Raw genomic sequence first — 143,733 nt, forward strand, 5'->3', positions numbered from 1 at the left:
AACCCTGACTCCCCTGTGTGAGGTGAGCACACACGAAATATGTGTTAGATATAGAAAAGAAGAAAGGAAAGGAGGGAGAGAAGAAGGGAGAAGGGAAAAGAAGGAAGAAAAGTAGTCCCATAGTGGAAGAGGAGGGACAGAGACAGAGGAGGAGAAGGACAGGGGAGGGAGACCTGCTGGATGTCTCAGCCCTTCAGCCGTGGCTCTGCTGTCTTTGATTGGCATCCTCTTCCCTGCTGCCACTTCAGTCCAGGACACCTGAAGGGTCACACAAGGTCACTCTCAGGACTCCCAGACCGCGTCTGTCTCAGAGAAGAACGAGGCCACGACACAAGGGCGGTGTCCTTCCTCTTGGCATTCGGTGCATGTAGGCCCCTCTGGTTGCTACATGGAGAGTTCTGGATGTGAGTGAATGTTTTGGAAATGCGACCCGGGCAACGGATGGAGTCCAGGCCCTTCGGGTGCCAACACTGTGAAACTTCTCTGTTCCAGAAATGGTTGTCAAGCCCAGAGGTCAGACTTGGTTAGCAGAGAAGGCAAACGCTAGTGGGCTACAGCTGGGTTCACACATGGTCTGATAGGAAACACACTGAAACGTCATTAAAACCAGGAAGACTGACACAGGCCCATGTCACACTCAGCTGGTTTTCGGGGCCTGAGGACACAGGTGGTGGGTGTGGCATCTGTCCCACGTTACACTGAGCTGGTTTTCGGGTCCGGAGACGTACTGGTGTCTGCCACACTGGGCTGGAGCCACTCGTGAAATGTCATTCTGCTTACGTAGCTGCGAACCTTTCAGTGTTTACCAACTGAGACTTTTCTTGCATGGATATTTGTTTGTCTTGTCTCCTAACAGTAACTAAACTACCACTGAAACTGTCCTAAACGTATGTAGACAATAAATAGCTCTTTAAAGACCCGATTTAGTTTTCATGTAACCCACAGGCTGGGGAAGGGAACCACAAATTGTACTGACCCTCAAAACAGTGTCTGAAATGGGAAGAACCCCTTACACTGAACCCTTAGGGAATCCATCTGTAAAGCCCCATTGGCAATCAGGTCTGGGCCTCAACAACATTCAGAGTCCCTCACCTGCCCAGTGCATGTCTGGTCAGAGACTTGCAAAGAATGAAATGCACCAGGCCAGAAGTCATCCCTGACCAGGACCTCAGTGAAAGGCCCCTGGACGCATGGAGAAACGGTGCCCACTAGCGGTGATCTCCAGAATGGACACCTCTGAGTCCTGTGAAGAAGACGCCGCTGGCTCACACCTGTCAGCACCTCGGGAGGCTGAGACAAGGGATTGCTTGAGTCTGGAAATTCAAGACCAGCCTGGGCAACACAGTGAGACCCTGTCTCTACAAATCACACAAAAACTAGCCGGGCGTGGCGGTGCCTGTGGTCCCAGCTACTCAGGAGGCTGAGGTGAGAGGATTGCCTGAGGCTGGGAGGTCGAGGCTGCAGTGAGCAGGGATCACACCAGGGCACTCCAGCCTGGGTGACTGAGGGAGAGCTTGTCTCAAAAACAAAGAAAGAAAAAAGATGCTGCTGACTCCGGTGCCTGGGAAATTAACCAGACACTTGGAATGTTCTCATTTTCTACAAGGCCCACACTTCCAATACCCCTATTATTCTTTCTCCTGTTTATCCCAATATTTTCATCACATCATAAATTATGACAAAATAATGTATAATTCTCAACAAATACATACAAAGTAACCCAGAATAAGGCCTGATCAAGAAGAATGTAATCAGCTGCCAAGTGCCACATTCACTGAAATCAACAATTCGTAAGCATAGTTACGTGTGTGTGGTGTTGGGGGAGGAGGAAGCCTGTGGGGTGTGTGTGTGGTCTGTGTTGTGTGCACTAGTGTGTGGTATGTGATGTGTCTGTGTGGTATGTGTGTGGGGTATGACTGCTGGATGTGTGCACTAGTGTGTGGTGTGTGATGTGTCTGGTGTGTGTGATGTGTGTGGGGTATGTTTGTGGGTGAATGCTCTAGTGTGTGGTGTGTGATGTGTGTGTGGTGTGTGTGGTATGTGTGTGGAGTATGTCTGTTGGGGTGGTGTGTGCGGTGTCTGTGTGGTGTGTGTGGTATATGTGTGCAGTATGTCTGTTGGGTGAATGCAGTAGTGTGTGTTGTGTGCTGTGTGTGTGTGTTGTGTGTGGTGTGTGTGGAGTATGTCTGTTGGGGTGGTGTGTGTACTAGTGTGTGGTGTGTGCTGTGTGTGTGTGGTGTATGTCTGTTGGGGGTGGTGTGGGTACTAATGTGTGGTGTGTGATGTGTCTGTGTGGTGTGTGTGTGGTGTGTGGGGGGTATGTCTGTTGAATGCACTAGTGTGTGGTGTGTGATGTGTGTGTGTTGTGTGTGGTATGTGTGTGGAGTATGTGTGTTGGGGGTGGTGTGTGTACTAGTGTGTGGTGTGTGCTGTCTGTGTGGTGTGTGGGGTATGTCTGTTGCGTGAATGCACTAGTGTGTGGTGTATGATGTGTGTGTGGTGTGTGTGGTATATGTGTGCGGTATGTCTGTTGGGTGAATGCACTAGTGAGTGGTATGTGCTGTGTCTGTGTGGTGTATTGTGGTGTGGGGTGTATGACTGTTGAGTGAATGCACTAGTGTGTGGTGTGTGCTGTGTCTGTGATGTGTGTGGTGTGGGGTGTATGACTGTTGGGTGAATGCACTAGTGTGGTATGTGCTGTGTCTGTGATGTGTGGTTGTATGACTGTTGAGTGAATGCACTAGTGTGTGGTGTGCGCTGTGTCTGTGTGATGTGTGTGGTGTGGGGTGTATGACTGTTGGGTATGTGCACTAGTGTGTGGTGTGTGCTGTGTCTGTGTGATGTATGTGGTGTGGCATGTATGACTGTTGGGTATGTGCACTAGTGTGTGGTGTGTGCTGTGTCTGTGTGATGTGTGTGGTGTGGGGTGTATGACTGTTGGGTATGTACACTAGTGTGTGGTGTGTGCTGTGTCTGTGTGATGTGTGTGGTGTGGCGTGTATGACTGTTGGGTATGTGCACTAGTGTGTGGTGTGTGCTGTGTCTGTGTGATGTGTGTGGTATATGTGTGCTGTATGTTTGTTGGGTAAATGCACTAGTGTGTGGTGCGTGGTATGTTAGTGTGGTATATGGTGTGGACTAGTGTATGGTGTGTAGTGTGTCTGTGGGGGATGTGCACCAGTGTGTGGTGTGTGGTGTGTGTTTATCTCCAGTTTATATGATTTCATGCTTTTTTTCAGTGATACACTGCTGTCATTTTTAGAAATTATCTGGAGCACTATGTTTCAGACGATAATATGTGTTGGCATAAGCAAGCTGTGTGTTAATAAAATACTTTTGGCTGGGTGCAGTGGCTCACGCCTGTAATCCCAGCATTTTGGGAGGCCAAGGAGGGCAGATCACGAGGTCAGGAGATCAGGACCATACTGGCTAACATGGTGAAACCCCATCTCTACTTGAACCCGGGAGATGGAGGTTGCAATGAGCCGAGATCGCACCACTGCACTCCAGCCTGGGCAACAAAAGCAAAACGCCAGGTCAAAAAAATAAATAAAATAAAAATGAAATATTTTTGACACTGGGCCATAGCTGTAATCATTGTAAGTTATGCAGAGGCAGCTGTTTTTTCGCACATCACCGCAGGGCCTTTTCCTCACTCATCTTATGGACCTTCCTTCACTGCGTTCCAGCCAGACTAGGTTTGCTTTCATTCCCTGAATGTCCTGGGCCTTCTCCCACCCCACACCCTCCCTATCCACTGGGCCAAACCGTCCTTCAGTTCCATTTTGGTGTCCCTTTGAGAACCGCCACTGTGGCCTCCGTAGCCATCGAGCCCTCCACAATCTGCACGCCGTCACCCGTTCCGGGCAGAACACTGGCTCAGGGGATCAAAGCTCATGTGAATGAGTCAATCAGAAGAACATCTGGCACTAGAAAGTGCTTTCCCAAATTTGACATCAAATTTGAGACCAGTGAACACTTTCATGGATCCTGACAAGGTTCATATCCACCTAACACAAAATCAGGGCATTATTCAGTTAATTAGATACATTAGAAAGATAATCAGATAACCAGCCAAAGTCACACTGTTTCTGGATTGGCCGCTACCCTCATGTCCACGGGGTCCGAGGACAGCAGTCCTGAGCAGTCAGAGCGGGAGCCGGCGCAGGGTGACTGCCACGTCCTGCAGGCGGCAGGACAGGATGCCGGGAAGAAAGGGTGTTCAGCACCTAGGGGTTCTCTGTCCAGGTGGCTCAGCTTGCGTCCTGCAGCCTCTCAGTCCTCTGACTACAGTTGCAGGAGGTGCTGCTGGGGGCATGGGGCCTGGTAGATCCCGCTCCAGGCTTCCCTTCACCCCGCGGAGCTTCCCTGCACTGGCAGAGCTCCATCACCGACACCCAGCGGGCATTGTCTCTGAAGAGGCAGGGAGTGTGGGGAAGCTGCAAGCCCCAGGCCGAGGTGCTCGGTTTCCCCACAGCCGGCCTTTGCCCCAGAACCCCAGGTATAGTCACAAATGGGTATGACCCCCAAGAGGCCATTGTCAGCTCAGTGACTTGGTTTTAGTTGCCGCCTTGAGACCTTCTTAAGTAAGTTACCCTTGCTGGGTCTTACTTTCCACGTCGGTAAGTGCCACAAAGCTTCACCTTTATAAGCCAACAGAAAGGCTCCATTTTAATTAACAAACATTTACTTATCAATCATTTTCTACCTGGATGAAGGTTAATTTAAAGGAAAGATGTTAACAGAGAAGGTTTTTCTTTTTAAGAGTGTGTGGGCCAGGCATCATGGCTCCCGCCTGTAATCCCAGTACTTTGGGAGGCCGAGGTGGGTGGATCACAAGGTCAGGAGATTGAGACCATCCTGGCCGAAACGCTGAAACCCCGTCTCTACTAAAATACAAAAAATTAGCCAGCCATGGTGGCACACGCCTGTAGACCCAGCTACTCAGGAGGCTGAGGAAGGAGAATCGCTTGAACCCGGGAGGCAGAGGTTGCAGTGAACTGAGACTGTGCCACTGCGCTCCAGCCTGGAGACAGAGCAAGACTCCATCTCAAAAAAAAGAGTGTTAGTGTGGCGGTCATGTCCCGGCAGGAAGGGCTGGCGCTGTTTCCTCTGCCCAGCTCTGCAGGTGACTGTTATGGCTCGTCAGAGCCACGTGGACCCCACAGACAGGTCTCTAAGGCAGCGCCAGAGCAGACTGGCAGCCACAGCGTGTGGAGAAACGTAAAGGAAGTCGGGATTTGACATTTGGATCGATGTTAATTTCAAATTTGAGAACTGTGTAAAATGACAACAGAGACGTGTTTACTGATCATTGACTCCTCAATCATTGCTTTTGTTCCTTCAAAGCCTCCACATTTTGCAGTTTCTGCCAACAGAATCCTCTAACTTTGTAAACCACTCTCCTGTGAGGTGAGAGTACCACCTCACTCCCAATCCGTGAGAAGGGTGATTTTCTGTCTTCCTTCCAGAGCAATTTAAATTCCTGGGAAACTGCTCGGCCCATTTAATATTCTCGTCATACTGAGAATCCATGTTTTGTTTTCCTGACTGTATTTCAGGAACAAGTTTGAGGAAGGAATAATTTTTTAAAACCACAAAACAAAGACTTTTACATACCCAATTTCACAAAATTCAGTATTGCAGAATTGCAAATACATGCCCTGTGACTCAGTCTCCAGGGCTTAACTTCCCCCTCATAATAAATTTAGAGGGTCCTGAAAGTTTATCTTATTTTGCAAGGACAAATACTGGGAGAGAATGTAAGGAGAGGAAAATAAGCAGAATGTCTTCTGTTAGACAAACCACCCTCGGGCATTTACACATTTGGCAGAGTTCTGATTTTTTTTCCTAACCTCCAATCACTACCTGAAATGGGTCTCCGCAGGCTATTAAGGTGCCAGCAGCACTGTGCTCCCGGGGCATCTAGGCGAAAATCCAATCCCTGGCCTTTTCCAGCTCCTGGAGGCCGCTGCACTCCCGGCTCACCACTGTTCCTTCCCTCCTTCCTCCATCTTCAAAGCCAGCAGCATAGCGTCTTCCAATCTCTCCGACTCTGACCCTCCTGCCTCCCTCTCTCACTTGTAAGGACTCTTGTGATGACATCACGCCCACCCACAAAACCCATCTTAATTTAATCACCCCTTACAAAGTCCATTTTGTCACATGAGGTAATATATTTATGAGCCCAGTTTAACCAATTACTAAGCTTGGTAGAGGAAATACAATGATGGAAGGTCTAATCTGAGGAAAGAAAAATAGCTCACAGCAGTCTGAACTATTCGAAGGCTGTGGGACTAACTTCAGTCACTCTGCTCCCCATGCCCCTGGGGCAATTGTTCCTGACAGCTGTGTCACCCATTATTTTCATGTTCCTGGAGTCTGTGAGACAAAGAAATATGTATAGTCAATCAATAGCTTATGTTGTTTTAATGTAAATTATTGGTAAACAACTCAGGAGCTGCCTCTTCTTTTCTCCTTAAAAACCCCCTGGTACCTGCTGCTGATGGGCGGGTACTCAGGAAAACCCAATCTGTGCTCTCAGGCGGCCAACCTCAGGGCTTCTGCTCAAATAAACTCCATGCTAACTCGTGTTTTTTGAATCTTGTTATCTAAGGTTGACAAACCTAAGGGGCATCATTCTAAGATCAGTGAACATGATTTTGCAGTAGGTTATCATAGGTTTAGAAAGGAAAAAAGCACACGAAATCTAACCAAATACCGGGATTCCAGGTCATACTATCAGAATGTGATGTGGTTTGGATCTGTGTCCCCAACGAATCTCACGTGGAATTGTAATCCCCAGTGCTGGAGGTGGGGCCCGGTGGGAGGTGACTGCATCGTGGGGGTGGGTTCTCATGAATGGTTTAGCACCACCCCCACTCGGCACTGTATCATCAGTGAGCTCTTGTGAGACCTGGTTGTTGAAAAGTAAGTGGCACCTGCCCTCTCTCTTTCTCCTGTTCTGGCCACGTAAGTCACGTCTGCTTCCCCTTCATCTTCGCCATGATTGTAAGTTTCCTGAGACCTGCCCAAAAGCAGAAGCAGCTGTGCTTCCTGTACAGCCTGCAGAACAGTAAACCAAGCAAACCTTTTTTCTTATAAATTACCCAGTCTTGGGTGTTTCTTTTTCTTTTTTTTTTTTTTGAGACAGAATTTCAGTCTTCCTGCCTAGGCTGGAGTGCAGTGACTAAAACTCAGCTCACTGCAACCTCCGCCTCCCAGATTTAAGTGATTCTCCTGCCTCAGCTTCCTGAGTAGCTGGGATTACAGGCGTCCACCACCACATCCAGCTAATATTTGTATTTTTAGTAGAAATTGGGTTTCACCGTGTTGGCTAGGCTGGTCTTGATCTCATGACCTCAGGTGATCCACCCACCTTGGCCTCCTAAAGTGTTGGGATTACAGTGTGAGCCACCATGCCCGGCCTCAGCTGTTTCATTATAGGAATGTGAGAACAGGCTAATACAGAAAATTGGTACTGAGAAGTGGGGTATTCCTATAAAGATACCTGAAAATGTGGAAACAACTTTGGAACCGGATAGTGAGCAGAGGTTGGAAGAGTGTGGGGGTCTCAGAAGAAGACAAAAAGATAGGGGAAATTTTGAAATTTCCTTAATCGTTGTGACCCAAATGCTGATGGTGATATGGAGAGATAGTCAGGCTGACAAGGTCTCAGTAGAGATGAGGAACTTACTAGGAACTGTGGGGATCGCTCCTGTGAAGGGCCCTTGACAGGACCCTCACCATCTTGAGCTTGAGCCCATACACGTTTCTCCTCTCCTGGAGGCTGGTGAGCTAAGGGAAAGGAGGAAGTCTGGTTGCACTGATTTTATAAACCTTAATCTTTGCCTCTGACATTTGCAACAGAATGGCTGAGCTCAGGCCTTGTGGTCTAATGAGACGTTGTAAGGTTAGACATTGTGTGCCTCCTAGTTCCTTCTCTGCACAATAACTGTATGACTTCATTTACCTCTGCTAACTCAATCATATTGTTTGCATATGATTGTATATGAACAGGCAAGGTTAGAATGGTATTTGGAAAGGTCCAGCTGTACCTTGTTAACAATCTTACTTGCTTGCTTGACTGATTTTAGAAAAACACATGTTTAGATTTATGATCCCCTTTTTGCAAACTTTATTGTCCCTTTGCTGTACACCCTTTAAGAGTCATACTTTCTGTACCCCTTTTCTTGTGATTTTTTTTTGTTCTTGATTTTATTTCAAGATACAATGGAATGTACGTCACTCCTCAAACACTGAAAGGTATATAACCTGTAGTTTGCACAAATAAACTTGCTGTCTTAGCACTTCTTGTTCCGGCATTGCCTGGCAGTCCTCCAGACCCCGCTCTCTATCTATCTTTTCTTCTGCGCACTCCCTCTTCCAGGTTAAGAACACTTGAGTGGGGCCCAGACTCTCTGCTGGACGGAAGCCCCCAGCAGACGTGCCAGACCCCCACAAGGAACTAAAGCAAAGGTCCTTTTGTTATGCATTAGCAAAGAACCTGGCAGCACCGTGCTCCTGCCCTAGGGATCTTTGGAACACTGAGCTTGAGAGTGATGATTCAGGGCATCTGACAGAAGACATTTCTTTTTCTTTTTCTTTTCTTTTCTTTTTTTTTTTTTTTTGAGACAGAATCTCGCTCTGTCACCCAGGCTAGAGTGCAGTAGTGCAATCTCAGCTCACTGCAACCACCTCCACCTCCTGGGTTCAAGCCGATTCTCCTGCCTCAACCTCTCGAGTAGCTGGGATTACAGGCACATCCCACCACATGTGGCTGATTTTTGTAGAGATGGGGTTTCACCATGTTGGCAAGGCTGGTCTTGAACTCTCGACCTCAGGTGATCTGCCCACCTCGGCTTCCCAAAGTGCTGGGATTACAGGTGTGAAGCACTGTGCCCAGCCTGGCAGAGGAAATTTCTAAGCAGTAAAGCCTTCAAGATGTTGCCTGGCTGCTTCTAACAATCTTTGCTCATATGCGTGAGCAAAGAAATGACCTGAAACTATAACATATTTCAAAGGGAAGCAGAGCTTAAACATTTGGAAAATTTACAGACTGCCCATGTGGTAGAAAAGAGAAGCCCATTTTCAGGGGAAAAATTCAAGCAGGCTGCAGAAATTTGCAGAAGCAAATAGGAGCCAAGTGCTGACAGCCAAGACAACAGGAAAAAGGACTGAATTTCAGAGACCTTCATGGCAGTCCCTCCCATCACAGGCTCAGAGGCTTAGGAGTGAAGAATGGCTTCATGGGCTGGGCCCAGGGTCCTTTTGACTCAACCACCTCAGGACACTGTTCCCTGCATCCTGGCTGCTCCAGCTCCATCTGTGGCTCAAAGGAGCCCAGGTACAGCTCAGGTCACTGCTTCAGAGAGTGCAAACTATAAGCCTTGGTGGCTTTCACATGTTGTTAAGACTGCAGGTATGCAGAGTGCAAGAGTTGAGGCCTGGGAACCTCCACCTAGATTTCAGAGGATGTATGGGAATGCTTGGGTGTCCAAGGAAAAGGCTGCTTCAGGGACAGAGTCCTCATGAAGAAACTCTGCTAGAGCAGTACAGAGGGGATGTGTGGGATTGGAGGCCCCACAGTCCCTACTGGAGCACTGCCCAGAGAACTGTGAGAAGAGGGCTGCCATCCTCCAGACCCCAGAATGGTGGATCCACCACAGTTTACACCCCGTACCTGGAAAGCCTACAGGCACTCAATGATAGTCCATAAGAGCAGCCACAGGGGCTGAGCCCTGCAAAGCCACAGAGGTAGAACTGCGTAAGACTTTGGCAGCTCACCCCTTTCGTCAGTGTGCCCTGGATGTGAGACATGGAATCAAAGGAAATTATCTTGGAGCTTTAATATTTAATGACTTCCCTGCTGGGTTTCAGACTTGCATGAGGCCTGTAGCCCCTTTCTTTTGGCCAATTTCTCCTTGAAATGGGAATCTGTTGGGAAACACTGCGAAGGAGAAAGGACTTACAGAGTACCTACATAAATTTGTTATGAATAACATATAAACAAGGAACAAAACTACAGAAGGCCGCAGGAGGCCTCTGAGGAGGAAGGCCTCTCCATGCCTCATGTTCTGGTGCAGGGTGACCTTGGCTCTGTTACCATAAACCTTGTGCTCAAGGACATAAAACCCTTTCGTAGCACTATGATGTAGCCAGACTTGCAGGCTCCTTATAAGGCATGAGTTCCATCAGCTGCACATAGATAATAAGCTAAAGACAACCACATGTTCTTGTCTTGTGAAGCTCCCAAACTACCCCTGTTATCAATCCTTAGGATGACATAACCAGTTCCAGCTCACTGATTCTCTCCACCATCACTCCACCCCTACCGTAGAGATCAAAGTGATTGTGATCAATAAATAGTGTGGATGATCAGAGCTCAGGGCCTTCACTTTTCCTCCAGAGTAACGAAGTGATGGCCCCCGGTCCCACTTTTTCACTTACTCTGTCTTTCTCTCGTTCCTTTGTTGCCACCGAACTTGGGGTACCCATGGGTGATGTAGGGCTGGCTCCCTACATTCTGGTGCCCAACGTGGGACTCATGGATCCCTGCATTCTGGCACCCAATGTGTGGGGCTCATGGATTCCCTACAGAATCTTTACCCAATGCTTTTACCTCCATTGTATCTTGGAAGCAAACAACTTGGTTTTTATTTTACAGGCTCATAGGTGGAAGAGACTTGCCTTGTTACAGATGGGGTTTTGGACTTTGGACTTTGGAGTTAATGCTGGAGTTAGGACTTTGGGGATCTGTTAAGAAGGGATGATTGTATTTTGCAATCTGAGAAGGACATGAAATTTGGAGGGGCCGGGGTAAAATGATATGGCTTGGATCTGTGTCCCCACCAAATCGCATGTCAAATTGTGATCCCTAGTGCTGGAGGTGGGGCCTGGTTGGAGGTGACTGGATCATGCCGGCAGAGATCTCATGAATGGTTTAGCACCACCCCCCTTGGTATTGTGTTGTGAGTTCTCATGAGATTTGGTTGCTTAAAAGTGGGTGGTACCTCCTCCACTCTCGCTTCCTTCTGCTCCAGCCCTGTCAGATGTGCCTGCTTCCCCTTCACCTTCCTCCATGGTTATGTTTCCTGAGGCCTCCCCAGAAGCAGAAATTACTATGCTTCCTGCAGAGTCTTCCATGAGCCAATTAAACTTCTTTTATTTTAAATTACCAAATCTCGGGTATTTCTTTATAGCAATGCAAGAGCAGACTAATACAGAACGTGGCCTAAAAATAAAATTCTAAGCCCCTGAACCAACTAAACCGACACCTCCTCTCAGCCAAGGGCATTCCTATGTTAACCTGACAAATCAGTTCAGGTCATGGTGGGAAGAGGGGGTCAGACATGCCTTGTTAGACCGTCCTCCCTTTGAAATTCAGGCACAGTTGATTAGCATTAACATTAAAATAGAGACCTTAAGACTGATGAAAAGACTGCTTGTAGCAAAAAGATACCAACATGATAGATAGCAGCCCTTAAAAGAAATATAAGGATTTTACTCCAAAACATATTTCATTGACATATTTTGAAATGGTCCTGCAAAGCTGTCTTCTGTGGGGAAAATGTACGTTCTGTAGAGAATCTCCTTCTTTTTCTAGGTCTTTTCTCTAGATCCAAAAGAGAATCAACTGAGTCTGGCACCTTTTTAAGTCTGATAAGAAGCATTTACAATCTATTCTCTCTGAAGCCTATTACTTTGACGCTTCAGATGATTGATAAAAACCTGGGTCTCTGTAATCACTTATCTTAACCCAGACACTCCTTTCTAATGATTCCAGTTCTTCAGATAATAACTTTTTCCACCAATTGCCAATCAGAAAATCTTTGAATCCACCTAGGACCTGGAAGTCCGCCACCTCCACTTCAAGTTGTCCTGCCTTTCTGGACCAAACCAATGTAAATTGTACATGTACTGATTGATTTCTTAAGTCTCCCTAAAACGTATAAAACCAAGCTGCAGCCCAACCACCTTGGGCACACATTCTCAGGACCGCCTGGGGCTGTGTCACAAGTTGTGATTCTCACATTTGGCTCAGAATGAATATCCTCCAATATTTTACAGAGTTTGACTCTTTTCCTTGACAATAACTGGCACCCTACATGTGGAATCTCAGAGAAGACTCAGAACCCCGGATGGAGCTGCCCAAAACTGGAGCTGAGGTAATAGCTGGGGCCCACTGAAAACCCCTCTAACTCTGAGTTTCTTCTCAAGTGAAACTGGTAAGTTCTACTGAGCCCTGGACAATTTCACTGATGGTCCTTGGTTTATTCTGAGTTTTTTTTTCTCCTAGGAAGTTGTTGGGGATGGATTCAAAAGGTCTTCCCTATTGATTTTTCTCTCAACATTTAACTCAATTGGCTTGCGATAGGCTTTGGCTGTGTTTCCACCTAAATCTCTCCTGAATTGTAGTTTCCATAATCCCCATGTGTTATGGGAGGGACCTGGTGGGTAGTACTTGAATTATGGGGGTGGTTACTTCCATGCTGTTCCCACGATAATGGGTGAGCTCTCCAAAGATCTGATGGTTTTATAAGGGGTTTTCCCTCCTTTACTTGACACTTCTCCTTCCTGCCATCATGGGAAGGACGTGTTTGCTTCCCCGCCATTGTAAGTTCCCTAAAGCCTCCCCAGCCATGCTGAACTGTGAATCAATTAAACCTCTTTCCTTTAGGAATTACCTAGTCTCAGGTATGTCTTTATTAGCAGCCTGAGAACAGACTAAAACTGCTTGTCTGTGCATTTTCATGATGAACTGGGCTGTCATTTTCATAGATACATGACATACTGAACTCCTCAGCTCCAAAGAGAAAGGACATTTTGCTCCTCCAAGCCAAAGATACCCCTGAGTGACCAGGTGACAGGTGGGAATGTGTGGGGGTAGATCTCCCATGATGTGTATTGGCATTACAGGGAATGCCCCCAACCAACACATTCATTTTAAAAGGCTCATCCAGGAAATACATATAAGACATGACCACTCAGAATTTTGAGCCCTCTAAGGAGGTGATAGACCTCTGGAGAGAGAAACTGGGACACATAGAGGCAGAAGTGACTCAGTGGTGAAACAGTGTGTAGTTCTACCCACAATCAGCACATATCAATCAACCACACACAAAGAAAAACCCTAGGCCAAAGCTAGACTCCTTTTAAGCAAGAGACATGAGAAACCAATTATCTAAGAATGAGGAAATACAAGGAGAATGATCCCCTTTCAGGTATCCCATCCATTCAAGTGTTTGTATAAATGGAAAACGTGTGAGGGCATGCCAGGTTTTCTCCTACTTCAACTGTTTACATTTTATGATTTGTTGCACACATTTTTAAATGAGATGCAAATTACATCAAGAAAAATTCAGAGCCTAAAAGTTGACCTGCAAGTACGGAGTTCCTAAGTTCTCCGTTTCTCTGTGTTCTTTTCTGCCTGCTTTATTTCTGCTATTAACTTTCTACTGGTGTTGAGATAAAAACTGCTCTTTGGATCCAACTATTTTTGTCTGATTTCATTTTTTGTAAACTGGTGAGTTTGTATTGATATCTCATGGCTAGAGTTCTGTAAAAGCTAAAGAATCTTGTTTGTCTAAGTGTGTACATGTGTTTAAATGTGTTTATGTGTATGTACATGTATTTTGTTATGTGTTGTGGCCACAATGTACCAATTTGGCTTAAAAGAAGCATGGGGCGGGGGGGGGGGGGGAGGACTCAAGATGGCGCTGGGAGAACAACCCAGGATTGAAGCTCTCGCTGGACGCACGGAGAGGGTGAGTCGGGGAAGCATTTCCAGACGGATCTTAGTTGCCCACAGAACAGGGAAATTCCCAGGTATAAAAGAGACGCGGGACGCCAGGCAGAGGTCTCCGCTGGCGTAGCCGGCAGCCGGTGCGGCTCTGGCCCGTGCCAGAGCGCAGAGGCGCTTCACAGCACTCTATACAAAAGCGCACTGTTACGGGTGCCCTGTTGAACCGGCAAACTAAGACCCGAGAGGGCTGAACTTGAGTTTGAACAGGTCTTGAACTGTGACCCAGCCCAGGAAATCCCAGGGACTCAGCGTTTGGGGGAGCGCAGTGCGACAAACAAAATGGCGATTCCAAACATTCCCGGTGAATAGGTTTTTTTTTAAAGCGCAGCTCCGCGGGGGAGGGGCGTCAGCCATTACCGAGGCAATCAGCCCCTACTGAGGTACACGCCCATTGCTGACGCAGCCTGCCGCTGCCGAGGCAACCGGGTACAACAGAGAGACTCCACCGCAGGGCGTAGCCCGTGGCAACAGGGCGGAGACCACAGCAGAAGGGCGGAGCCTGCAGGAAAAGGGCGAACCTCACACCAGCAGGGCGGAGCCTCGGCAGGCAAAAAGTGACTAGACTGCCTCCTAGCTGGGCAGGACAGTGAGGCGGACACTCACAAGGAAAGCCCCAACCCCCCCCCAGACAGAGCATCTGAGGAAAAAAAAGGGGTTTTCTTACGAGTTAGGTTGCAGCAGAACTAAACATAGCAGCCTAGCAGCCCTGAATGAACAACAGAGCTCACAGCTCAGCACTTGAGCTCCTACAGACTGTCTCCTCAAGCAACTCCCTGACCCCTCTATATCCATAAGACTGACATTCGGCAGACATCATCCTGGGACAAAGATAGCAGAAAAAGAAACTGGTAGCATCCTTCGCTGTTCCGCAGCCGCTACAGGTGCACCCCAGACAAGCAGGGCCTGGAGTGGACCTCAGCAGTCGTACAGCGAAGGGGCTAGACTGGTAGAAGGAAAACCAAGTAACAGAAATACTCCATCATCAACAATCTGGGTGTCCACTCAGAGATCCAATCAAAAAGTCAGCAACTACACAGACGACAGGTGGATAAATCCACAAAGATGGGAAGAAACCAGCGCAAAAAGGAGGAAAACACCCGAAACCAGAACACCTCGCCACCTAGAAAGGACCAAAACTCCTCACCAGCAAGGGAACAAAGCTGGACGAACGACTGTGACGAAATGATGGAATTAGACTTCAGAAGGTGGATAATGAGAAACTTTTGAGAGCTAAAAGAACATGTTTTAAATCAACGCAAAGAAACTAGGAACCTTGAAAAAAGATTTGAGGAAATGATAACAAGAATGGATACCTTAGAGAGGAATATGAATGAATTAAAGGAGCTGAAAAACACAATACGAGAACTTCGCGAAACATGCAGAAGTTTCAATAGCCAAATTGACCAAGCAGAAGAAAGAATATCAGAAGTCGAGAATCAACTCAATGAAATAAAACGAGAAACCAAGATCAGAGAAAAAAGCGCAAAAAGGAATGAACAAAGTCTCCAAGAAATGTGGGACTATGTGAAGAGACCTAACCTACGTTTGATAGGCGTACCAGAATGTGATGAAGAGAATGAATCCAAGCTGGAAAATACTCTGCAGGACATTATCCAGGAAAATATCTCCCACCTAGCAAGACAGGCCAACACTCTATTGCAGGAAATACAGAGAACACCAGAGATATTCCGCAAGAAGAGCAACCCCAAGGCACATAATCGTCAGATTCAACAAGGTTGAAATAAAGGAGAAAATACTAAGGGCAGCCAGAGAGAAAGGTCGGGTCACCCACAAAGGGAAGCCCATCAGACTCACAGCAGATCCCTCGGCGGAAACTCTACAAGCCAGAAGAGAGTGGGGGCCAATATTCAACATCCTTAAAGAAAAGAACTTTCAACCCAGAATTTCATATCCAGCCAAACTGAGCTTCAGAAGCGAAGGAAAAAAAATCCTTTGCGAACAAGCAAGTACTCAGAGATTTTGTCACCACCAGCCCTGCTTTACAAGAGCTCCTGAAAGAGGCACTACACATAGAAAGGAACAACCAGTACCAGCCATTCCAAAATCACACTAAATGCTAAAGAGCATCAACATAATGAAGACTCTACAACAACTAACGGGCAAAACAGCCAGCTAGCATCAAAATGGCAGTGTCAAATTCACACATAACAATATTAACCCTAAATGTAAATGGACTAAATGCACCAATCAAAAGACACAGACTGGCAAATTGGATAAAAAGCCAAAACCCATCAGTGTGCTGTATCCAGGAAACCCATCTCACATGCAAGGATACACAAAGGCTCAAAATAAAGGGATGGAGGAAGATTTACCAAGCAAATGGAGAGCAAAAGAAAGCAGGAGTTGCAATTCTCATCTCTGATAAAATAGACTTTAAAGCAACAAAGATCAAAAGAGACAAAGAAGGCCATTACATAATGGTAAAAGGATCGATACAATAAGAAGAGCTAACGATCCTAAACATATATGGACCCAATACAGGAGCACCCAGATATATAAGGCAAGTTCTTAATGACTTACAAAGAGACTTAGACTCCCACACAATCATAGTGGGAGACTTTAACACTCCACTGTCAATGTTAGACAGATCAACCAGACAGAAAATCAACAAGGATATCCAGGGCTTGAACTCAGACCTGGAGCAAGCAAACCTGATAGACATTTACAGAACTCTCCACCCCAAATCCACAGAATATACATTCTTCTCAGCACCACATCATACCTAGTCTAAAATTGACCACATAATTGGAAGTAAAGCACTGCTCAACAAATGCAAAACAACTGAAATCATAACAAACAGCCTCTCAGACCATAGTGCAATCAAGTTAGAACTCAGAATTCAGAAACCAACCCAGAACTGCACAGCTTCATGGAAACTGAACAACTGGCTCCTGAATGTTGACTGGATAAACAACGAAATGAAGGCAGAAATAAAGAAGTTCTTTGAAACCAATGAGAACGAAGACACAACATGCCAGAATCTCTGGGACACATTTAAAGCAGTCTCTAGAGGAAAGTATATAGCAACAAGTGCCCATATGAGAAGAATGGAGAGATCCAAAATTGACACCCTATCGTCAAAATTGAAAGAGCTAGAGGAGCAAGATCAAAAAAACTCAAAACCCAGCAGAAGACAAGAAATAACTAAGATCAGAGCTGAACTGAAGGAGATTGAGACACGAAAAACCCTCCAAAAAATCAATAAATCCAAGAGCTGGTTTTTTGAAAAGATCAGCAAAATAGACAGACCGCTAGCCAGACTGATTAAAAAGAAAAGAGAGAACAACCAAATAGATGCAATAAAAAATGATAAAGGGGAAATCACCACAGATTCCACAGAAATTCAAACCATCATCAGAGAATATTACAAACAACTTTATGCACATAAACTAGTAAACCTGGAGGAAATGGATAAATTCCTGGACTCCTGTGTCCTCCCAAGCCTAAACCAGGATGAAGCTGAAACTATGAATAGACCAATAACAAGGTCAGAAGTCGAGGCAGCAATTAAGAGCCTACCACACAAAAAAAGCCCAGGTCCAGACGGGTTCACAGCCGAATTCTACCAGACACACAAAGAGGAGCTGGTACCATTTCTTCTGAAACTATTCCAAATAATCCAAAAAGAAGGAATCCTACCCAAATCATTCTACGAGACCAATATCATCCTGATACCAAAACCCGGCAGAGACCCAACAAGAAAAGAAAACTTCAGGCCAATATCCATGATGAACATAGATGCAAAAATCTTCAATAAAATATTGGCAAGCCGATTGCAACAGCAAATCAAAAAACTTATTCATCATGATCAAGTAGGATTCATCCCGGGGATGCAAGGCTGGTTCAACATATGCAAGTCTATCAACATAATTCACCACATAAACAGAACCAAAACAAAAACCACATGATTATCTCTATTGATGCAGAGAAGGCATTTGACAAAATTCAACAGCCCCTTATGCTAAAAACCCTCAATAAACTTGGTATCGATGGAACGTATCTCAAAGTAATAAAAGCTATTTATAACAAACCAACAGCCAATATCATACTGAATGGGCAAAAACTGGAAGCATTCCCTTTGAAATCCGGCACTAGACAAGGATGCCCTCTGTCACCACTCCTATTCAATATAGTACTGGAAGTTCTAGCCACAGCAATCAGGCAAGAAAAAGAAATAAAGGGTATTCAAATAGGAAAGGTGGAAGCCAAATTGTCTCTATTTGCAGACGACATGATAGTATACCTAGAAGACCCCATCGCCTCAGCCCAAAAACTCCTGAAACTGATAAGCAACTTCAGCAAAGTCTCAGGATATAAAATCAATGTGCAAAAATCACAAGCCTTCTTCTACACCAATAACAGACTTAAAGAGAGCCAAATCAAGAACGAACTGCCATTCACAATTGCTACAAAAAGAATAAAATACCTTGGAATACAACTCACAAGGAACGTAAGGGACCTCTTCAGGGAAAACTACAAACCACTGCTCAACGAAATCAGAGAGGACACAAACAGATGGAGAAACATTCCATGTTCATGGTTAGGAAGAATTAATATCGTGAAAATGGCTATACTGCCCAAAGTAATTTACAGAATCAACGCTATCCCCATCAAGCTACCATTGACTTTCTTCACAGAACTGGAAAAACCACCATGAACTTCATATGGAACCAAAAGAGAGCCCGCATAGCCAAGTCAATTCTAAGCAAAAAGAACACAGCGGGGGGCATCACACTACCGGATTTCAAACTATACTATAAGGCTACAGTAATCAAAACAGCATGGTACTGGTACCAAAACAGAGATATAGATCAATGGAACAGAACAGAGGCATCAGAGGCAACACAACATAGCTACAACCATATGATCTTTGATAAACCTGACAAAAACAAGCAATGGGGAAAGGATTCCCTGTTCAACAAATGGTGCTGGGAAAACTGGCTAGCCATGTGCAGAAAGCAGAAACTGGACCCCTTCCTGACACCTTACACCAAAATTAACTCCAGATGGATTAAAGACTTAAGCATAAGACCCGGCACCATAAAAACCCTAGAAGGAAATCTAGGCAAAACCATCCAGGACATAGGAGTAGGCAAGGACTTCATGAACAAAACACCAAAAGCATTGGCAACAAAAGCCAAAATAGACAAATGGGACCTAATGAAACTCCACAGCTTCTGCACAGCAAAAGAAACAGTCTCTAGTGTGAATCGGCAACCAACACAATGGGAAAAAATTTTTGCAGTTTACCCATCTGACAAAGGGCTGATATCCAGAATTTACAAAGAACTCAAACAGATTTACAGGAAAAAACAAACAAGCCCATTCAAAAGTGGTCAAAGGATATGAACAGACACTTTACGAAAGAAGACATATATGAGGCCAACAATCATATGAAAAAATGCTCATCGCCACTGGTCATCAGAGAGATGCAAATCAAAACCACATTGAGATACCATCTCACGCCAGTTAGAATGGCGATCATTAAAAAATCTGGAGACAACAGATGCTGGAGAGGATGGGGAGAAAAAGGAACACTTTTATACTGTTGGTGGGAGTGTAAATTAGTCCAACCATTGTGGAAGACGGTGTGGCGATTCCTCAAGGCCTTAGAAATAGAAATTCCATTTGACCCAGCAATCCCATTACTGGGCATATATCCAAAGGTCTATAAATCGTTCTACTACAAGAACACATGCACACAAATGTTCATTGCAGCACTGTTTACAATAGCAAAGACCTGGAATCAACCCAAATGCCCATCGATGATAGACTGGATTGGGAAAATGTGGCACATATACACCATGGAATATTATGCAGCAATCAGAAATGATGAGTTCGTGTCGTTTGTAGGGACATGGATGAATCTGGAGAACATCATTCTTAGCAAACTGACACAAGAACAGAAAATGAAACACCACGTATTCTCACTCATAGGCGGGTGATGAAAAATGAGAACACATGGACACAGAGAGGGGAGTACTAAACACTGGGGTCTATAGGGGGGAAAGGGGAGGGCCAGTGGGAGGGGGAGGTGGGGAGGGATTGCCAGGGGAGAAATACCAAATGTGGCTGAAGGGGAGAAAGCAAACAAAACACACTGCCATGTGTGTACCTATGCAACTGTCTTGCATGCTCTGCACATGTACCCCAAAACCTAAAATGCAATAAAAAAAATAATAAATAAATAAATAAATAAAGAAGCATTCAGAAATTGAGGAAATAAGCTCAAATGTCTTTCCAGGGCACGTGACTTAAGTAAATCACATTTTACTTCACCAAACAAAGCCAGCTTACCGTCACCACCAAAACGTGGCTGTATTTTTAATTGTACACCTCTGCATTCAAAGCCCCGAAAGGAGAGTGGACGTGTATACGCTGACAGTGATTGTTTCTGGGAAGGGAAGGAAGGAAGGAGAACTTTCACAGTCTGTCATTGGTGTGTCACAGTCCCACTCCTTTATCGTTGAAATCTTTTACAAAAAGAGCATATTCATGTGTAACTCATACGGTTAAAAAAAAAACACAAAAACCTAAAAATGCAATACACATATAACTGCAGTATATAGTTGTAAAAGAAAATAAAATCTCAGGAACCCCAAACTCATTATGTCAAAGGGAGGGTTAAACCTGGGAACCGCGTCATGCAACCCAGCCAATGTTCTTCTCAAGTGGATAGCTGTAATTTCATCACCCTGCGTCACAGCACTGTACATACAGCAGGCTCCCACAAGGGCAAAGGGCCTTCTGCCTCTCCAATGGCCACCTTTGCAAAGTGCTCACAAGGAAATCCTTGCTGGTCCCTAATCTTTCAGGATCCTCATTCCTGTGTAAAACAAACATGCTTATTGCAGCCTTAGGTCTGCCACCTAACTTTGACTCCTAAAAGTTATTTCTGTTAAATCTCACCCTGGCAATATGAATTACAAGTTTACCTTCCAGGTACAGAACAAGGACAAGAGGATCAGCCACTCTTCTGCCTACCCTGATATAGGCTACATAAGTCTTTCCTCCACTCCCTCTTGTCAGAAGTTTGCCTCATCAGTAAATTATTCGTTTACTGAACACTCATCAGAGCCTCACTGCCGACCCCTCGTTTTTTTTCCTCCTGCTTGCTCTCTCCTCCTCAACACCGAGTCCCCAAAACCCTATTTAGATAGCACAGTTGATGCTTCTGTGGCTTGCGTTTTCCTGGGCCCATCTTCAGACCTCTACTGATGGAGACATTTGCCTCAGTCACTCATTTTTGGTTAAGAATCTCATGAAGTGAATGGAAGCCATTGAACACACCTCGCCACATGCCTGCCCCAAGTTAATGAGCATAACTGACTACTACCTGCTTGCAGAAGGAGTGGGACAGGAGGAGGAAAGGGAAACATACAAGGGGACACATTTTTTAACACAATTTCAAAATTTTACCCAGTCACGTGTGTATACACACACATAGAAAATTACAAGGCAGATTACTCACAGCAGCATGAGAGAATTGTTGAGTGGTTGTGATTTTTTTTTAAAATTTTTTTATTGCATTTTAGGTTTTGGGGTACATGAGCAGAACATGCAAGACAGTTGCGTAGGTACACACATGGCAGTGTGTTTTGCTTCCTTTCTCCCCTTCAGCCACATTTGGCATTTCTCCCCAGGCTATCCCTTCCCACCTCCCCCTCCCACTGGCCCTCCCCTTTCCCCCCAATAGACCCCAGTGTTTAGTACTCCCCTCCCTGTGTCCATGTGTTCTCATTTTTCATCACCCGCCTATGAGTGAGAATACGCGGTGTTTCATTTTCTGTTCTTGTGTCAGTTTGCTAAGGATGATGTTCTCCAGATTCATCCATGTTCCTGCAAACGACACGAACTCATCATTTCTGGTTGCTGCATAATATTCCATGGTGTATATGTGCCACATTTTTCCAATCCAGTCTATTATCAATGGGCATTTGGGTTGATTCCAGGTCTTTGCTATTGTAAACAGTGCTGCAATGAACATTCGTGTACATGTGTCCTTATAGTAGAACAATTTATAGTCCTTTGGATATATACCCAGTAATGGGATTGCTGGGTCAAATGGAATTTCTATTTCTAAGGCCTTGAGGAATCGCCACACTGTCTTCCACAATGGCTGAACTAATTTACACTCCCACCAACAGTGTAAAAGTGTTCCTTTTTCTCCACATCCTCTCCAGCATCTGTTGTCTCCAGATTTTTTAATGATCGCCATTCTAACTGGCGTGAGATGGTATCTCAATGTGGTTTTGATTTGCATCTCTCTGATGACCAGTGACGATGAGCATTTTTTCATATGATTGTTGGCCTCATATGTGTCTTCTTTCATAAAGTGTCTGTTCATATCCTTTGCCCACTTTTGAATGGGATTGTTTGTTTTTTTCCTGTAAATCTGTTTGAGTTCTTTGTAAATTCTGGATATCAGCCCTTTGTCAGATGGGTAAACTGCAAAAATTTTTTCCCATTGTGTTGGTTGCCGATTCACTCTAGTGACTGTTTCTTTTGCCGTGCAGAAGCTGTGGAGTTTCAATAGGTCCCATTTGTCTATTTTGGCTTTTGTTGCCAATGCTTTTGGTGTTTTGTTCATGAAGTTCTTGCCTACTCCTATGTCCTGGATAGTTTTGCCTAGATTTCCTTCTAGGGTTTTTATGGTGCCAGGTCTTATGTTTAAGTCTTTAATCCATCTGGAGTTAATTTTAGTGTAAGGTGTCAGGAAGGGGTCCAGTTTCTGCTTTCTGCACATGGTTAGCCAGTTTTCCCAACACCATTTGTTAAACAGGGAATCCTTTCCCCATTGCTTGTTTTTGTCAGGTTTATCAAAGATTGTATAGTTGTAGATATGTTGTGTTGCCTCCGGTGCCTCTGTTTTGTTCCATTGGTCTATATCTCTGTTTTGGTACCAGTACCATGATGTTTTGATTACTGTAGGCTTGTAGTATAGTTTGAAATCCCGGTAGTGTGATGCCCCCGCTGTGTTCTTTTTGCTTAGAATTGACTTGGCTATGCGGGCTCTCTTTTGGTTCCATATGAAGTTCATGGTGGTTTTTCCAGTTCTGTGAAGAAAGTCAATGGTAGCTTGATGGGGATAGCGTTGATGAGTGGGTGTGATTTTTTATAGGAAGGTGTTTTTTTTTTTTTTTGGCTTCTTTGAATTTTTTTTCTTTTTTAGGTTTTTATATTCATAAAAGTTATATTTAGTTTTTAAAAGTGTCAACCTTAAACAATGAGATTCTGAAAATATGATTACATATAGCTTGTATTCGAACACACAGCCTGAGATTGGTCACCTAGCCAAGTGGGGTCAGCTTTTCCAAGTTTGAATGACTTAATTTCCCAAAAGATAATATATGCACATGAGTTGAAAATCAAAAAGTACAAAAAGATATCCAGGGAAGCACCTCTCCCACTTCTACCGTCTCTCATTTTCCAGCACTGCTTCCAGAAGGCCTTGCACTATGCCAGTTTTCTCATTTTTCCTTCCAGGGACAGTTTAGGGATCTTTCTACCTATCCTTTTGTTAAATTTATATTTTACTCAAATGCAAGCATATGATAAACGTGATCCTATACTTGCTTTTTTCCACATACAATATCTTGGAGATTGTTCAATGCCCATGCAAAGCTGCCTGTTCTTTTGAACAGCCATTGAGTATTCCATTACGTGAGTGTACCACAACCTATTTACTCAGGTCCATACTTGATGGGTCTTTAAATTGTCTGCAATCTTTTGTTATTCCAAAACATGCTGCAGGTCATTTTGTGCGCATGCAAAAATGCAAATCTATGGTACAGTTCCCAAAACAAAAATTGTTAGGTTTAACGGCATGAACTTTTAATTTTGGAAGATATTTCAACTTGTTCATCCTGGAGAGTATATCAATATCACTCACAAAAACAGTACATGAGGGTGCCTGCTTCCCCCCACTCTTGGTAGCAGCGTCATTCATTACCTTTTTGATCTTTGTTAACATATGAAAAGAGCTACTGCATTGCAATTTTAATTTTTATTATAAATTAAGTTGCGCTTTCATATGTTAAAATCTATTTGCATTTCTTTCCCTGTGAACTGTTTTTTGCCTGTCTTTTCCTGAACCATTGGTCTCTTCCCACTGACTTATTACCTATGTGTAAAGGGAATGCTGGCTCTACATTTTAAGGAAATTCGCACTTTGTGAAAGGTTTTAAATTTTTCCCTAGGTTGTCTTTTAAAGACTTTATTTGCTGTTTGTGCACACTATTTTTTTTTTTTTTTTGTAAGGAGAGTACATTGCTCTTATTTTTAAAATGTTGATTACATTCTGGGGAAGGCAAGCTCAGCTAATGGCCCCCCCTTTCCATTGCTGAGCCACCTGCTTTTTTGCTCGGGTGGGTGGTCCGGCCCCGCGCCCTCCAGAGTCCTGGGCCAATGCCCAGAACCGACTCCGGGGAGGCCACGCTCCCGCCCCAAGGCGACCAGAAGCCCATGTGCCACGGGAGACATCGGAACCAGCAACTCAGTGCCAGTTTCCCGCGTGAGATGGGACCCGTTTGCTGGGGATTTCCGGGGCGGGGCCCGTCTGGAGCGGAAGAGCCTGGGCGGTGCTCTGGAATCGGGTCGGGGTCCGGAACTGCGGCCTTCGGGTCCGGGGGCAGCGGCGGCGGGCGTGGGCGCTGGCGCGGGCGCGGGCACGGGGCGGGGCGCGGAGCGGGCGGCGCGCGCCAGGCTGTGGAGTGCTGCGTGAGGCCGGGCCGCGCGGCCATGAACCTGGAGCGGCTGCGGAAGCGCGTCCGGCAGTACCTCGACCAGGTGGGCTGCCCCGATCCGGGGCGCGGGGCGCGAGGCCCAGGCCGCGCTGGGTCCTTTTCCGCGCGGCGTGGAGCTGGAGTGACTGCCCTTGGGCTCTTAGTGTGGAAGGGCTGGGCTGGCCCTGGACCTTCATCTGGGGCCAGCGCTGTCTGCGCCTCACCCCGAGGGGAGCGGTCCCTGCAGCCGGCAGGCGCCCAGCCTGAGCAGTGTAGGCCGCCCGAGCGCAGGGGGCGCCTCACTCGGTTCTGAGCCTCGCTCTGCGCGGGGCGCGGAGAAGGGGCCCAGGAAACACTGGCTCCTCAGTGCAAGTTGAAGGACAGTTTTTGGAGGAGAGTCGCAGGGTGGCCTTAGAATTGGGCTAGCTAATAAAACATTTCCGAGAGGGTTAGTTGTAATTTTTGTTGGGCTGAATTAAGTGAGTAAAGATGTAAAGAAGCCTGTTGTTTCAGATCAGTACTTTGAAAATTCTGGTTAAGTACATCTATGTTCCCTGCACTACCTTTGAGTGAATAGCAGACAATGTTTAAGGAAGAAGTGGCTTCCAGAATCAGCGGCAGCCGTTTTATTCATGATGTCGTTTGTTTTTTGTCAAAATGCTTGCTCTTTCAGTAAATTGGAAACGAAGGCACGGAAACGCCATGTGTAATGCAGAGCTTTCGGAATTGGGTGCTAAATGACGTGGCCAAATGTTTGCAGTCCATTGGAGGGCAGTGTTCTTGTTTACCATAAGTCAGTGGAGCTCCGTGTTTTCTGATCACTTTTTCTTCGGCTCGGAGACATAGTGAAGAGTATGACAGGCCTGGTTTCCAGCCTCAGAGACACCGGTACTGAGCATTAGTAACCAGCCCGTTGGCATTCCTTCTGCCTTGGGCTGGCAGAGGTGGTCCTGGCTTGCATCCAGGGGAACTGAGGCAGAAACTGTAGAAGACTGAGGACCGAGGAGCAGAACAGGGACTAAACCTAGCCATAGGTCACTGTGGGTGGCCCTCATTGTCGGCTCCTTCATTTTTGTTAGACTTGGAGGAGGTGAGTTTTTGTTAGAGGAGTTCTGTTAGAGGAGGTGAGTTCTTCCCCATGTTCAGGGAAGTTTAGTTAATGTATATGTGTGTATGTTTTTAAATTGGAGTGTTATTAAAACTGCAACTGTATTATATGAGGTATTTGAGTATAGTGTTCTGTCTACTAAATTTCACTTTCGGATCCATTGCCGTCTCATTGAATAAGTGTTACGTAAATATCAGCACAAGAATTGCTAATGACTAGCCTTTGCTGTTTCAGTTGCATTTCACATGTATGTTTCACGATACATTTTTATAGTATATGAGTTTTTTTAAAAATTACCTTCATGAGTTGCATATACAAAGATATTACTGTAATATTTGTATTGTGCCATTGAACTAAAATTCACCCTATTTGAGATATAAGGTAGAGATGTAAAAAGTTGTCCTGAAATGTAGATTTATTATGTAGAATTATGATAATAATAGGAATCTGTTTAAGACCATTGAAATAACAGGGTCCTTTTTTTTTGGTTTGTAGCAACAGTATCAAAGTGCTCTATTTTGGGCAGATAAAGTAGCTTCACTCTCTCACGGTAAGTGACAAAATGCTAATTTTTTTTGTGATTACTCTTAAAAAATGTTTTCTATTTCACCTGGTACCCCGGACCACTTACGTGAATTTTTCCCTCCAGAGGAACCCCAGGACATTTATTGGTTGGCTCAATGTCTTTACCTGACAGCACAATATCACAGAGCCGCTCATGCGCTTCGGTCACGAAAACTGGACAAGGTAAGTAATTGTATGAACTTTAAAGCTCTTCATAGCTTTCAAAAAATGTTGTTAGTGGCCAAGCGCAGTGGCTCATGTCTGTAATCCCAGCACTTTGGAAGGCTGAGGTGGGTAGCTCACAAGGTCAGGAGTTCAAGACCAGCCTGGCCAAAATGGTGGAACCCTGTCTCTACTAAACATACAAAAATTACCCAGGTGTGATGGCAGGTGCCTGTAATCCCAGCTACTTGGGAGGCTGAGGCAGGGAATTGCTTGAACCTGGGAGCCTGGGCGACAGAGCAAAACTCTGTCTCAAAAAAAAAGTTCGGTGGCTCACGCCTATAATCCCAGTGCTTTGTCAGGCTGAGGCGGGTGGATCTTGAGGTCAAGAGATCAAGACCATCCTGGTCAACATGGTGAAACCCTGTCTCTACTAAAAATACAAAAATTAGCTGGGCATGGTGGTGTAGGCCTGTAGTCCCAGCTACTCTGGAGGCTGAGGCGGGAGAATTGCTTGAACCCAGGAGGCGGAGGTTGCAGTGAGCTGAGATTGTGCCATTGCACTCCAGCCTGGGTAACAAGAGTGAAACTCCGTCTCTGAAAAAAAGAGTTAGTGTCTTACGTGTATATCCCATTTATGTTGAAATTATTTAAATGGATGCAATTTTATTTTTATTTTTATTTTTGTTTTTTTGGAGTTTCACTGTGTTATCCAGGCTGGGGTGCAGTGGGATGATCATGGCTCACTATAGCCTCAGACTTCTGGGTTCAGGAGATCCTTCTGCCTCAGCCTTCTTGATAGCTGGGACTACAGGTACATGCCACCACACCCATCTAACTTTTAAATTTTTTTTGTAGAGATGGGGTCTCACTATGTTGCCCAGGCTAGTCTTGAATTCCTGGTCTCACGTGATCCTCCCGCCTTGGTCTCCCAAAGTGCTGGGATTATAGATGTGAGCCATCACAGTAGGCCCAACTTTTCTTACTGAATGTGAAGGCAAAATGTCTTACACCTAATCTGTACCTTCTTTTCCCCCCCATCTTTTATCTGGTCTCTAAATTCTGAAGACTGTTTTCTAAACAGCTCTGAAATCATAGATATTCCTTTTCCTCTCCACTCATACATATCAGGCCTTTAATTTTTTGTCTATTCTATTACAGTTTCTCTTCTTGTTTCTTTTCTCCAGTAAGTTTCTCTTTTCTTACTGTCCCTGTGTCCAGTTCATCTTATGAACTGTTACAGGGGTGAGTAGTAGTAGTCTTCATAAAACATGGATGTGATTATATTCCCACAAAGTCATTCAGTGGCTTCCCGTTACCTGCAGGATAAAGTCAGATGCAGCAGTAGGTCTGTGAGGACCTCCATGATTTCTCTTCAGTCTGTGTCTAATCCACCGCCATCAATACCCGGAGCACGTGCCCCAGTCATGTGGAGCTGCTCCGAGCTCCTTGGCCCTGCAGTTACTCACACTCAGAGCTTGGAGTGCTGCCCAGGCTCTACTCCGCTGCCTGACCAAGTGCTCAACTTAGTTGCTCTCCTGCAGATGTTTCCTTCTTCACCTGGCTGCCACCTTCTGTGCCCCCTTTCATCATGCCTACCCGTTGGGCTTAGGTCACGTCTCCCCTACTGTAACCTCCTGGGGCAAGGCCTTATTCCTTTTTGAAACCTTGGTGCCTGGTAAACACTAGGTTCATGATAAATACGGTTTAACAAGACTGGAATTTTTTTTAACTGTAAGAGTAAAAGGAGAAATGAAAATAGCTCTATTTCATGCTTATGGCTTTCTTTGAAAGTGAAGATACATATTATTTTGACCACTTTTTAAACAAATTAATTTCTTTCCTAGTTGTATGAAGCATGTCGTTACCTTGCAGCTAGGTGCCATGTAAGTATGCTCACAATTTAATTTTTATTTGGTTGAAGGTTGGATGATGTGTGTTAGGTGTCCCTTATATATGTGTGAGGTTTTTAGTGATGGAGGTTGGCAGGTTGGTAACGTATTTCATGAGGAAGTGTTCTTTTCCTTGTTATTGTTTGCTGTAAAATACTACTTCTTCATTTACTAAAAGTTGACATGCATGAAGAAAATTCTACTTTAAACATTTTACATTTAAGTAATGGATATCATACATACTATCCTTTAGAAGATTGGATCATATGTTTAGTGTTAGAAGTCATGGGTGATGGGTGGCATTTCTGTTTTCCACATAGTATGCTGCGAAAGAGCACCAGCAGGCCCTGGATATTCTTGATATGGAAGAGCCAATCAACAAAAGATTATTTGAAAAATACTTGAAGGATGAAAGTGGCCTCAAAGATCCCTCCAGTGACTGGGAGATGTCACAGTCTTCGGTAAGTAGTACTGTTACACACCTCAGTAACGGCAGTGAGAATTACCCTCTTTACATGGCAGAAATGCATTATCTTCTTTAACTTGAGTATTACCATATTGAAACAGTGTGGTTGCCATTTTCTTTAATTTGCCCACCAAAACCAGAAAAGATTCAGAGACATTTCTTAGCCATCAGTCGGAAGCTGTAATTCTGTCCTCAGATGCCTGCATCTAAAATAGGCTGGCTTAAAATCTTCCTTCTCATATTTGATGCCTTAAGCTACTCCCTAAAAGTGGAATCATTTTTCTCCTTTTTTCTGTGTTTCAGCAGTTTTGGACCTACACCAAGAAACCTTGATTAGCTTAGACGTTTCTTTCCAGGAAATGGTTTTGTGTTCCTGTTTGCTTCATAGTACATTGCTGTGTAATTTTGTATATATCAGTTTTTATACTTCTTATATCCATGAAATTCCACGTTTCTTGCTGGCAGAAATTATATAATAATAAGTAACATTTACAGATTATTATTCTGGATTGTTATTCTTTAAAAAAAAACTTACTGAGATATAATTCATATGCCATGCAGTTCACTCATTTAAAGTGTATGTATGGTTCGTTGCCTTTTAGTATATTCACAGAGCTTTGCAAACCTCACCATAGTCAATTTTAGGATGTTTTTATTATTCAGAAAGAATCCTGTACCCCTTACCTGACCCACCAATTTCTCCATCTTTCCACTTCTTTTTTCTCTTTTAGTTGAGACAGGCTCTTTGCTCTGCTGCCTAGGCTGGAGTACAGTGGTACAATCACAGCTAACTGCAGCCTCAACCTCCCAAGCTCCAGTGATTCTCCCACCTCAGCCTCCCAAATAGCTGGGACTATAAGCACATGCCACCACCACAGTCAGCTACATTTTTAAAAAATGTTTTGTAGAGACAGGGTGTCACTGTGTTGCCCAGGCTGGTCTCAAACTCCTGGGCTCAAGTGATCCTTGCACCTTAGGTTCCCAAAGTGTTGGGATTACAGGCATGAGCCACCACACCTAGCCCAGTTATCCTTTATATTTTTGGTAGAACTTTATTACTCTACTTTTCGCCTTAGATATTTTTAAGCATTAAAAAAATTACACATTCTAGGTGTATGTTGCTTTTTTTTCTGGCCACTCATTAATTTATGTGCTAGGAAGTGCATTAATTCTTCTGCTAATAAATGCATTTATGAGAGTGTTTGGTACAGTCATTATTTTTGGGACCTCTTATCCATCAACTTATCTGCTACAAAATGTGTGATTTATTTGTAATGCATTATTTATTTTGTGAAGTTGCTTTTTGAAAAAACAACTCATAGGATATTGCTTACATCAAAGACTCTCTCATAATTCATTATTTTTTCCAAAATTTTACTTTATGAATCTTCTTCATATCCTTAATGATGTTAGCTGCCTGTTGCTGTATCATCTTTAAATTCAGTTATGTGTTTGAGGTCCAGAGTCCGGAATGTATATCAGATTTCCACGTCGTGTTTATGGTAGTCGTGAGATGACTGTGGAACACCTTACTATGTGCTAGCACCACAGAGATAGTAGTATCTCTAGTCCTCACAGAGTTCTATAAGTTAGATAGAGTTTTTACCTTTTTACAGATGAGGAAAGGAAATGGAGGCCAAGAGAGGTTAAATCACTGGTCCAAGGTTATGAGTAAGTGGCAGATCTAGGGTTTGAACTTAGGTCTGTCCTGCCCCAGCAGGCCATTGTGCTGACTGCAGTGACCACTGAGCTGCCTTGCTGACAGTTTCTGCTCATTAAGATCCTTTTGAGGGGTGATTGTCTATCACGCTGATCCTTTTGAGGAGTTTTATTTTATACACACACACTCACACATACACATACACACACTGTTTGCTGTCTGCAAATCATTGCACTGTTTTGGACAAAACAGATAATGAAGGTAATAACTATGACATGCACTTTGTTATAAAGGTATGTTGGAACAGAGTGTTTAGAGCCCAGGGAAGATGGATTGAAGAAGCTTTGCTGTGCTTTTTGTGTGTGTTTTTATTAATTTATGCCTTAACAGTTGGGATGAACTAAATCCTTTTAAATGCAATAAAAACTTGTCAGCATTCTAATACAATTCTCTATCAAAAGTTAAGTTTAAGGACTAGGCATGGTGGCTCATGCCTGTAATCTCAGCACTTTGGGAGGCTGAAGTGGGAGGATCACTTGACGCCAGGAGTTTGAGACCATCCTGGGCAATGTGGCAAGATTATCTCTACAATATGTTTAAAAAATTAGTTCTTTGGGTGTTGTGTACCTGTAATCCTGGCTACTCAGGAGGCTGAGGCAGGAGGGTCACTTGAGATCATAAGAGTTCAAGGCTGCAGTGAGCTGTGATTGTGCCACTGCACTCTAGCCTGGGAGGCAGAGTGACTCGACCTCTAAGGAAAAAAAAAGTTAGGTTTAAAAGTACTGACTTAATATGTGACTCTTCATTTTTCCAACAGATAAAGAGTTCTATTTGTCTTCTCCGTGGGAAAATCTATGATGCTCTAGATAACCGAACCCTGGCTACCTACAGCTACAAAGAAGCTTTGAAGCTCGATGTCTATTGTTTTGAAGCATTTGATCTTTTAACGTCACACCACATGTTGACAGCACAAGAAGGTTTGAAAACTTGGGTGTTTTATGTTTAGCAAAATTAATATTGTTTGGATTTTTTGCTCTGAAATCTTAACAGCAGGCCATGCACAGGTTTAAATAGACCCACTCACTTTCTTGATGTCTTCAAATGTAAAGCACATTGCAGAATGCAGTATTGTACAGTGCCTTGTGCTGTCTGAATCTAGGGATTGTGATATGAAGAGGCCATCTTTTTGAGAAGTGATTGAGATAGTATAAGCCAGGATTTCAGTATCTCATTCAGTGATTCCCAGCCATGTTGCTCTTTAAATCCTTGGGAAGATTTAGAAACATCCATGTCCAGTTCCCAACTCCAGAGCAGTTCAGTCGGAGTCTCAGGGTGAGACCCTATCATCAGATGATTTAAAGCTCCCACATTATCCTGATGTACCACAGGCACTGAAAATCACAGTCCAGGTATGTTGGCAATGATGTGAGGTGGTAAACAAGAGAAACAGAAAATAGAGTGGTTGAATTAATGGGGTTCTAACATATTTTAGCACCCCGTTTTAGTGCAGTGGTTCTCAATGAGGGTAATTTTGCCCCTGCCCCAGGGAACATCTGGCAATGTCTGGAGACTGTCACAGCTTAGGGCCAGGGAGGGAGGTTGAGAGGTTGCTGCTGATATCTAGTGGCTACCGGCCAGAGGTCCTGCTTAGTACCGGCAATGCACAGGCTGCCCTTTTCCCAGCAGAGCAAGCTCCACACAGTGTCAGGAGCGTGGAGGCTGGTGACAAGAGCCACCTGGGGACCTCCTGGCCTCAGCCCTGGAAAAGCAGCCTCCAACCACCAGATGATTTCCATCTCCAGGCCTGGAACCACTGTGTCAGCTTCTGTAGCACATTTTGATCTTCTTATGTTCTGAATTTGATTTACTTAGACCAAGAACTATAGAATAATATTTTTAGTTGTTGGCTTTTTCCCTCTATAAATATTATGAGGATATTCTTTTTTTTCTCACTGTTTTTAAGAAAAAGAACTTCTTGAATCGCTACCTCTTAACAAGCTCTGTAATGAAGAACAGGAATTGCTGCGTTTTCTATTTGAGAACAAATTAAAAAAAGTAAGTAAAACCAAAGAATTAGCATTTGCTTTATGTAAATATCCTATTTTTCCATTAAATTTGGCATGTAGTCTTGTATTAAATTTTCAAAAATAAAATTTTCATAAATTTAGCACATTTTTGAGAATAGAGCATTTAAAATACATATGATTCCAAAAAAAAAAGCTTCCAAAAATACCTATCTTCTCTGAAAGACTCCTTATACTAAAAGATTGAATTATCAAGTAAATGGAATGGTGTGGCATGAAGATGAAGATCTTTTTGTTATGGTTCCTAAATGTTTACTTTGGGAAATACGTCCCACTATGGAATTCTGTGATAAAATTGAGAAGAGAATGACACTTACTGAGAGGAGTACTTATACAACCTTAGATTAGAAGTTTTCAGAGGTTCACATTTATCCTTGTCAGTGTTTTACCCACTTGGGCCAGACACAAATTGAATTCGCGTTTTATTTTGTTCATTGTGTTCATGTTTAAATTTCTCTGTGTTTCAGTATAATAAGCCTAGTGAAACGGTCATCCCTGAGTCTGTAGATGGCTTGCAAGAGAATCTGGATGTGGTAGTGTCTTTAGCTGAGAGACATTATTATAACTGTGATTTTAAAATGTGCTGCAAGCTTACTTCTGTGTAAGTATATCCATCCATTTTTATGTAGGAACATGGGATCAATGTGCCACGCTTAGTAGCTAAGCCATCCCCCACACACACTGGTTTCCAGGGTACATCATTTAAACTTTAGCTAAATTACATATAGTATTTTTTGTAGCTCTTTTGGGTTTAAAATCCTTGACATTACAAAAAATTTAATTGGCAAATACATGTAATCTGTATTAGGTTGGTGCAAATAAAGGTTTGCTGCAGATATCTAGTGGCTGCCGGCCAGAGGTCCTGCTTAGCACTGGCAATTTTGTAAAATATTACAAAATAATTGTTGTAAAACTGCAGTTATTTTTGTACCAACCTAATAGTATTTCCTGTTGGTTTTGATTCTTTTAAATAATAGGACTACTTATTTTATTTATAATAATTCTGTTCATTTAAAGTAAATGTATGTGATAATGTTTATTTGTATTCTTTTCAGATAAACCAGAATTTTTTCTTTCATTTGTAACTTAATTATGGCCTTAACTGAATCAAACTGAAGATAATGGAGCAAAGAAAGTAAAGTGTCATCACCTGCAGCATCATATGTAATGCTGTGATGACTGTCTACACGTAGCTGATCATCATGAGTACTGTGAGCTCCTGTTTTGGGGATAGTAATGTGTCGCTTTAACTTTCAGAGTGATGGAGAAAGATCCTTTCCATGCAAGTTGTTTACCTGTACATATAGGGACTCTTGTAGAGCTGAATAAAGCCAATGGTAAGAACTTTTTTTTAATTAAAGTAATTCTTTGACATGAAACAAATTTTCTCTGTAACTTGAGATTTTGTCTCCAAAATTCTGGATGGTTGGGATTGCAAGTAACTCCATAATGGAACCCTACCATAAAAGTAATAACTGGGGAGGAAATGTTTATAAAAGTAGCAAACGGCCTGTTTTGTTTTCCCATCAGAACAATTAGTTCTTTATCCTGCTTCCTACTATCTTTTCTCAAATTCATCTTTCAGGGTTTGTTAGCTTTAAATTATTGGGTGTCAGTTCTGCTTTTTCCTCTCTTTTTTTTTAAATAAATTCCATTGGAAATCCGATATGGTAAGAGCCAATAACTATTTAGAAATTGGAGGGGAGCAGATTGTTTGCTCATGTTTTCTGTATTTTAAATTTGACATTTAGCTGCATTTGTCCTTAAGTTTTTCTAAACTGAATGGAGAGCTCTGTCAGGAAGGAAAAACCCTCGAACACTCCATTCCAAATCCCTGCTGCTCAGACTATGGTCCAGGGACCAGCAGCATCGCATTTGTGGAAGCTGGTTGGAAATGCAGCATCTCCAGCTGCCTGGTCTATTGAATCCAAGTCTGCATGTAGGAATTGTATTTATTTGTATTCCTTTCAAATAAACCACAATTTTTTCTTTCATTTGTAACTTAATTATGGCCTTAACTGAATCCTGGAATGCCAGGACTTTCACATTCCTCAAGATTAAATAGTATGACTGATCTGATAAACTTGAAAGTTTGTTCAACCAAATTGATTGTGGGTGGTTATCATGGTCCATAATGGCCCCTTGGTGTGAAAGGCATGAGTGTCTGAGAGAGGTGAGGTGCTTTGCTGTGTCCTCTGCAGTATTCAAGAAGCACTTTGGTGGGGGTGTCTAGTCCCACCTTGCCCACTATGTGTCCTTCATCTGACTCTCCAGTTAGAGAGTTGGTTTTGTATCTAGAAGGAAAGACAAATATGAAATCATTATTCTATGATTGTGAAGAGTTGTAATGAAGTAATCTTTTAAATTACATGTCATATGGACAGTTGTTCTTTTTCTGTTTTTTCCCGAACAGAACTTTTCTATCTTTCTCATAAACTGGTGGATTTATATCCTAGTAATCCTGTAAGTAATATAACTTTTAGTTTTAGTTTTTTTTTACCTGAACTTTAAGAAAATGCTTAACTTACATTTAGGCAATAGCTTAAGTTCAAGTAAATGACGTTTTATTTGAAGTGTTGGAGCAGAATCTCCTAGTGTTTAACGTCCTTAGAAAGCTGCATTAACTTTTCAACCCATGAAGGTATTTTTTGATTATACCAAAGCACTAACTTTAAGAGTCTTTTTTTTTTCTGATTATAGAGATTATATATGCTTATTTTTAAATACTTAGCATACAGCAATATAAAATACCATGACCGTCACGCCTCCCTTTCATAAGAAATGCTGATAATTGTGGCTTTTTCACGTTGTACACATAAGACAACTTACTGAATTGTGTACTGGTTCCAAACTGTCATGGATTGGAATGGAGAACCAGGGATGGAAAATGGAAGCAGGGCTGCATTGTTAAAGACAAAATCAGGAATCAGGGTGTAAGACTCAGACAAGACAAGAATTTGCACCCTAGCCCAGTGAGAAACCAGTGTAAGGGAAAACCAAAGACCAGCTAACTGACTCAGAACTGGGTCAGAGAGCAAGGAAGAGCCAGGATCCAGCTCAGGGAGATGAGCAGTGCAGGGGAGTCAGGACTCTTGGGCTGGTTTTTGAAACAGGGACTCCTCAGGGGCCTTGTCTTTTATGGATGCCTCCTTGAGAAACAGCCATGGAGTGTCTGCCTCTTCTCATCTTGGACCTTAGTAGATAGACTGTGTTAGAGAAATGTCTAACTTGAACTAGAAAATGTGATAAGGAACATCTAGTATACCCTCTGTCTACTCTAATTTGTTACAGATTCCAATTCCAATCTTTGGTTATGGTAAATTTTGAACTTTTTAGGTGTCTTGGTTTGCAGTGGGATGTTACTATCTCATGGTTGGTCATAAAAATGAACATGCCAGAAGATATCTCAGGTATGAATTTATTTTCTTCCTCCCTCTGTAGTTAACCTACAGAATTGATGTCTTGCTCATAAGCTTTCAGGTAGTAATGAGTGAGTACTTTAAAAGTAATGTGAAAGAATAAATATTTCCTTCCTTCCTTCCGTCCTTTTTCTTTTTCTTCTCTCTCTCTCTTTCTCTTTTCTTTTTTTGACAGGTTCTCACTATGTTGCTCAGACTAGAGTGCATTGGTGCAATAATAGCTCACTGCAACCTTGAATTCAAGCAATCCTCTTGCCTCAGCCTCCCAAGTAGCTGGGACTACAGGTGCCACCAGGCCTAGACTTAAAAAAAATTTTTTAATAGAGACAAATCTGTCTTGCCTAGGCTGATCTTGAACTCCTGGCCTCACGCAGTCCTCCTGCCTCAGTCTCCCAAAGTGTTGGGATTATGGGCATGAGCCACCATACTGGCTAAATAAATGTTTTTTTCAAGAGATTTGTTCTTTATAAGATGCCACAGGGAGAGAGAGAAAAAAAATCAGTGATATAGGCCCTCTTCTCAAGGAACTTACATATTTTATGTATAAATGAGAAAAAATGGCTGGGTGTGGTGGCTCACACCTGTAATCCCAGCACTTTGGGAGGCCCAGGCAGGTTGGCCAGACTAGCCTGGCCAATATGGTGAAACTCTGTCTCTACTAAAAAATACAAAAAATTAGCCAGGTGTGGTTGTGGGCATCTGTAATCCCAGCTACTCGGGAGGATGAGACAGGAGAATCGCTTGAACCTGGAAGGCGGAGTTGCGGTGAGCCAAGATCACACTATTGCACTCCAGCCTGAGCAACAAGAGCAAAACTGCATCTCAATAATTCATTCATTCATTAATAAATAAATGAAAATAAATATGAAACAATAGAGAATAATATAGTTTGACAGATTCTCTTTATTTATAGAGATCCTGTTAACCTTTTACTTTTACGATTTCTCTTATTAATAGCTGTGAAATTACACAAAACTTTACTTAATATTGGGGTCACTAATTTTAAGAGTTCTTAGCAGGGTGAACTGGTTCATATAATGATCTGCTGTGGTTTTAACTTAAAGCTGTGCAGCCTAGTGAAGCTATGTAACCAGTATTATTTAAGTATAGAAAAACGTCATTATATGAAGAATTAATTAAACTCTGTAAATGTTCCAATTTCTATGATTTCTTCTGTACAAACAAAACAATTGATGTCTAAACGAAAGAGAATAAACTTTGGAGTCAAATTTGAATTCTAATTAAGTTCTGCGACTTACCAGCTGAAATTCCTTGGGAAAGTTAATTTCTCCTACTCTTTCTTTAAAAATGGAGATGTCATACTTATATACCAGGATTGTTAGGAAAACTGATGCCACAAAAGTACCCTGTACTAGGAAGATACTAGAATGTTCTCTGGTATTGTAAAAGTTCTTTTGAACTGTGCTGCTTTGATTTAGTGTTCAATTCAGTGATGGACTCTTATCAATGGTCACCAGCCTGTTTGGCACCAGAGTCTGTTTTGTGGAAGACCCCGGGGGTGGGGGGGCTGGTTTCATGATGATTCAAGTGCGTTACCTTTATTGTGTACTTTATTTCTATTACGATTACGTCGTAATATATAATGAAATAATTATACAACTCACCATACTGAAGAATCATTGGGAGCCCTGAGCTTGTTTTCCTGCAACTAGATGGTCCCATCAGGGAGTGGAGGGAGATGGTGACTGGTCATCAGGCATTAGATTCTCATAAGGAGTGCATTACTAGATCCCTCATGTGTGCAGTTCACAGTAAGATTTGCGCACTTATGAGAACCTAATATCCCCTCTGATCTGTCAGGCGGCAGAGTTCAGGCGGTAATGCAAGTGAAGGAGAGCAGCTGTAAATACAGATTAAACTTTTGTTTTTTAAATGGCAGGTTCTTTCTTGACACATGAAGCTTTAGCTAACCGGCCACTCACCTCCTTTCCTGCTGTGTTGACTGCTTCCTAATAGGGGAAGGACTGATAGCAGTCCATGGCCCCGGGGTTGGGGACCCCTGCTCTACATGAAACAGGGAACATTTGGGTAAAAGAAAACTTAAAATATAAGGAAGTGGGGTATCCCCCTTATGTTTTTCATGTTTTGTGATATGTTCTCTTTATTCCTTGTGGGTTAATTATACAGTGTGTTCCCTAACCCTAATCAGGGTACATCTGTTTACCACCATCTATAGATATTGCTTAATCTCTCAAGCCTCGATATACTTGTCTTTAAAATGTAAGTGAATTTATCTTGCAAGTTATTAGGATGTGAGGATGTATCTACTAGGTTACAAAATGATGCTCCAGGGTTAAGTAATATCTGTAAGTTCTATGTAGAATGCTAATGGGTTTTGCTACAGTACATAAAAGGCTGTGGATATCTCCTAAAACTTCTTAAAATTTTGCTATACTATTAAACATAGTTTTAGTTCAAATGAATTAACACAGAGGTTACATTAGTGTTTAATGTGTTGACAGTTCATTTATTTACCAAATGAATGTTAATGTTTTTGAGACTATATGCTTATATAAAATTAACAATTTAAGAATAAGTATTGGCTGAGCACAGTGGTTCATGCCTGTAATCCTAGTAATTCAAGAGGCCGAGGCAGGAGGATCACTTGAGCCCAGGAGTTTGAAGCTGCAGTGAGCTATGGTCATACCACTGCATTCCAGCCTCCAGCAACAGAGCAAGACCCTATCTCTAAAAATAAATAAGAATAAATAGGCTAGGCACTGTGGCTCATGCCTGTTAATCCCAGCACTTTGGGAGGCCAAGACTGGTGGATCACCTGTCTCAGGAGTCAGGAGTTCGAGACCAGCCTGACCAACATGGTGAAATCCCATCTCTACTACAAATACAAAATTAGATGGGTATGGTGGCAGGTGCCTGTAATCCCAGCTACTCAGGAGCTGAGGCAGGAGAATCGCTTGATCCCAGGAGATGGAGGCTGCAGTGAACTGAGATCGCACCACTGCACTCCAGCCTAGACAACAGAGTAAGACTCCATCTCAAAAAAAACAAAAAAAAAACAAAAAGAATAAATATTATGTTACTTAAATTAACTCTTTTGTTTTAGCAAAGCCACGACGCTTGAGAAAACCTACGGACCTGCATGGATAGCCTATGGACATTCATTTGCAGTGGAGAGTGAGCATGACCAAGCGATGGCTGCTTACTTCACAGCAGCACAGCTGATGAAAGGGTATGGCAGAGCACACTCACCAAACTCGATGAAGGATGTTTTTGCTAACAGCAATGAAGTTTCTGTTGTTATTACTGCTCTTTGGTTGCTAAACTAAACAAAAACGTTTTACTTGCCTTTTATCTAGTTGCTTGTGATTGTAAAATAACTATGAAAGTGGAGGGGGAAGGAAGCTGGTGTAGTGAATTTGCCTAGCAGTTGATTTCAACCAGTGCAAGAAGGAACTTCGAATTTAGGCCAAAGGAAGAGATGAGTTATGGAAGCCCTTCTTCACATGCCCATGCAAGAATGAAAATATTCATGAGCAAAGTTATTATTATCTTGCCTGTTACCAAAAGGTATTTGATATGGCTTAGTGGTAAGTGCAGGACTATAGAGCCAATATTCTAGATTGCTATCAATATTAAATGTATTGATATTACGAGTATAGAGTATTGCTATTCACACTGACTCTTGGTCTCACCATCAGTTACACATTGCAGGGTCCTTTTGTGTGGACTGCTTCTGTTGACTGGTGACTGCTCCTGCCTGGAGAGGTAGTGGCAGTGCAGTGGTCCAGAGGCCTGGTCTAGAGTCATACTGCCTGGACTCACTTCCTGGCTCTTCCACTCCAAGTCACATGATATTGGGCAAGTTTTTCAGCCTCCTGAGAAATAGGAATAATAGCAAAACTTACTGGCTTATTGTGAGAAGTAACTGAGAAAATACCAGTTAAAAACTTTGAAGAGTAACAAATGAACACATGCAAATGAACCACAGATACATAAAAAATGAAAGAAAAAAAGCTTTGAAGAGTATCTTACACATAGAAAGCACTCAATGAAAGTTAGCTACCATTGTTTATTTACTTGTAGTATGCACAGGTGGAATCATCTATTTATCTATATTAAATTTCATCCCGTTAGGTTTGATCTCTTTGCAAACTATTAGACTCTTTTTGACACTCAGTTCTGCATCCAAATTATTATCGACCCCAATCAGTAGTCGTATTTGGTAAGTATGAGTTTGATATCTAATCATCCAAGTAAACGTTGTGAAGGACATAGCTGTATTAATCAGTAGGGCTGCCACAACAAAACACCACAGACTTGAGTGACTTACAGGACAGAAATGTATTTTCTCATAGTTCTGGAGGTTGAGGAGTTCAAGATCAGGGTGCTGGCCAGTGCAGTTCCTGTTGAGAGCTCTCTTCCTGGTTTGTAGATAGCTGCCCTCTTGCTCTGTCCTCACATGGCAGAGAGAGAGCTCTGGTGTCTCTCCTCTTATAAGAACACTAGCCCTACTGGATAAGAGCGCTACTCTTACAGCTTCACCTTTGTTATCTCTTCCTAGGCCTTATCTCCAAGTACAGGCACAGTAGGGGTTAGGGCTTTAATGTATGAATTCAGGGGGCAGAGGGGACACAGACATTCAGTCCATAGCAGTAACATATTACTAGAAACAACCTTCGAGGTTACAGTTGCACACCCAGTTCTGGATCCACCTAAATGGTCCAGGTCTCTCCATCCTGTTCACCAAGATGGGTGAGACCTTTGCCAGTGCTCTTCTGAAGCTCAGCTCTAGTATCTGCATATTTCCCCTGTGTATCAATCTGATAATTTGTTATCAAAAAAACTCACCAATTCCCTGTAAGTTGGTTTTTATGAGCACATGCTACAGTCTGGTAATTTTTATTTGATATTTTGGGTGCTCAAAAACAGAATAGTGATTAGTTTCTAGCTGGGAATCAGAATCAATGATAATTAATGACACAGTACCTTCAGTGTTTCCTAATCTAACAAACTGTCATTAGAGTCTCACATTCAGCTAGGTGTGGTGGCTCACACCTGTAATCCCAGCACGTTGGGAGGCCGAGGTGGGAGGATTGCTTGAGGCCGGAAGTTTGATACCAATCTGGGCCACATAGTGAGACCTTATCTTTATACATTTTTTTAATTAGGTGAGTTTGAAGGCATCTGCCCGTAATCCCAGCTATTGATGAGACTGAGGCAGGATGGTCACTGTGCCACTGTAATCCAGCTTGGGTGACCAGTTGAAATACTGTTTTTTGAAAACAAAACAACTCATGTTAGCTCATCAAGATAAGCATTACTTTTCTTTCAAGTTTACTTAGTTGTCAGCTCAGCTTTGCATTTTCTTGTTTGTGTTTGGATAGACGTTTGAAATTGGATGAATATTTTTACGTTTCCTTGATGATTTCTTTTTGAGTCATTGGTTATTTAAGAGTATGTTGACATTTAACCTTTACATAGTTATTATGAATTTCCCAAATTTCTTCTTTTTTTTCTTTTTCTAGATAGAGTCTTGCTCTGTCACCCAGGCTGGAGTGCACTGGCGCAATCTTGTCTCACTGCAACCTCCGCCTCCTGGGTTCAAGCAATTCTGCATCTCCTAGCTGGGACTACAGGCGTGTACCACCACGCCCAGCTAATTTTTGTAATTTTAGTAGAGATGGGGTTTCACCATGTTGGCCAGGCTGGTCTCAAACTCCTGACCTTGTGATCCACCTGCCTTGGCCTCCCAGAGTGCTGGGATTAAAAGCGTGAGCCACCGCGCCCAGCCTCTTTTGTTGTTTTTTAACTTAATTCTATTGTAGTTGGAGAACATACTTCCTGTGATTTTAATCCTTTTAAATTTATTGAGGCTGGCTTGGCACAATGGCTTACACCTGTAATCCCAGCACATTGGGAGGCCGAGGCAGGTGGATCAGTTGAGGTTAGGAGTTCGAGACCAGCCTGGCCAATATGGCGACACCCCATCTCTACTAAAAATACAAACATTAGCTGGGTGTGGTGGCTCATACCTGTAGTCCCAGTTACTCTGGAGGCTGAGGCAGGAGAATCGCTTGAACCTGGAAAGTGGAGGTTGCAGTGAGCCAAGATCACGCCACTGTACTCCAGCCTGGGTGGCAGATAGAGACCCCATCTCAAAAAAAAAAATTATTGAGACTTTTTATGAGCTATTCTAGAGATTGTTCCAGATGTATTTGAGAATTCTGCTCTTATTGGATGGAGTGTTCCATAGATACTGGTTACATCTAGTTTTTATAGTGTTGTTGAAGTCTTCTATTTCCTCATTGAACTTCTAATATTCTCTCCATTATTGCAAGTGAGATTAAAGTCTCCAAATATTATTGTTGAATTGTCTATTTCTGCCTTCAATTTTGGCATATTATACTTCATATATTCTGATTCTCTGTTGTTAGCTGTGTATGTTTATAAGTGTTATATTTTCTTGATGGACTGAGCCTTTTATCATTGTAAAATGTCACTAATTATCTCTAATCATACATTTTTCATAAAGTCTGTTTTAGCTGATGTTAATATAGGCACACCAGCTCTCTTGTTACTGTTGATATGGTATGTCTTTGTTTTAGCTGATGTTAATATAGGCTCACCAGCTCTCTTGTTACTGTTGATATGGTATGTCTTTGTTTTAGCTGATGTTAATATAGGCACACCAGCTCTCTTGTTACTGTTTATATGGTATGTCTTTTTTCATCCTTTTAATTTCAACTTGTGTTTTGAATCTAAGGCATGTCTCTTGTTGACAACATATAGTTAGATCAAGTTTTTAAATCTATTCTGCCAGTTGCTACCTTTGGAATGTTTATTCCATTTGTTTAATATAATTACTAACAAGATAGTCTTTATGTCTGGCATTTTGTTCTTTATATTCTATATGTCACATCTTTTTTTGTTCCTGTATTTCTCATTACTGCCTTATTTTTTGTGTTGAATAAATATTTTATAATGTCCCATTTTAATCCCCCTTTTAAAATTATACTGTATTTTAAAAGTTATTTTCTTAGGTTGGTTATCTAGAGGATTATAATTGGCACCTTGATTTAAAATGACCTAGTTTGAATTACTACCTTTTAATACCAATTTAATTTTAATAAGTATACCAAAACCAGGCCAGGTGCAGTGGCTCACACCTGTAATCCTAGCACTTTGAGAGGCTGAGGTGTGTGGATCACTTGAGGTTGGGAGTTTGAGACCAGCCTGACCAACATGGAGAAACCCTGTCTCTACTAAAAATACAAAATTAGCTGGGTGTGGTGGTGCATGTCTATAATTCCAGCTACTCAGGAGGCTGAGGCAAGAGAATCTCTTGAACCCAGAAGGCAGAGGTTGCGGTGAGCTGAGATCACACAATTGCACCCCAGCCTGGGCAACAAGAGCAAAACTCTGTCTCAAAAAAGAAATAGTATACCAAAACCTTACTCCAACATAGCTCAGTTTCCTCTTGCCACCTTTGTGCTGTTATTGTCATACAAATTATGTCTTTTTTTTTTTTTTGGTTGGGGGGAGGGAAGGAGGAAGGGAAGAAGGCAGGAAGGGAGGGAAGGAGGAAAGGAGGGAGGAAGGAAGGGACGAAGGAAGGAAGGGAGGAAGGGGGGGAGGGGGGGAGGGAGGTAGGGAAGGAAGGGAAGGAAGGAATTCAATGAGAGAGACATTGCTGACCTGGATCTAGAGGTTTACAAGTTGATTTCTTTTTTTGAGAGAAGGAAAGAAAAAAAAAAAGAGTAAAGGAGAAAAAGAAAGAGGAAGAAAGAGAGGGAGGGTGAACGGAAATATTGCTTTATTCTGAAAAAAAAAATGGGTATTAATAATGGCCAATCAGTGTTTCATTTAAACCTATGAGTAGGTGTGATGTGGTATTGACAAGAATGTATATTTTATGTATTTGAAGTGGAGAGCTCTATAAATATTTAGTAAGTTTACTTGTTCCGGATCTGCGTTCGAGTCCTTGATATCCTTATTAATTTTCTGTCTCATTGAATCTAAGTCTCTATGTATCTGGGTGTTAGGATTGTTAGCTCTTGTTGTTGTATTGATCCTTTTACCACCATATCTTTGTTGCTTTAAAATTTATTTTATCAGATACGAGAATTGCAACTCCTGCTTTTTATTTATTTATTTATTTATTTATTTATTTATTTATTTTGCTCTCCATTTGGTTGGTAAATCTTTCTCCATTTCTTTGTTTTGAGTCTTTGTGTATCCTTGCATGTGAAACAGGTGTGGATGTAACATGCCGTTGGGTTTTGGCTGTGTCTTTTGATTGGGGGATTTAGTCGATTTAAATTTAGGGTTACTGCCATTTGATGTTAACTGGCTGTTTGATCCATTCGTTGATGAAAATTCTTCTTTATGTTGGTGCTCTTTACTTTTTGGTATATTTTTAGTAAGGCTAATACTGGTTGTTTCTTTCTGTGTGTAATGCCTCTTTCAGAAGCTCTTGTAAAGCAGGCCTGGTGATAATAAAATCTCTGAGTTCTTGCTTGTTCATAAAAGATTTTATTTTTCCTTCAGTTGTGAAGCTTAGTTTGGCTGGATATGAAATTCTGGGCTGAAGGTTCTGTTCTTTGAGGATGTTGAATATTGGCCCCCACTCTCTTCTGGCTTGTAGAGTTTCTGCTGAGAGATCTGCTGTAAGTCTGATAGGCTTGCCTTTGTGGGTAACCTGACCTTTCTCTCTGGCTGCCCTTAGTATTTTCTTCTTTGTTTCAACCCTGGTGAATCTAACGATTATGTGCCTTGGGGTTGCTCTTCTTGAGGAATATCTTTGTGGTGTTCTCTGTATTACCTGGGGTTGAATATTGACCTGCTTTGCTAGTTTAGGAAAATTTTCCTGAATAATATCCTGAAGGGTATTTTCCAGCTTGGATTCATTCTCTCCGTCGCATTCAGGTACACCTATCAAATGTAAATTTGGTCTTTTCACATAGTCCCACATTTCTTGGAGACTTTGCTCATTCCTTTTTATCCTTTTATCTCTAATCTTGTCTTCTTGTTTTCTTTCATTAAGTTGGACTTTGACCTCTGTTATCCTTTCTTCTGCTTGAACAATTCGAGTGTTTAAACCTGTGCATACTTCTCGGAGTTCCTGTATTGTATTCTTCAGTTCCATTAATTCACTTATATTCCTCTCTAAGTTGTCTATTCTCAATAGGATTTCGTCAAACCTTTTTTCAAAGTTCCTAGTTTCTGTTCTTTTAACTCACAGAAGTTTCTTATTATCCATTCCTTGAAGAGTGATTCTGTCATTGGGATGCGCTCGTTCTCAGTCAAGTCTTGTTCCATTGTTGATGTGGAACTGTGATCATCTTTAGAGGGAGAGGCGTTCTGATTTTAAACATTGTAAGTCCATCAGCACAGGTCTGTGATTATTGTTTATTCAATTGTCTTTTAAGTCATTTTTAACACATTTATAAAATGTGTTAAAAATAAAAACACATTTTATACTGCCTCATAATTACCAATATAGCTATTTTTATCAGACTCTCATTTCTTCATGTTGTAAACCAAAAGTAGAATTTGAAGCACCCCCCCACCCCACCCATCTGAATGGGCTTCCTCCTCTTGGCCAGGGCCCTCAAAATGTAACCTGAAAGACTGGTTCAGGCCATGATGGGAAGTGGGGGTCAGTCGTATGTTTCACTTGAAAGACTAGTTCAGGCCATGATGGGAAGTGGGGGTCAGACGGGCCTCAGTTTCACCTGAAAGACTAGTTCAGGCCACAGTGGGAAGTGGGGGGGGTCAGACGGGCATCATTATGCCCTCCAGCATTCACATGAACACAGACCTTAAGTCTGATAAGAAACACTTACCATCTATCCTCTGAAGCCTGCTACCTGGAGGCTTCATCTGCATAAAATTGGGTCTCTACAACCTCTTTTTTTTTTTTTTTTGAGTCGGAGTTTCGCTCTTGTTACCCAGGCTGGAGTGCAATGGCGCGATCTTGGCTCACTGCAACCTCCGCCTCCTGGGTTCAAGCAATTGTCCTGTCTCAGCCTCCCGAGTAGCTGGGACTACAGGCACGCACCACCATGCCCAGCTAATGTTTTGTATTTTTAGTAGAGACGGGGTTTCACCTTATTGACCAGGATGGTCTCGATCTCTTGACCTCGTGATCCACCTGCCTCAGCCTCCCAAAGTGCTAGGATTATAGGCGTGAGCCACCGCGCCCGGCCAAGGGTCTCTACAACCTCTTATCATAACCCAGACATTGCTTACTGTTGAAAATAACTTTTGTTTTAATGTATATATATTTTATTGCACTTTAGGTTCTGGGATACATGTGAAGAACATGCAGGCTTGTTGCATTCGTACATACATTGCAATGTGGTTTGCTGCCTCCATCCCCATCACCTATATCTGGCATTACTCTCCATGTTATCCCTCCCCAACTCTCTACCCGCTGCTGTCCCTCCCCTAGTGCCCCCCCAAGAGACCTCAGTGTGTGATGCTCCCCTTCCTGTGTCCATGTGTTCTCCTTGTTCAACATCCGCCTATGAATGAGAACATGCGGTGTTTGATTTTCTGTTCTTGTGTCAGTTTGCTGAGAATGATGGTTTCCAGGATCATCCATTTCCCTACAAAGGACACGAACTCATAATTTTTTATGGCTGCATAGTATTCCACGGTGTATATGTGCCACATTTTCCCTGTCTGGTCTATCATCGATGGGCATTTGGGTTGGTTCCAAGTCTTTGCCATTGTAAACAGTGCCGCAATGAACATATGTGTGCATGTGTCTTTATAATAGAACGATTTATAATCCTTTGGATATACCCAGTAATGGGTTTGCTGGGTCAGATGGAATTTCTATTTCTAGGTCCTTGAGGAATTGCCACACTGTCTTCTACAATGGTTGAACTAATTTACACTCCCACCAGCAGTGTAAAAGTGTTCCTGTTTCTCTACATCCTCTCCAGCATCTGTTGTCTCCCGATTTTTTAATGATTGCCATTCTAACTGGCGTGAGATGGTATCTCAATGTAGTTTTGATTTGCATTTCTCTGATGACCAGTGATGATGAGCATTTTTTCATGTTTGTTGGCCTCATCTATGCCTTCTTTTGTAAAGGGTCTGTTCATGTCCTTTGCCCACTTTTGAATGGGCTTGTTTTTTTCTTGTAAATCTGTTTTAGTTCTTTGTAGATTCTGGATATAAGTCCTTTGTCAGATGGTTAGATTGCAAAAATTTTTTCCCATTCTGTTGCTTGCCGGTTCACTCTAATGATTGTTTCTTTTGCTGTGAGAAGCTCTGGAGTTTAATTAGATCCCATTTGTCTGTTTTGGCTTTTGTTGCCAATGCTTTTGGTGTTTTAGTCATGAAGTCCTTGCCTATGCCTATGTTCTGAATGGTTTTGCCTATGTTCTGAATGGTTTTCTTTCAGGGTTTTTATGGTGTTAGATTTATGTTTAAGTTTTTAATCCATCTGGAGTTTGTTTGAGTGTAAGGTGTCAGGAAGGAGTCCAGTTTCTGCTTTGTGCACATGGCTACCCAGTTTTCCCAACACGATTTATTAAACAGGGAATCCTATCACCATTGCTTTTGTCAGGTGTGTCAAAGATCAGATGGTTGTACATGTGTGATGTTGCCTCCAAGGCCTGTGTTCTGTTCCATTGGTCTATATCTCTGTTTTGGTACCAGTACCATGCTGTTTTGATTACTGTAGCCTTGTAGTATAGTTTGAAGTCAGGTAGCGTGATGCCTCCAGCTTTGTTCTTTTTCTTTAGAATTCACCTGGCTATGCAGGCTCTCTTTTGGTTCCATATGAAGTTTAAGGTGGTTTTTTCCAGTTCTGTGAAGAGGGTCATAGGTAGCTTGATGGGGATAGCGTTGAATCTGTAAATTACTTTGGGAAGTATGGCCATTTTCACAATATTGATTTTTCCTAACCATGAGCATGGAATGTTTTTTCCATCTGTTTGTGTCCTCTCTTATTTCGTTGAGCAGTGGTTTGTAATTCGCCTTGAAGAGGTCCTTGACATCCTTCATTAGTTGTATTCCTACAAAGGTATTTTATTCTCTTTGTAGCAATTGTGAATGGCAGTTCGTTCTTGATTTGGCACTCTTTAAGTCTGTTACTGGTGTATAGGAATGCTTGTGACTTTTGCATATTGATTTTGTATCCTGAGACTTTGCTGAAGTTGCTTATCAGTTTCAGGAGATTTTGGGCTGAGACGATGGGGTCTTCTAAATATACAATCATGTCGTCTGCAAATAGAGACAATTTGACTTCCTCCTTTCCTATTTGAATACCCTTTATTTCTTTTCCTTGCCTGATTGCTCAGCGTAGAACTTCCAGTACTATATTAAATAGGGGTGGTGAGAGAGGGCATCCTTGTCTGGTGCTGGATTTCAAAGGGAATGCTTCCAGTTTTTGCCCATTCAGTATGATATTGGCTGTTGGTTTGTCATAAATAGCTTTTATTATTTTGAGATACCTTCCATCGATACCTGATTTATTGAGGGTTTTTAGCATAAAGCGCTGTTGAATTTTGTTGAAGGCCTTCTCTGCATCAATTGAGGTAATCGTGTGGTTTTTGTCTTTTGTTCTGTTTATGTGGTGAATTACGTTTATAGACTTGTGTATGTTGAACCAGCCTTACATCCCCAGGTTGAAGCCTACTTGATGGTGATGGATAAGCTTTTTGATGTACTGTTGCAATCGGTTTGCCGTATTTTAATGAAGATTTTGGCATCTATGTTCATCATGGATATTGACCTGAAGTTTTCTTTTCTTGTTGAGTCTCTGCCGGGTTTTGGTATCAGGACAATGTTGGTATCATAAAATGATTTGGGAAGGATTCCCTCTTTTTGGATTGTTTGGAATAGTTTCACAAAGAATGGTACCAACTCCTCTTTGTATATCTGGTAAAATTCATCTGTGAACCCGTCTGGACCTGGGGTTTTTTTGGTTGGTAGGCTATTAATTGCTGCCTCAACTTCAGCCCTTGTTATTGGTCTATTCAGCGTTTCAACTTCTTCCTGGTTTAGGCTTGGGAGGATGCAAGTGTCCAGGAATTTATTCCAGGTTTACTGGTTTATTTGCATAGAGTTGTTTGTAGTAATCTCTGTTGGTGGTTTTTATTTCTGTGGAATCTGTGGTGATAATCTCGTTTATTATTTTTTATTGCATCTATCTGATTCTTCTCCCTTTTCTTTTTTATTAATCTGGCTAGTGGCCTGTTTATTTTGTTTCAAAAAACCAGCTCCTGGATTTACTGATTTTTTTGAAGGGTTTTTTATGTCTATCTCCTTCAGTTTTGCTCTGATCATAATTATTTCCTGTCTTCTGCTAACTTTTGAGTTTTTTCGATCTTGCTCATGTAGCTCTTTCAATTTTGATGATAGGGTGCCAGTTTTTAGATCTTTCCTTGCTTCTCATGTGGGCATTTATTGCTATAAAATTTCCTCTAGACACTACTTTAAATGTGTCCCAGACATTCTGGTACGTTTTGTTTTCCTTCTAATTGGTTTCGAAGAACATCTTTATTTCTGCCTTCATTTCACTGTTTATCCAGTCAACATTCAAGAGCCAGTTGTTCAGTTTCCATGAAGTTGTGTGGTTCTGAGTGAGTTTCTTAATCCTGAGTTCTAATTTGATTGCACTGTGGTCTGAGAGAGAGTTTGTTATGATTTCCATTCTTTTGCATTTGCTGAAGAGTGATTTACTTCCAGTTATGTGGTCAGTTTTAGAGTAGGTGTTATGTGGTGCTGAGAAGATTGTATATTCTATGGATTTGGGGTGGAGAGTTCTGTAAATGTCTATTAGGTTTGCTTGTTCCAGATCTGAGTTCGAGTCCTGGATATCCTTGTTAATTTTATGTCTCATTGATCTGTCTAATATTGACAGTGGAGTGTTAAAGTCTCCCACTATTACCGTGTGGAAGTCTAAGTCTCTTTGTAGGTCACTAAGAACTTACTTTATATGTCTGGGTGCTCCTGTATTGGGCATGTATATATTTAGGATCGTTAGCTCTTCTTTTTGCATTGATCCTTTTACTGTTAGGTAATGCCCTTCTTTGTCTCTTTTGATCTTTGTTGGTTTAAAGTCTATTTTATCAGAGACTAGAATTGCAACTCCTGCTTTTTTTGCTATTTGCTTGGTAAATCTTCCTCCATCCCTTTATTTTGAGCCTTTGTGTATCCTTGCATATGAGATGCGTTTCCTGGATACAGCACACTGATGGATTTTGACTTTTTATCCAATTTGCCAGTCTGTGTCTTTTGATTGGGGCATTTAACCTATTTACATTTAGGGTTAATATTGTTATGTGTGAATTTGATCCTGCCATTTTGATGCTAGCTGGTTGTTTTGCCCATTAATTGATCCAGTTTCTTCATTGTGTTGATGCTCTTTACCATTTGGTACATTTTTGGAGTGGCTGTTACTGGTTGTTCCTTTCTATGTTTAGTGCTTCTTTCAGGAGCTCTTGTAAGGCAGTTGTGGTGGTGACAAAATCTCTGAGCAATTGCCTGTTCATAAAGGATTTTATTTCTCCTTTGCTTATGAAGCTTAGTTTGGCTAGATACGAATTTCTAGGTTGAAAGTTTTTTTCTTTAAGGATGTTGAATATTGGTCCCCACTCTCTTCTGGCTTGTAGGGTTTCTGCTGAGAGATCTGCTGTGAGTCTGATGGGCTTCCCTTTGTGGGTAAATTTTCTCTCTGGCTGCCCGTAGGATTTTTTCCTCCATTGCAACCCTGGTGAATCTGACGATTATGTGGCTTGGGGTTGCTCTTCTTGAGGAATATCTTTGTGGTGTATTTCCTAGACTTGAATATTGGCCTGCCTTACTAGTTTGGGGAAGTTCTCCTGGATAATATCCTGAAGAGTGTTTTCCAGCTTGGATTCATTCTCTCTGTCACATTCAGGTACACCTATGAAACGTACATTAGGTCTTTTCACATAGTCCCATATTTCTTGGAGGCTTTGTTCATTTCTTTTTATTCTTTTTTCTCTAATCTTGCCTTGTTGTATTTCATTGAGTTGATCTTCAGTCTCTGATATCCTTTCTTCTGCTTGGTCAATTCGGCTATTGAAACTTGTGTTTGTTTCATGAAGTTCTTGTGTTGTGTTTTTCGGCTTCATCAATTCATGTATATTGCTCTCTAAGCTGTTTATTCTTGTTAGCATTTCGTCAAACCTCTTTTCAAGGTTCTTAGTTTTTTTCCATTGGGTTAGAACATGTTCTTTTAGCTCTGAGAAGTTTGTTATTAACCCACCTTCTGAAGCCTATTTCTGTCAATTCATCAGACTCATTTTCCATCCAGCCTTGTTACCTTGCTGGTGAGGAGTTGTGATCCCTTGTAGAGGAGAGGCATTCTGGTTTTGGGTGTTTTCATCCTTTTTGCGCTGGTTTCTTCCCATCTTTGTGGATTTATCTACCTGTGGTCTTTTAGTTGGTGATTTTCAGATGGGGTCTCTTGAGTGGACGTCCTTTTTGTTGACGATAAGTTATTTCTTTCTGTTTTTTACTTTTCCTTCTAACAGTCAGGCCCCTCTGCTGTAGGACTGCTGGAGGTCCACTCCAGACCCTGCTTGCCTGGGGATCACCTGTGATGGCTGCAGACAGTAAGGGTTTCTGCCAGTTTCTTCTGTTATCTTTGTCCCAGAAGAATACCCGCCAGATGTCAGCCTGAGCTCTCCTTTATGAGGTGTGTCTTTGGATATACGGAGGTCAGGGAGCTGCTTGAGAGGACAGTCTGTCCCTTATAGGAGCTTAGGTGCTGAGCTGTGAGCTCCGTTGTTCCATTCAGAGCTGCTGGTAAGGTACGTTTAAGTCTGCTGCAGCGGAACTCATAACCACCTTTTTTTCCCAGGTGCTCTGTCCCAAGAAGGTGGGGCTTTATTTATCAGTTCCTGACATACTGCTGCCTTTTTTCAGAGATGCCCTACCCAGCAAGGAGGTAGTCTAGTCACAGTCTGGCAGCAGAGGCCTTGTTGAGCTGCCTTGGGCTCTGCCCAGCTGCTTTGTGAACTTCCTTGCAGTTTTGTTTATAGAGGTATAGTTAGAACTGCCTCAGTAATGGCAGTCTGCCTAGGTAATGGCGGACTGCCTCAGTAATGGCGGACGCCCTTCTCCCCACAGAGCTAGACCATCCCGGGTCCAGCTGTGCTTGCTGTGAAACTCTCAGTCCAGAGCATTTCAGATTCCTGGTCTTTGTGGGTCTGGGACTGGCTGAGCTAGATCACCTGGCTCCCTGTTTCAGCCCCCTTTTTTTCAGTTGAATGGGCGACTCTTTCTCCCAGGTTTTCCAGGTGCCAGTTGCAACGGCTCCCAGATTTCTGTTTTTGTGCAGAGACCCACTGCACTGGCTGAAACAGTGGTGCTGGAGTCTCGTGGTGCTTTTCTGCCTGGGAATCTCCTGGTCTGTGGGCAGTAAAAATTTGTTTGGAAATGCAATGATCACTTACCCTCTGTGTTTTCACTGGGAACTGCAACCAGAGCTGTTCTATTCGGCCATCTTGGATTGTCTCAGTAATAGCTCTTTCAACCAGTTGCCAATCAGAAAATTTTTTTTTTTTTTAGTTATTTTCATAGGCTGTGTTGATCCAAAAAAAATCTTAAATCTGCCTGTAACCTGGAAGCCCCCACTTCAAGTTGTTACAGACTTTGACTCCTTTTGTCAACAATGCGGGTTTGAGTTCCTATGTAGTAGTACCCTTTTGTTTTAGCATAAAGAGTTCCCTTTAGTTTTTCTTATTGGACAGATGTACTAATGACAGGTTTTCTCAATTATACATTGTTATTATTTATGTCAGTTTGTTTTTCAGAGAAGCTGTGAGGAGCACATGTATATATATTTATATCATTTGTTATATTATCTTATTTACCATTTTTAGTTCTCTTCATTTGTTCCTATGAATTCAAGTTACCATCCTGTATTACTTTCTTAAATACAGCTTTGCTGTCACCCACTTTCTATTATGCTGTTACTGGTAAACCTTACATTTCTGCATATGATAGGCCAAACAATACAATTCCATACTGCGTATCCCTAATCTGAAAATCTAAAGTTCAAAATGTTCCAGAAGCCAAAACTTTTTGAGCACTGTCATGACACTCAAAAGGAATTGCTCATTGGAGCATTTTGGATTTTCAGACTAGGGATGCATACATTCCAAAATTCAGAAAGAAAAAAAAAATCTGAAATTCGAAACACTTCTGATCCCAAGCATTTCTCATAAAGAATACTCAATCTGTATATATATATATTGTTTTATACATTTCCTTTTTGTTTTTAAGATAGAGTCTCACACTCTTTCCCAGGCTGGAGTACAGTGGCACCATCATAGCTCACTGCATTCTCAAAGTCCTGGGCTCAAGGGATCCTTCCGCCTCAGCCACTCAAGGGTCTGGGACTATAAGCGCGCACCACCATGCTTGGCGAATTTTTTATTATTTTTTTTAGGGATAGGGTCTCACTGTCTGCCCAGGCTTGTCTTAAACTCCTGGGCTCAAGGGATCCTTCCGCCTCGGCCTCCCAAAGTGCTGGGATTACAGGCATGAGCCACCATACCTGGCCTTGGCTAATTTATTATTAATAGTTTTTAAAGATGGGGTCTCACTGTGTGCCCAGGCTCATCTTAAACTCCTGGGCTCAAGCATTCCTTTCACCTTGGCCTCCCAGAGTGCTGGGATTACAGGCATGAGCCACTTCACCCAGCCTACAATTGCTGTTTAAGTCAAGAGGAAAAAGAAGAAATACATGTTTATATTTCCTTTTGTAATTATATAATTATCTGTACTAGTACTCTATTTTTTTTTCTTGTGGATTTCAATAATCTTTAATGTGGCAATTCTGAAAATCAGGGTTTATTGGCCATTGTTACTGTTAAGTGACTTTCCAGAACTAATTCTTTAGCTTATTATCCTTTGTTGTATGAAGCACTGAAGCCTCTGCTCAGTTAGCTAGCAGCTTTGATATCTCTTAAACCAGTAAGCCTTCCACCCTTTGCCGAAGGATTCTGCACACCTTCAGCTCTCTGCGTTGTTGACACCTCTGCCTTAGCCTTCACTTCATTCTAGCACAGAGCCTCAAGATCAGCCAGAGATGAGATAATAGGGCCTTCTCAGGTCTTTTTCTGTGCATGCATGTAGCCCTATGCACACGTATGGCCTTTTCAATCCCCAGGAATGTGTCAGAGCTCTTTATAGCCCCCTGTGGAAATCTTACTCCCCAGAGTTCATTTTAAGTTTTTGGCCTGCATTTAGTGTGCCCCAACTGGGATAGCTGCCTGAGGCAGCAGCTAATGCTAAATAATTGCTGTTGATTGTTTCCAACAAATGCCCTGGGGATAGAGCTTTTCTCACTGAGTGAGCTCTGAGATCAATAGAAGACAATGAGTAGGGCTTTTTTAGGAGCCACCAGACAGGTCAAATAGGAGCAGTTCCCTGTGGAGTTTTGAGGAACTCTAGATTCATTCTGTTTCCTCCAGTGGCTGCTAGGCTTAATGGCTTTATGACTACTGTGGTTATGAGGCTGCTTGTTTTCAAGGTTAGTGCAAAGCTAGAGAAAGGAAGATGGGAAAAAGACAACCACCATAAAGTTTGCTGTTCTTACTGAGATTCAGGCATTTTTCTTGAATATACACTCAGATTGTTGTAAGAGCTTGGTTACCTTCCAAAGTTCTGAAAAAGTTGGTTTTGATAATTTTTGCCAGTGTTCTTACTGCTTCTATGGATGAATCGATTTTTGGAAGTCCTTACCCTGCCATTTTGAAAGTCACTTTACCAGGTGTAAATACTTTTAAAGAATTTGTCATGACTTTCTGTAGAGAATATAATCTTAATTTGAGCTATGGCTCTAGATTGGAACCAAAGCACATACCAAGCAGTCAGTATTTATTGATGTTCTGACATCATCATCAGAGAAAGATCATCTTGTTACACTTGCTTTAATGCAGCCACTGATCCAATCATGTGAACAGATGAACTTTCAATTAAAAAGTCGTTCTGACCTTATGCCTAGAACTGTCTCAGGAGGTGGGAAAATTGAGTCATACACAGGGTATTATTCATAACTCTTCTGCATAGAACTGGTTATAATCAGTTATAATCAGGGAATTCAGAGAAAGGAGAGCATTTAGGTTAGACAAGTCAGAGGTAGCTTCCTTCAGAAAGGGAAGTGGAACTTCAACACAATCTTGAAGGATGAATAAATAAAGAGGAAGACCCGTGTAGGCTGGGGGCATGACATTAACATCAAGGAGGAAAACAAGCCCACAGAGCCCTGCCCTTTTGCTTTAGAGAGTTTTTGTTTTCTTACTGTGGAATAATAATGAAAATTAAAGGTAAATAAGTTGCAGATAGATTCTAGAAGTGGGAGTTGATTAGTCCAAAGCCCCTTAGTCATTTATTAAATGTTTGTAAATTAAGAGTTAGAAACAAGTAAATGCTGTGTTTTGGCCACCTTTAAATTATTTTGCAGATAGGATTTGAAGTTGACAAATTAATTTCTCCTAAATCAGAGTTTTTGTATTTGAATAAGTGTAATTTTCCAATTTTTTAGGTGTCATTTGCCTATGTTGTATATTGGATTGGAATATGGTTTGACCAATAACTCAAAACTAGCTGAAAGGTTCTTCAGCCAAGCTCTGAGCATCGCACCAGAAGACCCTTTTGTTATGCATGAAGTCGGAGTGGTTGCATTTCAGAATGGAGAGTAAGTACTAGAAGACCAGAAACCCTTCTGTTAACTAGTGATTTTAAATAGGGTAGCACGGTCACTAGAGTTAACTGACCAAAGGGACTCTTCAGTAGATTTGCACTTCTAAATGTACTATTTTAGGAGAAGAAGACAGGAAGAAATAAAGAGAAACTGTTACCTTGCATTTCCTTAAAAATTCTAAACCCAGGTTTTGGTCTTTTTTTGATCTGAGCTTGTTTTCTTACATGATTGGACAGTTCAGATTACGCATACCCCACAGTGTGGCTGGGAGCACTGTGGAATCCTTAGTCATCTCTATGTTGATTAGGACTTGGATTCATATATTTGAGAAAGATTTGACATGGTTTTTGAAACAAAAGTGTTTTCTATTTAGTTACTAGTAAGTCAGAAAATTAAAGTAATTAGAATGACCCAGTCTCTGAGTTTCCTGGTCAGAGGAGGCTTTTCTATATTCAAGGATATTAGTAGAATAAGTGATTTGATGTTACATTCAAAGAGAAAAATGTCTACTGATTTGCATTTCATGATACGAAAATTTTAAAATGGTAAATTAGTATTAATACTACTTCAGAGTCATTTCTGGCATGTATGTGTTCTAAAAAATGGTTTAGGTATTTTTAAAAGTTTGAAGCTTTAAAATAAGTAGTCATCTTTTAATGTAATGCAGTAATCATCAGCATTTGTGAATTTGCCTACTCACTAAAATGTATTTGTAACCCTGAAATCAGTTCCTGAGGTGCTTTCCTTAGCCATTGGCAGACATGCCCAGGGCTGAGGCAAAGCTGGGTCTCTTGCCATACACAGTCCCACTTGGAGTCCAAGAAGACAGTGCTCTGCCATTTTTCCCAGCTCAGCTATAAACCAGTGTACTTTTTGTGGTCTATCTAGTGGCACAGTTTTCACATTTTTGTGCTTTTTGTTGGTGATTTCACTGTTTAAAATAATCCCTAAGCTTAGTGAAATGCTATCTAGTGTGACATATCTTACAAAGGAAACACGTGTATTAGAGAAGCTTCATTCAGGCAGGCCTAAGTTATAACGTGCTGCTGGCCCTGAGTTCAATGTTGATGAATCAACAATTTGTATCAAATAAGGTGTCTTTAAATAGAAACCCACATAAAACAAGGTTACAGATTGATCAGTTAGAGAAAATGTGACCAGAGATTTGCAGGAATCTAACTCTATTTCCCCTGGGAGCAGCAGTTCAATATTTGCTGACTCAGTGTACACAGTGACTTTATAGAACATAAATACTGTGGTTGGCTGGGTGCAGTGGCTCATGCCTGTAATCCCAGCACTTTGGGAGGCTGAGGTAGGCATGTTACTTGAGGCCAGGAGCTTGAGACCAGCCTGGACAATATGGTGAAGCCCTATCTCTACTAAAAATATAGAAATTACCTGGACATGGTGTTGTACTCCTGTAATCCCAGCTGTGTCAGGAGGCTGAAGCATAAGAGTCACTTGAACCCAAGAGGCAGAGGTTGTAGTGAGCCTCACTGCAATCCGTCCTGGGTGAGAGTGAGACTCTGAAAAAAAGAAGAACATAAGTATCTCCTAAAATCTTGAATTCTTGGTGTTAATGCCATAATATTAATCATTTATGTTACTTAACTTTGAATTTTTATAATTATTTCCAGCAGTTTACCCCATGTCATTTCAGTACTACTGGAAAGATAATCAATTTTTTTTTAAGTTTATATTTGCTAATTTTGAATAATCTGCAATGTTTTCCCCCTTTATTTTAGGTGGAAAACAGCTGAAAAATGGTTTCTTGATGCTTTGGAAAAAATTAAAGCAATTGGGAATGAGGTATTCTTTGTACTATCTGTAAATACACATACACACCTGCTAAATGAGGAAAATAACACTGTGTCTCTTGCCTTAGAAGATAATAACCTGATATTTATCATAACAAGCTGCTGTTAATGTAAGAAATGAGTTTTTTTCTAATTTAAGGGGCAGGCGTTGGGTGTTTGCTTAAGTGGGCTCTAGCTTTGAAATGTGAGAAGCATCAGAATAGACTGGATGATTATTTGAAGCTAGGAATAGTCTATGGTTCCTGGAAACTGCTGTGCACTGTAGCGTTTGAGGTAATAGTCCTCCTCTATAACTTCAGAGAGCCTCTTTGACTGAAGGGTAATGTATAGCAGCAGGTCCCACTTGAAAGAATAGCGATGGGACAGTTATCTCTCAAATTCACCTTTTGTTGCTGTTACTGGATACTCAGTGTGTATTTGGGCCTTTCCATTTTGAAATATTTGACTGCTTCTGTTGTATTAACAATGTACCCCATGAATTGGTGCTTATGAGTTAGCCTAACAACTAGCAAGGATGCGTATATACTGATATTACTTAAAAGTAGTAACAATTTTAGATACCATAAACTCATGTAGGTAAGAGATTTGTATGTTGCTCTTCTGATTTATTGATGCCCATTTGGTTTCATTCTATTCTGATTTTCACTTCTCAGCTTCCTGCTGTTCCTGTTTGTGCACACCTGCCCACAGTTTTCTCGCCCTTGGCTGTTAGCTCTCTCTGCCATTACAGACACAGCTTTGCCTCCCTGCCAGGCAACCTGCCTGTCCCCATAGACGCAGCTTTGTTTACTCTGGTCTCATGTCATCTGAACGTATAAGCACTATTTTTGTGTATTTCCACATGTGTGTATAGAAAGCAGGTGCCTCTGCCTCATAGTCTTTGGTAGTTCTGGATAATGCAAGTGTTTTGTTAGTAGGGGATTGCCACTTGCCACCTTGTCAGTTTTCTAAGATGTGACTACCTTGCATCAGCATCACCTAGAAGCCTGCTAGCAGTTCAGAGTTTCAGACCAACTAAATCAAAATCTGCAGTTTTAGCAAGATCCCCAGGTGATTCTCATGCACAGAAAAGTTTGAGAAGCACCTTCCTAAACCGTACTAAGTTGAACCTGTATTCTTTGATGATTCAGAGGCACTTTTTTATAGTCTTAGAGAAATTTAAAGTAATGGTTTTAAGTATGAAAGCACAATACTATTGAAATGTCAAAATGCCCTTTAAAAAGTTATATGAAGGCCGGGTACGGTGGCTCACGCCTATAATCCCAGCACTTTGGGAGGCCGAGGCAGGTAGATCACGAGGTCAGGAGACCCAGACCATCCTGGTCAACAAGGTGAAACCCCATCTCTACTAAAAATACAAAAATTAGCTGGGCATGGTGGCGCGCACCTGTAATCCCAGCTACTTGGGAGGCTGAGGCAGGAGAATTGCTTGAACCCAGGAGGCGGAGGTTGCAGTGAGCCGAGATCATGCCATTGCACTCCAGTCTGGGTAACAACAGGGAAACTCCGTCTCAAAAAAAAAAAAAGTTATATGAAGAGGGAAAATATTGACTTCAGTGAAGAGAAACAGTCATGCCTAAGAGTCATTAAATGATTTGTCTTTCTTCACTTGGGCTGTGCCTCCTAGAGCTGGTCTCAATAAAGTTAGTCTGTGGCTCAGGTTTGCTCATTCATTTAGTTGACATATATTAAATGAGTGTCAGCCATACCATAGGCTCTACGCTAGGTGTTGGGATGCAGCAGGGAATGAGTTTACTATTTCCTGACCTCAGATAGACAGGGGCATATAAGTAAGTGGATAGACAGTGAAAATACAATGCAGCTGGGGAAACTAAAGGTGCCCATAGAGAAAGACAGTTCACCCAGAAATGAGGCTTTGGTTACAACATGCACCTCAGTCCTGAAAGTCATCAGACATTAGCCAGGCAAAAAATGAGGGCTAGAGTATTTTAGTGTTTGCAAAAATTAGAGCTAATACGGTGTGGCTTGGATGTTGAGTTCACAGAGAATGTCAAGGAGTAGGCCAGGAGAGTTAAGTTGTGGGTCACCAAGGGCCCAGAATGATGTTGACTTGTTTGTGCCTTATCCTGAGGAGAGTGGGAAAACAAAAGGGATTTTAGAAGGAAACAACCTGGTCAGACTCTTATGATTGGGGCCCAGATTTGACTTATTAATTTGGAAGGTGAGGATTAAATAGGTTGGAGTTATGTCCAGGAATTAGAAGGAACCCGCCCTGGTGTGCTTTGTGGGAGGGTCAAGGGGATTGGTGTGCCACTAACTCACAGGGGCTGAGATAGCCTGGGAGAGATGGGTGTGGTGCTTGTAACATTTCAAAGTAGAAATATTTAGCAGGCAAATGGATCAGAGGTCTGGCGTTTGAGGGAAAGCTCTGAGCTGCAGATACTCATTTGAACTCCAGCAGGGATAAGCTCTTGGATAAACTTGTCCTAATAATAACAGCATCCTCAGAAAGTCTCCTAGTAAGAAAGTAAGGGAGATAAACTAGCAGTTACCCTGGCCTTGTGGTGTGCTGGAGGCACACACTGGGGGAGAGCCCAGCTTGCAAGATGGGAAATAATTCAGTGCAAACAGATCGGGCTGAACAGTGACATATATAACTCGTGGGCTTGATGTTGCTATGTTTTAGGTAACAGTTGACAAATGGGAACCTTTGTTGAACAACTTGGGGCATGTCTGCAGAAAACTTAAGTAAGTGAAGTAGAGCATTTTCAGAAATATACTTTGTGATTCAAAGTTTACTTGATTTTGAATGCTTTGTCATATTTTTATTTCATGAGATCCACCAGCTTTCTTGTACTTGGCTGCTCTGATATAAGCATCAAAATCAGTTTTTACTATTTCTCTCTGTTGGTGTAATTTTATTTTAGAAACACATTAAGAATTTTACTTTTTTCTAGATGAAAATTTAGCATTCAAAATTAATTTGGAAGAATTAAGACAGTAAGATGTAATTGAAATCCTATCTATATTCTGTTTTCTGCTAGAGGTTGTGGTGTGAGAAACAGGCGACAGTTGAAAAATTGATTTTTCAGTTAAATGAGTCTGGGCAATTTTAGGTTATTCAATATTTAACAAGTGTTTCTGTTGCAGGATTTCTTTGAGTCTTTACTATGTATTATGAGCTGTAACATTTTCCTAAGTTTAATTGGGCATAAAACATTTTTTTCACAAAAGATTTTACAAGTCAGGTATTCCAGAGAACTTTGAGGAACACTTTTCTAAGTAAGTCTTTTGGACCTTAAAGCAATACTCCTAGGCTGCTTTCATGTACACCTGATATGGGACATTGACTGTCACCTAAGAGGGTGGTGTGTGGTAAGGACACAGCCAGGAGGCAGGGATGAGGTTCTGGTTGCAGTGTCCCACTAAACATCAAAAGGAATATAGTGACATCCCTGCAGGAGCACCCTCGGCCGGCGGAGGGAGCAGGCCTGGAGGATGCATTTAGAGGGCATATTGAGTAGGTCGATGTGGAGGATAGTCACCAGTCCAGGCTGCTGTTCTCATTGAGACAGTGTTTTTTAGGTGTTGATATGGATGAACACTCATCTTAGACTTAGGAATTTAGTGCTTTTACTATACCCGATAATTGTGTTCTCCCCCACAGAAAGTACGCTGAGGCCTTGGACTACCACCGCCAGGCACTGGTGTTGATTCCTCAGAACGCATCCACCTACTCTGCTATCGGGTATATCCACAGTCTGATGGGCAACTTTGAAAATGCTGTGGACTACTTCCACACAGTATGTCTTTTCTTTGTTCCTAATTTTAAAACTGGTTAACATTGACCACTTCCTTTTTTTTAAAGTATTTTCTCTTGGTAATATTTACTTACTACTGCCGGGCGCAGTGGCTCAAGCCTGTAATCCCAGCACTTTGGGAGGCGGAGGCAGGTAGATCACGAGGTCAAGAGATCGAGACCATCCTGGTCAACATGGTGAAACCCGGTCTCTACTAAAAGTACAAAAAATTAGCTGGGCACGGTGGCGCGTGCCTGTAATCCCAGCTACTCAGGAGGCTGAGGCAGGAGAATTGCCTGAACCCAGGAGGCCGAGGTTGCGGTGAGCCGAGATCGCGCCATTGCACTCCAGCCTGGGTAACAAGAGCGAAACTCCGTCTCAAAAAAAAAAAAAAAAAAAAATTTACTTACTATTTTAATATTATTTAGGCAACTTATGTTTTATTTTTTTCTTTGCAGAGAAAAGCATGTGGGTTTGTACAATATCCATCAAATTAGAAACAAACATGAATCCTGCCCTCAGTGTTTGCAGTGAGGTGTGCAGGTGCCCAGTGGCACTTGTCAGTGATCTGAGTGCTATGTGTGGACTGGGAACACAAGGTTACATGTCCACAGTAGGCCCTTTGGGAATGCCCAGATTTTCTGTTCATGACTAATTAATTCCCTTAGATCACTTTAGTAGATGAACAAAACAGTCTCTGCAGTCATCACAAGGAGAGAACTTTTCCTTAATCTGTGCTCCATATTCCATCAAATTTAAGACACCATGAGTAAGCAGGGTGACCACAAAGAAAAAGGTGCTGCCAATTACACTTTTACGTAATTTTTTCCTGTCACTGAATTTTCTTGTACTTAAAGAAAATGCTCTTGAACATATTTAGGCAGATTTGTATTACTCTGGTATATACATAAAAATGATATATAAGTGAAATAAATGGTTACAGTATTCAACCCAGAGAGCCAGTCTCTGTGTTTTCCCAAAATAGTGCCCTGGTGCTAGCACACACGCCCAGTTCCTGACTCTGGGTTTCCTCCCGGCCACAGACACCTGCTTTGCAGATCTATCCTCATCCCTCTCAGTCTGCTAAAGTGTCAACAGAAGGTTTTTAGAAAACCGCAATTCCTTTATCTGTTTAAGTGTTCCTCACGTGGTTTGTGATCTAGTCTGTGCTGCCAACATAACCACCAGGTCCTCACTGTTCGGGAAGCTTACCCGCATCACAGCAGTGGCTGGTTGATGGCAATGTTAGGAAACCACAGGTAAAAGGGACAGAATGTTTGAATTTGAGGAAGTGTGGGTCTTAGAATCAGTGAACTAATGGTATTTGGAGAAAGAAGTAAAATATGAGAAAAATTATCAAAGATAAACTCATGATAGGTTCATAACTGATTTTCAAGAGTTATTTAGAGATTTTGAGGTTAGATGAAGTCATGAAGGTACCATGATGGTAACCAGAGTACTGACGTCGTCAGACAGTTGGACTGAGCACATTTACTAGTCCTGTATGATCTTTTAAATGTGTATATTTGGGTATTGTATAATTTACCTTTCTTCTGTGATCTGATTAGTAGAGAAGGCTCAGAGACCTCTGTATGGAGTTTTTTTGTTTTGTTTTGTTTTTTTGGACAGAGTTTTTGCTCCTGTTGCCTAGGCTGGAGTGCAATGGCGTGATCTTGGTTCGCTGCAACCTTTGTCCCCCAGGTTCAACCGATTCTCCTGCCTCAGCCTCCTGAGTAGCTGGGATTACAGGCCCCTGCCATCACGCCCAGCTAATTTTTTTTGTAGTTTTAGTAGAGATGGGGTTTCACCATCTTGGCTAGGCTGGTCTTGAACTCCTGACCTTGTAATCCACCCGCCTCGGCCTCCCAAAGTGCTGGGATTACAGGCTTGAGCCACTGCACCCAGCCAAGGTAGAACTTTCTTTCTTTCTTTCCTTTTTTTTTTTTGAGATGGAGTTTCGCTCTTGTTACCCAGGCTGGAGTGCAATGGCGCGATCTCGGCTCACCGCAACCTCCGCCTCCTGGGTTCAGGCAATTCTCCTGCCTCAGCCTCCCGAGTAGCTGGGATTACAGGCGCGCGCCACCATGCCCAGCTAATTTTTTGTATTTTCAGTAGAGACGGGGTTTCACCATGTTGACCAGGATGGTCTCGATCTCTTGACCTCGTGATCCACCCGCCTTGGCCTCCCAAAGTGCTGGGATTACAGGCTTGAGCCACTGCGCCCGGCCAATAGAACTTCCTTTAAAATATTTTTGGGGTAGATTTCCAGCCTAAGAAAATAGAATAGTGTGATGAACCTCCATGACCCATAACCAGCCTCAACAATCATCAGATCATGGCCAGTCATGGAGCTCTGTCCCCGCTACTAGCCCCCTTCCCTGACCCTGGATGCCCTGGAATCTTTCGAAATGAATCAGTGTGGTAATATTTCTAAACAAAAGAGAAGGAAATACATTTTCTTTTAATAACCATGCTGAATCTTTTATGGCAGGCCCTTGGTCTTAGGCGAGATGATACGTTTTCTGTTACAATGCTTGGTCATTGCATCGAAATGTACATTGGTGATTCTGAAGCTTATATCGGTAAGGTGATCATTATTCTTATTGGTATTGTACTTCATTTTTTAGGTTGTCATATATCTCTGTTTTTGTTTCTCATTCTCATCTGAGGCTCAAAGTTTATCTTTCTAACCATTCGTCCTGCATTAAAAATAAGAAACTCCATTTATTTTATTGGAACAATGCTGTGGGGAGTTAGTAACTCATCAAGGATGCATTCAGTTTAAAGTTGAATACTTGCTGTATGCAAAATACCACTGTAGAATACGTGTAAAGCACTTGGTTATAGAAGGACCCATCTGTTTCTATAATGGAAAAAGAAGCTCCCAAGGAGCCCCAGGCTGTCAGAAATTACCTTGAGTCCTCTCATATGGGCGTCAAGAGTGGCAAGAAGACAGACTGGGGAAATAATCCAGTCAACTGAGAAGAAAAACAAAAATTTAGTATAGTCCCATTGTAAAGTTGGATAAACTGAGGCACAGCACAGTTTAAAAATACAGGTTCACAGAGTTAGGCTCCACAGCTCGCTCTCTTAACCATCCTGTAATTCTGCCTGCTCTATGGCCAGTCACTGATACACTTGTCTGGTACCTCATGGCATGCTTAGCAAACAGTTTTCCTGCCCCCTTAGAACCTGGATTCCATTTCCTGCTCTATATCTATAAAATTTAACAATTTTTCTCTGAATATGTTGGGTTCTATCCCTATATATCCCAAATTTTATTAATATTACTGAATCTTATAGGGGTCTGTGATGTCTTTAATCCTTAGAAATATTAAATCTATAAACAAGGAATACATGAGGTTAAACAGTATTCAAATTTCTATATGCTTTAAAACATTAAGTCAGTGTATTGAGAAATACACCTAAGAAACTGCAGTGAATCTACTCTGGACAAAATAATTTTTTTTTTGAGATATAGTTTCATTCTTGTTGCCCAGGCTGGAGTACAATGGTGCAGTCTCGGCTCACTGCAATCTCTATCTCCTGGGTTCAAGCAATTCTCCTGCTTCAGTATCCTGAGTAGTTGGGATTACAGGCGCCCGCCACCACGCCCAGTTAATTTTTTGGATTTTTAGTAGACACGGGGTTTCATCATGTTGGCCAGGCTGGTCTTGAACTCCTGATCTCAGGTGATCCACCCACCTTGGCCTCCTGAAGTGATTACAGAAGGGATTACAGGCGTGAGCCCAGCCTATTCTGGACAAAATTTTAGAGAATCTCTTCAAAAGAAGCTATCTAGGCCGAGTGTGGTGGCTCATGCCTGTAATCCCAGCACTTTGGGAGGCTAAGGCAGGCAGATTACCTGAAGTTTATAGTTCAAGACAAACCTGGCCAACATGGTGAAACCCCATCTCTACTAAAAATAAAAAATAAAACTAACCAGGCATAGTGGTGCAAGCCTGTAATCCCAGCTACTTGGGAGGCTGAGGCAGGAGAATCACTTGAACCCGGGAGGCAAAGGTTGCAGTGAGCCAAGATTGCACCACTGCACTCCAGCCTGGGTGACAGAGCAAGACTCCCATCTCAAATAAAAAAAGAATTGTGGTAGTTTTACGTATATTAACAGTATTTTACATACTTATAACCTTAAAAATAATGGAAAAATATCAAAATTATAGGCTGTATACATTTCTGTGTGCTTGAAAATGACACAATATGGGTTGTTTCTTTAAGACAGTCACTAAAATGTATAAACTTCTAGATAGACTAATCACTAAAAAAAGAAAATTTATCTGGGCATGGTGGCTCACTCCTGTAATCCTAGCATTTTTGGAGGCCAAGGTGCATGGATCACGAGGTCAGGAGATAGAGGCCATCCTGGCTAACACGGTGAAACCCCATCTCTACTAAAAGTCTAAAACGTTAGCTGGGCCTGGTAGAATGTGCCTGTAGTCCCAGCTACTCGGGAGGCAGACGAAGGAGAATAGCTTGAATCTGGGAGGCACAGGTTGCAGTGAGCCAAGATTGCACCACTGCATTCCAGCCTGGGTGACAGAGCAAGACTCCGATTCGAAAAAATTTATACCAAAAGTAGTAATAGTAGTAATAAAAGAGGGCTCAACATTGCCTTTTGGGAGAGGAAGGATCCAGACTGGTATATTTTCAAAATCTTCCTCTAGCCTGCCATGAAACATGGCTGGATTTTTCTCCTTGTCCTGTGTAACCTCCCTTACTTTATCATGATTTACTGCCTTGGTTACTGTCTTTCTCATTCCTCCAAGGGAGCTTCAAGAAATTTAGGTAACACCAGAGTGTGGCCCCGGCCAGTTGCACTCAGTTACCAAGGAGCAATTAGGAAATGGTCACAGAAAGACTGAAAATAAGAACAGGACTCAGGTCCCTCAACCAAACCAGGCAGTGGCAGTCAGGCACTTCCACACAGAAACCTTTCACTGTCACCAGAGAGTGGCCCCAGCCAGAGACCTGCAGGTGCCTCTGTGCTTAGGTCCATCTACTCTGGACAAAAAAGGGTCCACTGAGGGTCCCAAGTTGGAAAGGGAAAGAGAGAGGGGAAAGAGTTCCCCTGTTTGGAGCAGAGGGAATCCCACATGGAAATAGCTCTAGCTCATGCCTGCAAATGAAGGCTCTATAGAGAAGAAAAAGGGAAAAAGAAAAGAAAAAGAAATCCCCAAATTTGGGCTAACCTCCTGACTGGCTAACCAAAATATGTTATTGCTGTGGAAGGTCTTGACTGCAAGTTGTCCAGGTTCTGGACCTGGTGAACAAAGATTGAACAAAACACACAAAGGAATGGAAGACAAAAGCATAGGTTTATTGAAGTGAAAGTACACCAGAGTGGGAGCCGGCTTGAGCAAGTAGCTGATGAGTCCCAGTTGCAAATCTTCTGGGGTTTAAGTATCCTTAGGGGTTTCCTGTTGGTTATAGCCTTTGCAAATTAAGGGTTGACCTGTAGCCAATCAGAGGCTGAAGTGAAGGCTCCCTGTCTCCAAGCCCTATTCTGCCTCAGTTAAGAAGCAGATAATGGCCCTCAACGTCATTACTTATCAGGGAAAAGAAATTAGAACCATAGTGATACTGGTGCACACCTCTGGTGCCAGCTGCTTGAGGGCTGAGGCAGGAGGATCACCGGAGCCCAGGAGATCAAAGCTGCAGGGATCACGCCACTGTACTCCAGCCTGAGCAACAGAGTGAAAACTGGTGTCAGAAAAGTAATATTAAAAAATAAAACCATAGTGAGATACCAGGACACACCCACCACAATGGCTAAAAATTAAAAGTACTGACTGAGCGTGGCTCATGGCCATAATCACAGCACTTTGGGAGGCAAAGGTGGGTGGATCACGAGTTCAGGAGTTCAAGACCAGCCTGGCCAAGATGTTGAAACCCCATCTCTACTAAAAATACAAAAATTAGTTGGGCACCGTGGCAGGCACCTGTAATCCAAGCTCCTTGGGAGTCTGAAGCAGGAGAAAAACTTGAACCTGGGGAGCAGAGCTTGCAGTGAGCCAAGATCACACTACTGCACTCCAGCCTAGGCAACAGAGTGAGACTCTCAATAAAAAAAAAATTAGAAATACTGACAGTACGTAGTGTTGGTGTGATGTGGAGCAACTGGAACTCTTACAGATTGACTATTGGTGGGCTATAAAAGAGTAAAACCTCTGGAAAACTGCTTAACATCACAGTAAAGTTAAGCCTATTATACAGTTATCTACTGCTGCCTAACCACTCCAAAACCTCAACCAACAGCAATGTATTACTTTTACAGTTCTGTGGGTTGAGTGACTCATGTGCAGGTCTTGTCTAGGTTTACTTATGCAGCTGTGGTCAGCAGATGCTTGACTGGGTGGATGGTGTAAAATGGTATCATTCTCCATTAGAGCTCAGCTTGGGTGCTGAGTCTCTGTGGGGCTTTCATCTTAGGTTTCTTTGTAGCATGATGTTCTCAGGGTTCTAAAGGACAAGAATCAAAGCTTCAAGACCTCTTGAACATTCAGAGTTGCATAACATCACTTCCATCATGTTCTGTTCCATCAGTGTGAGTCTCATAAGCTTAGAGTTGCTGTGGGAGGGGGCTGCATAAGGGTCAGGGTGCTGGGAGGTGTGATTCATTGGGGTGGGTATTAGGGTGATGACTGACCATACTGATCTTACGATGTAGCAGTTCTACTCCCAGGTATAAGCCCAGCGGAAGCAAGTGCTTCTGTTCACTAAAAGTCACAAACAAGAGTCTTCATAGCTTTATTCATTATAGCACCTAACTGGAAATGACGCAAATGTCCAGCAGTAGGAGAGAGGAGAAATAAACTGTGGTATGTTCATACAACAGAATACTCTTTTACTTGAAAGACTACTGAATCATTTGAATTTCACAGATTTTTGACAAAAAATATAGAAAATGTACTAATTGCTTTCATTTATAGGAAGATTAGTGTATTAGTTCATTCTCACATTGCTATAAAGAAATACTTGAACCTGGGTAATTTGTAAGAAAAGAAGTGTAATAGGCTCACAGTTTTCCAGTCTATACAGGGAGCATGATGCTGGCATCGCTTGGCTTCTGGGGAGGCCTCAGGAAACCTGAAATCATGGCGGAAAGCAAAGTAGGGAGCCAGCACTTGACATATCTGGAACAGGAGGAATTAGAAAGGGAGGAGGTGCTACATACTTTAAACAACCAGAACACACTATCACAAGAACAGCACTGAGAGGATGGTGCTAACCATTCAGGAGAAACCGCCTCCATGATCCTCCCACCTCCAACACTGGGGATTACAGTTCAACCTGAGATTTCCTGGGCACACAGATCCAAACCATGTCATCTTTGAACAATCAGTAATTAACAAAACTAATTGGTAGTGATAGAAAAGTCGGAGTAGCTGGGAGTATTGACCAGGAGTGGGCACAGATTGGTCTTGAGGAGATGTCCTGTCCTATGCCCCTCTGGCAGTATTCGTGTGGGGTGCATGTACATAAGGGTTCATTCAGCCCTGTGCTTAAGAGGATCCACACTTTCTGCTTGGTTTTAGCTCCATTTTAAAAAACAAAGAGATGCTGGGTTTAAGGCTTAGCTCTGCCCCACCGCAGCCCTGTGGCAAGGAAGGCAAATCTGAGCCTCAGTTCCAAAGGTGGGAAGTTCATTGGAAGCTAATGAAGGGCTGGAGAGTTGATCATGAGTCAGAATGACGTTTCCCGGACCTTGCAGAGGAGATTTATCATTCATGCCATTTTTATTTTTAGAAAGTTTGCATGTCAAAATACCTATTCCTGAAAGCCATTGGTTTGAACTGTGTAAAACTGTCACTTTGTTTATGTCAAATGATTGAACCTAATACATCTGTTTGGATCTGTTCAAATCTGTATTAACCTTAAGGTTTTAATATACGGGAAATGGATTTTCTTTCATTGTGGCTTCTGTATGCATAAGAGTGGTTACTATACCCCGTGGGCACAGCACAACGCAGTTCTTACCTGAAACAGCTGAGAAAAAAGTTGCCCACGGGCCTCATCCATATTTAGGAGGCCTTGGAAACAGGGCAGCTGTTGAGACTGCATGTGCTTCTAAAAGTCTTCTGACACCTCTTTTGAAGATGGTGGAAAACAAATGAGGAAAGAAGAAAAAGATTGGAACGTTGTTTTCATTCTGCTCTCAACTTGTGTGCTATTAATAGTATAATTTGACTTAAATGATAGAGATGGTATATAACGATGGAAATGATAGATAAATGATGGAATTTCGTGTTTTAGTCTAATTAGTATAATCTGACTTAAATGATAGAAATGGTGTTATATAACAATGAAAAATCACAGATAAATGATGGAATTTCTTCTTTTATTCTAATTATAGTATTTCTTTTTAGGAGCAGACATTAAAGACAAATTAAAATGTTATGACTTTGATGTGCATACAATGAAGACACTAAAAAACATTATTTCACCTCCCTGGGATTTCAGGGAATTTGAAGTAGAAAAACAGACTGCAGAAGAAACGGGGCTTACGCCATTGGAAACCTCAAGGAAAACTCCTGATTCCAGACCTTCCTTGGAAGAAACCTTTGAAATTGAAATGAATGAAAGTGACATGATGTTAGAGACATCTATGTCAGACCATAGCACGTGACTCCAGTCAGTGTTCCTGGTCCCGCTGTCCCAGTGTAGGTTAGTATTCCCTCACATCCTTTTCATGGCTTAAGAATTTCCCAGTTGTGGCCGGGCGCGGCAGCTTAAGCCTGTAATCCCAGCACTTTGGGAGGCCAAGGCGGGTGGATCACGAGGTCAAGAAATCGAGACCATCCTGGTCAACATGGTGAAACCCCGTCTCTACTGAAAATACAAAAAATTAGCTGGGCATGGTGGCACGTGCCTGTAATCCCAGCTACTCGGGAGGCTGAGGCAGGAGAATTGCCTGAACCCAGGAGGCGGAGGTTGCGGTGAGCCGAGATCGCGCCATTGCACTCCAGCCTGGGTAATGAGCGGAACTCCGTCTCAAAAAAAAAAAAATTTCCCACTTGCTAACGTGACTCCAAACTGCATCTCTACATTTAGGAACAGAGACCTGCCTTAAGAGACTGGATCGCACACCTTTGCAACAGATGTGTTCTGATTCTCTGAACCTACCAATAGTTAAACATAGTGGAATAAAGAAGGTAAACCATCTATTATGTCTTTTTTTTTCATTTTCAATAAACTTTTATTTTGGACTAATTTTACATTTCTAGAAAAATTGCCAAAATAGTACAGAGGCCTTCTGTGTGCCCCTCACCTAGCTTCCCCCATTTTCTTTTTTTTTTTTTTTTTTTCTGAGACAGAGTCTTACCCTTACCCAGGCTAGAGTGCAGTGGTACGATCTCAGCTCACTTCAATCTCCACCTCCCAGATTCAAACAATTCTCCTGCCTCAGCCTCCCAAGTAGCAGGGATTACAGGCGCCCGCCACCATGCCCAGCTAATTTTTGTGGTTTTAGTAGAGATGGGGTTTCACCAGGTTGGCCAGGCTGTTTTTGAACTCCTGACCTCGTGATCCGCCTAGTGCTGGGATTACAAGCGTGAGCCACCAAGCCTCGCCTCCCCCATTGTTTACCTCTTTCATGACTGGAACATTTGTCATGACTAAGTAACCAACATTGTAGTTACCATTAACTAAAATCCAGACTTTATTTGGATTTCACCAGTTTTTCCCTAATGTCTGCTTTCTGTCCGAGTCCCATCCAGGCACGTACTGCATTTAGTCATCCCATCTCCTTTGCGTTCTGTAGCCTGTGACAATTTCTTGGACTTCCCTTGTTTCTCGTGACCTTGACAGTTTTGAGGAGTACTGCCCAGGTAGTCTGTAGAATGTCTCTCCATTTGAGTTCGTTTGATGTGTTTCTCATCACATCCTACTGTGTGCTTGTGACCACCACAAGACTTCTCCCAGGCAGTGCTGAGCTTGGTCACCTGGTCACAGTGGTGTCTGCCAGATTTCTCCACTGTCAAGTTCCTATTGTTCCCTTTCCATACTCTGTGGGTTGAGAAGGTTTAAGCTCCAGCCCCTGGAGAGGACAGTATCTGTGCATGTTACTCTTGAAGATTTGTTTCTTCTTTCCTGTTTATTCAGTCATTTACCCGTATGGACTCGTGTACTTACAGGCATACCTTGGGGACACTGCAGGTTTGGTTCCAAACCAGTGAAATAAAGCAAACATCACAATAAAACAAATTTAAAAAATTATTTGGTTTCCCAGTGCATCTTAGGCCTGTAGCCTATTAAGTATGTAATGGCATATGTCCGAAAAACAATGTACATACCTTAATTAAAAATACTTTCCCAGCCTGACCAACATGGTGAAACCCCGTCTCTACTAAAAATACAAAAATTAGCCAGCTGTGGTGGCACACACCTGTAATCCCAGCTACTCAGGAGGCTGAAGCAGGAGAATCGCTTGAACCCGGGAGGTGGAGGTTGCAGTAAGCCAAGATTGGGCCACTGCACTCCAGCCTGGGTGATGGAGAAATCACACCACTCCAGTCTGAGCAACAGAGACTCTGTCTCAAAAAAGAAAAAACAACTTTATTGTTAAAAAAATGCTAATGATCATCTAACCCTTTAGGAAGTTGTAATCTTGTAGCTGATGGAGGGTCTTGCCTCCATGTGGATGGCTGATGATGGTTGCTTGATGGTTGCTGAAGGCTGGGGTGACTGTGGCAGTTTCTTTTTTTTTTTTTTTTTTGAGATGGAGTTTCGCTCTTGTTACCCAGGCTGGAGTGCAATGGCGCGATCTCGGCTCACCGCAACCTCCGCCTCCTGGGTTCAGGCAATTCTCCTGCCTCAGCCTCCCGAGTAGCTGGGATTACAGGCACGCGCCACCATGCCCAGCTAATTTTTTGTATTTTTAGTAGAGACGGGGTTTCACCAAATTGACCAGGATGGTCTCGATCTCCTGACCTCGTGATCCACCCGCCTCGGCCTCCCAAAGTGCTGGGATTACAGGCTTGAGCCACCGCGCCCGGCCGACTGTGGCAATTTCTTAAAATAAGACAGTGAAGTTGGCTGCATTAATTGACTTTCTTTCTTGAAAGATTTGTCTATGCTGTTTGACACCAGATTACAGTGTCTTTCAAAATTGGAGTTAATCCTCTCAAACTCTGATGTTGCTCTGTCAACTTTTTCAACAGTGTTCACAGTATCTTCACTAGGAGTAGATTCCATTTTGAGAAACTATTTTCTGTGCTCATCCATAGAGAAGAACTCTTCATCTATTAATGTTGTATCATGAGATTGCAGCAATTCAGTCACATCTTCAGGCTCCATTTTTCTTTCTTTTTTCTTTTCTTTTTTTTTTTTTTTTTTTTTTGGCAAACGGTCTCTTATGTTGCCCAGGCTAGTCTCGAACTCCTGGGCTCAAGCAGCCCTCCCACTTCAGCCTTCCAGGTAGCTGGGATTACAGGCACACACCACCACACCCAGCTCCACTTCTAATTTTAGTTATCTTGTTATTATGACCACATGCTGCAATTTCTTCCTTCACTGAGGTCTTGAAATTTTTAGTCATTCATGAGGGTTGGAATCAACTTCTTACAAACTCCCATTTTGACCTCCTCTCATGAATCACAAATGTTCTTAATGGCATTTAGAATGGTGAATCCTTTCCAGAAAGTTTTCTGTGTTTTTTGCCTAGATCCATCAGAGGACTGTGGCAGCTATAGCCTTACAAAATGTATTTCCTAAAAAATAAGACTTGAAATTCAAAATGACTCCTTGATCCATGAGCTGCAGGACGGATGTTGTGTTAGCAGCATGCAAACAGCATTTATCTTGTGCATCTCCCTCAGGGCTTATGGCTGTCCAGGTCCATGTCAGGATTGTCAATGAGCAGTAATATTTTGAGTTTTTTTTTGAGATGGAGTCTCACTCTGTCACCCAGGCTGGAGTGCAGTGGCACAATCTCAACTCACCACAACCTCTGCCTCCCAGGTTCAAGTGATTCTCCTGCCTCTGCCTCCTGAATAGCTGGGATTACAGGTGCACGCCACCACGCCCAGCTAATTTTTGTATTTTTAGTAGAGACAGGGTTTCACCATGTTGGTCAGGCTGTTCTTGGAACTCCTGATCTCGTGATCCACCCACCTAGGCCTCCCAAAGCGCTGGGATTATAGGCGTGAGCCACCGCACCTGGCAATGAGTGGTGGTATTTTGAAAAGAATTTTTTTTCTGAACAATAAGCCTGAAGGGTAGGCTTAAAATAGTAAACCCTACTGTAAACAGATGTGCTGCCATCCATACTGTTTCTATTCATAGAGCACAGGCAGCGTAGACTTAGCTCTCAGATTTTCTTCACAATGTGAATGAGCACTGGCTTCAGTTTAAAGCCTCCAGCTGCATTAGTCCCTAGAAAGGTAGCCTATTCTTTGAAACAAGGCATTGACTTCTCTTCATCTGTGAAAGTCCTAGATGGCATCACATTCCAATGTAAGGCTGTTTTGTCTGCATTGAACACCTGTTGTTCAGTGGAGCCACCTTCATGAATTATCTTTGTTAGATCATCTGGATGGCTTCTCCATCAGCACTTTGCTTTTTCATCTTGCACTTTTTATGCTATGGAGATGAATTCAGGAATACAGACTTTGCAAAAATAACTTAGAAAATTCACTATACAAATGAACTGCAGCCCTCAACAAGTAACAGAACCAATCCCTGAGGAGAGGGATAATCTAATTTCCAGAGCTACTATGTCATATTCAAACAGTCCTCAATACAAAATTACAAAGCAAACAAAATGGAAAATATGGCTGACTTATGGGAAGAAAAGGAATATGACAGACACTGTCACTGAGGAAGCCCAGATATTAGTTCAGGAATACAGACTTTGCCAAATAACTTAGAAAATTCACTCATCTTTTTATTGTCTCTCTGGTCAGTCTGTAACCTGACAGAGATTTCCTTAAATGTCTGGATCTTCTTCTTTGAGTTGGGGTCTAACTCTGTCACCTAGGCTAGAGTGCAGTGGCACAATCATAGCTCACTACAGGCTCCAACTCCTGGGCTCAAGGGATCCTCTTGCCTCAACCTCTTGAGTTGTTAGGACCACAGGAATGCACCACCACACCTGGCTAATTTATTTATTTTTATTTATGTAGAGACGGGATTTCACTATGTTACACAGGCTAGTCTTGAACTCCAGGGCTCCAGCGATCCTCTCGCCTCAGTGTCCTGAAGTTCTGGGATTACAGGCCTGAGTACCCACGCTGGGTTCAGTATCTGGATCTTTTTTATAAGAAAAAGTGTCTCTAATTTTCTGATGGTACTGGGGAAATTGCTGCAGCCTGCCAGGGTGGAAACAAAGGCATGCATCAATGCTGGTCCCTCAGGGCACCACCATACTGACCAAATGCCCAGAGTCCTTGCTGAGAACAGGCTGTAGCAGGTAGGTAGGCTCCCCACCCACACCACCTTCTTAATAAAGAGCTGCAGCCTCTGCATCATCAAGCCTGCCCCTGGTTGCAATAAGCACCTGATTACGTGACAGATGTTAGAAAACAGTTGATTCTGCCAATATTTTTGTCCTGCTTAATGGTTTTGGTGGAAGAACCAATCAATCCCTGAAGCTTCCTGCCCTGCTATTTTCTGTGACGTCACTTCTGTTTTTTAAAACTATAGCTATTAGTCATATATTTAAAAAAAAAAAAAAACAAAAAAACAAACTATAGCTGGCTGGGCACGGTGGCTCACACCTGTAATCCCAGCACTTTGGGAGGCCGAGGCTGGCAGATCATGAGGTCACCAGTTTGAGACCAGTCTGAACAACGTGGTGAAACCCCATCTCTACTTAAAAATATGTAAAAATTAGCCAGGCGTGGTGGCAGGTGCCTGTAATCCCAGCTACTCGGGAGGCTGAGGCATGAGAATCACTTGAACCTGGAAGGCGGAGGTTACAGTGAACCAAGATTATGCCACTGCACTCCAGCCTGGGCAACAAGAGCAAGACTCCATCTCAAAAAAAAAAAATATATATATATATATATATCAATGATAGTCATACAAAATGGTTTACAGTACTTATCAAAATTCATTTAAACTTTTGAAAGTCATAGTATTTAAGATAACAAACTCAGGTGACTGTTAATACATTTTGTGACGCTTTAAAAAGCCCAAAGAATTGAACAGCTATTGGTGCTAAATTATAATTGTGTCCTATAAAATAAATGTGATTCACTATTCTTTATAACATCTACCTCCTGGTGTGTATAAGATAAAGAATTTGAATTTTACCTATTTTCTCACATACTAATTTGGTGACATATCCTTTTAACTGTTGGTAAATGTAATAGGCTCTCTTGGCCTGTTTTTATTATATTGTTTTAACATCATCTGCAGTTTTCTCACATAATATTGAAAACTGAATCTGTGAAATAAGCAGGTGTCTATCAGTAATGAGATTTAAAATATGTCATAGCTAGATTACCTGTTTTGTAGGAACATCTAAAATCAGCCATGATAGAACAGATGGAAATGATGCCCCATTTTTATCGGAGTCAAGAAGGAAAATTTCTTACATAGTTTTACACATTTGACTGGTGATTGATTTTGTGAAAAGATATGTTAAAATTTGTTTTGTTTTTTTAGACAGAGTCTCACTGTTGCCCTGGCTGGAGTGCAGTGGCATGATATTGGCTCACTGCAATCTCCACCTCCCGGGCTCAAGCAATTCTCCTGTCTCAACCTCCTCAGTAGCTGGGATTACAGGCTCATGCCACCACACACAGCTAATTTTTAGTATAGATGGCTATAAAATTAGCCATCTCTAATTTTAGTAGAGATGGCTCATGCCACCACACCCATCTCTACTAAATATTGGCCAGGCTGATCTTGAACTACTGACCTCAAGTGATGAACCCGCCTCAGCCTCCCAAAGTGCTGGGATTATAGGCATCAGCCATAGCACCCGGCCTGAAAAGATATGTTAAAAATTTTTATGTTAAAAAGGTGATAGAAGACAATTTTACCAAATCTATAATTTTTAAACTTTTTTTAACCTATTCACTGTGATTAGCAAAAGAATTTTGTTATGACTCCTAGGTGGTAACTGTGTAAGCAGAGAACACCCCCATTCTTTTCATCATTCTAATAAAGAGATAGGATTATATACTCCATTTGTTTAAAGTCCTTTTTTTGGCTGGGCACGGTGGCTCACGCCTATAATCCCAGCACTTTGGGAGGCCGAGGCGGGTGGATCACGAGGTCAAGAGATCGAGAACATCCTGATCAACAAGGTGAAACCCCGTCTCTACTAAAAATACAAAAATTAGCTGGGCATGGTGGTACGCACCTGTAGTCCCAGCTACTTGGGAGGCTGAGGCAGGAGAATAGCTTGAACCCAGGAGGCGGAGGTTGCGGTGAGCCGAGATCGCACCATTGCACTCCAGTCTGGGTAACTAACGAAACTCTGTCTCAAAAAAAAAAAAAAAAAAAAGTCCTTTTTTTCAAACTCTCCTAGTCCTAATGTCAGAGGACACATTACTCTTTTTTCATAAAAAAAAAAAGAAAAATAGTTTTTACAAAACATCTATTCACAGCATCATTAAAAAATTAGGCATTATGCAGAAGTGAATTTTCAGGCAACTGAAGTGCTGCCTTAAACACAAAACTTTTTGTCTTAACCTATCTGAAGTGTGTCCCCTGTATTTCTGCCTTCTGAAGCAGAACAATAATCGCGTTCATTTCTTGGGCATCCCCAGGTGTTAACTTGAGTAAGTCTTTTGAGGAGGGCTTTGTTCCCCTTCATACGGATGAGGGTCTGGTAACATTGTGTGTTGAAGACCAGCATTCAGACCCCGTCTCCTCTCCACTTATGGTGAAAGTCAGGTATTGCACTGGAAGTTAACGTAGTAATACACTTAGAGACCATAGGTTACCCCATGCTAAATTAGACTCAAACTAATGCATTTTCATGTTTTCATTTTTAAATGGCTTTTCTGTCAGACATTATGCCTCCCCTGTCTTGAGCTGGGGCTAGAAAATCAAGTGACTGAACTTAATTATGTTTAAAATAACTAAAATGAAAGTAGTCTATTAATAAAGTGCTGAATTTTTTACATATATTTTGCCTGCCAGAGCCAAAAAAAAAAAATCATTTCATTTTCTCATTGATCACTGTTAGGATTTTTTGGATTTCTAGGTGAACCATTACTCTGTTGACAGTGCTTTAAGTCATAAAAGGGAAAAGGTTCAGACACTTGACTAAGCTGGAATTCTCCTCAGCAGCAGTGTTAACGCCTCAGAGTAAAAAGAATGTGTCGTCATACTGCCAAGTGCTGTTCCTGTTACTGCCCAATTATCTAGTATCTCCTGACAGTTTCCTAAAAAGGTGTCCTTGCTAACTACAGTGGCCGTGTCATCCTTAAAGGAAACACTTGGAAGTCACCAGCTTCTGGTCAGCAGCTTCTTCAAGTCACTGTCATCTACCAATGAGATAGGGGCTACCAAGTAAAATGTAGCCCGGGGCCACATTCACAGATGGAAGTGTTCAGTTAAGCAAAAGTAAAGTTACATACCACCATCATTCTCACGTTTGGAGGTTGTTTATTCCTGCATTGCTTTGGCTGTAAAGTTCTGTGCATGTATCAAACAGCATTTCAACAAGCTGGCTGATGTGTAGGAAACTAGATTGTGATATAATTTGTCATGTAACATCATAAGCTATTTTACAAGTGTATTTAATTCGCTGTATCTTAAAATTCATGTAAGATTTCATTTAAAGATATTCGTCAGCTGAATTCTAAAATCCTGCCATTTTTTTTGAAATTATTTTTTTAGAACTTTGCAATAACAGGAAGTAAAGAATCAGAAGGGTGTTAAAAAGTTGACTTGGGGGAAAAACATTTGGGCATTTTGCTTGCTAAATTTACAAAATATACGCATCCAGCATTAGGTATACGGTGCAGTGAAGAGAAAAGTGGAGATGCTCAAGGTTCTGGGGAAGGTCAAATGAAGGGCCCCTCACGTTGCCTGAGGTCAACCTGGCTTCAGAGAGATGTGCAGAGGCACCAGGACAGGGCTTTGCAGTGGTGAGGGCAAAGCATGAACACGAGAATTACCCTAAGTCACTTTACATGGTTGTGCCTGGTGAGAGGTGGGACCAGCTCTTTTCTCCATTTGGTAATTTTGGCTGAGTAAGAAATCCTCTTGGTGCAAAATTGCTTCAATAAGAATCTGTTACAGATAGCAAATGTGAAGTTCACTGTCCTTTTTATTATCCCAACCTAGTAACATGACTAGAGGTAAAATAGTAAGTTAGATGATTAATATTTTAAAACTAAAGGGAAGACATAAATAGATTGAGAGCAGTTTCTTTCTAAAGATAATCAGAATATATGAAGACTGCAGGAACATTCAAAATTTTAAAATAAATGGTTTCCACATTTTTTATCCCTATCTTCCCCCCCTCCCGCCCCACTATATGTTACAACATTTTATCTGGCGACCACATTTTCCTACTTTTAATCACACACATCGTCAGAGCTTTTGATCACCCTACCTAGTCTTCCTAGTCACTGAGTTGTGACAAAAGCCTGGTGTAGGCACCCTTAAGGACCATGGGCGTGTTTTTGCTAAGATCTCTGTAGACTGTGAACTCCGAAAACAGCCCCCCCGGCCCCGCTTGTCGCTGCTGCAGAGCTGCGTGTGAACTGCTCCTAGGAAGCCACGTCTCTGGGCGGGGCGGCTCTCGCCGTGGATCCGTGTAAGGAGCGGCTGCATCCTGGAGTTCGGATTCGCCTCCGCTTTTCTGCCAGTGACGCCCTTGGTCTCTGGATGTTCAAGTCTCAGTAATTTTATTCTAGTTTCCGGTGTGTGCTTGAGATTCTTGAGTCAAAGCGTGCTGTAGATGAAAAATACAGCCCACATTTAGACAATGGGAAAGTGTTTTTAAAATAACTTCCGTATAAGTTACTCTAATCGAAGTGCTGCTGCCTGTTTATAAAAAAATACGTGCAAATGCGAACCCGGCCTGGAGAGCGCGCCGGCCACGGGCATCCTGGAGGAGTGGGCTAAAAACGGTGCTGGCTGGGAGGGCCGGCGATCCGCGATCTCCTCCCACCACTGCAGGATCGCGGGGTCTTGGGGCAGCGCCCGGCCAATAGACCACCCTAAGCTGCCGCCACCGCTCCGTGAGGGGCCACTCGCCCCCGAGGTCCTAACCCAGACCCCCAACACGTCCCGCAGCGCCCTGGCCCCTTGGTGGGTGGCCCAGAGCGTCGCGGTCCGGGAAGGGGCGGGGCGGAGCGGGGGCGGCCGAGCTCTCGCGAGGTTTCGCCGGGCGTCAGGCGGCGGCGGCTCGGCGACGGGTGCGGGATGCGCTCGGAAAAGGAGGGGGCTGGAGGCCCCAGGGCGGCCGCTGCCGCGCGGGGCCCGAGCGGGAGAGAGAAGCCGTCGGCCGTAGAGGTGCAGTTCTACCGCGACTCGCCGCAGCGACAGCCGGAGACGCCGCCAACCTCGTCCTCCGGTTGTGGGGGCGGTGCGGGCAAACCTCGCGAGGAGAAGAGGACGGCCCTGAGCAAGGTGGGGACGGGGGCGGGGCGCGCAAACCTCGCGAGGAGAGGACGGTCCTGAGCGGAGGGGGAGGGGCACGGGAGCCGGGAGAGGCGGGGCCCGGGCCCCCAGCGCGGTACGCGGTGGAACCGGGGCGCCAAGTCCCTATCCTGCCGCGGTGGGAACGGCCGCTCGCTTCCCGCAGGTGGTCATTCGCCGCCTGCCGCCGGGCCTCACCAAAGAACAGCTGGAGGAGCAGCTGCACCCCCTGCCCGCTCACGACTACTTCGAGTTCTTCGCCGCCGACCTGAGGTGAGGCCCGCCCCGCGGAGACGCGCGCGAGTGTAGCCGGGGAGGCGGCGGTTAGGGCCCGCCCAGAGGTGGGGGCGGAGGGCGGAGCCGGAGCGCTGCGCGCGGGTCTCGCGGCCCCGCGTACCTCACCCTGATTTTGCCTTTATGGGAGTCGTGGGAGCTTTTTGAATAAATCCATTTCAGTAAAAAGTGTCAGTTCTTTCAGAGAAACTTGTCACCACCAAGCAAACACAGACGCGGTTTACATAAAAAATGCGGGTGATTTCAGGCGGCTAACGCTTAGAAACACGCGTGCCGTTAGAGGACCAGCTTTGCCCGCCCAGCGCCTCCCTGGCCTCCCTGCTCGGACTCGGAGGGGGCGCCGGTGCCACAGCCAGTGCGGTTTTAAATGCCCGCAGGGGCCGGGCGCGTGGCTCACGCCTGCAGTCCCCGCACTTTGGGAGGCCGAGGCGGGCGGATCCTGAGGTCAGGAGATCGAGACCATCCCGGCCAACAGGATGAAACCCCGTCTCTACTAAAAATACAGAAATTAGATGAGCATGGTGGTGTGTTCCTGTAGTCTCAGCTGCGCGGAAGGCTGAGACAGGAGAATCACTTGAACTTGGGAGTCGGAGGTTACAGGTGACCGAAATCGCGCCGCGGCACTCCAGCCTGGGTGACAGAACGAGACTCTGTGTCAAAAAAAAAAAAAAAAAAAAATGTTAAATAAGTGAATAAATAAATACCAGACAGGAGACTCTCTCGGCGCCACGGGTTCCTCTGGAAGTGGGCTCTGGCCTTGCCTTAGGATTTCAGCCTCCGAAGACCGGTTCTGGGCAGTGGAGACGGGACCTGAGTTCTCCCTCTTATTAAAGCAGTTTCAGTTAACATTTGCGTTTCTTTTTGCTAAAGAATATCCAAGTTATTACAATTAACTGAGGTTATTTTATTCGGCACAAAAGTTTTATCTAAAGTAGTTTGTTGTGTCCAGAAAAGGAAAAAGAGACTAAATTAATGGAGTCTGGTATTTTTCACTAACGATTTTCACGGTTGTTTCTTATTTCAGCCTTTATCCTCATCTCTATTCAAGAGCATACATTAATTTTAGGAATCCTGATGACATCCTTCTTTTTAGAGATCGTTTTGATGGATATGTCTTCCTTGACAGCAAAGGTTAGATCATTGGTTTTTCAAAATCTATTATAATCTGTAGGTATGCTAATGAAGTATTACTAGAATTCTCCTGATCTTTTTTTTTCTTTTTCATTTTTTGAGACAGGATCTTGCTCTTTCTCCCAGGGTAAGAGTGCAGTGGCCACAATCATGGCTCACTGCAGCCTCACACTTGGGCTCAAGTGATCCTCCAGCCTCCCAGGTAGCTGGGACCACAGGTGTCCGCCACCATGATTGGCTGATTAAAAAAAAAAATTGTAGAGACTGGAAGGGGGGTCTGACTGTGTTGCCCAGGCAACACAGTGGTCTTGAACTCCTAGCTTAAAGTGACCCTCCCACCTCAGCCTCCCAAAGTGCTGGGATTACAGGCATGTAGCTACAGCAGCTGGCCCATTTGTGCATTTTAATTAAAAAGTTATTCAACTAAAATAAGAGAAATTTCATTATATTACTGTATGTGGAGATATTAAAACTTAAAATTATTTAATTTTATTTAAATCAAAAGAATTCTTGAAATTCTGTGTAACAGCCTATATATGTATTATGTATGTATCATCAGCGAATGAAAGTTTTAATGAGTGAGTTTTCTGCATGAGAGAACTTTATCTTTTTAGGTTCTAAAAGTAAATTACCTGTTTGATAGGAATTTTCTAAAATGTACACTGACTTCTGTCTTCCTAAACAGCACCCTTCATGACTGTACCATTTATGAGAATGTCATCAAGGAGTCACTGCTGTTCAACAGCTTTGCCTGCGGGGACAGTGGTCTTCACCTCTTATTTCAGTAGTTCCCTTCCCACTACTTCTAGCGTTCTGCTTTGATCTTTTCCCTTCTTCTCCTGTCAGGCTGTCTGCCGTTGGGAACCCTAACCCTAACCATCACCCTAACCCTGGCTGTCAAGTCTGTGTGCCTTTCACAGCAAGTTGTTTTCTGCCCTCCCCTCCCCAGCCACCCTCTTCCCTCTCCACCTGTTCCTGACACTGATGAGTGTTTTCTTTTTCTCCACTTAGTGGTAAACACTAGAAAGATTGTTACAGAGTAACCAAGTAATAGCCAAGCTAGTTCCAGTACTAGAAGCAAGTGTGATACTTGAACTGAGCTATCTGACCTTTGTGTTCATTGCTCATTTATTCATACTTTATTCAGCTTCCTTTTTTTATTTTCAAAAAATAGTGGTAAAATATATGTAACATGGTCAGATAGAATGGCTCACTCCTGTAATCCCAGCATTTTGGGAGTGCAAGGTGGGCATATCACCTGAGATCAGGGGTTCAAGACCAGCCTCGGCAACATGGAGAAACCCTGTCTCTACTAAAAATACAAAAATTAGCTGGGCATCATGGTGCATGCCTGTAATCTCAGCTACCGGAGGCTGAAGCACGAGAAACACTTGAACCTGGGAGGCAGAGGTTGCAGTGAGCCGAGATCGTGCTGACTGCGGCATTTTACGTTCCCAGCAGTAGCGAGCAAGGGGCCCAGACAGTTCTCTTAGTTGCCAGTACTACTCTGTTGTCACTGTCATTTGTTTTTCTTTTATACTATCTCAGGTAATGGGTATAAGCAATGTGTTTGTTTTTTAAGTAGAGATAGGGTCTTGCTGTGTTGCCCAGGCTGGTATCAAACTCCTCGGCTCAAGCAATCCTCCCACCTTGGTCTCCCAAAGTGCTGGGTTACAGGTGTGAGCCGCAGCCCTGCTGTTGTTTTTATGGTCTCCGGCCTAAGCCTGTGCTTTTGGTGTCATATGTAGTAACTCATTGCCAGGTTCATTGCCATGGAGCTTTTCCCCTGTGTCTTTTTTCCTTGTGTTTTATGGTTTCATGTCTTATATTTAGGTTTGATCTATTTTGAGGTAATTTTTGTATATGGTATTAGGTATACAACTTCATTTTTCTGGCTGTGGCTATCCAGTTTTTCCAGCACAAGTTGTTGAAAAGACTTCCTTTGGCCAGGCATGGTGGTTCACGCCTGTAATCCCAGCACTTTGTGAGGCCAAGGCGGGCAGATCACCTGAGGTCAGGAGTTCAAGACCAGCCTGGCCAGCATGGTGAGACCCCATCTACTAAAAATACAAAAATTAGCCAGGTGTAGTGGCAGGTGCCTGTAATCCCAGCTACTCAGGAAGCTGAGGTGAATTGCTTGAACCCAGGAAGCTGAGGTTGCAGTGAGCCAAAATCGTGCCATTGCACTCCAGCCTGGGCAACAGAGCGAGACTCCTCCGAAAAATAAAAATAAAATGAAAAGACTTTATTTTCCCCATTGAATGGTCTGGGCAGCCTTTTCAAAAATCAGTTGGCCAGATATTACAAAGGTTTATTTCTGGGCTATTTTATTCCACTGGTGGATGTGTCTGTCTGTATGGCAGTACCACACTCAGCGGAGCATGTCATCTGCCATTGAATGAGTATCCACTGTGTGCTAGGCCTTGTGGGTGGAGCAGTAGGTTGGACATCATCCCTGCGGGTCCAGTGCTCTACAGTCCCCAGATTCTTGACTTTATTCTGGATAGTGCAGGTTAGCACAAAAAAGATCTCCCAGATAAAGGAGTTAGAATTCAGTCACCTAACCATTACTGACATCTAAAAATGATGATGCGGTGGGTTTAGTACCAAGGTAGCAGTGTTCTGTTGATGAGTCAGCAGATAGCAGGTTCTCTTAGTGAACATTTCTCTTTGTGTATTTGTTTTTCCCCCATAGAGCAGCAAAGTCAGTTTCTTATCACTTCTACTCTCTGCTTTTATTGGAAGCAAGTTTCTCCTGTAATATACTGTAAACCCTTTGAAGCCCTCTCTTTTAGCTATTGTGTCTTCTAAGCAAAGTAATTCCCTTGAACTTATGTAACAGATTGATAGTTGAATTAACCTTTTAAAATCAAATGTAAAATGTAACTAAGAAATCGGATTATTTAAAGGTATTCCAACAATAAATTATTTGGGATGGGGCTAGGGAGGTCAGGTTTATTGAGGTGTAAGTTACATACGGTAAAAGTCACACTTTTAAGGTGAACAATTTGATGAATTTTGAACGAATTCAGTTATGTAACCAACACCACAACATGATGAATTGTTTTGTGAAATAAATAATTGTTCTTCCTACTGTGAGTTCATCCTTGTTTAAGTCTGGAGTTTGCCATGCTAAGGTTGCAGGTACTTGGAAATGTAATCAAATTGCAGGGTTTTGTTTTTTTTTTTGAGATGGAGTTTCGCTCTTGTTACCCAGACTGGAGTGCAATGGCACGATCTTGGTTCACCGCAACATCTGCCTTCTGGGTTCAAGCAATTCTCCTGCCTCAGCCTCCCGAGTAGCTGGAACTACAGTCACACACCACCATGCCCAGTTAATTTTTGTATTTTTTTAGTAGAGACGGGGTTTCACCTTGTTGACCAGGATGGTCTCGGTCTCTTGACCTCGTGATCCACCCGTCTCGGCTTCCCAAAGTCCTGGGATTATAGGCGTGACCACCGCGCCTGGCCAGGGTTTTTTATCTTTTATTTTTTTATCTCTTACTGGAAGGATGAATTATAGTTTAAATAGTACTAATACATTGTCATCGTTATACTTACTCTTTTTTTGAGCCCTGTTGCCAGGGTTGGAGTGCAGTGGTATGATCTCAGCTCGCTGCAACTTCCACCTCCCAGGCTCAAGTGACTCTCTTGCCTCAGCCTCCTGAATAGCTGGGATTACAGGCGCCCGCCACTCCCCAGCTATTTTTTTGTTATTTTTAGTAGAGATGGGGTTTCACCATGTTGGCCAGGCTGGTCTTGAACTCCTGACCTCATGATTCACCTGCCTTGGCCTCCCAAAGTGCTGGGATTACAGGCATCAGCCACCGCACCCAGCCTACACTTATTCTTTAAGTAAGCTAGGTCATTATTTTCCAAAATGAATGTTGAATTTCAAAATGGCTTCTGAAATCTGTTTCCTGTTAAAGGCCTAGAATATCCTGCAGTGGTAGAGTTTGCTCCATTCCAGAAGATAGCCAAAAAGAAGCTGAAAAAGAGAGATGCCAAGACTGGAAGCATCGAAGACGGTGAGCCCTTTCCACGTGCTACATTATGAAGCTGCCAAGGTAAGAACACTGAGCAAATTAATTCTCCTGTAGTTGGAAAAGATTGCACTTTTTTCTTTCTGTCTTTTTAATGTATAGATCCAGAATATAAGAAGTTTTTAGAAACCTACTGTGTGGAGGAAGAGAAGACCAGCACCAACCCTGAGATTCTCCTGGGGGAAATGGAGGCGAAGACAAGAGAACTCATTGGTCTGTTTTGCTCATTTCTTCTCTTTTCTTTATTGAGAGATTTACTCGTAGAGAATATACGGTTTCCTTCTTTTTCTTGATTGTGATAACAAGTTGAAACTTGTTACAGGCTCAGCAGAAATGTAGAGTACTTAGCAGTTTTGACAAAAAGATGGCAAAATGGCCACATGGGAAAATATTTCTGAGCATTGTTTGATGGAGAGCACCTGATTTTTTTTAGGTATAATCATTTTAAGTTCTGATGTTTCCAAATGAGCAGTGGAGAAGACACATGAATGGTGTGTGCCTGACAGCTTCATGGAAGGAGTATTGTGTTACAGAGTGGAAGTCAGTGGTCACAGTTTGATGCCTCAGGAGGTGTTTTGCTCATGGCGAGGTCATCTTGCTTCTGTTCCAAACAAATGCCAGGCTCTCTGAGCCAAGCCAAGCCAAGCCAAGCCAAGCCAAGCCAACTCATCTCATGGATAAGCCCAGCCAGAGCACAGTCGGGTTTAAATCCAGCCTTCCACCCGATGCCCACAAGCTGGGATTACAGGGCACATGCCATCGTGCCTGGCTAATTGAGAGAGGGTTTCACCATGTTGGCCAGGCTGGTCTTGAACTCCTGGCCTCAGGCGATCTGCCCACCTCGGCCTCCCAAAGTGCTGGGACTACAGGTGTGAGCTGCTGTGCGCGGCCATAATAAAGCTTTTGATCACTAAAGTAAACAAGATGTGCTGAGGCTGCATGCTGCCTGGGCACTGACTCTGGGCCTCGTCATGGGGCTGAATGATAAACAGGTCACACAAGGCCTCTGCCTGCCATCGGGCACAATAGGTCAGAAGCAGGAGTGGGAGTAGCCCAGCCGGGCACTGCGGTTTGTAATCAGTGCCACTGATATAACCAAATGGCATATGGGAGGGGAAGGTCAGGAGACTCCCTCTGAGATGGTGGTGGAGCTGGAAGTGGGACTGGCTGCAGGAGGGAAAGAGGTTGGGAGATGACTGAGACTGGCTGCGCTGAGTAGTGAGGAAGGACGTGCCAAGGGCGTGGCCGGGGGTTGGCGCTTTTCACTTCAGATGCAGAGTGCAGGCTTGTGGGGCTGGCGTGCATGGGTGAGGGCAGCTTGGTTGGAGGGTGGGGGTGCTGCGCAAGAGGTTTAGATTCATTCCAGGGCAACTGGATGCCACTGGGGGAGTGGCATGGTCTGATTATTGTCCCCATCACTCTGGTGGTGCCACACAGAATAGATTGTGGATGCCAAGAGATGAGCATGTGTTTCGGAGATGGACTGGACAGGACTAACAAATGGATTGGGTGTGGCAGGTTAGGGAACAGGAAAAATTAAGACTCCAAGGTTTGGCTTGAGTAGATGAGCGGATTGTGGCACCATTACACACAAGGGTCGATGCAGGTAGGACAGTATTGGGAGCAAAGTCGAGATTTCGCTTTAGAACTTGTTAAATTTAAGAAGAGCTAGAAAAAGCAAATTAGATGTTAATTACAGGCCTCCCATTTCCTTCTCACTTTGTTTTAAATGTCTCCTTCTATAGGATCGATTACTTTGGGGCTGTTTTGAGACATATCTTTTTAGGTCAGACTTGCTACTCCTGTAGGGGCTGCGGGAGGGTCGGGGTGGTATCCCCCAGAATCTGCTGCACAGCCAGTGCTTCACAAATACTGACTGAATGAATGAATGTGGCTTAGAATCCACTGTCCCTGATGGGAGCGATTAATTCATTCTAGGACTTGGCTGTAAAGCCTTCCTTGTTTCTGTGTTTGCTGTTTCTGCATATTAAAAATGTAACCTTAATCAGACAATTCATGGCAAATTCCCCTTTTCTTAGGTTTTGGCCTCCAGTGGATTCTTCTGAACAGATCTAAGAAGCAAGTGTTAAATGGAATATGAATAAAATCTTACTGGCAAGGACTCTGGAGTTGTTGAGTTAGTCTGGTGCATAGACCTTTAGAGCAGGCTGCCTGGGTTCAGCTCTGAGACTTCTGTTTACTTGTGTTCTGTTGCTTGGTCATGCATATTCTGTCTGATAAATAACATATTTTTATGATGTGTAAAACACTTTCTTACTCAGGTCTCATGTACTTTTCCTGTGATCCCTGTGGGTGATGGAGCAGGCATTTTGTAGGAAGAGGAAGACAGGCAGGTGGAGTCTGGGGTCAGTCTCCCTGTGCATCTGGGTGGTCTCACCCTGCTCCTGGCTGACAAGTCCAGGCCTTCACAGAGCAGAGCAGACCCCTGGTTGATTTGAGAGAATTTGCCCATTACAAAGAGCTGATCATTTTATGTGAGCCAGTGAGTTGTATTCACCTTGAGCCAGAGTTAGTTGTCTGCCCAGGGACCCCTGGGGGGAGTGGGTTCTCTGTGGCCACTGTGACTGCCATGAAATGTGGCATTTGCAGCCGCATCAGCTCTTCCCTACAGCCACCATGCCTGGGGCAGGGCTCCTGGGACAGGTGCCATTTGATCCGTGATGTCAAGGTGTCAGGGATCCTCAGTTCTAAGTGAGGGATCCCCGGCCAGCGTTTCTGCTATGATTCCTGATTCATACCTGTTCCTCAGAATTCCAGAGATGCTATGTCAGTTTACAGGCACATCCAGGGATTCTTCCCAACCCTGTTTAGTCTGAGATCTTACAGACCTGCAGAATAAATCCAGACCATCTTCCCCCTTCCCATCTGTGTCCTTGTGTTGGCAGGACATGGGGCCCCACCCCCTGAGCGAGAGTTCCTCTGAAGCAGTGCCTATGGGGCCTCCAGCCTGCCTGGGCACTCACATCCAGGTCAGATCTGAGCAGTTCCCTAGTAGTTGGCATCATTTCAGAAATCAACAGCACCATGTGGAGTCCTTTTCTAAACTGCAGTCCAGAGTTGTGTCTTATCATTATGATTTTATGGAGTATGTATTATAAGACATTACCAAAATCCATGTTTCTTAAAACCGTCACTTGGAGAACGGAAAACGAGAAAATTCTCAGAGTATGTGATGTATCAAAGTAAATATATGTTAATGACTTAAGGTATCTATGAAAATATCACCTGTGTAGTATTTTAACCCTCCCTTAAGAATCAGGAATTAGATATCTACTACATATAAAATTGTTGATAGTTTCAAATTACTTGATAGTAATGGAATAAAAACTCTCCCCTGGAGACAGTGTGTGGTCATGTTAAATTTAAAAAGTAATAATATTGTTACCCTATTTATTTTAAAGATTAAATTGAAAACAAGTATTTAAAATAAATTGTTCTTTAGGAGTTAAATACTACATTACAATTTTTGTGTTTTAGCTAGAAGAACCACACCTCTTTTGGAATATATTAAAAATAGAAAATTAGAAAAGCAGGTAGGTCTGCCCTTTACCTGATGGACACCCTCCCTGCTGCTGCCATTCTCATCCAGTCAGTCCGTACACACATTCTTCCATGTCTTTAGAGAATTCGGGAAGAGAAGCGAGAAGAACGGAGGAGGAGAGAGTTAGAAAAGAAACGCTTGCGGGAAGAAGAGAAAAGAAGAAGAAGAGAAGAAGAAAGATGCAAAAAAAGGGAGACAGATAAACAGAAGAAAACTGCAGAGAAAGAAGTAAGGATTAAGGTAATTGTGAGGAAATATTTTATTTTCTTTTCCCAGTAGTTCTGCTATAGTTATTATCCTTTTCACACATCTTAGCTCTTTAGAATTTTGAGAACATTTTGAATTAATGTAATACTGTGTTGTTACAAACCCTTTCTTTCTATGTCACAGCAGTGGCTTTCACAGCGCGTCCTGAGCCCTGGGAGTCCTCAGGCTGTTGTTGGGCGCCTGTCCTCCTGGATGTGCACTGAGTACACCCCCACAGGAGCCCCACGCTGGCACACGTCGGGCTGCTGCTGACACTGTCCGTTTTTTTTTTTTTCAACTTTCCAACTTTCCTTTTAGATTGTATCAAGAGCTTAAAGATTGAAAGACAGATGGCTCATGGCTGCTCTGCTATTTTTTTTGTTTGGTTTTTTGGGGACGGTTTGAGACAGGGTCTCTATGTGTCACCCAGGCTGGAGTTTAGTGGTGCAGAATCACAGCTCACTATAGCCTCTCTGTCCCAGGCTCGAGTAATCCTCCTGCCTCAGCCTCTCTTTCCAGGGGTACGCCACCACACCTGAATAGCTAATTTTTAAAAAAAAGTTTGTAAAGATGGGGCTCTCACTGTGTTGCCCAGGCTGTTCATGAACTCTTGGGCTCAAGTGATCGTCCCGCTGCTGGGATTAGAGAGGCGCAGGCCACCACATCCGGCCCTCATGGCTATTTTTAAAGAGAAATACGGCACACAGAACAGCTCAGCTGTTTAATGTTCTTCTGAGGATGGTAAGCAGTGAGCTTATGTGTGGCCACACAGGCCAGGGCTGGGAGGGAGCCCAGCTGCCTATGCAGTCCGGTTGGCCTCCAGAAGCCTTGCAGGGCATGGCAGAGCAGGCCTCTCCAGCTCATCTCCAGCAGCCCTGGCTGCTGTTTTCTCCTGAATGCACCAGCGGATTCTACCTCAGGCCTCTGCACGTTTTTCTCCACGGGGACTTCCCCAGATGTGCCCATGGCTGCTCCTCAGCATCTGGTCTTAGATCTTGGCTCTGCAGTGGACCCTCCTCTTCCCATCTCCCTGTGTCTCTGCTGCTTTACTCTCCCTTTGTATGTGTTCGTAGCCTTTGATGCTACCTGAGATTATCTTGTTCCTTTGTTTCTTTTCTCCTATTTTTGCCACTATTTACAGCATTCCCCCTTGACCACCATTGCCTCAGGTGGAGCATCAGGCCTGACAGCCATTTCCCTAGTGCCTAGCACAGGGTCTTAGACCCTGCTTCCTGCACGCAGCTCCTCAAACCCCGAGAATCTGCAGTAATATGAGTATCTTATATGGCAATGAGAGGACTGGCAGCTTCAGAATGGGGAGTAGTTGCCAGAAAGACCAATGCAGGACTAGAGGGTTGGGACTCTTTCAGTCCCAACCTAGCTTCCAAGAGGACAGAGGGCCTAGAGAGAGGTAATCACCAGTGGTCGATGACTTAATCAAACCCGTGTCGTGAAACCTTAAAAATGCCTAAAGATGAGGCTTCTGGGTTGGTGAGCACATCAAGGTACTGGGAGGGTTACGCATGGAAGCTCCAAGGACCACCACACCATACCCCATGCCCACCTTGTGCATGTCTTCCATTTGGCTGTTCTAGGTTGTATCCTTTATGATAAGCCAATAATCGAGAGTATAGTGCCTTTCTGAGTTCTGTGAGCCATTCCAGCAACTTAACAAATCTGAGGAGAGGCCATCAGGAACTCCTGAATTTACTGCTGGTTGGTCAGAAGTACCGGTGACACACTGGGACTTGGAACTGTCATCTGAAAGGAAGGGCAGTCTTGTGGGACTGAGCCCTTGCCTTATGGGGTCTGGTGCTAACTCCAGGTCAGTGGTCTCAGAGTTGAGTTGAATGTGGAGCATGCACCTGATGTTGGAGATGTGGTATTGAAAAGGATATGCAGTATCAGAAATGTTGTGAGAACAGTTCCTAGGCACACAGAACATTTGTTGAATGGGTAGATGGAGATTGTTGCACTTCCCTATGGCTTGCATTTATTACAAACGTATTAATGCCACTGTTGTTTTAAAAGATGGATAGGGCTGGGCACAGTGGCTCGCACCTGTAATCCCAGCACTTTGGGAGGCCAAGGCAGGCATATCACGAGGTCAAGAGATCGAGACCATCCTGGCCAACATGGTGAAACCCCATCTCTACTAAAAATACAAAAATTAGCTAGGTATGGTGGTGCGTGCCTACTTGGGAGGCTAAGACAGGAGAATGGCTTGAACCCTGGGGGCGGAGATTGCAGTGAGCCAAGATTGCGCATTGCACTCCAGTCTGATGACAGAGCGAGACTCCCTCCCAAAAAAAAAAAAAAAAAAAAAAGGATGGACAGTTACTAGGAAGGAAATGTTTAAGTTCCCAGATTCCACATAGGCAGAATAAGAGGATGTTCACAGCTGACACAGGGCCCACACTTGATGAGAAGCAGTTTCCATGTTGCCTTTTGTTCCCAAGTGAATGCATGTAATTGAATGTGTCTGTGTATGGTCTTGCTGTGCTGCAGTTTAAAGTATGTCTACTTTATGAGTGAGAACACAATTCTTAGTTCACCTTCCATTTCTGTTCTACAAATACTCTATGTGCTGCTTCCATTTCTTTTTTTTTTTCTCTTTCTTTTCCCAAGTTACCTGAGGTGCTTTAGGTTCAAAATTCTTCAGAGAGCAGGGAGAAAGGCCCAGGGGCAGACAGGGCAGATGAAATATGTCATGGCAACTCGCTCATTAACTCTGTTTCAAGAAAGAGAATATTCAGTGTTTTGAAAGCTATAAACTATTCTAAAAATCATCAATAGGAAGCAACCTTTAAAAAACTTTTTTTTTTTCTTATCACAAAAGTAATACTTGTCTATTTTAGAAAAACTAGACCATGTAGATGAAAGGAAATAAAGTCATATAAGTTCTGCCATCTAGCAATGATCACTATTGTCCTGGCTCAGCAGCTCACGCCTGTAATCCCAGCACTGTGGGAGGCTGAGGCAGGTGGGTCACCTGAGGTCAGGAGTTTGAGACCAGCCTGGCCAACATGGGGAAATCCCATCTCTACTAAAACTACAAAAATTAGCCAGGTGTGCTGGCATGCACCTGTAGTCCTGGCTACTCAGGAGGCTGAGGCTGAGGCAGGAGAATCGCTTGAACCCAGGAGGTGGAGGTTGCAGTGAGTTGAGATCGTGCCATTGCACTCCAGCCTGGGTGACAGAGCAAGACTCCATCTCAAAAAAAAAAAAAAAGAAATTAAGAATCACTGTTAACAGAGTGCTGCAGAGCCCTTTAGACAGTGTTGTGTGTGTTTTAACATAAATTAAAGTGGGAGTGTGGTGCATTTTCTGGTTTTTAGCCTGTTTTTCATCATGTGAACACCTTTTCATCATATTAACTATCCTACATTATTTTTTGTGACTACAAAATATTTCATTCACTGCATGTTCCACCAAGTGTTCAACCAAAAACCTCATTTTTGGACATTCTGCTTTCATTATTTTGCTGTGCAGACATTTGGCTTCATTATTGGGGTCTATTTGTAATTATTTAACAGCTTCTTTTAGAATGTACTCTTGAGGTGATATTTTACTAACATTATAATTTCTCAGCTTCTTAAGAAACCAGAAAAGGGAGAGGAACCAACCACAGAGAATCCAAAAGAAAGAGGAGAGGAGATTGATCCTGGAGGTGGCAAGCAGGAATCCTGCACCCCCGGCACAGTCATAAAAGTCAGGCCCGCGGAAGGCTCGCTGGAGGAGCCCCAGGAGATGTGAGCATGCTTTCATTGTTAGGACCGCGTCAGCTCCCAGTCATGGCAACATAGGCTTTGTCAATACGAGTGTGCCTATCCTATTTCACATTATTGTTAGAACCCAAGACTTTCCAGGGTGTGCAAGTGCACATCAGCCTTCATTTCCCATCAGCATGCCAGGAACTTAGTGGACTCATCTCGTCTGTAGTCTGTCTTCAGATCAGGGAAGTTCTTCCTGTTGTTTGCTGTTGCTCCGTGTCCTCTTCCTTTTTCTCCTGAGCTGCCTCCTGGATTCCTGCGGTTGCATGTCAGGTCTTCAGGATCTGTCTTCCCAGTCTTTGTGGGTATTTTTTTTTTTTTTTTTCTCTGTGTTTTGTGATACCTTGCCCTTTGCTCTTTTTTTAATCTCTCCTGCAATTTATCTACAGAATTGTGTAACCCCATCTTTTAGAGCTGGCAGATCTTTTGTGATAGAGAAACAGAATTTTAAGCGCTGTGATCCTTTGGTTGAAGCTCCCACTGGCACCTCTAGCTGTGGAACTTGACCAGCAGCTTTGTCTGTGCATTGTGGGTCCTCCCTTTTTCTTTTCCTTTGTCCCTTATGACATGCAGCTCTGTGGAGGTATGTCCCTTATGACATGGAGGCCATCTGTGAAATGGGCAGACACAGCAGCATCTGCCTGGTTGGCCAGAGAGACCAGCCAGATGCCAGTTGGGAGGGATCCTGTCCCTCTTGCTCCGGGCCCCACCATCCTCAGGGCCCCATGCAGTTGGGCTTACCTTCCCCTCCAGGACCCCTGCCCACTCACCGCATCTCAACACCCACAGTCTCCTGGTACCCAGGGCCACTTGGCTCGCAGGGGATGGTGGACGTGGAATTTAGTCAGGAAGCCTAATGGGATTAGGCTGCCAGCTTCCCAAAGTCACAGTAATTGGGGTGATTTCTCACTGCCTTTCTTTCAGAGTTGTTGATAAAGTACTTTTTTTTTCTTCTTGGGGGTTTTGGTTTACTGCTTTGTTTGTAAAATTTATATATGATTACAAATCCATGATTGTGAAGCACCGTGATTACGTTACGTGTGTTACTGTGACACTCGATGATACAGCAGTGCCTACTGCCACGTGCCTGGTGTGAATTCATACTTGGTTACAGAACCTTATAGTCCCCACCAGCCCTGCCAAATGAGCTAAACAGCCATTTAGTTATTTACTATTCACTTAATATTTCAGTAAATGCATAAATATTATTAATTAGCCATTATTAAATGTCAGTTAATTTGACTGTGCTTGAAGCAGAAAGTAAGCTGTCAGTATTCAGGCTGCACGTCATGGTGGATGTGCACCTGGGCTCCCAGGACAGCCGCCAGACCACTTTAGTCTCAATCACTTTATCTGTAAAAAAGAAGATTTATTTTATTTTAGTTTTAGTTTTTTTGAGTCTCGCTCTGTCACCCAGGCTGGATTACAGTGGCATGATCTCAGCTCACTGCAGCCTCCACCTCCCAGGTTCAACCAGTTCTCCTGCTTCAGCCTCCCGAGTAGCTGGGATTACGGGCACCCACTACCACACCTGGCTAATTTTTGTATTTTCAGTAGAGATGGGATTTCACTGTGTTGGCCAGGCTGGTCTCCAACTCCTGACCTCAGGTAGTCCACCTGCCTTGGCCTCCTGAAGTGCTGGGATTGCAGGCATGAGTCACCATGCCTGGCCAAAAGAAGATATTTGCTTTGGAGGGTTTTGAGAATTAGAAAATATGTATAAAAAGTACCTTAGCCTAAGTCTTACTGCCTAACTGTCACTCAAGTGAAGTTGCAAATTTTACTGCTATTTCTTCCTCTTTGTGGTGGTTTTTATGAATGCCTGTCATGTGCCCATCGCAGCGCAGTGCTGAGCATGTCGCACGGTCCCTGGCCGCTGGGAGTCTGTCGTCTAGAAAGGAGGGTGGGCAGCCGACTGGCATTACTGCAGTTGCTGATCATTTGTGTTGAACATAGGTCACGCAGTGGCAGTGACAAAGAGCACAGGGATGTGGAGAGATCTCAAGAAAAAGAACTTGAAGCACAAAGACCCCATGTGGATGATGGCAGAAGGCACAGAGCTTACCACGAGCCTGACCGGCTTTCCAGCAGGAGTGAAGATGAGCAGAGGTGGGGGAAAGGACCTGGGAAGAAGGGGAGCCAGGACAGTGTGGCCCCAGGGGGGGCCGTGGAGAGACTCGGAAGAGCACAGAGGTGTGATGACAGTCCGGCACCCAGAAAGGAGCGACTGGCAAACAAGGTTTTTATCAAACCCAGAAAGAAAAATCTGTCTGGCTGTCTTAGATCCAGGTTGCATGCTGACCATGTCATTTGGCCTTATGTCGTCTTGTGGAGCGTAGTGCTTTTACAAGAGTAGTTGTTCCTGAAAGTCAGATCGTAGAGGAGACTAGTCATCATCTTTTCTCAGAGAATCAAATTATTTTTGAGCAGGAAAAAGATTTTATTTAGTATAAAACTAGCACATTTATATGATTTGCTTGAGAATAAGATTAAGGATTATGACCTTTTCCCTTGGAAGGATGGTTGTAATGGTATTTCATGGAGCTGTCTTCCACATTATTAACAACATTCTCATTAGTGAATAATCCCGTGGCTCAAAAACACCTGTAAGTTAGTTCTGCACAGACAGTGAGCACAGGACTGTGGTTACCCCCTTAGCCAAACAAACAGCTTTTTTTTTCAGAAGCTTGAAGCTAATTTTTGTTCAGATTGCATTTTCCCAGCACAGCGCTGTAGACGGTATCATCTTCCTGACAGCACCAGGCCCCACCTCAGCCTCCCAGCGAACTGAGGGCTGCCTAGGGCTGCAGTTCCCACTCACCTCCCTCCCTCCCTCCCCGTAACCCTGGTGCCACTGTCGGTTCTGTGTCTCTGAATTTGTCACTTCAGGAATGCTTGATAAATGGAAACACATACTATGTGAGCTTTAAGAGTGGCTTTTTTCACTCAGCCTAATTCCTTTCGGATCTTTTCAGGTTGTCATATGTATGAACAATGTTCACTTTTAAAATGTTTCAGTGAAGTAGAGTCTGAAAGCCAGAGTGGAGCCTTCTTGTCTTCACCCTTGAATGATCACCTCTAGAATATTTACAGTTTTCTAGGGTTGCCTAGACCTCTAGCAGCACAAAGTACAGCCATGGGTCCTTTTGATGGGGACTTGCTCACAGGAGCCCTCGGTCTTCAGTTGCCTTTTCGCAGTGGTGAATGGTCTGCTATCCCCCTGACCTGAGGTGGGGGAGCATTCGCTCCTCTGTTGAGCCTGTGGTGGGAATGAGGCACTGTGTGCAGGAGCTGCTTTCCTGGGAGCCTAGCATTTGTCATGTACTTCTAAGGTCAGGCTCTATGCTCCATCTGTGTACACAGGCACTGCCCTGGTAAGAAGTAGAGCTGTGCACGCTGGCTCCAGGCAGCCTGTCTCTGCCCCACAGGAGGATTCAGGTCCAGGGGCCTGCTGAACCTGTTTGCACACCCCCCATTGGTCAGGTTCATATCAAGGAAAAGAAATTAAGTTAACCCCCTTGGCAGTAACCTGATGGGGGCTTCCACACACAGTCCAGGAGGAGGTAAAGGTGAGCTGGTGAATCCCAGAGGAGCACGTGAGATGTACCCACATGGTCATCTTTGCAGCCCACACTTGGGCTCTTGGCGGCCATTGGAGGCTAAGGCTGCAGCTCTGCAGGGAGAATAGGCAGTGAGCGGGAGGCACATGGAGTGGGAGGCTACAGGCCTCTGCAAATGAGCCGCCTTCCTCCCTTCCGCCGCTTCAGTGCTGGAGCAGGGCTGGTGGCCTTCCCTGGCTGTTGCTGTCCTCAGGCACTGAACAGCTGCCCTTCATGGATTTTATGGGTCATTTTTATTACTTCGCCTCCAGGAGTTTGATAAAATTATGGAGTGGCGTTTTCTAAAAAGGGGCAGTTTAGTTTCCCTGCTGGTAGATGCTGGGCAGGGATAAGCCCGTGAAAATTGCTTATTACTCAGTTAATAACTGTTTCAGTTTGCAGATCTGAAACCATCTCTGAGGGTCCACATCTCATTTTGTTTCAGGCTTAGGGACTGAGGTGGACATGTTTTGAGTTTTCACCTCTCAAACTCAGAGGGGGGTGCCATGATTGTACTGTTCCCATAGATTACATGTTCTTGGTTTGAGCAGTAAGATTTGCCTAGATAACCAATGTTTACGAGGCTTTTAAAATTGCCTTTTAGAATACCTGGTTTCTGAGATAGTGCTGTGAAAAGGGTTGATTTTTAGCTACCTGTTGATTATCTTTTTTCTTTTCTTTTTGATAAGGAGTGTTGCTCTTTCGCCTGGCTGGAGTGCAGTGGCACAATCTTAGCACACTGCAACCTCCACCTTCCGGTTTCAAGGGATTCTTCTGCCTCTGCCTCTCAAGTAGCTGGGATTATAGGCGCTCACCACCACACCCAGCTGATTTTTTTCTTTGTTTTTGTTTTGTTTTGTTTTTGAGAAAGAGTCTTGCTCTGACGCCAGGCTGGAGTGCAGTGGCGCGATCTCAGCTCACTGCAACCTCCGCCTCCCAAGTTCAAGCAATTCTCCTGCCTCAGCCTCCTGAGTAGCTGGGATTACAGGTGCCCACCACTACACCCAGTTAATTTTTTGTATTTTTTAGTAGAGACGGGGTTTTATCCTGTTGGCCAGGCTGGTCTTAAACTCCTGACCTCGTGATTTGCCTGCTTTGGCCTCCCAAAGTGCTGGGATTGCAGGTGTGAGTCACTATGCCTGGCCTAATTTTTGTATTTTTAGTAGAGATGGGGTTTCATCATGTTGGCCAGGCTGGTCTCAAACTCCTGACCTCAGGTGATCTGCCCACCTTGGCCTCCCAAAGTGCTTGGGTTATAGAGGCATGAGCCACCACATCTGGCCTGGTTGATTGTCTTTGGACAATTAATATCAGCAAGCTCTAGAAATGCAGGGAGAGGCCGGGCGTGGTGGCTCCCGCCTGTGATCCCAGCACTTTGGGAGGCCAAGGCAGGCGGATCACCTGAGGTCAGGAGTTCAAGACCAGCCTGACCAACATGGAGAATCCCGTCTCTACTAAAAATACAAAATTAGCCAGGTGTGGTGGAGCATGCCTGTAATCCCAGCTACTCAGGAGGCTGAGGCAGGAGAATTGCTTGAATCCGGGAGGTGGAGGTTGCAGGGAGCCGAAATCATGCCATTGCACTGCAGCCTGGGCAACAAGAGCGAAACTCCATCTCAAAAAAAAAAAAAAAGAAATGCAAGGAGATACTGATGTTTTCTGCGTTGCTGGTCCTTGGAAGAGTAACGTGCCCTCTTATCCTGGCAGGACCGGCCCACCTTGCAGCTGTATGATCCAGGAGCTCGCTTCCGAGCTCGAGAGTGTGGTGGAATCGGGAGGAACTGCAAGGCAGAAGCTTCGGGGACTGGTCCTGAGAAGAGGGAAGAGGCAGAGTGAGTCACAGTATGCACCTGGCCTCCATGAACGAGTGAAGGCATCCCAGAAACGTGTACATGACTCCAAGTGTTGCCGGAAGGGAGCACTTACTCCTTACCAGGAAACTGGAAGCTGAAAATAAAGAGGGTGACGTAGAAACACACAGAAGCCATTCTAAAGAAAGTAGTGATCTTGTCTTAAATTGAGCAGAATTCTCGTGGATTTTACCATTTTTGGTATAAACTAGTATTTGGTGTTCAGCCAAATCACAAATGATTTTCATTGGACAGTAGAAAAGTATGTGTAAAATAGGGGAGAAAATTAGTATTGAATCAGTATGAGCCCTGAAGCAGGGTCAGTGCCGTGAGAACAACGTCCACTTTGGGTTTCGTGTGTTTGTAAGCAGAGGAGCTGTCAGCCTCATGGTGCTTCCCGCTGGCTTCTGAGCCGTGGTGTCGAGGAAAGAGCAGTTCTTGTTTGTTTGTTTGTTTTGAGACGGAGTTTCGTTCTTGTTACCCAGGCTGGAGTGCAATGGCATGATCTTGGCTCACCGCAACCTCCGCCTCCTGGGTTCAGGCAATTCTCCTGTCTTAGCCTCCTAGGTAGCTGGGATTACAGGCATGCGCCACCGTGCCCAGCTAATTTTTGTATTTTTAGTAGAGACGGGGTTTCACCATGTTGACCAGGATGGTCTCGATCTCTTGACCTCGTGATCCACCCACCTCGGCCTCCCAAACTGCTGGGATTATAGGCATGAGCCACTGCGCCCAGCCAACAGTTCTTGTTTGTTACAACCTTTGTGAGTCAGCCACACCTGTGCTGTGTTTTAGTCCTTCTGGTAGGAATATATATCAGACTTCACATTGTATAAAACCCAACAGCTTCACCTATTGCTATTTCAACAGTTTTGCCACTGGCTGGATGAACGTGGTTTCACAGTCTTGGATGGACACATTTGTGGTTTGTAACCATTATGGTTTAAACCATGGTTTAAGGATTTGCCCAAATAACAGAAATTTTGTTCGGGAGGGATAAAGTGGGTACAGCACATAGATGAATGTTAGATACTTTATTTGTAAATAACTTAAAATAGCTTTCTGAAGCTATGCATCCTATAGTTTCTTCCTTTCAGTGAAGTTGTTAAATGTTAATGTATTTTTCGCACTATGATTTTAACCATTTATTAAATAATTTTTTTAAAGAAGTATTGGAATATTCTTTGAATCTGTGTGAGCTGTGTAAGGGAAATTCTGATTTGTTAGTTCAAACACCTGACAGCATAATCATACAGATCTTCTCTTTTCTTGGTTTGGATGACACTGGGCAGATGTCAAAACATGCAAAAAGTTCCAAAAGGTAAGGCCTTAAAATATTTTACCGGTAAATATTGTACGGACTTTGGCCACACCTGGCTAATTTTTCTTTAACTAACACCTTCTGCATCTGCCCTAAATATCAGAGCAAGAGAGAAAGACAAAACACTAGGTTAGGACAAGCAAACTCACACACGCAAAATAAAACATCAGAAGACAACACGATTTGGAAGAGCCACCCAGAGGGAGACAGTGTCAGCACCACCCGTGTCACACACACAGGCTGTGCTTTGTCTGTTGGTTCTACTTGACAATCAAAGGGGGACCGGTAGTTTCTTTGATCAGCGGCAGGTGGATTTCCATACTAGGACGAATGAGGACTCAGATGTCACCTTCCATTTTCAAGTGTACTTTGGCCGTTGTGTAGTCATGAACAGCCGTGAGAATGGGGCTCAGTCGTGAAGCCTGAGGTGAAATCTGAAAATGCCCTTTCAGGATGGCAAAGAATTTGACCTGGGTATCTTGGTGCTGGACAGTAAGTAACAGGTAATGGTCCATGGCCAGTTGCAGCTTTGACCATCAAAACCTGCCTGAGTCTGTGAAGATGGTGCAAGTGTGGACCAAAATGAGTGCCTGCAGTTGAGGGTGATAACCAGATTCCCTGTTGACAAGGAATCCCTGTTCCTGTGTGACTGTGGGATTCCCAGGGCTAGCTAACAGCATAATTCCTCCTGCTCTTTAAAGCTTCAACAAACTTTAAAAAAAAAAAAAAAAACTATTTTAAAATCACATATGCCCATGCTTCTTCACAAAGGGAATATCTTATCTGTAAAATAAAGCCATATTCCCACTGGAAAGTCGGTGATCATTAAGAATTTCTAGATTGCTTAAATAACAGTATCTTGCATATATGAAGTTCTTTTCTCTTTGTTTTCTTTTTTTGAGGCAGAGTCTCACACTGCCACCTCGGCTGGTGTTCGGTGGCACAGTGAAGTGCAGAATCCTCCCGGATGCAAGCAATTCTCCTGCCTCAGCCTCTGGAGTAGCTGGGATTACAGGCACCCACCACCACACCCAGCTATTTTTGTATTTTTAGTAGAGTCGGGGTTTCACCATGTTGGCCAGGCTCATCTTGAACTGTTGACCTCAGGTGATCTGCCCATCTCGGCCTCCCAAAGTGCTGGGATTATAAGTGTGAGACATCGCACCTAGCCCGTTTTTAATTTTATTAATATAATTACTGAGAAATCTTGTTCACATAGTAAAAAGGAACAGAGGAGTTTTGTTATATTAATACCACTTAATTCTTTAAATTTCTTTCTGGCTGGGCTCAATACCTCATGCCTGTAATCCCAACACTGGGTGGCCACCTCAGCCACCCAAAGTGTTGGGATTACAGGCATGAGCCATTTGAGGTCAGGAGTTCAAAACCAGCCTGACCAACATCTCTACTAAAAATACAAAAAAATTAGGCTTGGTGGCACAGGCCTATAATCAGAGCTACTGGGAAGGCTGAGGCAGGAGAATCACTTAGACCTGGGAGATGGGGCTTGCAATGAGCCGAGATTGTGCCACTGCCCTCTCGCCTGGACGACATAGTGAGACTGTCTCAGAAAGAAAAACAACTTTCTTTCAAGTTATATTGCAAAATGTTCATAGTTATCTATGATCAGTATTTTAATGGTCTACCATCTCATAATTCTTTCAATTTCATTGAAAGCTAAGGATTGGGAACCATTTAAAAAGATTTATTCAGTCACTAAAGTCATCCCAGTTTCTCTATTTCTGAGGACTTATCAGCTAACTATTTCAGCAATTAATTACACCTATTGCTTTTCTACTCTTGGAGAGAAACAGCTTAATCTGACATACTCAGAAAGGTTTGGGGAGAGAAACAAAGCAGTGATGTCAGCACATTCTTGTCAGTGCAATTTTTTTTGTTAATTTTTTTTGAGACGGGGTATTGCTCTGTTGTTGTCAGGCTGGAGTGCCGTGGCACAGTCTCGGCTCACTGCAACCTCTAACTCCCTGGCTCAAGTGATTCTCCTGCCTCAGCCTCCCAAGTAGCTGGGATTACAGGCACGTGCCACCATGCCTGGCTAATTTTTGTATTTTTAGTACAGACAGGGTTTCACCATGTTGACCAGGATGGTCTTGATCTCCTGACCTCATGATCCACCCGCCTCGGCCTCCCGAAGTGCTGGGATTACAGGCATGTCAGTGCAATATTTATAGTGTTCAATGCGTGTTTGCCAGAGCCTTGGATTGTGGATTTAATTCATCCAATTTCTGGAAAATGCACTAAAGTCAAGATTAAAATTATATAGAGCAAATAGTTTGTTTCTCATTACCTAATATAAATAATGCAATATAATGTTTAGCTAAATGTGTGAGTTATTGGTGAAGCTAGCAGTGTGATAATGGGAGTTCTAGTACTTCAGTAAATATGTGTTTGTATATGATAACTTTAGCATAGGGCTTTTAGGGATAATTAAAAGGTTGATTTTTAAAATTATAGTTTGTTTTACGACATGACCAGGTGTTTTAGATGTATTTAATAAAACATTAAAGTATATATTGATGAAAACTAATTGTCTTGCATTTAGCTTATAATTTTTTTTTTTTTTTTTGAGACAGAGTTGCCCAGGCTGGAGTGCAATGGCAGAATCTCAGCTCACTGCAACCTCCACTGCCTGGGTTCAAATGATTCTCCTGCCTCAGCTCCCGAGTAGCTGGGACTACAGGTGCGTGCCACAATGCCCAGCTAATTTTTGTATTTGTAGTAGCGACAGGGTTTCACCATCCTGGTCTCAAAATTCCTGACCTTGTGATCCACCTGCCTTGGCCTCCCAAAGTTCTGGGATTACAGGTGTGAGCCACTGTGCCTGGTCAGCTTATAATTTTTTTAAATAATGGAAGGTAGAAATAATTTTGTTTTTTGAGACAGGGTCTCACTGTTGACCAGGGTAGAGTTCAGTGGCGTGATCTCAGCTCACTACAACCTCCGCGTCTCGGGTTCAAGTGATCCTCCTCGCTCAACCTCCCGAGCAGCTGGAACTGCAGGTGTGCACCACCACACCCAGCAAATTTTTTTGTGTGTTTAGTAGAGATGGGGTTTCGCCATATTGGCCAGGCTGGTCTTGAATTCCTGACCTCAGGTTATCCACCTGCCTCGGTCTCCTAAAGTGCTGGGATTACAGGCATGAGCCTGGCCAGAAATAAAGTATTTAATTGGATAAAGAATGACAGTAACTGGGAAACATTTGGTAGAAACAGGTTTTAATGATTACTGCACACTTTATCAGGATGAAACCACATAAAAATTTACCCTTAGGTTTTATAGGATGTAATTCGGAAACAGCCTCATTAGCAAGTTGTTTAAACTTTGACATAAGTTCCTTGATCATTCTGTGTCTGTGAGAGTCATGTTTACAGAGCTGGGGTCACGCTCTGTTGGCCAGTCTGGAGGGCAGTGGCTATTCACAGGTGTGATCATAGTGCACTGCAGCCTCAAACTTCTAGCCTGAAGCAGTGCTGCCACCTCAGCCTCTCAAGTAGCTGTTTTTGCCTTTCTGAAAATCATACTTTGGCTGGACGCAGTGGCTCACACCTGTAATCCCAGCACTTTGGGAGGCTGAGGCAGGAGGATCACGAGGTCAGGAGATCGAGACCATCCTGGCCAACATGGTGAAACTCCATCTCTACTAAAATACAAAAAATTAGCCGGGCGTGGTGGCATGTGCCTGTAGTCCCAGCTACTCAGGAGGCTGAGGCAGGGGAATCGCTTGAACCCGGGTGGCAGAGGTTGCAGTGAGCTCAGATCGTACCACTGCACTCCAGTCTGGCAACAGAGCAAGACTCCCATCTAAAAAAAAAAAAATCATACTTTAAGCCTGTGCTCTTACCTTGTTTTCCCAAACTCTCTCAAATCTTCTATTATTGAGTCCTGATACTCATCCTATGAAATAGGTATTCTCTATCAGTGGTCAGAGTTCTTATTACTGTAATTCAATCAGGATAAAATAATAATGGAATCTAACATTGATTATGTTCATTGTGCTAGCACTAAGTGCTCTGAACACTTCATGGTATCTTATGCCAAAACAAGCTTATAAAGTGAGCACTACAGTTCCACTCCATGTGAACATACAAGAAAGTAGCTAACCCAAATTCACATTCAAGCATGTACACACACAGTAACAGAGGCGAATTCTAACATAGGTTGGTCTGACTTCACAGCCAAAGCTAAACACTTTATTTTTTGCAAGAAATAAGGGACATAAAAGTTGTCAGGCAGGCATACAGAAAACAAATAGCAAAATGACAGAAGACCCTCCTTATCAGTAATTAAGTATAAGTGGGTTAAATATTTTAACTAAAATACAGACTGGCAGAATGCGTAACAAATGATTTAACTATATGCTATCTTCAAGAGATTCACTTTCGATCCAAAGACAAATAGATTGAAAGTGAAAGGATGGGAAAAGATAATTCATGCAAATAGTAACCAGAAGAGAGCAGGGTGGCTATACTAATACCAGACAAAATAGATTTTAAATCAGAGATTATAAGAGACAAAGAACAAGATTATGTATTAAAGTTTCAATACAGCAAGAATGTATAATGATTATACACATTTACACACTTAATGGCAGACCATAAATATATATGAAGCAAAAAATGACAGAATTGAAGGGGTGAAAAGTTTTACAATAATAAATGTCAATATCACGTTCTCAATTATCAGAACAAGTAGACAGAAGATAAGTAAGAAATTAGAGGAATTAACACAATAAACCAACTAGATCTAAAAGACATAGAACACTTTAGTCCACAACAGCAGCATGTATATTTTCAAGTGCACATGGAGCATTTTCCAGAATAGGTCATATGTTAGACCACAAATTAAGTCTCAGTAGATTTAAAAAGATAAATATCATACAATGTATCATATCAGACCACAATGGAGGAATTTAGAAATGCATAAGAGGCTGGGTATGGTAGCTCTCACCTGTAATCCTAACACTTTGGGAGGCTGAGGCGGGCAGATCACAAGGTCAGGAGTTCAAGACCAGCCTGACAAATATGGTGAAACCATGTCTCAACTAAAAATACAAAAAAATTAGCCAGGCGTGGTGGCACACACCCGTAATCCCAGCTACTCAGGAGGCTGAAGTAGGAGAATCGCTTGAACCCAGAAGGCGGAAGTTGCAGTGAGCCGAGATTGCGTCACTGCACTCCAGCCTGGGTGACAGAGTGATACTCCGTCTCAAAAAAAAAAAAAAAAAAGAAAGAAATGAATAACAAAAGTATGATGGGGCCAGGTGCAGTGGCTCACACATATAATTCCACCACTTTGGGAGGCTGAGAAAGGCGGATCATTGAGGTCAGGAGTTCGAGACCAGCCTGGCCAACATAGTGAAAACTCGTCTCTACTAAAAATACAAAAATTAGCCGGGCATGGTGATTCATGACTGTAGTCCCAGCCACTTGAGAGGCTGAGGTGGGAGAATCACTTGAACCTGGGAGGCGGACATTGCAGTGAGCCAATATTGTGCTCTTGCACTCCAGCCTAGGTAACAGAGCTAGACTCTGTCTCAAAAAAAAAAAATATGATGGGAAAAATTACAAATTTGTGAAAATTAAACAACACACTCAGAAAAAGCGATAAAGAAATTACAAGGAAAATTAGAAAATACAAATGAATGAAAATGTAAACACATTATAGCAAAGCTTTTGTGATGCAGCAAAAGCAAACTTAAAGGACTTTATAGCTATAAATACATCAAAAACCAAGAAAATCTCAAATTAACACCTAACTTTACAACTTAATGAACTATAAAAATAAAAAGAAACTGAGGCCAGGCGCGGTGGCTCAAGCCTGTAATCCCAGCACTTTGGGAGGCCGAGGCAGGTGGGTCAAGAGATCAAGACCATCCTGGTCAACATGGTGAAACTCCATCTCTACTAAAAATACAAGAAATTAGCTGGGCGTGGTGGTGCGTGCCTGTAATCCCAGCTACTCTGGAGGCTGAGACAGGAGAATTGCCTGAACCCAGGAGGCGGAGGTTGCGGTGAGCCGAGATCAAGCCATTGCACTCCAGCCTGGGTAACAAGAGTGAAACTCCGTCTCAAAAATAAATAAATAAATAAATAAATAAATGAAAAGAAACTAAATGGCCAGGCACAGTGGCTCATGCCTGTAATCCTAGCACTTTGGGAGGCTGAGGAGGGTGGATCACCTGAGGTCAGGTGTTCAAGACCAGCCTGGCCATCATGGTGAAACCCCATCGTTAAAAATAAAAAAAAAAGTAAAAAGAAACTAAATCCAATGCTAGCAAAAGGAAGGGAATAATAAAGATTAAAGCCAGGATAAATGAAACAGAGAATAGAAAACGACAGAGAAAATCAATGAAACCAAAAACTGGTTCTTTGAAAATGTGAAAGCATTATTCACAATATCTTGAATAGGGAAGCAAGTCAAGTGTCCATCAGCAGGTGAGTGGATAAGCAAAATGTGGCATCCATACAATGGAATAGTATTCAGTGTTAAAATGGATGAACCTTGAGAACACTGTGCTATGTAAAATAAATCAGTCACAGGACAAATACTGTATGATTCCACTTTTACGAGTAGTCAGACTCACAGAGACAGAAAGTAGGATGGTGACTGCCGGAAAGTAGAAGGTAGAGGGGAACAAGGAGTTAACATGTGATGCATAGTTTGTTTTTCAAGATGAAAGACTTACAGAGATGGATGGTGGTGTTATGAATACACTTACTACCACTGAACTGTACACATAGAGATAGTTAAGACAGTAAATGCTATGGTTTTTGTTTTTATTTATTTATTTGAGACAGACTCTCGTTCCGCCGCCCAGGCTGGAGTGCAGTGGCGTGATCTCGCTGCAACCTCCGCCTCCCAGGTTCTAAGGGATTCTCCTGCCTCAGCCTTCCGAGTAGCTGGGATTACAGGTATGTGCCACCACGCCTGGCTAATTGTGTATTATTAGTAGAGACGGGGTTCACCACGTTGGCCACACTGGCCTCGAACTCCTGACCTCAGGTGATCCACCCGCCTTGGCCTCCCAGAGTGCTGGGATTACAAGCCTGAGCCACAGTGCCAGACCATTCTGTAGTTTATTTTAACCACAATAATAATAAAAAGTAAAACTTCAGAAGGGTTCAAATGTAGAGAGCATCGAGCTAATTTCACCGTGTTTCAAAGCATACAGACTGATGGCGTCAGCATTAGAGGTGCATGCATTTTAATTAGAATTGCGGTGGTAATATTCATAAGACTGAAGATAACTTCTGGGGATCGGACTTTCACTGGAGGAGAGGTGATGAGAAGAAATATTGGCATCCAAGAACTATGTTGATTTGTTTGTATTTTTGTCATAGGCATTATGCCAGAAGTATCCCTGACAATGTATGGGGCAGGTCCAGCTCTTTTTTTCCTAATAAATTCATTTCTACAACAATCAAAAAGGCAAGAAGAGGAAGCGATATCGGCAGGGCGGCGGCAGCCCCGGACCATTCCAAGGTCCCGGCGGGAGGCCAGAAGCCAGACGCAGCTGAACCCTCGCGGAGCCGACCCGGGCGCGCGCGGGAAGCGGAGGCGGAGTGGGCACGTGCGGCACTTCCGGGGCGTGGCGGGGCGGGCGCGCGGCACTTCCGAAGGCCCGCGCGAGTCGCTAGTTTTGCCCACGCACTTGTGGCACTGCCGCGCCACGCGATCGGCAATCTGATTGGTCCGCGCCGGAGGGCGCGCGGCGCCAAACTTGCTTCCCGTCAGCCCCCGCCCGTGCCGCGGGCACGCGCACGCTCGCGCACCCGGATCCTGGCTCCTTCGTCCAGTCGCCATTCGGGAGGCCGCTGCGCTGCGGGGCCTGGCTGAGCCGCCCGCGACCGCGAGCCGGGCCCTCCGGGTCGTCCTTCGCCCACTGGACGCCGCCAGCGGCCCGACCGGTGAGGAGCGGAGCGAGCGGGGAGGGCGTGGCTGGGGCCTGCATCTCCGAGCCCTGTGTCGGCCGCCGACTTGGCAGGGCCGCTCCGGGAGGAAGCCGCTTGTCCGAGTGAAGGGGGCCTGCGCCGCCTCGCCCCCTACGCGGCCGCGGGAAGGGCCCGCCCCCGGAGTCCGGGCGGGAGTGCGTCTTTGTGCCGGGAGCGGTGAGGCCCGGTGTCACTCGCGGCCGAGGCAGGAAACACTGCATGTGAAATCATTGGGAAGTTGGGGGCAGCACGGCACGCAAGCCATTCTTTCCGCTTTAGTCCTAGGCTGCCTCCTCCTCTGTCATTATTACTGTTTAAAAATCCGCTATACAGCCTCCAAAACGGCAGAGGAGAATGGTGAAGGGTTAATGTCTGGAATACAAGAAGAGATGCAGCTGACCAACAAAAAGCAACCAGCTTAAGAATGGGCAAGGAATTTGGATAGATATTTCTCCAGAGAAGATAGACAGATGGCCAGTAAGCACGTGCAAAGATGCTCAGCACCACTAGCCATTAAGAAAATGCAGATGAAAGCCGCAGTGAGATACTACCTCATACCTGTTAGGATGGCTACTAACAAAAAATGGGAAATTATGAGTGTTGGGGATGTGGAGAAATTGAAGCTCGGGTGCACTGCTGGTGGGAATGTAGCGTGGTACAACAGCTATGGGAATTGGTGTGGTTCCTCAGTTCTACAAGATTTGTACCCAAAAAAATTGACAGCAGGGACTCAGTTACTTGTTCACAAATGTTCATGGCAGCATTATTCACAATCCAGATGTCTATCAACAGGTGAATGAAAGACAAGCTGTGGTATATTACATGTAATGGACTATTGTTCATCCTGAGGAATGACATTCTGATAGATGCTACAATATAAACGAGCCTCGAACACATTATATTGAATGAAATAAGACACAAAAAGACTAATACTGCATGATTCCCCCTCTGACACAGAAAGATTAGACATTACCAGCACTGAAAATGCAGAGTGGGAGTTAGTGTTTTATGAGTACAGAGTTTCTGTTTGTGGTTAAGTGATTCTGGACGTAGATAGTGGTGATGTTTGCACTACATTTTAGAACTAAACTAAATTGTGATTTTAAAAATGATTCAATGGCAAGTGATTTTTTTTTTTTTTTGGACGGAGTTTTGCTCTTGTTGCCCAGGCTGGAGGGCAGTGGCGCGACCTCAGCTCACTGCACCCTCCACTTCAGCCTCCCGAGTAGCTGGTATTACATGCGCCCGCCACCACGCCGAGCTAATTGTTTGTAATTTTAGTAGAGACTTGGTTTCACCATGTTGGTCAGGCTGGTCTTGAACTCCTGACCTCAGGTAATCCACCCTCCTTGGCCTCCCAAAGTGGCAAAATTACAAACATGAGCCACCGTGCCCAGCCTAAATGGCAAGTTTTATGTTCTATTTACCATCCTTTAAAAAATACACATGAGAAATCAAAACTACTGAGTTAGTAAAAAGATGAGTGGTTGCCAGGAGCACAGGAAGATGCTAAGCAATGAAATAATTTTGTGTGACTACCCTAGCAGTGGATACATGATGCTATGTATTTGTCAAAACCCATAGAACTGCACATCACAGAAAGTGACTCCTTGGTCGTAGTGGTTCACATCTGTAATCCCAGCACTTTTGGAGGCCAAGGTGGACAGATCATGAGGTCAGGAGATCAAGACCATCCTGACAAACATGGTGAAACCCATCTCTACTAAAAATACAAAAATTAGCTGGGCATGGTGGCAAGTGCCTGTAGTCCTACCTCCTTGGGAGGCTGAGGCAGGAAATCGCTTGAACCCAGGAGGCGGAGGTTGCAGTGAGCAGAGATAGCGCCACTGCACACCAGCCTGGTGGACAGAGCAAGACTCCGTCAAAAAAAAAAAACAAAAAGTGACTCCTTGTGTAAACTATAGACTTAATAAATCAATGTTAGTTCATCATTGTAGCAAATGTCTCACACTAACAAAAGATGTTAATACTAGTTGAGTGTCCTTTATTCGAAACCAGAAGTGCTTTGGATCTCCCCTCTCCCCTCTCCCTTCTCCCCACTTTCAGATTTTGGAATAGTTGGCTTGTACTGTTTGAGTGCCAAAATGCTCCTTTTGGCACTTCTAAAGTTTTGGATTTTGGAGCATGTCTGGTTTCAGATTTTCAGATTAGGGATGCTCTCTGTAGTAGGAGAAACTGGGGGCTAGGGAGTTGGTGGAAGGAGGTATATGGGAATTCTTGTATGTTTTTGTTTAAACATAAAACTGCTTGAAAAATTCATTTCTTCCTTTTTTTTTTTTTTAATTCTTATGGAGATGGAGTCTTACTCTGTTGCCCAGCTGGAGTGCAATGGTGCAGTCTTGGCTCACTGCAACCTCCGTCTCCTGGGTTCAAGCAATTCTCCTGCTTTAGCCAATCCCAAGTAGCTGGGATTATAAGTGTGCACCATTATGCTCAGCTAATTTATATTTTTAGTAGAGACAGGGTTTCACCATGTTGGCCAGTCTGGTCACAAGCTCCTGTCCTCAAATGATCCACCCATCTCAGCCTCCCAAAGTGTTGGGATTACAGGCATGAGCCACCGCGCCTGGCCAGTTGATCCAGTTTTTAAAGGCTGGGCATGGTGGCTCCTGTAATCCCAGCACTTCAAGAGGCCAAAGCAGGAGGATTGCTTGAGGCCAGGAATTCAAGACAAGCCTGGACAACATAGTGAGACCCCATCGCTGCAGAAACAAAAACAAATTAATCAGATGTGGTGGTGTGCACCTGTAGTCCCAGCTACTTATGATGCTGAGGTGGGAGGATTTCTGGAGCCCAGGAGTATGAGGCTGCAGTGAGCTGTGATTGTGTCACTCCACTAAAACCTTGGGCAACAGAGCAGGACCCTGTCTCTTAAAAAAAAAGGTCAGCTAAGGCCTGGCGTGGTGGGTGGCTCATGCCGGTAATCCCAGCACTTTGGGAGGCTGAGGCGGGGGAATCACCTGAGATCAGGAGTTGAAGATCAGTCTGGCCAACACAGTGAAACCCCGTCTCTACCAAAAATACAAAAAATTAGCTGGGTGTGGTCGTGTGCACCTGTAATCTCAGCTACTCTGGAGGCTGAGGCAGGAGAATCACATGAACTTGGGAGGTGGAGGTTGCAGTGAGCGGAGATCGCGCCATTGCACTCCAGCCTGGGCACTGATGCAAGACTCCATCTTAAAAAAAAAAGCTAAGATAAAGAACAATGCTAGTGTGTATAGACTAATAGTACCCATTTAGCTTTAAACATGTTCTACATATCGAATTTTAATTTAAAACACTGTGCATCACATGTGTTTTAAAAGATGATCAGTGGTGTTGGACTTCAGTGAAGGAATTGAATGGGACATGGGAAATAGTTATGATACACCATATGGCATAACATTGCATTGAAGAATACTGGGTGACAGACTGGCAGAGCACCAATGATTAGAATTTAGGTTTTTTTTAGAGACGAGATGTAATCTATAAAGACACAAAGAAATTTTTGTTAATCTGGACCATTTTGAGTTAATTTTTAATTAGGGGTAGGAGTTCAAATTTAGGAAGAAATTTTGCTGGAACCTTAAAGCTGGAAGGATGCCCAGCTCTCTAGGCTCTGCCTAAAAGTTAAATTCTGGGACTCAATTCTATAACATTTTTGTGGATAGTTGTGCTACTGTGGGAAAGACAGCATTTTGTTATAGCAGAGATCCAGAATTGAGAAAGCCAGAATCAAAAACTGCTGTTTCCTCTGACCTAAATGATCTTTGTGATCTTTGACAGGTCATGTCTCTCCCTCAGCATCAGTCTTTTCAGGTATAAAATGAAGAAGTTGAACTCAAGCCCTCTGAAGATCCTTCTAGTCCTATGCTGATCATCAGTTCTTTTGATGCTCCTTTTTTTTTTTTTGTTTTCTTTTTTGAGACAGGGTCTCACTCTGGCATCTAAGCTGGAGTGTAATGGTGCAGTCTTGGTCCACTGCAACCTCTGCCTCTCAGGCTCAAGTGGTTTATCCTGCCTCAGCCTCCTGAGTAGCCAGGACTATAGGTGCATACTGCTCATCTGGCTAATTTTTGTATGTTTTGTAGAGACGGGGTTTCACCATGTTGTCCAGGCTGTTCTTGAACCCTTGAGCTCAAGGGATATGCTTGCCTCAGAGTGCTACGATTATAGGCATGAGCCACTGCACCCTGTCTGATTATCGGCTTCTAATTATGGAGTATTCTTATCTGACTAAGAACTCATTCTAGTTCATGATAGAGTACTTTGTTAACTGTGGTGAGCCAAAATTCTTTTCCCACTGGCTGCTGGCTTCTTGTCACTTATAGTATAGCTTATATATTATCTATAATTCTTCCCCTTTTGAAGTTAAATATCTGTATTCATAAAGATTTTTTTTAAGGCCACCTGCCATCCTGATTGCTTTTTGTTTTTGCATGTTCTCTAGTTTGTTAGAGACTTTCTTAAAGCGTCCTTTCTGCCAGAGCTAGAGACAGCGATCCACTGGTATGGTGTACTCTGCCCAGTGCAGAATATGGGATATAGTTCCCTATAGTCCTTTGTTTATGTGCTTGATATGTGGATTTTAAGTGTTTGTTTCATCTTGCTTATTTTTGCCTATTGTACAGGCTTTAAAAGGTCTTGCTAAAGTCCACTATATTAGTTTGTGTATATCTAGCAAGAACCTGGGCAGATAGAACTTTATTCTCTCTTCAGATACTGATCTTTTGTCTGATTTGGGCAAGCTGGTTAATGTCAAGCTTGAGTTTCCTTAACTATAAATTGAAGTTTTAAAAGTAGATGATCCCTGAGGTCTTTTCCTACCCCCAAATCCTATGATTTTGATACTACATAGATGGTAGCTTAGGTTTCCTCTGGTTTTAAAATCTTGTGAGTCTAAGATTGAATAGAGCACATGCTGTGTGCCAGGGATGTGCAGTGGGTCCAGAGGTGAATAAATGGATAGTCCCTCCTCACCAAGAGCAACCTGTTGTTGGTGTCGGACTGCAGTGCCAGAGGGTGATGCTGTACTGGAAATGTGCATACAGCTGGGGCTTCCAGGAAAAATTGGGAGGCCAGTACAGTTGACCCATGAATAACACAAGTTTGAACTTCAAGCAAATGCCAATTAAAAAACAGTGTTTACAGAATGTGAGACATGTATATGGAGGACTGAATTTTCATATATGTAGATTCCACAAGGCTGATTGTGGGACTTGAGTATGTGTGGATTTTGAAATAACGGAGTGGTCCTGGAACCAACTGACTTAAAAAGCTGTCCTGCTTTAAGGATGAAGGAATTTGCTTGATGGCCAAGTGGCAAGACAGAGTATAAAGGAGAGGAAATAGCTTATACAAAGGCCAAGACGCTGGAAGAGTCAGGGAATTACATGTGAGCCAGTATTTTGAGAATGAGGTCTGGTCATTGGCCACACTGTGAAGAGCTTTGTATGCCATATTCAAATTGTGTACTTGTAGGCACCTTGGGAGACTTGGAGGAATTGTGAACAGGCAGGTCACATTAGGCTTTTGTTTGGAAGACAGGTTTGGTAACTCTACAATGAATGGGTGGGAAGTAAGGGAGACTAGTGGCAGGGAGTTCAGATGTGAGAATTAAAGCAGTGACAGGGTGTGGGGGCATAGGAGCTAATCGGAAGCACAGTGTGAGCTGTTGTGTAGCTTGTGCATGGCCAGTTATCACATTATCTTCCTGTCAGCAGACTCACCCACACCATGATGCTTTATCTTTGAAATACATGCAGGCAGAGAAGAGGGCAGAACAATCACCGAAGCAGGTCCATGTGTTCTTCCTTGGAGTCGGGACACTGCCATCCTGCTCCTCCCAGAGTCCTTTCTTTTTGTGCCTCTTGGACTTGTTTGTTGTAGTTTCCCTTCCTCCAGTACTGTTAATTTGCCACTCTGCTGTGTAATAGCAATAATTGACAGAAGTCAGCTGTTACAGTCCATGGCCCCACTAGCAGTCTTCTGAGTGCTCATCGGAGAAGTGAAGTAAGGTGGTGGGTTTGAGAAGGGTTTGGATATACACATGGGCATAATTCCATAGTGGATTATTAAAGAGAAAGACAAGGACAGTGTCAGGAGTGGTATCTACTATAGTCTTTGGTGTCATTTCATAAAAGTAATGTTCAGGCTTAATGAATTGGACTCCTCTCACTGTTAGGGCAGGATGGTGAGAGAAATATACCGAATTCTATTATAGGGGACACACACGATCATAGATATAGTTTTGATTACTTTTCTTTGTTTTTTTTTTTTTCCAGGTTCAACTTCTCATCTTTGTTCTTCTTCATGTACTATAGGCTATTTGTGTGGTTTAGTCAAAAAGCCATGTAGAATGCCAGCCTTTTGAAGACCACTTTTAAGGTGTCTAGTAAGACTGCAGGTAAGTCTAGTAGGGAAAGCATGCTTAGGAGAATATTTGATGATGAGAAAATAAATAAATAAAAAATACTTGGAATTCTTAAAGGAAAACTCTAAAAGTTTACATGCCCATATGTATAGTAATGTATGAATGTGTGCTAGATGTATGTAATTTGGGATATGAGAAGTGAATTCTGTAGCATTCTTTTTAGATTTAAGTATGAGATGGGCCTGAAGAGCTGGTGGTAGGCAGAGGGAAGAGGAGAGGTGGCTGGGAGGGATGGGGAATGGTAGGTGAGTCTAATTCAAACCCAGCACACCTGAGCTCTTGGTCTCTGTTGTAATTACAATATGTAATATAGTGCTCTTTAATACTAGCTTCGCTGTTCATTGTTGCCAGTTAAGGCCACAAGGGATTACTGAGGCATATCTTCCACTTTCCTCTAAAGTCTTCTAGTTTTATTTAACAGTGGGCTCTGAGGCGGATGGTTAGCCCATTATTTCTACACGTATTCAGTTATGTTTGTAAGTTAAAGATAATTTTTAGAGATTTTTCTTCAGTACTGAATTATTTATTTTTCTTTTGTTACAGTCCTAGCCGTAAAAACAATTTTCTAAAATACAGGATAACTGCTGGGTAACTCAAAAAGAGTAAATAGCTTCTGATAAAAAGGCATTTTTTCCTCAATTATCTGTCAGCTTTTTAGCTTTAGACCAAAAAAAGTTAAAAAGGCAAATGATACACTACTGTTAAAAGTGTTAGGAAACAGCATTGTTGGTGATAATACCTTTAAAAACACATTATCAGCCGGCGCACTGACTCACGCCTATAATCCCAGCACTTTGGGAGGCTGAGGTGGGTGGATCACGAGGTCAGCAGATCGACACTATTCTGGCTAACATAGTGAAAACCCATCTCTACTAAAAATACGAAAAATTAGCCAGGCGTGGTGGCAGTTGCCTGTAGTCTCAGCTGCTTGGGTGGCTGAGGCAGGAGAATCACTTGAACCCAGGAGGCGAAGGTTGCAGTGAGCTGAGATCGTACCCTGCACTCCAGCCTGGGCAATAGAGTGAGACTCCATCGCAAAAAAACAAAGAAAGAAAAAAATTGTCAAAGTTAGAAGTGTTACACATTTTACATTTTTAAAAAAATTAATGGTTTTGTAATTAATAAAGGGAGAGCCTGTGTTTCTAATCTGTACTGTTCTTTGAGGAGCAGTAAGTGTCTTTTACCCTGTCATTACCATTAATAAGGGAAATTATTCAATCTTTCTCATTAAAGAGAAGCACAATCACACAATAGTGAGCTATTTGCTTTCACCTAGGTTGTAGCAAAGAGTAGGAATTTATAGGAAATTGTGTCTCATATATACACTGTTGGTATGCAATAATAGAACTTTTTGAGAATTTGGTAAAATGTATCCATTTTAAACACAAAATCCATTTCTAGGAATTTTCCTTGCAGAAATACCCTCATATGCAAAAATAAGTATAAGGAAAGTCAGTGCTTACTCCATATATAAACATATCTTAGAGATAAATTGTAAATGAAAGCAAGTTGCCAGATAATATGTTTAATATCCCGTTTGTGTAAAGTATGTGTGTTGATAAATACATGCCTAGAACATTTTTTCAAGGACACATGAGTACACTGGCTACCCCCGGGGACTGACAGTGGTACTTGTACTGTCTTCATGAATGTGTTTTTAATTGTGAGCTTCTGTTCCTTTTACTATTTAAGTAGACTGGTTTACAATTTTTTAAAATTCATGTTCTCCGGCTACCATATTCCAGCTGCCGAGATGGCCTCTCATTTGCCCTTGGCTAGGCATGCACTTTCACATCATTCAGGATCTCTGCTGGAATGTCCCATGCAGAGAGGTCTTTTCCAATAACCTCTCCACATCACTCCACCTTATCTTTCCCAACTCATGAATGCCATATTGCAAGACACTGCTTTAAACCTAAGTGCCTAGAACATTATAGGACACAAAGTAATTTATTTATTAAATGAATTAATAAAATACTGTATTGGAATAGATTAAACATTACAAAATATGTTTACATGAAATCAAGCCAGCATCATGTTTGAAAGAAAGTCATCTTTTTATAGCTAGATTTAATTTATTAAGTGCTTTCTGCAAAGGTTTAGTTTCTTGTTCATCCTTAAATAGCCAAGAATTAATTTTTATATTCACTCATCTTTGTGTGCTGAGGACTTGTGTACTCAGAGTTTGAGAGTCAAACTATAAAGCACATGCTATAGCTAATTCTAGGGTCAGGTTCGGATCACTGATAGTCTTATAACTTGAACCAGAGAAAGTCGCTAAACTTCTCTGAACCTCAGTTTACTCATCTGTAAGTGAAAATACTTGAATCATATCATTAGGATTAAATGAGATGATGTATGTGAAACTCCTAGCAGAGTACCTGGGGCTCTTCCATATCTCCTTTTTCTTCAGTTTCTCTCTAGAGATATTATCTAATAAAGCATGCACTGTTCTAGAGTTAAAATTATGCAGTTATAGAATGGACTGACAGCATTTTATTTAGAATTACAGTTCATGAAAATAATGTATTCCTACTTTATTGCAGCAGTATTGAAAGTTTTTAAAGAATATAACCGTGTGTGTTGGTAACAGAAAGAAGAATGGAAGTATTCCAGGAACTTCGTAAACAATCAGCACGTTTGGAGTGTGACCATTGCAGTTTCAGAGGCACAGACTATGAAAATGTACAAATCCATATGGGTACCATCCATCCAGAATTTTGTGATGAAATGGATGCTGGTGGACTAGGTAAAATGATATTTTACCAGAAAAGTGCAAAGCTATTTCATTGCCATAAATGCTTCTTCACCAGCAAGATGTACTCTAATGTATACTATCACATCACGTCCAAACATGCATCCCCAGACAAATGGAATGATAAGCCAAAAAATCAGTTGAACAAAGAAACAGATCCTGCGAAAAGCCCTCCTCTTCCTGAACACCAGAAAATAGCCTCTAATTCAGCAGAACCGAAACCCATACCTGACCTTTCAGTGGAAACACAGAAACTTGGTTCCGTTTTGTCTCCAGAATCACCAAAACCTACTCCTCTTACTTCCCTGGAGCCTCAGAAACCTGGCTCTGTTGTTTCTCCTGACCTACAGACACCTTCTCTTCCTTCTCCTGAGCCTTCAAAACCTGCCTCTGTCTCTTCTCCTGAACTTCCAAAACCAGTCCCTATTTGTGAATCTCAGAAACCTGCCCCCGTTCCTTCTCCAGAACCACAGAAACTTGCCCCTGTATCTCCTGAGCCTGTAAAGTCTACTCTTACTAATCCCAAACCCCAGAAGCACTCTCATTGCCCAGAAACGCTGGGGCCACCTTCAGCCTCGTCTCCAGAGTCACCAGTTCTAGCTGCTTCCCCAGAATCTTGGGGACCATCCCCAACTGCATCTCCAGAATCTCGGAAGTCAGCCCGGACTACCTCCCCTGAGCCAAGGAAGCCATCCCCTTCAGAGTCTCCTGAACCTTGGAAGCCATTCCCTGCTGTCTCCCCAGAGCCTAGGAGACCAGCCCCTGCTGTGTCACCAGGTTCTTGGAAGCCAGGGCCACCTGGGTCCCCTAGGCCTTGGAAATCCAATCCGTCAGCATCATCAGGACCTTGGAAGCCAGCCAAACCTGCTCCATCCGTGTCTCCTGGACCTTGGAAACCAATTCCTTCTATATCTCCTGGACCTTGGAAACCAACTCCATCTGTGTCCCCTGCATCCTGGAAATCTTCATCAGTCTCACCCAGCTCCTGGAAGTCTCCCCCTGCATCTCCTGAGTCATGGAAGTCGGGCCCACCAGAACTCCGAAAGACAGCTCCCACATTGTCTCCTGAACATTGGAAAGCAGTTCCCCCAGTGTCTCCAGAGCTTCGCAAACCTGGCCCACCCCTATCCCCAGAAATCCGTAGTCCAGCAGGATCTCCAGAACTCCGAAAACCCTCAGGGTCACCAGACCTTTGGAAACTCTCTCCTGATCAACGGAAAACTTCTCCTGCTTCACTTGATTTCCCTGAGTCCCAGAAAAGTTCCCGTGGTGGTTCTCCTGATCTCTGGAAGTCTTCCTATTTTCTTGAGCCTCAGAAACCTGTCTTCCCTGAGACCAGAAAACCAGGTTCTTCTGGGCCATCTGAGTCCCCCAAAGCAGCCTCAGATATCTGGAAGCCTGTTCTCTCTATTGAGACAGAGCCTAGAAAACCTGCCCTGTTTCCTGAGCCTGCCAAAACAGCCCCTCCTGCTTCTCCAGAACCGCGCAAACGTGCCCTTTTTCCAGAGCCCCGGAAGCATGCCCTTTTCCCTGAACTCCCCAAATCTGCTATATTTTCAGAATCACAGAAGGCTGTTGAGCTTGGTGATGAACTACAAATAGATGCCATAGATGATCAAAAATGTGATATTCTGGTTCAGGAAGAACTACTAGCTTCACCTAAGAAACTTTTAGAAGATACTTTATTTCCTTCCTCAAAGAAGCTCAAGAAAGACAACCAAGAGAGCTCAGATGCTGAGCTTAGCAGTAGTGAGTACATTAAAACAGATTTGGATGCAATGGATATTAAGGGCCAGGAATCAAGCAGTGATCAAGAGCAGGTTGATGTGGAATCCATTGACTTTAGCAAAGAGAACAAAATGGACATGACTAGTCCAGAGCAGTCTAGAAATGTGCTACAGTTTACTGAAGAAAAAGAAGCTTTTATCTCTGAAGAGGAGATTGCAAAATATATGAAGCGCGGAAAAGGAAAGTATTACTGCAAAATTTGTTGCTGCCGTGCTATGAAAAAAGGTGCTGTTTTGCATCATTTGGTTAATAAGCATAATGTTCATAGCCCTTACAAATGCACAATTTGTGGAAAGGCTTTTCTTTTGGAATCTCTCCTTAAAAATCATGTAGCAGCCCATGGGCAAAGTTTACTTAAATGTCCACGTTGTAATTTTGAATCAAATTTCCCAAGAGGTTTTAAGAAACATTTAACTCATTGTCAAAGCCGGCATAATGAAGAGGCAAATAAAAAGGTAATGGAAGCTCTTGAACCGCCACTGGAGGAGCAGCAAATTTAATATTTCAACACAGTGTGAATATTTGCTCTGCTAAGGTGTTTGATGAAACCATTCTTTGTAAGTGTAGCTAGTTTAGACGACATGTATAGTGTATCGTGTTTTACTGTTTCAGTTGTGTTACTAGGAATGAGCATTTGGTTATTTTTTCCTGGTCTCTGTCTATGTGGCTATCTTGTAAATCAATAAATTTCTATATATTCCAGGTGGATTAAACTTCTCTTTTTTAAGTATATACGAATAATAATACAAGAAAGTAGGCATTCCATTTAATGAGAGCAAGTTAAACACAAAGCATTCATTTAAAGTGTATCTGTGTGTGGAACTAATTTCAGACAATAGAAATTATTAGTTGAAATGTTTAAGAATTAGGCATGAAAAATAAGTTTGAGAAGTTTTGTTTCCTTACATGTATTTTTAAATCATAAGAGTTATTTTCTCTCTGATGTAAAATTAGTTTATAAATCTTAATCAGTTTCTAGATGTGTATTCGCTTTTATGTCATGAAAAGTTGGAGTCTCAGGGTTGCTGATTTTCTGCTAATAGGAAAAATAGAGTAAGTCTTTAAAATAGTTTGCAGCCTTGTCCCACAGGAGACGAGAGAAAGATAAGTGTGATTTTAAGTCTTTCTTGTCCATAGTTGTTTTCAGTGGAGTCTTCCATTCTGTAACTTACCCTAAGATCTGGTTCTTCCCTCCCCATCCACCACCCCATTGCCCACCATCTCACACTAATAGATGATTCTTAATTGCCAAATGTGTTAGAACTTGTATATCCTACTCCTGGGCCTTAGATGTTGCCTGTAGGGGTTTAAGACCAGGTTAATAAGTAGGAACTGAAAGTCTTCCAGATTCACAGTAGAAAATTTTATAGACATTTCTGTTAAATACATCGATTTTATGTTTTTCTGTTCTGTTACTGTAAATACCTTGTACCTGTTCATGGATTATTTTATTCTAAAATATTTTGTCAAATGTGTATCAACCAAATTAAAAAGAAAGGCTTTCATGTCAGCAACATCTTCATGTGTGTTTTCTTTTGTGTACTTTTTATTGTGTGTATCCAAGTCCATTATTTCCATGTTTTCAACATATGAGTTTTCTTAATTTGGAGCAGCATTTTCTTAGCTGTGTTATCTCCGAGTTCTGTGGTCAAGCAAGCTGAGGGAATGCTTGTATCGGGGGACTCCATGTGGAAAATCTCATCCTTTCATATGAAAGGTGGTTTAATTCCAGTGGTTGCCCGTGCTGCCTGCCTGTAAACAGTGTGAGGCATTTAATCTCAAAGGATTCTGTTGTGTAGCCAGTATTGAGGTGCTGTACTGGGTTTAATTTAACTATTCCCAGACATTTTTGAACAAGGAACAGTTTTGTCCTAGTTCCTCACCCATTGGCCTCCCTATCAATATGCCTATTGAGATGTCTTAAAAATATTTAGTGATATAGTTTGGCTCTGTGTCCCCACCCTAATCTCTCTTTTTTTTTTTTTTTAATTTTGAGACCATTCCTCACTCTTGTCACCCAGGTTGGTATGCAGTGGTGTGATCTCAGCTTACTGCAATCTCTGCCTTTCAGGTTCAAGGGATTCTCATGCATTGGCCTCCTGAATAGCTGGAACTGTAGGTGCATGTTACCATGTCTGGCTAATTTTTGTAGTTTAATAGAGATGGGGTTTGCCATGTTGACCAGGCTGGTCTCGGACTCCTGGGCTCAAGTGGTCCACCTGCATCAGCCTCCCAAAGTGCAGGGATTATAGTTGTGGGCCACCACGCCCAACTCCCACCTGAATCTCGTGTTGAATTGTAATCCTCAGTGTTGGAGGAGGCGCTGGCCTGGTAGGAAATGATTGGATCATGGGGGCAGTTTCCCCTTGCTGTTTTCTTGATAGTGCGTGAGTTACTTAAGTGCAGCACCTTCCCCTTTGCTCTCTTCCTGCTCCAGCCACGTAGGATGTGCTGGCTTCCCCTTTGCCTTCTGCCATGATTGTAAGTTTCCTGAGCCTCGACCCTGCCCCAGCCATGTTTCCTGCATAGCGTGCAGAACTGTTGGCTAATTATCCTCTTGTTTTTATGAATTACTCAGTCTCGGGTAGTTCTTTATGGCAGTGTGGGAACAGACTAATACATTTTGATAATACCAAGTAAGGTCTTAGAAGCCTCAGATGTGTTAACTTTGGTGAACACAGCACAGAGTAGTTGCTGCTATCAATTTACATGGCAGCTTGAGAACAAACTTCCAGTTCAGGAGTTTCCTTCTAGGCAGTGATGCCAACAGGTAGGACAGATAAGGTATCTCGGATATACTAGTCCTTTTCTTGTGTATACTGATTGGCTGAAATTGTTTTTGAGAAACATTACTTAGAAGCTCTCCTGGCTCCTGCAGTCTCAAACCAACCCTGTTACACAGATTCTTTCCTAAGACTTCACCCTGTTTGGTACAGACCTGGCAGTTCATCCTAGACCTTTGCTCCAGGTAGAGCCAACTAGGTCACATGACCTGCCATCTGATATAGGGTTTTTGATAATCGTGCCATGGGATAAGGGTTAATTGCCTAAGTGGTAGTGGTGCGTGTGTACTTTTGGCTGTAAGGCCTTAACTCTATTTGGTTAAACCCCTGTGTTCTCGGTTTACCTCACTGTGGCTTCAGTTTAATTTCCATTAATTTTATTTGACATTAATTATATGCCATATCAGATACTGCTTTCGTTTTAAATATTGGTGTGGATTCTATAATTGTCTTAGATGAAGACATGGAAGGGTGCTTATCAGATTGGGTCGCAAACATCACTAATCAGGAAAGGTCTTCCTTTTTAAGTTTACTTACAGCCCCAGATCTAAAAATCCTGGAAACTGTACCCCTTCCAATCTAGCCTTTAACTGTTCCTTTGTCATTTTGGTCACATGGTATATTCGTTTCTATTGCTGTCTCAAATTACCTGGATCTTGGCCTAAAACAACAAATGTGTTATACAGCCTGTAGTTCAGTGAGCTAAAGTAAAGGTGTCATCCTGATTGTGTTATTTCCTGGAGTCTCTAGGACAGAATTCATTCCCTTGCCTTTTCCACCTTCTAGAACAAACTTATGCAGCCTGCAGCCTGTGGGCTGCATGCAGTCCAGGATGGCTTTGAATGCAGCCTAGAGCAAATTCACACATTTTTGTAAAACATGGCTGGCTGGGTGCAGTGGCTCATGCCTGTAATCCCAGCTCTTTGGGAGGCCAAGTTGGTCAGATCACCTGAGGTCAGGAGTTCCACAACCAGCCTGGCCAACATAGTGAAACCCCATCTCTACCAAAAATACAAAAATTAGCTGGGTGTGGTGGCAGGTTTGTGCCACTGCCCTCTAGCCTGGGAGCCAAGAGCAAAACTGTCTCAAAAAAAAAAAAAGATTTGTCCAAAGACTTTTTTTTTTTTTAGAGCTCATCAGCTGTCGTTGGTGTTAGTGTATTTTATGTGTGTCGCAGACAATTCTTCCAGTGTAGCCCAGGGAAGCCAAATGATTGGACACTCTGTTCTAGAGGCTGCCTGTACTCCTTGGCTCACGTTTCTCTTTTTTTCCTCATTATTTATTTATTTTAGAGATGGGGTTTCACCATGTTGGCTAGGCCGATTTTGAACTCCTGACCTCAAGTGATCCGCCCGTCTTGGCCTCCCAAGGTGCTAGTATTACAGGGGTGAGCCACCTCACCCAGCCCTGGCTCATGTTTCTCTACCTGCATCTGTAAAGCTTTCAGCAGAGCCCCTCTTTGACCCTGCTTCAGTCATCACACCTTTCTCTGCCTCCTCTCTCTTCCACTTAAGGACACTTATGATTACGATCATCCTCCTATTTTAAAGCTAGCCAATTAGCAACTTGAATTCACCTTTGCCATGTAAACTATCATGTTCATAGGTTCTGGTGATTGGGATCTGAGCATCTGGGACACCATTCTGCCTATCACACCTGAGCTTGAAAGCTAGAGGTTTGATTCCTCAGTTTGGCTTCCTATAGCAGTCAAGCCTTGTTGGACTCCTCTGGGGATATATCTGTTTCCACTGCCTCACTGGCCTAGTCTCCAAGGTCAACTTGAATATGCCTACCCTAACACACCAAAGTATGGTCTCTACAACACTCATTAAGAATTATTTTTATGTATCATTCTTAATACAAAACGACCGCTTAATGTCCAGTTACTGCTGTTAGCATGCTGTACCTTCTTCAGGCAACCATCCCACCCCACCTCAATGTCTAAGATGCTATCTTAATTTTTCTTACTTTTCCAGCTGTAATAATCACCCTGTTTTTCCTATTAAAGGCCCATGCTCCTTGCTAAGACTGACACAGTTCTTCTACCTTTCAAGGCTACGTTGCCAAACTTTCATTTTTGAATGGAGGCAGAAAAGCCTACACGATTGGATTGGACCTTTTCTAGTGTTAATGTAGTCCAGGAGTGCTACCTTTTGTATTACAAATCCTCCAAACCTTACTCTGCAGTCAACCCTAAAACTGAAAATAAAGTCTGTTGGAATAAACTCTGACGTTTAAATTCCTTCAATCCTGATCAATTACAACATTGTTCTAGGTTGGCTTGAGCACAGTGTTAACTTTTTGCTACTAACACCAGCAGATCTCTTGTAAATGATTCCATGGAACACCAGGAGGATTACATGAAGATGGGAGGTAGATTAGGGCAAATCCATTTCTACTCTTGAGAAAGCAGTACAGCTCCTAACTTAATGTCAATGGGATATTTTTTTCTTTTACATGTAAGAAAACATTGTTAATATAATTGAATGCATAAGCTCAGCCTAACTAGAGCTGTACTGTCCAGTACAGTAGCCAGCAGTCACACATGACTATTGAGCACTTGCAATGTGGTTAGTCTGAATTGAGATCAAAGGGTTATTAAAGTATCAGCCTTTACAACCTAAGGAAAATGTAAAATTTTCATGTTGCATGCCGAAATGATGCCATTTTGCACATTAGGGTTAAATAATATAAAAATTTTGTACATAATATGACTAAAACAATTAAAATTACCTATCAGACTTACATTCTATGACTATTGGATAGAGCTGCTTCTAGAGGGCGGAGTAAAATTTCTTCCTGCAAGTTTCTTTGGGGGTATAGGTCTTATCAAACTGTAATGGTTAATTTTGTGTCAACTTGGCTAGGCCACAGTACCCATATATTTGGTTAAATGTTCTAGGTGATTTTGTGAAAGTATTTTTTAGATATGGTATTTAAATCAGTAGACTGAGTAAATCCAGGTTATCCTCCATAATTTGGTGGGCCTCATTATGTTAATTGTAGGCCTTCATAGAAAAAGATGGACGTTTTCCAGAGAAGAGGAAATTCTGCCAGTAAGTGGCTTTCAGACTCAAGTTACATCAACTGTTTCCTGGGTCTCCAGCCTGTCAGCCTGTCCTACAGATTTTAGACTTGCCAGCCTCCTCAAATGGGTGAGCCTTTTCCTTAAAAATCTCCCTCCCCACTTCCCACTCCCCATATGCATCCTATTCTGCTTCTCTGGAGAACTGTGATTAATAGATTTTGGTACTGAGAGTGGTTCTTGTGGAACATAATTCTAGGGATGAGTTTCCTGAATCAGTTCTCTACTCTGTTTAGACTTAAAGACACTAATGACTGTATTCCCAGTAGAAAAGAGCACCCATAGTCCATGGCATGGTCGGGCAATAGAATTGGGAGACTCTTAATCACATGAGAGGCAAGGTCCTGATTGACCATGTTTGTTTTGCCTGTGAACATTTCTGCCAGCCAACAAATATAATGAGATTGGCTGGCTGCTCCTTGTTTCTTTGGGCAAAGTGGGGAAAGAAAAGCATGAGCTCAGGGTTTTGAATTCCCAGCTCAATCACTACATAAGTGGCCCAAAGCTATGTCTGCTCTGAAAGAGATAGCCAGTATTGCTGAAAACCAAACCCAGAATGTGAGTCCTGTGAGTGGCTGACTTACAATGCAAATCAGATTGGCAAACTTGCACTGGTGACTACTATTAAAGTGAGGGCAATTATTGTGAAGGAATGGGGGTCCCTAAAGTTTGGAGACACATGCACAGATCCTGATGAAGCTGGGGATGGTGAATGTCTAAATTTTGGTGGGTCTTTTTACAGTAGCTTCAACCTTTTCTGAGGCGATGATGCTACTTTGCCTAAGGAATCTGAAATAGCCTTTTCTGAGGTAGTTGCCTTGCAATATAATGGTGAGTCTCCTCTGAATCCACTTCTTTGCCTCTAGAGATGTAACTAGGCTCAAATCCCAGCAGGCCCCTAAAGGTGAGGTATAAGATGTGACTTCGGAGGTGTACTACAGCAGAAAAGAACTATCTGTTTGTTCCCAACAAACTAGCAGAACCTGGGGAATATGTATAAGGATGTATATTAAGAGTGATAGAAGGAATGTAAACTTGTTTCAGGTAGGGTTTACTGATAGGGGCCTACTACACAGAGTGAAGGCCAAAGCATGTCCATCTCGGATGCTAACCTACCATGGTGACTTCTGATGAACCCCAGTTCTGGGAATGCCTCTAATATTCCTACTTCATCTGCTGTACTTAAACCATAAATCTTTCCCTTAAGCAAATCACTTCAGTTGTCTTTCTCTATGGTATATTAGCCCTGGATCTGGGGATAACCACGTGGAGTGGCACAGGGATGCACCATCTTGTCTTGCAGCTGCGCAAGACATGACTTCTGTTCATCAGTCTCTGTTAAATATTTCTTTCTTTCTTCCTTTTTTAAAAATATCTGAGACAGTCTTTCTCTGCCGCCCAGGCTAGAGTGCAGTGGCACAATCTCAGCTCATTGCAGCCTTGCCTCCCAGGTTCAAGCACTTCTCCTGCCTCAACCTCCCAAGCAGCTGGGATTACAGGTGCCCACTACCGCGTCTGGCTAATTTTTGTATTACTAATAGAGATGGGGTTTCACCGTGTTGGCCAGGCTGGGCTTTAACTCCTGACCTCGTGATTTGCCCACCTTGGCCTCCCAGAGTGCTGGGATTACAGGTGTGAGCCACTGCGCCCAGCCTGTTTCTTAAAAACTGGATTTGTTGGCTGGGCGCAGTAGCTCATGCCTGTAGTCCCAGCACTCTGGCAGGCAGAGGTGGGCAGATCTTGAGGTCAGGTTATCAAGACCATTCTGGTCAACATGGTGAAACCCCATCTCTACTAAAAATACAAAATTAGCTGGGTGTAGTGGTGTAGGCCTGTAGTCCCAACCGAGACAGGAGAATTGCTTGAACCCAGGAGTTGGAGGTTGCAGTGAGCCGAGATCATGCTATTGCACTCCAATCTCTGTCTCAAAAACAAAACAACAACAACCAAAAAAAACTGGATTTGTCAGTTTCATTGGTCTCTCAGCTTCCTCAGTCTAGGTTTGCCTAGACCTGCTAATCATGGAACAAGCAGAGATTATGGATTTAATGTTCAGCTTGGGGAGTTAGTGCCCTAACAGTGTGATTGGTTGGTTGAACCATAGACCAAATGGGGGCCCACGGTAAATTAACTTGAAATACCAGACTTACCTTGGTATGCTCTAGAGGAAGACATTCAAAGACTTAGGGAGATTAGAATATCAGAGTTAATTTGTCATTTAAGACCCTCTCTTCCACCCTGGGGGAAGTGGAGGGCAGAGGACACACTGTTCACCAATACTGTGGAAAATCCATTTTTGGGGGGGAGACCCAGCATTCTTGAAGGGCCCTGTGATCACTCTTCCATGTAGGTCAGACATTACAGTGGAAATGGCTTCCACTGAATTGGGAAACCTAAATGCAATGGGATTAATCAGATCCTAGGGTGGCCGAGGCCAAGTAACAGACTCAGTGGCAAAAGGCACAGTTACCATAAAGGACAGCAGAGCCAAAGCATCAGCTGGAATTGTCTGACTCACAGAGACCTGTGGCGTTGGCTAGGGGATCATGGTGTTCCTAGAAGGGAAACAGATAGGAAGACTGCAGAATTCTTACTTAATCTGTGTAATGGAAGAGTTCTAGGTCAAGTGAGCAAAAGCAAAAATGTATGCTGTTAATCTTCTGCCCTTTACAAAAGTGACCTATAGCTTTTGCCAAGGTGGCGGCACTGGGGTAAAGGAAATAATCAAAACTTTCAGAGATTATTAAACATTGGCTCTGAACTGAAACTAGTTCCAGGAGACCCAAAGCATCACTTTGTCCTACCAGTCAGAGGAGGGGCTTGTAGATGTCAGGTGATCAATGAAATTTCAGCTCAGGTCCATCTCCCAGTGTGTCTTTGGATTCATTCTATGGTTCATTTTTCTTCGATGCGTAACTAGAATAGACATGCTTGGCAACTGGAAAAATCTTCATATTGGTTTCCTGTTGTGTGAGGTAAGGACTGTTATGATGGGAAAGGCCAGGTGGAAGACACTACTATTGCATCTATGTAGGAAAATAAGTAAACTGAAAGCACCACCACATTCCTGGAGAGACTAAAGAGGTTACTGCTACTGTTAATATCAATGACTTAAAGGATATAGGGAAGGCAACTCCTACCACATCCACATTCAAATTGCGTCTGGCCTTCACAGAAGACAGATGGATCTTTTTTTTTTTTTGAGCCGGAATCTCACCGTTACCCAGGCTGGAGTGCAATTTTGTGTAGTCTCGGCTCACTGCAACCTCTGCCTCCAAGGTTCAAGTGATTCTCCTGCCTCAGCCTCCCAAGTAGCTGTGATTACAGGCACATGCCACCAAACACAGCTAATTTTTTTGTAATTTTAGTGGAGAAAGGGTTTCACTATGTTGGCCATGCTGGTCTCAAACTCCTGACCTCAGGCGATCTGCCTGCCTCGGCCTCCCAAAGTGCTAGGATTACAGGCAGGAGCCACCACGCCTGGCTGACGGATGGATCTTAGAGAATGACACTGGATTATCATGAGACTAACCAGGTGGTTAACTCCAGTTGTAGCCTTTGTACCAGTTGTGGTTTATTGCTTGAGCAAATTAACACATTTCTTGGTACCTGATATGCTGCTATTGATGTGGAAAGTGCTTTTTTCTCCATACCTGTTAAGAGAGACTACCAGAAGCAGTTTGCTTTCAGCTGTCAAAGCCAGCAATATGCCTTTATTGTTCTACCTCAGGGGTATGTCAACTCTCTATCCCTGTGTCATGGTTTAGGTCTCAGGGTTGCGGTTACCTTTCCCTTTCCAAGACATCATGCTTATCCATTACATTGGTGCCATTAGGTTTATTGTGCATAGTGAGCAAGAAGTAGCTACTCTACACTTATTGATAAGACATTTATGTCTCAGAAGGTGGGAAATCAGTAAAATTTCAGGGGCATTCTACCTCTGGAATGTCTAGGGATCCAGTAGTATGGGGCATGTTGAGTTACCCTTTCTAAGGTGAAAGGTAAGTTGTTGCATCTGGCCTGTCCTACAACAAAAAAGACACACAGTAACTAGTGGGCCTCTTTGGATGTCGGGGACAACATATTCCTCATGTAGGGGTGCTACCTGACCCATTTACCAAGGGACCTGAAAAGGTGCTCACTTTGAGTGAGGTCTAGAACTAGAGAAGGCTCTGCAACAGGTCCAAACTGTTGTGCAAGCTGCTTTGCCACTCAGGCCATATGATCCAGCAAATTCAGCAGTGCTTGAAGCATATATGAATGATAGTTGGACGCTTTTGTAGGGCCCTATAGATGAACCGCAGCAAAGGCCCTTAGGATTTTGGAGCAAAGCCCTGCCATCCTCTGCAGATAACTACTCTCCTTTGAAAAATAGCTTTTGGCCTGCTGCTGGACCTTGTGTTGACTAAATGATCAAACATGCACCACCCAGTTACCATGCAGCATTAACTGCCCACCAAGCCATAAAGTTAGGTGTACATAACAGTACTCAGCCATAACATGGAAGTGGTATTTTACTAGAGTTAGCTTGAGCAGGTCCCGAAGGCACAAGTAAAGTGCATGAAAAAGTAGACCAAGCATGAGCCCATGGTGGCTCACATCTGTAACCCCAGAACTGTGGGAGGCCGAGGCTGGGGGATTGCTTGAGGCCAGAAGTTCAACACCAGCCTTGGTAACAAAGCAAGACCTTGTGTGTACAAAACAAAAGAAAAAAAGCAGCTGGCATGGTGGTGCACACCTGTAATCCTAGTACGCAGCAGGCTGAGGGCAGAGGATCATTTGAGCCCCAGGCGTTTGAAGTTACAGTGAACTATGATTGTACCACTACATATGATTGTACCACTACATACATTGTACCACTCTAGCCTGGGTGACAGTAAGACTGTCTTTTTTTTTAAGTGGCCCAAATGCCTGTGGTCCCCCCTCCTCCTAAACTACCTTCTCTCCCCCAGCCTGCCCCTCTGGCTTCATGGGGAGTTTCCCATGATCAGTTGACAGAGGAGACCAGGGCCTGGTTTCCAGGTGGTTCTGCAGGGTATGCAGACATTATCTGAAAGTGGACAGCTGAAGCACTACAGCCTTTTTCTGGGACTTCCTTGAGGGCAGTGGTGAAGAGAAATTTAGGTAATGTACCTGGTTGTTTATTTTGTTTGGAAAGAGAAATGGCCAGACACATGATTGTATATTGACTGATGGAATGTGACCAATGGTTTGGTTGGATAGTCAGGGACTTGGAAGAAATAAAATTGAAAAATTAGTGGGGCAGGTGCAGTGAGTGGCTCATGCCTGTAATCCTAGTACTTTGAGAGCCCGAGGCAGGTGGATTGCCTGAGCTCAGGAGTTTGAGATCAGCCTGGGCAACACAGTAAAACCCCGTCTCTACTAAAAAATGCAAAAAAAAAAAAAAAAGAAATCTCAGCGTGGTAGCATGCACCTGTAATCCCAGCTACTTGGAAGGCCGAGGCAGGAGAATCACTTTAACCTGGGAGGCAGAGGTTGCAGTGAGCCAAGATTGTGCCATTGTACTCCAGCCTGGGCAACAGCGTGACTCTTGGCACATACACACACAAAAAATGGTGACAAAAATTTGAGGAAGAGGTATTTTTTTTGCCCATTTAGAAGAGACCTCTCTGAATGGGCAAAAAATATGAAGTTATTTGCATTGCAAGTGAATGGTTACTGAAGGACAACCTCAGAAGAGGAGGATTTTTAATAATCAGGTGGATAGGATGACCTGTTCTGTGGATACCTGTTAGCTTATTTCTACAGCCACCCTTATCATCACCAAATTGGTTTATGAACAAAGTGGCCGTGATCACAGGGATGGAGGCTATGCATAGACTCAGAAATCTGCACTTCCACTCACCAAGGCAGACCTGGCTACAGCCACCACTGAGTGCACAGTCTTCCAGCAGCAGAGACCAGCACTGAATTTTCAGTATGGCATCATTCCCCGGGGTGATCAGCCAGCTACCTCGTGGCAGGTAGATTATGGTGGTTTGCTTTCATTATGAAAGGGGCAGCATTTTGTTCTTTTTGGAATAGACACTGGAATAGATAATGATCCTTTTTGCCTTCCCTGTTTGGAATAATTCTGCCAAAACTATCCATGCATGTATAAAATGCCTTATCCACCACTGTGGTATTCCACCTGGCATTGCTTCTGATCAAGGTAGTACCTTCACAGTGATTTAGGTGAAGCAATGGGCCCATGTTTATGGCATTCCCTGGTCTTACCACATTCCCCACCATCCCAAAGCAGGTGGTTTGATAGAACAATGGAATGGGCTTTTGAAGTCCAGTTACAGGGCTAGCTAGATGGTAATACTTTGCAGGGCTGGGGCAAGGTTCTCCAGAGGCAGTATATGCTCTGAATCAGTATCCAATATATGATGCTGTTTCTCCCATAGCCAGGATTCACAGGTCCAGGAATCAGGAGGTGGAAATGGGAGTGGCACCACTCATTATTACCCCTAGTGACTCACCAGCAATATTTTTGCTTTCTGTCACTGTGAACTTAGGATGTGCTGGCTTAGAAGTCCTAGTTCCAAAGTGAGAAATGCTTCCTGGAGATACAACTCAATTGAACAGGGAGTTCAGACTGCCACCCTGTCACTTTGGGGTCCTCATGCCTGAGTCAACAGGCCAATAAGGGGGCTACTATATTGACTGGGGTGGTTGATCAGGTGAACAGGGGAAAATTGGACTGCAACAGTGTGTCTGGAATAGAGAGGATCCCTTAGAGCATCTGTTGGTATTACCATGCCATATGATTAAAGTCAACCATTCTGGCTAACATGGTGAAAACCCATCTCTACTAAAAATACAAAAAATTAGCCAAGTGTGGTGGTGTGTGCCTGTAATCCCAGCTACTTGGTAGGCTGAGGCAAGAGAATCATGTGAACATGGGAGGCAGAGGTTGCAGTGAGCTGAGATTGCACCATTGTACTCCAGCCTGCTGACAGTGCAAGACTATGTCTCAAAAATAAATAATAAATACCAGTTGTGACCTTGTGATCAGCTACAGAAATGAAGACTGTGATTGTCATGAGTACTTCTTTTTAATTTTGTTAAAAATATGTTTGTGTGTATGCGTATATATCAAATACAGATATATACATATATAGAAAATATCTTTGTTTTTTTTCCCTCCCTTATCCCTTTACTCCTTTACATAAGATGCATTGGCTTTATATCATGGATTTAATATTGTTAGGCTTACAGCATCATATTTAAGTTATGGAATATTAAGGATAAGATATGGAATATCACCCAAAAAACTTTGCATCCTCTTCTGGGGAAGCGGTTAGTATGTTTTGGTTGTACACAGAAATAGTTGTATTATTTTAGGTGAGAGTATGATCTCATTATTGTCTTTATTTGGAGGCTAAATATGTTTTAAGAAGAAGTGTATGGGAACTGAATCGACAAGGGGTGAACCTGTAATGGTTGATTTTATGTGTCAACCTGGTTAAGTTATGGTATTCAGACCTTTGATCTAACATTATTCTAGGTGTTTTAGTGAAGATGTTTTTAGAAAAGAGTAACATTTAAATCAGTAGACTTTGAGTAGATTTTCCTCCATAATGTGGGTGGGACTCATCCAATCCATTGAATACCTTAATAAAAAAAAGACTAGCAAGACTGACCTCCCCCAAAGAGTGTGAATTTTTCCAACTGATTGTTTTTGAACTCAAGTAGCAACACAAACCCTTGCCTGGGTCTCCAGCCTGCCTGCAAATTTCAGACTTGTTAGCCCTCTTAATTGTGTGAGTCAGTTCTTTAAAATGTCTCTGTCTGTCCCCTTCTTCCTCACTCCCTTTTTCTCTCTCACCACAACCTACTGGTTCTGTTTCTCTGAAGAATGCTGGTGACACTGATCTCAAGATTGCCCTTAGAATCAATTAGAAAAATTTTCAATTTTATAGTCTTTGTACAACTTAGAATTCATTCATGAAAGAAAACATGATTGTAATTTGTGTAGTTTATAGATTATTCAGACAATTTAAAAAGATACCATATATATATATTCCATCTAAAAAAATTATATATATATTCCATCTAAAAAATTATATATATATATATGTTATTTTTTTTTGAGATGGAACATTGCTCTTTCACCAAGCTGGAGTGCAGTGGCGTGATCTTGGCTCACTGCAACCTCCACTGCCTGGGTTCAAGCAATTCCCCTGCCTCAGCCTCCTGAGTAGCTGGGACTACAGGCGTCTGCCACCACGCCTGGCTAATTTTTTGTATTTTAGTAGAGACAGGGTTTCACCATGTTGGCCAAACATGATCTGCCCGCCTCGGACTCCCAAAGTGCTGGGATTACAGGCGTGAGCCACCATGCCTGGCCACCATTTATATATTTTTGATATTCTGAATTATGAAATGTTTTGGAAAAGTTAGAAATAAGTCCTATTTTCTTTAATATTTATTCATGATTTCGAGGAATATGAACAAAATTTGTAAGGTAATAAAATGTTTAACTCTAGTATAGAGACATCACAGATTTGCATATAACCTTAAAATTTTTTCTGACTTTATAAGTTTTCCTATATAAAGTTTTAAATATATATGTAATTTTATTGTGATAAAATATATGTAACAAAATTTACCATCTTATTACTTTGTTAGTATATTGTTCAGTAGTGTTAAGTACATTTGCATTGTGCAGCTAATCTCCAGAATTGTTCTTGCCTTAAAATCCTGAAGCTCTGCATCCTCCTCTTTCGAGTTCTTGGAAACTGCCTTTATATTTGTTTTCATGAATTTGACTACTGTAGATACCTCATGTAAGTGGAGTGATATTCTATTTGTCTTCTGTGATTGGCTTATTTCATTTGGTACAATGTCAGAAGGTTCATTCATATTGTAGCATGTGTCAGCATTTCCTTTTTAAGGCTGAATGATATTCCATTATATGGATATGCCACATTTTGTTTATCCATTCATCCATTGATGGACACTTGGTTTATTTCCAGCTCTTGGCTATCATGAATAATGCTGCTATAAACATTCATGTATCTGTTTGAGACTATGCTTTTGATTTTTTGTATAAATACCTAGAAGTAGGACTGCTGAGTCATATGGTAATTCTATTTTTAGTTTTCAAGTTACTACCATACTGTTTTCCGTAGTGGCTGCATCCTTTTACATTCTCACAATGGTGCATAAGGGTTTTAATTTCTCCACATTCTTACCAACACTTTTTATTTTGTTTTAATGGTAACCATGCTAATGAATATGAGGTAATTGTGGTATTGAGTTGCATTTTTCTAATGATTTGTGATGTTGAGCATATTTGCATATTTTTTGGGCCATTTATATGTCTTATTTGAAGATATATCTACTTAAGTCCTTTGCACATTTAAAAAATCATGTTTTTTGGTTGTTGAGTTGTAGGAATTCCTTTTATAGTCTGGATACTAATGCCTTGTGAAATACATGATTTGAAAATATTTCCCTCTATTTTGTGGTTTGCTGCTATGACTTGATTGCCTTCTCCAAAGTTCATGTTGAAATTTAATTGCTGGTTGGGCATGGTGGCTCACACCTGTAATCCTAGCACTTTGGGAGGTGGAGGTGGGTGGATCACTTTAGGTCAGAACTTTGAGACCAGCCTGACCAAAATGGTAAAACTCTGTCTGTAATGAAAACACAAAAATTAGCAAAGTGTGGTGGCAGGCACTTTTAATCCCAGCTACTTGGGAGTCTGAGGCAGGAGAATTACTTGAAGCCAGGAGACAGAGGTGGCAGTGAGCTGGGATAGCACCAGTGTACTCCAGCTTGGGTGACAGAATGAGACTCTGTCTTAAAAAAAAAAGAAAAAAAAAGAAAACTATAATTGCCATTGTAGCAATATTAAGAGGTGGAGCCTTTAACAGGTGATTAGGTCATGAGGGCTCTGCCCTCCTGAATGGATTAAGCCATTATATCAGGTGTGGTCTCCTGATACAAGAATGAGTTCAACCCTGATTTCCTGTCTCTGTCTCAGGTACACTCCCACCACGTGATGCCTTCTTTGCCATATGCCAGTGCCATGCTCTTGGATTTCTCAGCCTCCAGAACCATAAGCCAAATACACTTCTATTCTCCATAAATTACTAGGTGTGTGATATTCTGTTATAGTGGCACAAAATGTACTAATACAGTTACTTTTCTACTCTGTAGATTGTGTCCTTTAATGTGCAGATGTTTTGTTTCTTTTTTTTTTTTTTGAGACGGAGTTTTCCTCTTGTTACCCAGGCTGGAGTGCAATGGCGTGATCTCGGCTCACCGCAACCTCCACCTCCTGGGTTCAGGCAATTCTCCTGCCTCAGCCTCCTGAGTAGCTGGGATTACAGGCACGCGCCACCATGCCCAGCTAATTTTTTGTATTTTTAGTAGAGACGGGGTTTCACCATGTTGACCAGGATGGTCTCGATCTCTTGACCTCGTGATCCACCCGCCTTGGCCTCCCAAAGTGCTGGGATTACAGGCTTGAGCCACCGCGCCCGGCCTGTTGTTTTTGTTTTTTAAGACAGAGTTTTACTCTGTCACCAGGCTGGAGTGCAGTGGCATGATCTCACTCACTGCAGCCTCCACCTCCCAGGCTCAAGTGATTCTCCTGCCTCAACCTCCTGAGTAGCTGGGATTGTAGGTATGTGTCAACATACCTGGATAATTTTTGTATTTTTAGCAGAGACATGGTTTCCCTCTGTTGGCCAGGCTGGTATTGAACTCCTGGCCTCAAGTGATCCACCTGCATCGGCCTCCCAAAGTGCTGGTATTACAGACATGAGCTACCACACTTGGTCCAGATGTTTTTAATTGTTATATGGTTCATTTTATTTTTACTTTAGTTTTTTGTGTCATATCCAAGAAATCATCACCAAATTCAATATCATGGAGATTTTTTCATATGTTTATTTCTAAGAGTTTTATAGCTTTAGGTCTTAAGTTTAGGGTTTGATCTACTTTAAGTTAATCTTTGCATATGATGTTAGGTAAGGGTCCAACTTTATTCTTTTGCATGTTGGTATCCAGTTATCAATGCCATTTGTTGACAAGACTCTTTTTTCCCCATTAAATAATCTTGACACCTTTATTGAAAACCACTTGACTACATATGTGAAAGTTTATTATTTCTAGGCCCTATACTCAAATCTATTGATCTGTATGTCTGTAGTTATGCCAATGCCAGTGCTATACTGCTTTGATTATTGTAGCTTTGTAATAATTTTTAAAATCAGAAAGTGTGAGACCTCCAACTTTGTTCTTCTTCAAATCTGTTTTGGCTATCTGGATTTACTTGAGATTCCATTGGAATTTGGGGATGATTTTTTTCTGTTTCTGAAAAAGAAAAAAATACCACTTGGATTTTGATAGGGATTGTATTTAATCTGTAGATTGCTTTGGATAGTATTGATACCTGTTATCTTAGCAATATTAAATCTTCCAATCCATGAATATGAGGTGTCTTTCCATTTATTTGTGTCTTGATTTCTTTCAGCAATGTTTTGTAGTTCTCAGTGTAAAAGTCTTTTTTCTCACTTGTTAACTTACTTCCCAACTGTTGTATTCTTTTTGATGATATTGTAAACAAAATGGTTTTCCAAATTTCTTTTTTGGATCATTTCTTGGTACTGAAGTATGGAAACAAAACTGATTTTTGTGTGTTGATTGTATACCTCACAACTTTGCTGATTTCATTATTTAGTTACAACATATATTTTTATAAAATATTTAGATTTTCTATATAAAATTTTTTGTTGTCTGTAAATGGAGGTAAGTTTCTTCTTCCTTTCCAATTTACATGTATTTCATTGGTATTTTTCTTGCCTAATTGGTCTAAGACTTCTAGTATGGTGTTAGATAAAAGTTGTGGCTAGGTGCAATGGCTTACACCTATAATCTCAGCACTTTGGGAGGTCAAGGTGGGCAGATTACTTGAGCCCAGTAGTACAAGACCAGGTCGGCAACATGGCAAAGCCCTGTCTCTTAAAAAAAAAATTAGCTTGGTGTAGTGGTTTGAACTTGTAGTCCCAGCTACTTGGGAGTCTGAGGTGGGCAGATAACCTGAGTATGGGAGGTTGAAGCTGGGTGAGCTGTGATCACAAAACTGCACTCCAGCCTGGGTAACAGAGAGACACTCTCTTAACAAAAAGTGATGAAAGTGGGCACTCTTGTCTTGATCTTTACTTTAGAGGAAATGCTTTCATTCTTCTACTGATGTTAGCTGTGGGACTTTTATATGTAATCTTTATTATGTTGAAGTCATATCCTTCTATTCCTAGCTGTGTTGAGTGCTTTTCTCATGAAAACGTATTGAGTATTATCAAGTGCTCTTTCTGCATTAATTAAGATGATCATGTGTTTTTTTCTCCTTCATGCTGTTGATGTGATATAATATATTGATTGAATTTTGTCATTCAAGGCCCCCTTACATTCTAGAAATATACCACAAGTGGTCATAATGTATAATCGTTTTAATATTCTATTGAATTCTGTTTGCTAGTATTTTGTTGATGGTTCTTACATAAGTAATTGTTAGGAATATTGGTTTAAAGTAATGTGTCATGCTATGATATTGTGACCATTAGTGTGTCAGTAGATATGAGAAATTTTTCAGGTCTATTATTTTATGAGAACAATGTCATACACACAATACATGATTGACTGAAACATCATAATGAAATACACAACTGTGTATCATGCTTCTGCCTTCTGCCCTGAAACTTTTTGCAGAGGCAGCGGGCTGGAGTCTCACTCTGTCACCCAGGCTGGAATGCAGTAATGTGATCTTGGCTCAATGAAACCTCTGCCTCCTGGGCTCAAGTGATTCTCCCTCCTCAGCCTCCTAAGTAGCAGGGACTACAGGTATGCACCACCACACCAGGCTAATTTTTGTATTTTTAGTAGAGACGGGGTTTCAGTATGTTGGCCAGGCTGCTCTCAAACTCCTGACCTCAGGTGATTTGCTTGCCTTGGGCTACCAAAGTTCCAGGGTTACAGGCGTGAACCACCGCACCCAGCCTGCCCTACGAGAAATCCAATAACCTTAGAGGTATTCTTTTTAATGTAATACATCACTTTAGGCTTACTTCTTATAATTTTCTCTTTATATTTGACTTTTGACAGTTTCCTCACAATGTGTCTGGATATATGCCTCTTGAAGTTTATCCTACACGAAAGTGGATAAATGGCTAATAACTGTGCATAAAATTTTGGGGTAGAATTATAGGTAGGGTCATGGTCAGCATTAAGGTAAGTATTACAACTAGAAATAAATAGGGCTGGGACTATGCTTCTATTATGGTTGGAGGATAGGGATTTTAGATTAAGGTTACATTTAGGGTTAAAGCAGGCATTAGGAAATAGGGGTTAGCATGAGAGATAAAGTGAGTGTTATAGTTGTAAGGGTTAGGGCTAGGGTTAGGGATAGTATTAGGGTTAGAGTTACAGATAGGGGTAAGGTCAAGGCTATGTTTAGGGCTGGGTAAGGGTTAGGGGTAGCATTAGGGGTTAGGGTTACGGTAGCGGTTGGGGTTATGGTTAGGGGTTTGAGTTTGGGTTGGGGATGGGTTAGGGTTATGGTTAGGGATATGCTTTAGTGTTTAGAGTTAAGGTTAGGTCTACGGATTAGGGTTAAGGTTAGGGTTTAGGGATTAGGTTTAGGGTTAGGGGTGAGGTAGGGTTAGGGATTAGGGGTTATGGTTAGGGTCAGGGTGGTTAGGGTTAGGGGTTAGCATTAAGAATTAAGGGTTAGGTTAGGATTGAGGTTAGGGTTAGAGGTTAAGGGTTAGGGTTGAGGTTAGGGTTAGAGGTTAAGGGTTAGCAGGTTAGGAGTATTGGATAGAATTTTGGTGTGTGGTTAGTTTTAGGGTTACAGTTAGGATTAGATAGCACTGACTTAGAGTTGAAAATGTTTAACTCCAAGAGATGTCAACAAAGACAGCTTAGCAACACCACTGACTCCTAGATGGGCTTGGGTTAGGGTTCCCAAGTGTCTACGTAAGTAGAGTAGATGGTGAGGTTGACACAGAAGGGTTGGTTCAAAGTATACTGGGAAGAGTGTGATCCTATACCCCTTCATTTCACACTGGCAGTCAAATACTCCTGACATTGGAAAAATAAACAATTTATTTTCCTCAGACATTGAAGCAGAACTTTTCTAAGCTCCAGGACACTGGGTAATGCTTCTTATGCAAAGAGAGTAGTTAGTGAAAACCAATTTACTGAGCAGGGTTATCCGCAGACTCTTTCTCCCTCTTGGGTCACAGAATGCTGGGGTCAGGCTTGCAGTCTTAGACAGGAGAGTGGCAAACTCTTTTTGGAGAGGATCTACATATACCAACACTTTCAGAATTTCCTCAGGTCCAGGAGTGCCAGGCTCCTTTGCAGTCTTCCTTTGGGGAAGGAAAGGAAGACTCCATCTCTGCATACAGAATGCATTAATTATATTTTCTTATTTTCTTTTTTCTTGATGCTCTAGCATCTGAGGTTTACTAGAAAAAATGTCCTTTCCCAGGGTCAGCCAATTAAACTACCAATGCAGAACTCATACTCATACTGCTAGCCACCTACTTTATCTGGCTCTGACACTGTAGGAGACAATATCGCCCTTTTCTAATCACCCTAGGGTCAGGTACTAGGCAACTAGAGATGGCCTCTATGCCCCAGAGCCTACTGAAGTTATTCACACTGGCCAGCCTAAAGCCTGCCTGCTCTGCTGGGCCTTGCTGTCCCTCAGAGACCACAGCAGAGGCTCCTGCCTATTCCTTCCCCTTTCTCCTTCTGTCTCTGCCTGGGCTTTTCTGTGTCTCCTATTTCTAGGGATCTGTGAGTATGAACATATTTCCATGGGGCAGTCACTTCCATGTCTGCAGGTCTTAACATCCCTGATTAAAACAAATTCTGAGTACATTTTAAGACATAAGGCTTCCCATGAAATTTTAAAAACTCTTATAGGAGAATTTTAAACATATATGCAAATAAACAATGAATATAACAAACCTCTGTATATCTAAAATCTTTCAGAACAACCAGAAACACATGGCCAATTTTGTTCCATCTATATTCTCAAATAAAATTCATATATTGTGAATAGCTGATGTGTTTTTAAGTCTATATAATTTATACATTTCCCCATGTCTCCTATATATTATTTTCTTGTAATTTATTTGTTCAAGAAGCTGTGTTGATTTTTCTGATTCATCTTCAGAGTTTAAAATAGAATTTTTCAAAAAGAAAAAAATGAAAGACTCCCACACAATAACAGTGGGAGACTTTAACACCTCACTGGCAATATTAGACAGATCAACGAGACAGAAAATTAACAAGGATATCCAGGACTTGAACTCAGCTCTGGACCAAGTGGACCTAATAGACATCTACAGAATTCTCCCCCAAAATCAACAGCATTTATTCTCTACCCAAATCAATTAGCATTCTTCTCAGCACCACGTCATACTTATTCTAAAATCGACCACATATTTGGAAGTAAAACACTCCTCAGCAAATGTAGAAGAATGAAAATCATAACAAACAGTCTCTCAGACCACAGTGCAATCAAATTACAACTGAGGATTAAGAAACTCACTCAAACCTGTACAACTACATGGAAACTGAACAACCTGCTCCTGAATGACTACTGGGTAAATAACGAAATGAAGGCAGAAATAAAGAAGTTATTTGAAACCGATGAGAACAAAGACACACGTGCCAGAATCTCTGGGACACACTTAAAGCAGTGTGTAGAGAGAAATTTATAGCACTAAATGCCCACAAGAGAAACAGGAAAGATCTAAAATTAATACCCTAGCATCACAATGAAAAGAACTAGAAAAGCAAGAGCAAACAAATTCCAAAGCTAGCAGAAGACAAGAAATAACTAAGATCAGAGAGAACTGAAGGAGGTAGAGACACGAAAAATAAAAAAAAAAAAAATCAGTGAATCCAGGATCTGGTTTTTTTTTTTTTTTGAAAAGATCAACAAAATAGACTGCTAGCCAGACTAATAAAGAAGAAAAGAGAGAAGAATCAAATAGATGCAATAAAAAATGATAAAAGGGATCTCACCATTGATCCCACAGAAATACAAGCTACCATCAGAGAATACTATAAAGACTTCTATACCAATAAACTAGAAAATCTAGAAGAAACGGATAAATTCCTGGACACATACACCCTCCCAAGACTGAACCAGGAAGAAGTTGAATCCCCCAATAGACCAATAACAAGTTCTGAAATTGAGGCAACAATTAATAGCCTACCAACCAAAAAAAGCCCAGGACCAGACAGATTCACAGCCGAATTCTACCAGAGATACAAAGAGGAGCTGGTACCATTCTTCCTGAAACGATTCCAAACAATAGAAAAAGAGGGACTTCTCCCTAACTCAATTTATGAGGCCAGGATCATCCTGATACCAAAACCTGGCAGAAATAACAACAAAAATAGAAAATTTCAGGCCAATATCCCTGATGAACATTGATGCGAAAATCCTCAATAAAATACCGGCAATCCAGCAGAACATCAAAAAGCTTATCTACCACAGTCAAGTCGGCTTCATCCCTGGGATCCAAGGCTGCTTCAACATATGCAAATCAATAAATGTAATCCATCACATAAACAGAACCAATGACAAAAAAACCACACGATTACCTCAATAGATGCAGAAAAGGCCTTCAACAAAATTCAACAGCCCTTCCTGCTAAAAACTGAATAAACTAGGTATTGATGGAACATATCTCAATATAATAAGTGCTGTTTATGACAGACCCACAACATACTGAATGGGCAAAAACCAGAATCATTCCCTTTGAAAACCAGCACAGGACAAGGATGCTGTCTCCCACCACTCCTATTCAACATAGTATTGGAAGTTCTGGCTGGGGCAATCAGGCCAGAGAAAGAAAGAAAGGTATTCAATTAGGAGAAGAGGAAGTCAAATTGTCTCTGTTTGCAGATGACATGATTGTATATTTAGAAAACCCCATCATCTCAGCCCAAAATCTCCTTAAGCTGACAAGTGTCAGCAAAGTCTCAGGATACAAAATAAATGTTCAGAAATCACAAGCATTTCTATACAACAATAACACAAATAGCCAAACCATGAGTGAGCTGTGATTCACAATTGCTACAAAGAGAATAAAATATCTAGGAATACAAGTTACAAGGGATGTGAAGGATCTCTTCAAGGAGAACTACAAACCATTGCTCAAGGAAATAAGAGAGGGCACAAACAAATGGAAAAACATTCCATGCTCATGGATAGGAAGAATCAATATTATGAAAATGGCCATGTTGCTCAAAGTAATTTATAAATTCAGTGCTATCCCCATCAAGCTACCATTGATGTTCTTCACAGAATTGGAAAAAACTACTTTTAATTTCATATGGAACCAAAAAAAGAGCCCACATAGCCAAGACAATTATATGCAGAAAGAACAGAGCTGGAAATATGCTACCCGACTTCAAACTATACTACAAGGCTACAGTAACCAAAACAGCATGGTACTGGTACCAAAACAGATATATAGACCAATGGGACAGAACAGAGGCCTGATAAATAACACCACACATCTACAACCATCTGGTTTTTGACAAACCTTAAAAAACAAGCAATGGGGAAAGGACTCCCTATTTAATAAATGGTGTTGGGAAAACTGGCTAACTATATGCATAAAACTGAAACTGGATCTTTTGCTTACAGCTTATAAAAAAAATTAACTCAAGATGGATTAAAGACTTAAACATAAGATCTAAAATTATAAAAACCCTAGAAGAAAACCTAGGCAATACCATTCAGGACATAGGTATGGGCAAAGACTTCATAACTAAAACACCAAAAGCAATGGCAACAAAAGCCAAAATTGACAAATGGGATCTAATTAAACTAAAGAGCTTCTGCACAGCAAAAGAAACTATCATCAGAGTGACCAGGCCACCTACAGAGTGGGAGAAAAATTTTGCAAGCTATCTATCTGACAAAGAGCTAATATTCAGAATCTACAAAGAACTTAAAGCCACAAAGAAGAATGAGTTCATGTCTTTTGCAGGGACATGGATGAAGCTGGAAACCATCATTCTCAGCAAACTAACACAAGAACAGAAAACCAAATACTGCATGTTCTCAATAGTGGGAGTTGAACAATGAGAACACATGGACACAAGGAGGAGAACATCACACACCAGGACCTGTTGGAGAGTGAGGGACTAGGGGAGGGATAGCATTAGGAGAAATACCTAATGTAGATCACAGGTTGATGGTTGCAGCAAACCACTGTGGCACATGTATACCTATGTAAGAAACCTGCACATTCTGCACTTGTACCCCAGAACTTACGATAATAAATAAAAAAATATCACCGGCCAGGCACGGTGGCTTATGCCTGTAATCCCAGCACTTTGGGAGGCCAAGGTGGGCAGATCACAAGGTCAGGAGTTCAATACCAGCCTGGCCAATATGGTAAAGCTCCGTCACTACTAAAAACTTTAAAACTAGCTGGGTGTGATGGCGTGTGCCTATAGTCCCAGCTACTCAGGAGGTTGAGGTAGGAGAATTGCTTGAACCTAAGAGGTGGAGGTTGGGTTGCAGTGAGCTGAGATTATGCCACTGCACTTCAGCCTGGGTGACAGTGAGATTCTGTAAAAAAAAAAAAAAAAAATTACAAAGAATCAAGAACCAAAATGGCCCTTAAGTTTTTCATTGGTATACTAAATCTAATAAGAACGTGAAATTTGGCCTTCGCATTCTGAAATGTGTATATTTTAAACCCAACTAAACCATCAACCCCGTGTGAGAATAGAGCACAGGTATTTTGGGACATGCACAGCATCCAAGCTTTACCTTTTGTCAGGAAGCTACAGTTAAGTGGCAACCTAAGAAATGGGAGAAATCAATTCCAGGAAGAGGTGTCCGATGCAGGAGAGTGGTGTAGCATTGCTGAGAGCCAGGGGTGAAACAATTCAAGCTGGAGACACTGAGACAAACACAGGAGTGCCTTGCAGTCTATGAGAGGCATTACAGTGGTTCTGACAACTCAGTAAATGGGATAATTACCTCTCATCTGGGTACAATGCATCTTCCCAGGCCTGCTAGCAGGGATTCTAAATCCTGATGCAAATGATATGGCAACACTTGTGGTTATAGACATGAGTGTTTAAAATCACAGATCCAGGCCCAAACCCAAATCCCCTCAGTAATTAACTGTATGCTGTCTTTAATTACTTAATCTCTGCAGCACGCCACTTCCTCAAGCCTATTCATATGGGAATATAAATTCATAGAAGTGTTACAAAGGGTATTTTTTACAATGAACTCGCAACTATGAAATGCTCAGCATAGCATCCGATAAGTCCTCAATAAGTGTGCAACAATACTTTTTTATTACAGAAGA

The 143,733-nt window shown here is 42.7% G+C and overlaps 3 protein-coding genes across 20 annotated transcripts; all 3 read left to right on the plus strand.

The window, feature by feature from the left end:
- Positions 1-24,390: 24,390 nt before the first annotated feature.
- On the plus strand, positions 24,391-70,346 carry CDC16 (cell division cycle 16). 5 transcript variants are annotated; one of them, XM_009008197.4, is made up of 20 exons: positions 24,391-24,613; positions 25,223-25,639; positions 26,153-26,207; positions 26,307-26,404; positions 28,231-28,269; positions 28,596-28,736; positions 31,219-31,378; positions 32,365-32,456; positions 32,953-33,086; positions 33,743-33,822; positions 34,899-34,948; positions 35,822-35,895; positions 38,990-39,115; positions 55,430-55,582; positions 57,334-57,397; positions 60,053-60,114; positions 61,034-61,169; positions 63,658-63,748; positions 69,551-69,848; positions 70,236-70,346. In XM_009008197.4, exons 6-19 carry the CDS (start codon positions 28,638-28,640, stop codon positions 69,808-69,810), a joined length of 1,581 nt encoding a protein of 526 aa, XP_009006445.1. In that variant the 5' UTR covers positions 24,391-24,613; positions 25,223-25,639; positions 26,153-26,207; positions 26,307-26,404; positions 28,231-28,269; positions 28,596-28,637; the 3' UTR covers positions 69,811-69,848; positions 70,236-70,346. The 5 variants fall into 5 exon arrangements, 4 of the variants coding, with proteins under 4 accessions (XP_009006445.1, XP_002742607.1, XP_078194205.1 ...); XR_624057.3 differs by lacking the exon at positions 25,223-25,639 and having other exon boundaries at positions 69,645-69,848; XM_002742561.7 differs by lacking the exon at positions 25,223-25,639.
- Positions 70,347-79,487: 9,141 nt separating this feature from the next.
- UPF3A (UPF3A regulator of nonsense mediated mRNA decay) lies at positions 79,488-99,397 on the plus strand. Of its 12 annotated transcripts, none has more exons than XM_078338290.1 (10): positions 79,488-79,724; positions 79,900-80,006; positions 81,052-81,158; positions 85,088-85,225; positions 85,304-85,414; positions 88,700-88,755; positions 88,845-89,003; positions 92,601-92,761; positions 94,739-95,021; positions 98,089-99,397. In XM_078338290.1, the coding sequence occupies exons 5-10, from the start codon at positions 85,387-85,389 to the stop codon at positions 98,215-98,217; spliced, it is 816 nt and encodes a 271-aa protein (XP_078194416.1). In that variant the 5' UTR covers positions 79,488-79,724; positions 79,900-80,006; positions 81,052-81,158; positions 85,088-85,225; positions 85,304-85,386; the 3' UTR covers positions 98,218-99,397. The 12 variants fall into 12 exon arrangements, 9 of the variants coding, with proteins under 9 accessions (XP_078194416.1, XP_002742608.4, XP_054108062.2 ...); XM_002742562.6 differs by having other exon boundaries at positions 85,088-85,186; XM_054252087.2 differs by having other exon boundaries at positions 85,088-85,186; positions 88,845-88,991.
- A 7,942-nt stretch (positions 99,398-107,339) lies between these two features.
- On the plus strand, positions 107,340-119,990 carry CHAMP1 (chromosome alignment maintaining phosphoprotein 1). 3 transcript variants are annotated; one of them, XM_035295130.3, is made up of 3 exons: positions 107,340-107,480; positions 113,789-113,910; positions 116,484-119,990. In XM_035295130.3, exon 3 carries the CDS (start codon positions 116,539-116,541, stop codon positions 118,978-118,980), a length of 2,442 nt encoding a protein of 813 aa, XP_035151021.1. In that variant the 5' UTR covers positions 107,340-107,480; positions 113,789-113,910; positions 116,484-116,538; the 3' UTR covers positions 118,981-119,990. The 3 variants fall into 3 exon arrangements, with proteins under 3 accessions (XP_035151021.1, XP_035151031.1, XP_035151029.1); XM_035295140.3 differs by having other exon boundaries at positions 116,487-119,990; XM_035295138.3 differs by having other exon boundaries at positions 116,531-119,990.
- Positions 119,991-143,733: the final 23,743 nt, after the last annotated feature.

The sequence above is a fragment of the Callithrix jacchus genome, chromosome 1 (assembly GCF_049354715.1).
Source record: "Callithrix jacchus isolate 240 chromosome 1, calJac240_pri, whole genome shotgun sequence".
Classification (NCBI taxonomy): domain Eukaryota; kingdom Metazoa; phylum Chordata; class Mammalia; order Primates; family Cebidae; genus Callithrix; species Callithrix jacchus.

Coding starts and splice junctions, on each gene's coding strand:
- CDC16 (XM_002742561.7), top strand. CDS start 24,566: ATGAACCTGGAGCGGCTGCGGAAGCGCGTCCGGCAGTACCTCGACCAG. Junction 55,583..57,333: donor GTTGCATTTCAGAATGGAGA/GTAAGTACTAGA, acceptor CCTTTATTTTAG/GTGGAAAACAGCTGAAAAAT. Junction 63,749..69,550: donor TGATTCTGAAGCTTATATCG/GTAAGGTGATCA, acceptor ATTTCTTTTTAG/GAGCAGACATTAAAGACAAA.
- UPF3A (XM_002742562.6), top strand. CDS start 79,518: ATGCGCTCGGAAAAGGAGGGGGCTGGAGGCCCCAGGGCGGCCGCTGCC. Junction 81,159..85,087: donor TGTCTTCCTTGACAGCAAAG/GTTAGATCATTG, acceptor TTCCTGTTAAAG/GCCTAGAATATCCTGCAGTG. Junction 85,187..85,303: donor GACTGGAAGCATCGAAGACG/GTGAGCCCTTTC, acceptor TTTAATGTATAG/ATCCAGAATATAAGAAGTTT.
- CHAMP1 (XM_035295130.3), top strand. CDS start 116,539: ATGGAAGTATTCCAGGAACTTCGTAAACAATCAGCACGTTTGGAGTGT.